Source organism: Adiantum capillus-veneris, chromosome 13 (assembly GCF_014529385.1).
Source record: "Adiantum capillus-veneris isolate H3 chromosome 13, ASM1452938v2, whole genome shotgun sequence".
Classification (NCBI taxonomy): Eukaryota; Viridiplantae; Streptophyta; class Polypodiopsida; order Polypodiales; family Pteridaceae; genus Adiantum; species Adiantum capillus-veneris.
The window spans coordinates 150,369,394-150,513,572 of NC_140943.1; the positions used below are offsets into that span (position 1 = coordinate 150,369,394).

The following is a 144,179-nucleotide window of genomic DNA, read 5'->3' on the forward strand; positions in this document are numbered from 1 at the left end:
TGGAGTAGGCCAATGCACTTACAATCGATTGCATCCAAGTTAATCCTTGCTCCACGTGACGATTCCACCATGCACACACATGTGTGGCTCTTCCAAATTAACCCAAAAATTGACCATTGTTGTAGGCCAAAAATCAACCACTTAAATCAATAGATTAAGCGTGGATTAACACAAATAACTTGATAAAAGTATTGATTCCACCTCTTGTAAGGGGATTAAACATACATTACACTTCAAATGTTAGCGGTTAGGTTAGCTAGTCAAAAATTAGTAAAAGTTAGCATGGAATTAGTATGATTAGCATGGAAATGAAACGAAATTCGTAATGGTTAGTGTGAAATTAGTTAAATTGGGGATGGAATTGGGGGTTTGGAGTGTTTATAACTTAATATTTAGCTTCAATTACTTACACAAACATCATCAAATCACTCCAAAATTTGAGTCACACACACTCAAAACTAATGAAATTAGTAGTGAAATTACTCTATTCTAAACATCTTATACTCACTAGCTTAGGTTATCGATCCCGACAACGGAGCCAACTGTTGGGGGCAATCGTAGCATAACCTAATCAACCCAAAACCAACTAAATTATCAATCCTAGGATCGACAACCCGGCTAGGGCATGGAAGCATGAGCATCATTGGATGTATTGAATGAGAGGATTCAAAAGAATGTTCTTCCAATGCAATAAAGATTAGCCATGAATCATTAACTCTAATCACATCATCAACCAAGCATCACCTACACACATTAAGCCCACCAAAGTGCAACTTGCCATATACTAGAATCTCAAAGCACACACTAATTGCATTGGTGTTGGCCTCTCTAATCACCACATTCCAATCACGATACTTCATCAAAAGCTACACACACAAGGTGAATGGTGCTAGAGTTTCGTTAAATCCATCCACACATGAGCAAACAATAGGACACATACACTAATCACAAGATTAAGAATCAACCTAATTAGAGATGTTAAATATCTCAAATCAAATGCTCATAGAAGGATATGAGTGGTCAATAAACAAGAAGTCATCACATACACTCAAATCTAGAATAATGAGAAGATGAAATTACTTCATGACACAATAGAATATAGAAGAATTAAGACTAATGAAAAAAGTAAATATTAGATTAAGAAATGCTTCTCTAATTATAATGGATTAGCACTAGTCTTCTAAGCATGGGCATTAAGCTCAAGGCTAGGCCATCCATAAAGTGAACACTCAAGAAAGAGCTCTCAAAAATGGATACTCAAGAATGAAGCCTATTTGCGTAAAGGCTTACACCACAATCCTTTCTACTATGGGATTCAGTTTGAGCCCTCTAGCTAGCATATATAATTTGGAACTCCCAATGAGCCCAAGCTTGACCTTATACAATGTGGATAGGAAATATTGTGCACATCCATAGAAAATCTCAAACTTGGTGCACAATCGGTGTCGCATGTGTTAGCCGTTGTTAACAACAGATATATCGTCTATACCGTCTAAACTCCGCAAGACAACAGCCTGAACAAAAACCTTAGAAACAACTTTTGCAAGGTCTCGAGCGTACATGTGAATCAAAGCATTGCAAATCATGTCATGGCTGGCACATCATACCATTTTACTCATCACAAAGCACTCATCTGCTTTCTGCAATGACAGATGATACCAATATTCAGGGCTAGAAAAATACATTTTTTCCAAGCATAGAAAATAAGGGAAAACTTGAAATTTTTCCTATTTTTAGGTCAAAATTTAAAGCTTTTGTGGGTATTTACACTAAAACTTGTGTAAATCTCTTGGATTTCTTCAAGGCAAGCTCAAAATCTAGCCGAGATTTCACAATTTCAATCGGTTAAAATACATTGGACTCCAATTTTTTTCTTAAAGTTTCCAATATTCTCATCCCAAAGCACTCTATCTACTTTGTGAGGATTCCACACGATTTTTCATCATCTTATAATTTCAACTAGGCTTCTTTGCTTTGTGGATGCCGACTCCTCTTGCGTCAATCCAACAATTGCGCCTCACAGCTTCGTTGTGGCATTCCCAACTCTTTGTTGTTTCTGAGTGCCATTCTTGATTGTCATGCATTTAACGTTTTGTGTGTCCTCTTGCAGGCCATCAGATGCATACATGTTTGTGATTACTACATATGCATGTACACTCGATGGCAAATTTGTCCAAGCTTCACATTTCCGCATTTTTGGCAAGTATCTAGAAGAGCATATTGAATCAAACAATAATTAGATATTGTTGTCTTTTTCCTTCCATAGAAATTTTTGTGCTTTTGTGATGACACTGCATTCGGCATACATGTTGTAGATAAAGCAATATCTGGTTCTTCAAGAGCCTTCAACTAGCAGTCTCATTGTAAATTCTCTCCCGGTGTCAACGTATTGCGCGATTCCATAAGCCTTCATGTTGCATACATAGGTGATTGCATTTGAAACACAGTTTGCATCTACTCAAAAGAGCTCAGATAATTCTTGGCATAACCATGTTGGACAGACATATCAACACACTTCAAGAGATGACAAGTCACTAGCAAAAAAGAGATTTTCTCCCTTTACGTCTTTTTAGTTCAATAAAAACATGTTCATACCCTCAATTTCTGCTAATGTGCAATAACAAGTTCTTTCCCTCGCTTTTTACATCATGGTGCATCTCACTCTGCCACTGATCTCTCTCCTACTCTTTACCAATGTGTTCTCATTCCTCACAGCATGACACTTTTCCTAGAGTTGTTGCTTATTTTATTACCCTTTTTCTTTAAATCTCTAATGGAAAAAATTGGGCGTGAATTTACTTCAAAACGGTATATAAAGATCGTGGTAATTATAAATGCATGGGATTCTGAAAGCTCTATGTGGTGGGGAATTGTAGATCCTTTCTATGAATCCAAGAGGCAGCATCATGATGTGGTTTGTGAGGATATGTGTTCAAAGTACAAGGAAGAGGAAACCAAATATAAAAGCATTGTTAGGTAATGGCATCATCATGATTCTTTCGATAACACGGTCAAAAAATCCAACATCTATCTAATAAAATAAAGGGTGCCCTACTTATACTGCCCATACTTGGCATTGAATGCATTTGAAGAGATGTAACAACTTGAAGAGAAGGCTTGCATAATACCTTTATGCTATGAACAATGTGTTGCTCTGAATATATGTATACTAACATCGTTCCATCTAAGCTCAGGTATTTTGTCCTAGTCTTTCATGCTTGCCAATGGTATGTTTGAGAGAGAGAGAAAGAGAGATCAATTAAGGGTGCCTTTTTCTATCACATGTATGAATATTAATCAAATTTGTGGCACACGATGCTACAATTAATCACCAATCATGCCACGCTCCATCGTTTTAGATGAGTGTGCAAGGGGTGTTGGCGCTATTCTCTCGTATTACTATACTCACAAACTTTTTAGAAGTACAGGGACTCCTGTATTAGGAATTGGCTTTGGGCTTCCAATATTGGACTCGAGGAGAATTATATAAAATGGTCACATGTAATATCAAATGCTTCTCTTCATTTGGTAGATAAATGCAATAGTGATCAACATGGTTAACAAAGAATATAATATTAAAACAAGAATCTTGATTTTTGAAGCCAAGGAAGATAGTGGCACGGACAATAGATGGTTCAAGCTCGTAGTTACGAAGTTCATAGACAACCTTGCATAATTTACACCATAGTTCCACATCATGAACATGCCACAAATGTTGAAGATGATGAAACAGGAAACAGAAGGAAGACAGCAACTCAGAGTAGGAAGAAGATGGAGAAGGAGAAGACACAGAGCTTGTGTACGAGATCTCTGTAGTCTCTCTCTTTGTATTGGAATAATAATTGTATACAAACTCAGAGCTACAAAGCTTATATGAAACCCTAAGAGATAAGGTGTCCTTTCACACCGGATGTCCAGGGGGAAAAACCCAGTGGGAGAAAAGTGCCCCTGGTGAAGCGCGTATACACACTAACACTACTACATGTCTACAAATCCCCCCTGTAGTGATAGTGTGAATCCGTACAAGGTAGCAGATCATCATGTGTATGAGAGTAAGCCCAAAGCTTTTCGGAAAGCTTCAAACTTTTCTCGTGATAACGCCTTCGTGAATAGATCTGCAATGTTATCCTGTGTAGGACAGTAAGTTAGTGTGATCTCCCCTGCATGTAGCCTTTCCCTGACATAGTGGTAGTGAACCTCTATGTGCTTTGTTCTTGCATGAAATACTGGATTCCTTGCAACTGCAATAGCGCTCTGACTGTCAGTGAAAATGGTAGTGGGTGCCTGTTGACACTCACAAAGATCTGCCAATAACCTGCGTGTCCATACACAATCAACTGTTGCCGTGAAAGCTGCCCTGTACTCAGCTTCACAAGTTGATGTAGCCACTGTGGGTTGCTTCTTGCTTAGCCAAGATATACATGCATTTCCCAAGAAAAAACAATTGCCACTTGTGGAATGTCGTGTGTCAAAATCACCAGCCCAATCTGAATCGCTGTAACCAAGAAGCTGCATAGAACTGTGCTTTCCATACATATCCCCCCTTGGAAAGAACATGGCAAGATTAGGGGTACCTGAAAGGTAACGAAGTATGCGCTTCACAGCTTGCCAATGATGCATACCTGGGCTGTGCATAAATCTGCTTGCTTGTGAAACCCCAAATTGAATGTCTGGACGAGTGTTGCTTGCCAAATATATCAAGCAACCAACCGCTGCTGCATAAGTATGTACATCAAAAGGTTCTCCAGCATCATGCATGCTCAACTTTGATCCAGTTTCTACGGGTGTAGAGATTGGCTTACAATTTTGCATACCAAACTTGTCCAAAATTTTATGCAAATATTTTGCCTGCAACATGTATATGCCATCCTCTGATTGCACAAACTGAATACCCAAGTAATAATGTAGCAAACCAAGATCAGACATCTCAAAGGTTTTTCTCAAAGCATCTTTAAACGCTTCAATTTCATCTGCAGTATTGCCTGTAAGAAGCATATCATCCACATAAAGTGTTAGCATAATGAGAACTCCATCTCTCTTTTTGACATACAAAGTACTTTCTGTTGGACTATTCTGAAATCCCTGGCCAATCAAATAAGTATGTATCTTCTCATACCATGCTCTTGGAGCCTTTTTGAGACCATACAAAGCTTTACGCAATCTACATACCTTTTTCTCTTGACCTTTTACAACAAAACCACTTGGTTGACTTACATAAACTTCTTCCTGCAAATCACCATTCAAAAAAGCAGTTTTGATATCCAACTGATGCACTTTCCAACCATGATGAGCAGCAATTGCAACTAGTGATCTAACTGTGGACGCACGAGAAGTAGGAGCAAAGGTTTCATCATAATCTATGCCTTTCTGTTGCACATAGCCTTTTGCCACAAGCCTTGCTTTGTACCTGTCAACAGTACCATCTTGTTTCCTTTTTACCTTAAAAACCCACTTTGTACCAATAGGCTTTTTACCTGTAGGCAAGTCCACTAGATCCCATGTATGATTCTTATGAATAGAATCAATTTCTTGCTGCATAGCATCTTTCCACTGAACACACTCTAAAGCTTGTTCACATGAATCAGGCTCATCTGCATCACAAAGAGTGCTAAAGCAAGCCAAATCTACTTGCTCTCTGCCAAAAGTAGTACCAGCACGTATTTTCCGTGGCAACGGTGCATCCAACTTGCTATCCTGCAAAGTTTTCTGAACCCATTTAGGCAAGGTTCTTTCTTCCCTGAGAACTTCTTGCTCTTCACGCACAATTTCCTCTACATCATGAGGTGTCACATGCTGATCAAAAGATTGATCAAGATTATCAACCTGTTGTGAATCTTGATTTTCCACAAAAGAAGGAAGCAAACCTTCAAATACATCATGTGTCTGCATATGAGGTACATCAAAAGCAACCATAGGTTGAGCAGTAGTTTCTGCAAAAATTACATCACGACTTTCAAAAATCTTGTTTGTAGCAGGATTGTAAAGTCTATAACCTTTACTTCCACTACTGTACCCCACAAATATACATTTGATTGCCTCATCATCAAGCTTCCCACGTAACTGCTGAGGGATGTGAGCATAAGCAAGACAACCAAAAACACGAAGATAACTGACTGAAGGTTTTTTGTCATACCAAGCTTCATATGCAGTAATGGTCTTCAAGGCACGAGTAGGACACCTGTTCAAAACATGTGCTGCACAAGCAACTGCCTCCATCCATAGCTTATGAGGCAAACTCTTAGCCTTGAGCATACATCTAGCTGTCTCCATTAAAGACCTGTTCTTCCTTTCTGCAACACCATTCTGTTGTGGTGTGTATGGCATAGTGCATTGGTGTTTAATGCCTTTCTTTCCCAAAAAATCCTTAAATGCACCTGACATGTATTCACCTCCTCGATCGGTACGAAGAGTCTGTACTTTGCAACCTGTTTCATTTTCAACCATGGCGACATAATGTTGAAAAACTGCAAACACATCTGACTTTGCTTTGAGTGGATACACCCAACAAAACCTGGAAAAGTCATCAATGAAGGTCACAAAATAAAGGCTGTTTCCCAAAGATGGCGTCCTCATAGGACCACATGCATCACTGTGTACAAGCTGCAACTTTCGTGTCGCTCTAACTGAACCATCCTGCGAAAATGCAAATCTGTGCATCTTTCCAAGAACGCAACCTTCACATACATGTCTTGGTGGCATCTCCAATAAAGACAAATCATGCACCATATTATGACGTTGTAAAGTCATCAAACTGCCATAACTAACATGCCCAAATCTAGCATGCCACAACTCAGCATCCTGCATGGCCTGAGTCTTTGTTTCTGCAATACATACCTGAATCTGCTTTTCATAACGATCTAGCACAAATAGTCCATTTTCCAGCGTACCTGTAGTGATAAGAGAATAACCATTCTCTCGATCTCGTACAACACATCTGTCATCCTCAAAAATGACCCGAAGACCATTTTTTGCAAGAGAGGATACAGACAACAAATTCTTCTTGATCCCTGGAACATATAAGACATCTGGCAAGCATAAATCTGAACCATCTGAAATGGTAATCAAAATCTTACCAACGCCTTTGATTGGATAAGAAGCATTATTTGCACATGTCACCTTCTTTCCTGCTGGAGCTGTATCCAATGAACAAAACAAATCCTTCCTTGAAGTAATATGCCTGGATGCACCACTATCAAAGTACCAAATCATTTGTGTCTTGTCAACACTGCAAGCAGAAAAATTTGAACATACTACAAAAGCATAAGAATCCTGCACAAAGTTTGCAGACTCTTCTTTAGCTGTAGAAGAATCACTAGAAGCTGAAACAACCAAACTTGACTCTTTCTTCTTTTCTTTAGCAATTCGCTTTTTACACTCATTAATGTAGTGACCAGGTTTCTTGCAGTAGTGACATTTACCTTTCTTCTTGGACTTGTCGGAATCACCTTTAGATTTCTCTGAAGACTGTCCTGCACCAGACTTGGAGTGATGAGCACTCTCTTTACCCCTGTTTTTGTTCTGTACAACGAGAGCATGATCCATACCATCCACCTGTAAAGACTTGTTCTTACGTGATTGATCCTCCTGCAATAGCAAAGCCACTAACTCTTCAAAATGAAGAGGGTCAGGATTAGCTCGCAAAGACAGAGTCAAAGAAGTCTGAAAAGTCAAATAAGATGGTGGTAGTGAATTGAGTGTTTTGGAAACCAAGTCCTTCTCTGGAATCACTTCATCAATGCTAAGCAATTGCTCTTTAAGATCCCTGATTTTTGTAAGATGCTCGACAATATCGTCACCTTCGTCCATCTGTATTTTGTCAAGTTGTTTCTTCAAAAACTCTATTCTGGCAGCATTTCTTCCTCCAAACATAGCTTGCAGAGTGTTCCAAGCATCCTCGGAAGTTCTGCAAGATCTGATATGTGGTGTGATTGTCCTCTTTATGGTTAAGGCAATCACAGCCATAGCCTGTGCATCTTTAGTATCCCATCTCTTTTGCTCTGGAGTGACTTGTGAGGGTCCTGCACCACCAGCTGAACCACGACCAGGCGTGACAGGTGCAATGCTACCTGGACGAACTTCATCTCCAGATACATAATCCCACAATCCTTTACCAACCAAAACATTTTTGGCCATAAAAGACCAAAGAGAATAGTTGATACCATCCAATTTGTCTTCGGATGTAAACGCACCAAAAATCTCTTTCTCCGTAGATTGAGCCATACTGTAGATGCACACAAGAGAGCAAAAGAACCTCCAAAAGATTCACAAATCTCCTCTCCAATCCAAGCAAAACTCTACACAAAATCTCAGCACAAAGCTAAGACAAGCTGCTTCCCAAAAGAACTGTTTACCTGAAGAAAATCTGTCAAAAAGCACACCCTCTTGATCTAAACGCCTCGGAAAAGTAACTTCTGCTACGCTGCTCAGAACGAAATTCTGAGGGCTCGAACGGCTTCGAAAGGGGGGTAAAACCCCAGGTCCCCTACTCAGAATACTCCCGGAACGTCGAGGATGCTCCCACGAACAAATTTTCCGAAAACTGCCTGAAAACTGCGATTGCGCGCGCGGACGCGAAAACGCAAGTAGAGGCTCTGGAAATCATCTTGCTCTGATACCAATTGTTGAAGATGATGAAACAGGAAACAGAAGGAAGACAGCAACTCAGAGTAGGAAGAAGATGGAGAAGGAGAAGACACAGAGCTTGTGTACGAGATCTCTGTAGTCTCTCTCTTTGTATTGGAATAATAATTGTATACAAACTCAGAGCTACAAAGCTTATATGAAACCCTAAGAGATAAGGTGTCCTTTCACACCGGATGTCCAGGGGGAAAAACCCAGTGGGAGAAAAGTGCCCCTGGTGAAGCGCGTATACACACTAACACTACTACATGTCTACAACAAAGCCATTCTTTGTAAGTAATGAAAAGACTGTGTTTCTATGATGAAGGATAAGGTGCTCACTTCCAGTGGAGAGTCACAAGTATCCTCCAAGTTGGGCCCTTACCATTTCCATAGGATGTCAATTAGCTCCGTTGCGTAGCATGTCCTTACTATACAATCTCAAAACCGTAGTTGAGGGTTTATAATTTCAGTTAAGTGATGGAAAATAGACTTCTTCCTTGGAAGTCCCAAATTCAAGGTCACAAATAGAGATTACTATTCATATGGGGGGGAGAGCCTCTTAACCATCCCTGGCAATGATCAACACGACCCTAACATTTCAACACAAAAACTGTACAAGCTTCCCACACCCACCAAACCAATTCCAAATCTGAATCACCCATCAAACACAAGAATAAACAAAAAAAGAACAAATAAACAAGCAAACATACAAGTGCACACACCTCAACCACAAGCAATCATGCAAAACATACTCACCCCAAGCACACACGTGTACAGTCTTCTTGCAGTGGTGATGTCTCTTCTATTGGGATGTACAATTGTACACGCCCTTGGAGATTCGGAGTTGGCCATCAACGATTCTTTGGTGGAGATTTCGACTTCCTCCCGCCCTCATGGTGGCCTAATTTTGCTACTTTCTTCCCACTCCTCCGATCAAGGGTTTGTAATCACTGAATATCTCAAAGGGTTTTTTTCACTATCAAATCTATTATCCTTGTATGCTGCCAGGCTGGCGTAATGCCTTCGGGCCAATACCAAGCCCCACTCCATTTGCAAAAAGAAAAAAGACAAACATTACTTATTGCTTAGAGATTTTATTCGTCCCAAACCATAAGTTCACAGGAAGGCCATCAATAGGTCGTCTGCTCCAAGATGTTGATAGGTGTAGAGAGAGAGAGAGAGAGAGAGAGAGAGAGAGAGGGGTTTTTTCCCCGGGGGGGGGGGGGGGGGGGGGGGGGGGTTATAGTTTAACATATCTCAGAATGAGCTGCCTTTGATGCACCTTACAGATGGTTAATGGGATTTCGGCTTGCCTCCAGCTGTCTACCATAGCAGTAAGCACTGATTTATGATATGCTTCTTGAATTGCAGTTACACTACGCAATTGCTTAAGCCTGTCGGGTTTTCTCTAACCCATTGAAGCCCATACCACTGGAAAAGTGATGGTTATAAGTTGCTAAACTCGTGCCAAAACCACTGCCGTTTGAATGAACATGCAGCTCATAAACTAGGATTGCCAAGAAAGCTATCAGTGTGCATTATTTTCTCGACTCCCCAGAAAAATGCTAGCAGCGCTTTGCAAGGGGTCCACTTTAAGTAACAAAATCTGAGAGGAAAAACATCTAATATCTGCTATAGGTCACAAATCCTTCAAACCATGCATGTATTTGTCCCAAGCAGATGCCTTAAGCAGGCCAACAGTAACAGCATTTAAAATAGTAGTATTAGCAATTCAAGTATGCTGTGCTCACAGAAATGCAACAGTTAGTCTTCTTTGAGCCAGATTCCCAGTTGAGAAGTAGATGAACATATTAGGAGGCACCTTATACAACGAAGCTATTACCAGCAGCAAAGAGCAACAATTCTATCATCTCCACAGGGCAATCCCAACAATAAAAATCATACATAAATTTATCATAAATAAAACCTGATGACAATACTGAACCTTCTAATGCACAAAGACACACCGCTACATTTCATTACGTCGATTTCAACTCCTTGCTATTGTTGCAGTTGCAAGAAAAGAAGATAGTTATCCACCCAGCAGAGGAGAAGAGGCACCACCATTGGCTTATGCCGGTGTCTGTGGTACTTGGTAATTTACTGGTGACACAGAAATATATAAAGACCTCCTGGAGTCTTAAGAGCTCAAGGGTTTGTGATCACTGGATATATAAAGAGCTCCTGGAGCATACTGTAAGCAGTGGTTTAAGAGTTGCTAGCGTCAGACATTGATACAAAATCCGCTGATCACCACATTCTGTAAGCACTGGTTTAAGAGTTGCTAGCGTGAGACATTGAAACAAAATCCGCAGATTGAATTTTTCCACAGATGCATCACTGAATGACACTGATCATTAAACAGGCCAACCAAGATGAGTTTTTCCATAAGACTCAACTGTTTGAAAATATTTACAGTCCCCACCACAATACAGCTCGTCACCTGCCCGATAACCTACAAATTCAGTCAAAATTTGCACTCAATCAGCAGGTGCAGTAAAGGACACAAGTCGTCAACTCTCTGACTTCAGGTTCAGATTTCCTGTTGGAACTTGTTAGAAGTGCTTCAAAAGTCATCCCCTCTTGACAAGACTTCTTTACAAGTCGGTCGAAGATATATTGTATGTTCAAATTGGGCCACATAGCTTCCCTTGATATCACATAATGGAGGATATGGCTGCAAAAAGTGACAATTTCATATCTCTCTCTCTCTCTCTCTCTCTCTCTCTCTCTCTCTCTCTCTCTCTCTCTCTCTCTCTCTCATCGGCTAGATCTTTAAGGTCTGTTGGGATAGTTTCTACGACGTTAAAATTCTCTTCTTCTCGGGGGTGTGTGTGGGTGTGTATGTGTGCGCTAATAAAAAGAGGAAAATGGTATAACATTTCTATCACCCAAGTGTGGTAGATTGGTTATGCCATTTCCCTCTTGAATAACAGGTCTTGAGTTCAACTCCTCGTCGGCTAGATCTTCGGGGATAGTTTCCTACATCGTTAAAACTCTCTCTCTCTCTCTCTCTCTCTCTCTCTCTCTCAAACATTGTATCAGATTCACCACGTTGTAACTTTTTCGTCTCATAGTTCATTTGGGCCTTCTGAAAACGTTAATATAACCTTTCATTTCATCCCCCATCCCCCCCCCCCCCCGCCCCATTCTTTCCGCATCGTCGACTTTGACATGGTATCAGAGCCTTGGTGCAGAAGGGCGAAGAGAAACCTTGGGGAGAACCGGCGGTGCTACTCCCCCCCCCCCCCCCCCCCACACCTTCTTTGCTATGGCATCCTAAAATGCAAGTGGAGCCGGTGTCGTCCTTCCCCCCCATTCTCTGCTTCTTGGTGTTTTACTCACAACCCTCCATCTCCCTTGCCGGCGGCGTTTGCCCCTAGCACCATGCGTTTTGAAACGCTACGTGTCGGCGCCCAAGTGCCCTCTCTCTCTCTCTCTCTCTCTCTCTCTCCACACGAGGGTCAAGAGGGCGTAGGGGTGGGTATACTCTTCAGACAGGGATTCCAAAGCAAAGTGAGAGTGAGAACCTTCATCTTATCCTCAAAGCCGCTGAAAGTATCAAACTTCACAGCTGCACCACCTTCTTTGTATGGTTTTGGCTTTTCCAGTGCTCCCAAATCATCATAGGGAAGTGTCTGCAACATGGGCATTGTAATAGGGAACATCGGCGCCCCTTGACCATTGGCATTCTGAGTCACCGGTGCCATATTTGCCTGCTGGTCGGGAAAACCAGCCATGCCAAAATTGCCTTGTGGCACCCCAAACTCGCCCTGATTGCACTGAAACCCTTGCTGCATGCCAATATTACCATACATGGGGTTTGGTATCATGCCTTGCATAACCCCAAAGACTGGTCCTGGCATATATTGCTGGTTTCTAGGCGCATAACCAGCCATGCTCTGAAACACAGATCCGCCCCAAAAATATCCCAGATGTACCGTGGGTGGTGAACCTGTTGCATAGTCTGGAAACTAGTTCCTTGTCCATTTAATGCAACATTTGGACTCTGAAAGGTGGCTGGCTGAACTTGTGGAATCAGTGTCCTAACCACCAGTTCATGGACAGAAGGAATTTGTCTCAGAGCCTCAATTGACTCCGCAACATGCAAGTTCTCCCTACCCTCTTGAGACACATAGGGTACATGGGCTTGAGCCTCAACGGGCTCTTCTACATGAGAAAGTTTCCTTGTCTGTTGTGACACTGGTGGAGCTTGCAAAAATTCCATAATCCTAGGATTCTGCACCAACCGAGAAGACACATTCACAGCAACAACCAACCGTGTCCTAATCGCATCCTCGTCTAGTTGCCCAATCATAAACCCTTGACCTTATGGAACATTCACATCAACAAAAGGTACAGATAGGGGTGGCTGCGAACTTTTGCCACGCTCGAACACTAGAGGAGGAACAACATGTTTTTCTTGTGAAGATGAACCCTCTTGCTTGGTGTCATTCAATCTACCAGCCATAGTATAATTCCAAGTTCTTGTGCTCTCTATCCTCGCCAAAAACCAACCAAGGCTCACTTCTTAAGGAAAAAAGTGATCTTGTCCCGACCCGTAGGCTCACTAGAGGGCGGTAGACTTTAGCTTTCACCTCCATCTTTACTTGAACTTTACGACACAAAGCAACTCCACGAATAAACCTATGATTCAAATTATATACTTCAAACAAAAACGCCGCTTGGTAGCTAGAGTGCTTCCAAGCAGACATCGACACCCTGTAGGCCCCAAAGACTGGCACCCCTTTCAGTATTTCTTTATTCCTATTGCAAATAGATGATTCAAACACTTTCATCTAATTCTCACCAAGCTGTCCGAACCTGTCCATGGCTGTCATTGCAGGTTTTTAATCCAATTTCGCTAGCCTAACGGCGCAAAACCCCTGTAGGTAGTACACTTCAAGGACACTTTCCCTTGCATTTTGGAAGGGTTTCTGATGAGCTGCAGGTCAATTTCAGCGTACTTTAATTCTCTATTTTGTGACTGTCAAGTGCCCAAAACCCTACACACGCATCCCCAGGCTTTCCCGAGGCTCCCTCGATGATTTCTTTTGCAGTTTACACATGAAACCCTAAACCTGCAGAAAAACACAGCAGGCTGTAATTTTCACGCCTACGCGTGTCTCGGGTGCCCCCGCAATGGGACAATTCCCCTTTGAATCCGCCGATTTTCACGCAAGAAAACTCTCCGTTTTCAGTCCTTCGCGATGGAACCGTGCATACCTATGGGGGACTAGCAATTAGCTAATCCAATTCTTGTACAGAAGGCTCTTGCCTTGGCAAATGCGCATAAAACCCCCATAACTATACATGGTCATCTGAGAAGCCCAAGTTCCAACTAGTGGGGCATTACCATATGTGCAAAGGGGAGAGAGAGATGCACGAGAGGAGATCATCTTGCTACATGAGACAAGGGAGAAGGCAAGCTTTCCATTAAAGCTCTGATCACCTGCACCCACTACTCTCACACACACTAGTCACACTCAGTTGAAAATCAGTCCCCCTTCTCAAATTTGGGCGCCCCCTCTTGCTGATGAATCTAGAAAATTGCTCAGGAGCTGCCATGTGTCCCCTATGCCTCTTTAGTGTTAATTTCCTAGTACCCACAACTTTTAAGTGTCGTGTGGGGCCTACATGACTTTGAACTGAGCCTAGCCACCCTTTCACTCCTCGGATTTCAGTGCCGATCAGCTCGACCAGCTCGTGGTGACCTGCCTTCACTCCTATGGGTGAAACTCTCGGCTATTGGCCGTTCCACACTAGCCACACAATGTCCAACCATTTGTGACTGCAAAAGGAGGGTCCCAAAAATTAAATAAAAATCAAGGGAAAGAAACCAACAACTAAAGTTAGTGGTTGCCACAGCCTCTTGACATCCACCCCAAGAGAGCATTGGCCCCAAACCTTAGCACCCCTTTCGGTATTTCTTTATATTGCTTCCACTCGGTACAAGCCAGTACTCTGTCCTTTGCACTCCCACGCAGAGACGTGCCAAATACTGAGCCCATGGCACATATTTAAAAGCCCTTGGTACATGAAAAGCTTCCAAGTTCTAAAAGCACATGGTCCCAAAAGCTGACATCCAAAGCTGCTAGCGCAAATCACGGAAAACTTGGTGAAAACTTCCTCTATTGTTGCTTCTTGGTGAAAGACGTTTTCCTCGCAAGTCGGAAGAGCAAAAGAAGGTCCTGAGGTCAGAGAACAAATGCTTCATCTGTGAGCAGCCTGGCCACATTGCTTACATAAGAAAGGGACAGCTGATTCTGAAGATAAGGAAGACAAGAAAGGAAAGAAGCCCATGGCTGGTCTAGTGCCAGATATGGTGGGCGACAAGTCAAATTCAGATGCAAGTGAGGTTTGCAAAGCATGGGGAAAGGTCAGGGATCAAACATTGCCTATCTTCTTTGATCGAGGGGCCAAAGCCAACTTCATTTCCCCAGAATTGGCTTCAAAGTTGGGAATCAGACCTGAAGAGATGGGGTATACAGCAGAGGCAGGTTTGGCATGTCCTGGCCATACAGAGGCTGTGACACCCATCATCGGAAAGTTGCGCCTACATATCCAGTCCAATGTAGATGCTGAAGAATTTTACATCATGCCACTGAACGGATGTGATGTGTTGCTAGGTATTCCTTGGTTGTTTCGTGTACAAGGAATCATGGATGCCTACAACAAAAAGATCACTGTACAGAGCAGGGGAAAGACTCACATTCTGCATGTAAAGCTTAAAGGGGAGTCTATTCCCACTGTATCAGCTTCTGCTATTACTTCTGTAATGAAAAAGCATCTTTCTGCGTACTTGGTTTTTGCACGTGAAGTGTCAGATTGTGATGAATCAAATTTATATGTGCTAGATATAGAAAGGTCAATGTTTTTACAACAGTATAGTGACTGTTTTTCCAATTCATTACTGTCTCAATTACCGCTAGAGAGACCCGAGGACCATGCGATAGATTTGGTGCCAGGCAGTAGCCCACCAAATAAGCCTCCGTACAGGGTTAGTGCGGCTCAGCAAAAAGAGATAATGGGCCAAGTATAGGAGCTGTTAGAAAAGGGGCTGATTCAGCCCAGTTCATCCCCATTCTGTTCTCCAGTGTTGTTGGTGCAAAAAAAGGATGGCTCATGGTGTATGTGCATCGACTACCGTGCACTGAACAAGAATACCATCAAGAATAGGTTCCCTATACCTAGAATTGATGATATTCTAGACAAATTAGCAGCAGCTATGTTTAGCAAGATAGATCTAAAGAGTGGGTACCATCAGATCCGCATTAGATCAGAGGACGTGCACAAGACTGCTCTTAGAACGACGTTTGGCCTTTACGAATTTTTAGTGATGCCCTTTGGTCTCACAAATGCTCCTGCTACGTTCAATCGGATGATGGACAGAATTTTCCATCCACACCAGTAGTTTGTTGGTACATTCTTTGATGACATGATAGTCTACTCAAAGAATAAAGAGGAGCATAGGCATCACTTGGCCATTGTGTTCATAGAGCTACGCAGTCATAGGTTGCTCATCAATGCAAAGAAAAGTGAGTTTTTTCTGGAAGAGATTCACTTTCTAGGACACATTGTCTCAAAGGATGGTGTCAGAATGGATCCTGCAAAAGTTGAAGCGATCAAGTCATGGCCAGATTTAAAGACGGTGCACGATGTCCGAAGTTTCTTGGGACTATGGTCCTATTACAGAAGGTTTATCCGAAATTTCGCTGAGATTGCTTCACCTCTACATGCTCTTCAAAAGAAGGCAGTCACCTTTAGACGGACACAGAAAGAGATTTCAGCTTTTAATCTCTTAAGGAAAAGATGACTTCAGATCCAGTCATTGTGTTGCCAGATCTTAGGAAGTCATTTGTGGTCTAGTGTGATGCCTGGTAGTAGCATTGGTGCAGTGCTAATGCAAGATGGCAGGGTAGTAGCCTATGAGAGCACAATTTTGCAAGGGCCAGAGATGACCATGCAGGTCTATGAGAAAGAGTTATTGGTTGTGATTCATGCGCTCTTAAGTTGGAAACACTACCTGCTAGGTGCTGATTTCGTTGTCCAAACGGACCATCAGACCTTGCGATACTTCTTGACACAGACAAAGTTATCTGAGAAGCATATGCGATGGGCAAATATCTTGTCCATGTTCCAGTTTCAGATTGTGCATGTGGAAGGCAAGAAAAACGTTGTGGTTGATGCCTTGTCAAGAAAGCCACAAATTTCAGCTGTGTCAATTCCTTATCATCATGAACTTGATGATATGAGGGAACAGTATGAAAATGATGAAGATTTTGCAAGGGTCTTCCAGCAGCTAATGGATGGACAACATCATGAACACTATCTTCTCAAAGATGGGTTCATGATGATGCATGGCAGATTGTGTGTCACAAAGCCATTGCGACGCAAAGTTATAGAAGAGAGTCATGTCCCACCGTATGCAGGGCATCGTGGTATCGATGCTACAGTTAAAGCGGTTGAGACATTCTTCTATTGGCCTACATTGAAAAGAGATGTGGATGCCTTTGTGCGAGAATGCCTAATTTGCCAGAAGGTCAAGTTTGACAAGCAAAAGGCACCAGGGTTATTGCAACCACTACCTATTCCAGATAAACCCTGGGAAAGTATTGCTATGGATTTTATCTTTGATCTTCCGAGAACGCAGACAGGAAACGATGGTATTAGGACCATCATTTGCGGATTTAGCAAGCAGGCTCATTTTATTCCTGTCAGGAAGAAGATAAAGCCAGATCAGATGGCACGCTCAGGTATCATGGCATGCCAGAGTCGATTGTTAGCGACCGTGATCCACGCATGACAAGTTTGTTCTGGAGAGGCTTGTTTGAGAATATGGACACCACGCTCAAATTCTCTTCGTCATTTCATCCTCAAACAAATGGGCAGTCAGAAGACGCAAATTCTAATGTCCTAGATCTGTTGAAGTGCTATGTGTTAGAGCATAAAGGAAAGTGGGAGCAGTATTTGCCATTGGTGGAGTATGCATACAATCATACAGTGCATTCATCAACTAGCAAGGCACCTTTTGAGATAGTTGAAGGTGGCAAGAAAGTTCCTCCCATACTGCATACAAAGGACAAGATATTTGCAGCAGATAAGTATGTTCAGGACATGGATGAAATGTACAAGAAGGTCAAAGTGGCCTTGGAAAAGACTCAGGCAAAGCAAAAGAAAGCAGCTGATCGTCACCGTCGTGAAGTGGTATATTCACTTGGTGATTGGGTGCTTCTACGCTTTGAAAAGGCAAGGTTAAAGAAGATGAAGGGCAAGGAAAGACTGTTTCCAAAACTCATGCGTTACTATGGGCCTTTTCAAGTGTGCGACATAATCAATGATGTTGCATATAGGCTGAAATTGCCTGTCAGTTGGAAGATTCACAATGCGTTTCATGTGAGTCTTCTCATACCCTATGTGGGTAATGTGCCAGAAGATAGATCAGCCGGAAGTCGAGGAACTTGACGAGATCTTGGTCCCGGAACAGATTTTGGCACATAAAGAAAGAAAAGTGAAAGGCAAGGTTGCTAGGCGTTACTTGGTAAAGTTCAGAAACTATCCACCAATGGATGCTAAGTGGATGGAAGAAGGTGAACTTGCAAAGTCACCAACTGTGTTATCACATTACCTTGAAGCCTTCGATTTGGAACCTACCTTGACCCCTTGAGTTTCAAAGCTACATGGATTGTCAGTGTGACAATGGCTTCTGAAACAAATGATGTACATGGTATTTAAAGTGAGCTCAAATCAAATACATGTTACATGAATGTTAGAGCTGTACAGATTGTCAGTTTGGCAATTGCTCTTATGGAATGTCCAAAAGTTTGGTTAGTGCTATAGAAGTGAGTATTTCTTGTCAATTTGTCAAGGATACAGTGATTGCTTCTATTGAAGAGTAGATGTGTAACTGCATTCTTAAACTGTCGGTTTGGGTATGCTCGAAAGTGTTACGGGATCCAACGTGTACTATAAGACAGTGGCAAAATGTGCAGCTACCATTTTGTCATTGGAAAGTTAGTGACTCAAAGCAATGGCAGAGTCCGAAGCTACCACTATGTCATTGGGATAGGGTTCACACGCAGGCAATACATGTGTCGACGAGGTGTTGAATACACCGGGGTTGACAATGAGCATGTATGTGTTGTACATGTGTCGACACGTGTTGAATACATCAGTGTTGACTGTGAGCATGTACGACATAGATGCAAACGAGGACGTTTGAGATTTCAAGAGGGGGGTATGTCACCAGCGTGTGACTACTATCTATCCTTTTTGTTGATTTCTTTCTTATTATTTATTTACTTTCACTTTTTGGAAACACCCCTCAGGAAATCTAACTGCCTTGCATTGCATAGCTAGTGTGGAACTGTCCAGAGGGAGTCCAGGCCTGAGGGCAAGAGAGCACTAAGGTTGGACAAGGACTATGGTTAGCCAAAGTGGGATCATTGACTAGCCAAACTAGAATCCTTTGTTACAGAGGCTACATTTCAGTTCTGGGTGTGGCTGCAATGTACAAAGAGGGTCAGATGACCTAGAAAGATACAATGGCACCATCTCCTAAAATTTCGGGAACTACTATTTTGGGACCTGAAAATGTGTTCGCGTCATTACCTCCGGAATGACAAGGGGAACATTTTATTACTCTGCAATGAAGTCAACCGGGCAACCGATCGGGAGATTTTTAGGCGGCAACCCCGAAACGGGAAATGACTTGTAAATGTGCCAAGTGGCACATTTTTGTGCACTTTCCTCATGCAAGAGAAGGTGGCGCTGAATTTAGAGGGAAGAGGCTCATTTTCAAGCTTCTGTCAATCACAGGTTAAGAGCTATGGAGTGCTTCCTTTCCCTCCTATGTACAGTGCGGTGCCAGGAGTGATGCCCTGCACGCTACGCACTGCCCTCTCTCTCCCCTATGGCAGTATGTTATGCCCCACTAGTGGGCTTTTCAATTGACCAATGTACAGTTGTGTGGGTTCATGCACGATTGCCGAGGCAAGAGCCTCTTGCACAGGTATTGGATTAGCTAGCGGCTAATCCCCCGCAGGTACAGGTGAATTCGGAGAGGTTTCACGCCATACAGTTCGGTACCAGTACCTCACTTTGAAAAGGAAGCGATGTCACGTGCACATCTAACCCTATGTGTACGTGGACAAGCTACTTCCTGACATGGGTTCAGTTCAGTTAGCTTAGGAAGTGTTCTGGAACTTTTGTGAGTCTGTTCGCAGACCGTGCATGTCCAGACACTTAGAATAGATGCATATCCTATGGTTGCACACAGCATGACCATCAGATTACCATTAGAACCCATCAGTAGCATTTTTACATTGCATAGACCTATTTTCCCTATTTTTCACTTATTATTTTTAAGTGACTTTTGTTGGGAGCTGGGTAGGGCAATTTGACTAAGTGAATATATAAGAAACCCGGCGCTAGCATTCTCTCGCAGAAGAGGCAGCAGGAACACCTCGTTCAACAGGCACCTTCTCAGCAAGACCTTCCCGACAGCAAGCCTGGCATTTTTCATCAGCAAAAGCCCAGCGTTTTCAGCCATCACCCAGCCCTTGCGTTTTTGCATTGTAGATCAGCCCCGACAGTAGCAGAACAGCAGAAGCCTAGCGTTTTTGCAACAAGGACCCAAATCAGCACCTAGCGTTTTTGTATCAGCATGACAGCCTAGCGCTTTGCAGATTCATCGAGATAGGACCACAGAAGCATCAGCGTTTTCAGTTTCAGCAGTCAAACACCGCAGTAGAAGTCCCAAACCTAGCAGATCTCACCTTCCCGCAATAGATCCTCGCCGCACGATCAGATCAATGAGAGTTTGTAGATTCAGCCCAAAAAATGCAGATTTCAGCATCTGCGTTTTCAGCGTGTCATAGTCACATCGTCGTCATCGTTGTCGTCACCGACATAGAGTCAGAATTCAGCAAATAAAGAACTGCAGATTTCAGCCATTAGCGTTTTCAGATTTCAGCCCGTCTCATCGTCGTCCTCATCGTCGGCGAGTCCAAAGCATTGTAGAGATTTTTGCAATCAATAGTAGACCACTCTCGCCATTGAGAGTGGGGGCTTCGGGGGAGGGTTTGACAACATTCTAGTGTCGTATTCTTCTCTCTCTATCTCTCTATCTCAGTACCTTCATTCACAGTGTTCACCACTTTGTTTGTGTCCATTGCACTCTCTCACTAAAGGAACGGAAGGCTCTCCCTTCCATAAGAAATAGGAACCTTGAGCACAATTCGGAGCACTCATCTTGAGCAAAGTTCAACATTCACTTCCGCTGCACCTTACACCACATGTGAACCACCTCTACCCTGGCACTTATATTATTAAGTGAATTTTCAGCTTATTTTTGCAAGATCGCAGGGCTGCCTTTTTGCCTGCTCGACCCAGCCCTTAGCACCTATATAAGGAGCCCTATGGGCGCTATTTGGAGGCAGAAGACGTTGGGAAAGCAGAGACTAAGTCCTACCGCATGACCCAGTAGAAGCCCAACGTTTTCTCAGCATGACCAGCCCTTGAAGACCAGCATTTTTCAGCCAGAAGACCAGGGTTTTCCAGTCTTCATGATCAGCCTTTTTCAGCCAGAACAGCCAGCATTTTCAGCTTTGAAGACACGGCAGATTTCAGCCCTAGCCTCGTCATTGGTTGCAGTCCCTTAACCATCGCTAGCAGATTCGGGCATTCAGCCGTAGCGTTTTCGTCGTCGTCGTCGTCGTCGTCCTCAACACAATACCCCAGCACCCAGTACCTCTTGTGCCTTGACTTGGCGTAAGGATCCACAAAACCTCATCTGCGGTGGCATAGATCCATCAGTACCTCGTCGTCGTCATAGACCCATCAGTACCTCTCTCTCTCTCTCTCTCTCTCTCTCTCTCTCTCTCTCTCTCTCTCTCTCTCTCTCTCTCCGTCCCCGTAACAGACTTGGACACTCCAAGTCGAGAATCAATCGCGACAGCACCAAATAACCACTTCAAAACAATTCACAAATCACAATAGATTTGCACTGGCCCGGCGGAGTTCCGTGCCTAGAGATATTGGCCCCAAAGACTGGCGCCCCTTTCGGTATTTCTTTTTGTATTAATCAATTCAAAGTACAAGAGAGTGGCTCAGGTTTCACTCTCAGACTCTGCGTCCAGATGCTCTGAGAAGTGAGGCCCTCACCACTAATTTAAAGGTTACAAGAGATGTCCAAAAGCAGAGCCCCAAAAGCTTGAAAGCAAAAGCAAATTCTCTCTCTCTCAATGAGAGTTAAAATAAAGCAATTCAACTCTCTTTCTCTCATCCAAAATCCTTGCGTAGCAAAAAGCTGGGATTTGCGTCGCTCATTTATATATTAAAAAAAAAAATCCCGCCTCTGCAATTTCCGTAAATTAGGGTTTTCGGCGGAAATTAGGGTTGGCAGGAACTTTAGGGTTTTTGTTGTCCGTAGCCACGTCATCACTTTGTGACACTCTCTCTCTCCCTCTCCATTCAGTTGGTTCAGTTCTTTCAAGTGAAGTTAGTGTCCCTTGTGTTTTTGCAGAGTACTAGATCCGAGCTAAATCCTTAAACACTTCGGTTGCACCTGACATCGGAAAAGGACGAGCTCTCCTCCTCTGAACTGCTCGATGGCCTCCCATACCTTCTACACTTTTTCAGATATCTGCTTGTCTTGCTTTTCTTGCTTTTTCTTCGCTTCTTCCACCTTTTCTCATCCTCACTGGAACTAGAGGACGCAAACTGTCAGAACTATCTGAAGGCAAAGAAAAATCTGGGTCATCCTTAAACCAATACGCTTCTTGGATCTTCTTGCCACCTCGAAAGTCAACTTCTTGCCAAAATAACCAGGGAAATCCACCGATTTCCTCTTCTCTCGTGAGTGGTTCAAGCCTTTCATTAACTGGTTAACCTTGTTTTCAAGAGCTCTGTCCAGCTCTTTCTACAGTTTCCACCTTTTTGCACTCGGCTTTTCTTTCAACTTTCTCCCTAACTTGAGAGGAGAATCGACGGCCTCTCACCATCTCAAGTGAATCTCGTCAATCACGTAATTCTTCAGATGCTTAGCATATTTCGGGTTTTGGAAGTACTTCATCAATCTTTTCACACGTGTCAACCTACAGTTGACGTTTGTACTCCACATTGGATAAATTCTCTACCAGATTCTCTGCGAGAACCCATGTGTGCTGCAGAAGGAATCGGATCCTCCGTAGAAGAAGAATCTTTCTAAGCTCTGATACTACTGTTACAAGCTTGGACACTCCGAGCGAGAAATCAATAGCAACACACAAATAGAAACTCCAACATCACTGAGCTTGAAGAGAGAGAGAGAGAGAGAGAGAGAGAGAGAGAGAGAGAAAGAGAATCAACACAGCACGACGAAGTTCCGAGCCAAGATGCATTGGCCCCAAAGATTGATGCCCTTTCATTCCATTATTATTATGCTCGCAAAGTACAACTCCCCGAGGGTCCAACTCTCTCCGAGACTCTGAACAATACAAGGGATGCCCAAAAGAATCATATCCTAAAAGCAGTTTAACCAAAAGCAATTGCCAAAAGGCACCACGCAAAATTGCCAAAAATCCGCCAACAACGCAATTTGCGGAAATCAATACAGCCTGCCACATGGCACTATCGACGCAAATCACGGAATATCGTACAGCCTACCACGTCAGCATGTCAATGCATTTTACGAAAATCTAGCCCAACATTCAAGCTTTTGATGTTTGGTTTTAGGCCCCTCGGCCGGTGCTCCAGAAGTTGGTAGAGGTTAGGATAAAAATCCCTAATCCCCTCCCTCTGCTTTAGGCCCCTCAGCCACACTTTTTGGGTTCAATTCTTTGCGGTTTTGATTTCCTTTGTCCACTCGGCCATTTCTTTTCCAGTTTGGCATTCCACGTCATCACTTTGTGACAAACAAACTACTGACATGTCAAGCCACTGAAAACATAGGGGGTTAGGGCTCCCCAAGTCTAAACCTAGCCAACTTGCAGATACTGGCCAAGGGACCTAAACCCTAGTAGAAGCAGAAGAAGGCAAAGTTCTGACCAACTTATAGATCCTCGCCGAGTGGCCCAAGCATAAAAGAAGGGTTAGGATAAAAACCCTTACCCCCAGCTAACTTATGGGACCCCGTCTAATGGGGCCTAAAAATAAAGCTCTCTCTCTCTCTCTCTCTCTCTCTCTCTCTCTCTCTCTCTCTCTCTCTCTCTCTCTCTCTCTCTCTCTCTCTCTCTCTCTCTCTCTCTCTCTCACACACACACACACACACACACACACACACACACAAAGTGACTTGAGCAAAAACCTGATGACGTGGCAACCTATCGTACGGATGCTTGAAAATTGCATTGACATGATGACGTGGGAGACTGTACTGACGTTCCACAAATTGCGCCGCCTTTAACGCTAATAGCTGGCAGATAGTATGGACGGATATTAACACTAGCTTTTGGAAGACCAGATGCTTTTAGACTATTTACTTTTCATGTAAACTGCTTTTAAAGGCCAAGGGCCTTTAAATATAGGACTCTCTCTCTCTAGCATTCTACCGCGTGTTGATGCAAAGCAGAGCCACAGGAGTTGTACTGAGTTGAAAGAATATAAAGAAATACCGAAAGGGGTGCCATGCTTTGGGGCCATGCTCTCTTGGACTCTGCCACTTTGTGTGCCGTGTTTCTCTTTTAGTTCAGTTGTTTTGAAACGTCTAAAGTCTGTTCAGTATGTTCTTTTCCGTTGGCAAGCGGTGCCTTGCGCTACAGTTTTTGCCCATCTCTATCTCAAGCCGCTGTGCAGATCTGGCCAATGGCAAATCTCAGGCCATGTGATAGGTGTGTGTCCATGAAGTTGGGTCGTACTATGAAACCATCATCTATAGTAAGAAGAAAATGTTCCCATAGAAAGCCATCTTTGTCACTAGCGGTAGTAACAGCTCTAGCCATGTACTCCTAGTGTCCAGCTAGATGAGGTCTTGTCTAGTGACTCAAGTAATCTCCTGATGTGTTAGGGTGAGGGAGAGTGCATTCAGAGAGTACTGAAAAGGGGGTATTCTGTGTATGTTGAACCCATGAAGCTCAATCCATGATGTCATCTGCGCATACCAGCATGATGTGTCTCCCTCCATGGTAAGCTAACTAGAAGACTCGAGCAAGTCACGCATCTCTATCTCGTGGCAGCACCCATATACTGTGAAGAAACGATACTGATCTAGATAAGGCCTCATCCACGATCGGTGGTGTTGCCATCTCCGCTCTGAGAATCTCATGCAAGACTGAGGCCTTAGCCCTAATCACACCAGATATCAAGAATATCAATGATCGCTCCATTTATCTTTGTCCCTCATATGTGCATCCCGTTCTGTTGTCATGATATTAGCTGGGCCCCATATCTGTACATCATATACAGAGTATGGCTTATGTGACCAGAGTGTCAAAAAGCCATGGCTTAGTCCGTGGCTCCTAGAACTGCACATGTGCACACATCCTCTCTAGTCCGCCCAATGATGCATATCCTCTAGTCAACCTTGCCTTTGCTGCCCCCCTCAGGGAGAAAACGGGCCCACTAAAGACCAGTCGAAGGGTAGATATAAGAATCCACAGCCTCCTATCCATATAAGAAGGTAGGCATTGATCTCCTGACCACTATGTTGTGGTGATGAAACTTGCACACCATGGCCTTGGTTTTACCAAGGTTCATTGACAAACCACTGTCCTGCACAAAAGTGTGTAGGGCATCGAGGTGCTACTGCATACCCTCTGGGGAGTTTGCTATAAGCACAATATCAACAGCATATATATATATAAGTGCCAACCAACTGGGCTCCTCTAACTCCTGAGCTCCCAATCTAGTCCAAGTTCTCATCCATATATAATCCAAAAAGGATTGATGAGAGTGGGCATCCCTGTTTCACCCCTATATAGGTAGCTCCGAGAGTGAATATGTAATCTAGACTGGAAAATCTCCTATAAAACCATGCCTATCTCGGGGCACGTATCCCCTCTCTCTCTGCCCATCTTTAACTCATTCCAAGATAGATGCATAGAGTTTGGCTAGTGAGTGACCAACCATAATAGTGCGATAGTTATTCGGAAAATTGGGATCACCAGCCTTCAATATCCGCACGACTGTGGACATACTAGTGCTTGGAAATCCCTCACACAAAGCTCTGTGAAACGTGAGAGCTAGTAGGTCTACTATCCTGTCTTTGGCATGCTTGTATTCAGTATGGGTAGGCATGGCTGTGGGGGATCGTGCAAAGGGGCCTGATGTGGTATGGTGTATCGTGAGGTTGCATACTCCCCACAAGTCTCCGGCAAGGTAATAGCGACAAGTGTGGAATGCTCCCAAAGCATCCTCCACGCCTCCCTCAAATCCTAACTCAAGAACACCTAGTACATATATCTCTCAAGCTGGGCCAAAAATGCTCGCTTCCTCCTTTGCACAAGGCATCAAAGGAGGATACGTGATTGTCTGTGAGTGGTCACCCCAGTAGCAACCTCTCTTTGTAATTGAGTCTCATCTCTTTGCATTCCTCATCATACCTACTATTTGGGACATGCTCCCAATATGTCGTCACATTGTGGGATGGCTATGGGGGGAAGATGCCACCGCAACTGCGTGTAGAGTCTAAGTGCATATTTGAATGAGCTCTCCTAGAGGCCTCCATGGATCTTCCACACTCAAAATTCTATATATCTTTGATGTGTAGACTACGTTCATCTCGCTATGGAAAGTGTATCTTGGGAACAAGCCTATAGACCCCTGACAGGCTCGGGTATGGCTACTGTTGTAGTTGAGCTCCATTGAAAATGATATGACTGCATGATTTGCTGCCACCCCAATAGGACAAGGCCCCAAGATGAGATCTTGGATACGCGGGATGAAGCAACAAACCTATCTAGGCTAGCACAATTTACGATGCTGGCTACATGTCAATGAGGAATGCAAGTAAAATTGTTGGATGTGTGAACCTGGCCACTGTGGCAAGTCATTTTATAAAAGAAGACCAAGGCCTCATTTGTAGTTATCCACCCCCATTGGCAGTGTCCCAGTGGTTAGCCCGTGAGGCTAGGAGTGCGCGAGATCACCTCGAGGAGGTGAGGTATGGGACGCTCGGTCTTACAGTTGTACGCTTACGTCCTTGGACGCTGGCCCAAGCATGGGGAAGCTGTCGAATGGTGTCTATGGTCAGATGGTTCGTTTGACGTGTGTCATAGAATCGATTCCCTGTCTTGTAAGCAAGACACCGTCATCGGAAGAACCACCCGACCAAAGCCACCATCCCACAGTTTCCCCATGTTGGGCAAAAGTCCGAGGACGTAGGTGTGCACCTGTAAGACCGAGCGTCCCATATTTCAAGGACTCACCTCCTCGAGGTGACCTTGTGCAGTCCTAGCCTCACTCGCTAACCACTGGCACTCTGCCAGTGGGGGTCGATAACTACAAATGAGGCCTTGGCCTCCCTTTATTAAGTGACTGGCCACACTGGGCGGGTTCACACTACGTCTGCATATTTGAAGATACCCAAGGATTCCAAGACAATGTAAACTGAAAAGCATTATAAACTTTCAGCTAGGTTTTGTGGTCCATTTTATATCACAAAGAAAATTAGCCTGGTTGCCTATAAATTGGCTCTTCCTTCAGATGTTAGTGTGCATCTAGTGTTTCATGCCAGCCGCCTTAGAGAAATACTAGGTGAAACTGACACTCTTTGTGCCTATCAAGGAGAATGTATGGGAAGATATCCAAACTAAGTATATTTCTCGAGAACCAGCGTCCGTTTTAGATCACCGTACCGGTCATTCGCGTCGATGTGCTTATGATGAGTACTTAATTAAATGGAAGGGGTCAATCTGAAAAGCTTCCTACTTGGGAATTGGTTATGTTATGTCCCGCTTACGGGAGAGGGGATCGAGTCTGTGACCCGCATTGGACTAACCACACAACCATGGCTACCATCCCGCAACTCCCCCGTGCTTGAGCCATCGTCCTAGGACGTAGGCGCGCACCTGCAAGACCGAGCGTCTTATATGACCCGGCCTCACCTCCTCGAGGTGACCTCACGCACTCTTAGCCTCACGAGCTAACCACTAGCACTCTACCAGTGGGGGTCATCGATAACTACAAATGAGTCCTTGGCCTCCTTTATAAAGTGACTAGCCACACTCGCCGGGTTCACACTACGTCCACTTGGGCACTGGAACTATTTTAAAGTGACCGACTGCCCACTTAAAAATAAGACAAAAAAAGAAGTGCTCCCAACGATCTCTCTCCCACCTCTCTCTAAAAACAACTGCTAGCTCTCTCTCTCTCTCTGGAATTAGAGCTGATCTCTTCAGATAGCTAATTCCAGTTTTAGAATTGAAAGCTATTGGTTAAGTCGTCAATTCAGTTAGTGGAACTGGAATAGAGAACTGACTAACTAAAATAGTTAACTAAAATGGAATAGTATATTGAGACGAGAGACATACTGGACGACTGGAAAAGTATTTGCAGATTCAGATTAATAGTTCAAGGACAACGAGTACAGTGTGTGATGGGTTTAAGCTCAAACGATTACAAAAGTAATGATTACACAGTGAAGCTAGAGGCGAAGAGCTCGTAACTCGAGAATGCTTAGAGACCTAAAGCCAAACGACAAACAACTAAGCCAAGAAACTAAGAAGCAAGAAGCCCAATTACAATGTAACGGGTCCTACTTCCAGGAGTTACTGCAGTAACTACCTGCGGTAATTACTGCTCGTGTGACTGATCCACTGTTCGTCCTTCTAAGGGACAGTTCTCGCCTGCTGGGATTGTCCTCGCCTTCTACATCCTTCCCTCCTTTCTTGAATTTTGGTATAACTCCAAAATTTCTGAAAAAATCAACCGCCTGATTCTGATTGGTTGTTGAAAAAACCATCCGGCCTTCTGGTTGGGTTAGACCCTAAACCCTAAACCCTTCTGGTTGCTGACTTGGCCGATGTTCCTCATGGCAATACTCTTTCTGTATTGCTAGTTTTATACCATACTTCATGCTTGTTGAGTGCTTGACACCCCTATAGTTGTAATTCCAAGGGTGCCCAACCAAAGAAATTCCAATGCCTCACTAGGAAAATCCACCGTCTGACTCTAAGATGGAACTACCCAGTATCCATCCTTCCACTAAACCCGCTTCCTCTTGCCCTTCTTCTATGTTGGTGCCTCAGAAGTCCCAGTGCCAGCATTGTCCTTCTGGATAAGTCTGTAAATGGCCTCCTACTCAAGCTTATCCCGCCTTTCAGTGGACATCTCAAATTCATAAGGCGTGAGAGGATTGTAAGTTTTGGTGTCGGGATCATACAGCGTCTACCCTTTGTCAGACGGGTTCTGGCCAATTTATGACAATGCGAGGCTGTGTGGATCCATACCTGCGAAAGAGGCTGATTTGTTTTAATCCTTGCTTCAGAAAGAATCTCAGCCATTTCTCTGTACTGTGGCCCGAGTCCTGGTTTAGCCATGACATCCTTTTTAGGGATCTTAGAGGACTCCACAGTCAGTTGAAGCAACTGATTTGTGATCTTTGTGAGACCACGGAGCTGGATCTTCCATTGTCCAATACAGAGTTCGACCCTCTGCATTTCTCCTTGCAGTTCCATGACATCAATCAGTTTGAGAGCATCATTGACCAATGTTTGCCAGGTTTTCCATTCTACAATGGCTCGCTCATTCCAATCCTGAAGTTCATCAGTGATATTAAAGTATGTGAGCCGATCCACTAGTTTTGGATGCTGAGGATACAGAGTTGGGAAAAATCTGGGCAGTTTAGCTTCCTTAGCAAGCAATGATATAGGAGAACTGGTGAATCGGGCACAAATTCCAAGAAATTAAGTACAGCCTCGTTCTCCTGCTGCATCATCTTCCGAGTCACTCGGACCAGCTGAAAGAGTCTTCGGAGAGCAGTTGCCTGTTCCCCTACTGTCATTTGAGTCTGAGGTCCTTTACTACTGTAAGTCTGATCTTCAATAATAGCTTGCACCCTCTGGTCCAAAACTCCTCTGGCAATTTGCATCCGAAGTAAAACTTCTTTCAGTTGATTCCTCACTTCCTTCATGCACTTGTATGAAGACCTGTTCCCAAGCAGTAGATCTAATTCAAGGGCTAGAGAATGTCGGTCTGCAGTGGACTCTCGTTGCCATTGTGGATTGGCTATCCTATCATTAGAAGTCAGAGTCCACTTAGGTACCTTTTCCAGCAGCTGGATTCTGCTGGGATGCACACGCAGTTGACACAATTCTTAATTGTGGAAGGCAACTAATTTCCAATGCTGAATCATTTCTCTGGTGCCGACATATAGCCTTTGAAAGCGTTCCAGACCAGAGAGAACATCATCTTCCAAATACATCCTAGTAATAAGAGCTTCTTGATGTCTCAATCTCTTGTTTAGTGTGATGAGTTGTAATGAATATTGCTCATCACCCTTTACGGTCTCAGTCACAGCTTTGGCTTTTCCTTTCCCATCTGGATTGGGTTGTGACTGGTGGACTGGAGAGCCTCCAGTGTTGTCCGTATGTTCATTGCCTGGTTGCTGATCATCAGCTCATTGGTCTCCCGACTGCTGGTCTAGCTGGTCTTTGTTGGGCTGACTGCCCACTGTGGCAGTTGATCCACCAACACCAGAACTTGAAGGTGGGAAAGGAGGAAAGTCATTATCATCATCAGGTTTGTCTGCTAGTTCGTTCTCCCCTTCCTCATCCTTCTCTTCTGCTTTCTCAGAATCCTCATCAAGGTTATTCTGCTTATCAATATAGTCCAGGATAGCTTGATTTGCTAAAGCACTGTTATATTGAGAAAGCTTATCTTGCAAATCACTCTGCATGGTCTCCATAAGTGCCTTCAGATTATCCATATTCACAATAACATGCCTTCTCGATTCAGAATATTAGCCAAGTTATTATATATATATCTCTCTGTTAAAGAGGCTTTCAAGGCAGTGTGGCTAGTCAACAGCGCGTTGAAATCGACCCTCTTCATTCTCAGCATAGTCTCAAATCTGTCCGCATTTCTCACAGCCTCTGCCTTGTCTTCAGTTAACTGCCGATTCTCTGTTTCATGCTTTAACAACTTCACTTCCAGTGTCTGAATTGTCCGCGCTCACTGGTTTTCAGTAATACTATGCCGCAAAGATTGTGCCCCTATATCCTGCTTCAACTTCATCAGTGGAAGCTGAGGCATCCATCATTTGTCCCAAAGCATTGACAATTGTATTCCATGATGATTGTATAAGCATTGAGCAACCATCCATTACCGTCGTTGGGTCAGAGGGAATTGAAACCGTAACAGGAGCCATATATGGTAATGTTGCGAAGTCGGGTTTCTGAAGAATTAGTCATCCTTTGGGAGGGTGATTCTATAATTGCTGCAGTCTGTCCTTTTTGGCTAAGGATAAAGCCAATTCACTGAAAGGAATAGAAATTTTCCTGGCTGGACTCACAGGTTCTGACCCTTTCCCTTGTCAGTATAAACTGCCAGCTGATCAGCACTAGTCCTTTCTTGCTGGTCTTTTCCAGCAATAGTGTTTGCTGGAATTTGCTCTTCTTGCTGGCTGGCCCAGTAGTAATCCTTGTTGGAGTCTGTTCTTCAGGTGTTGCTGAAGCCTGACCCGCTAAAAGTTTTGTAGTAGGCAAAGACTTTCTAGTTGCTTTAAGAAAGCACTGCTTTTGGCCAATGTAGCCTTCAGTTTCTTTGAACTACTGGCGTCCACCTATGTAGCCTTCCTCTTTTGTCCAGTTAGAGCCAACTGAGTGCCTGGAGCTTCTTCATCTGAAGATAGCTCAACATTGTTAGTCTCTAGGATGGGCTTCTGACTCCAAGCCATTCGTACCTGATAATGAGCATCTGGAGAAGTTGCCCAGTAAAGAAATTGCCAGACATACCAAGCTTTGAAAACATTCTGAGATTTCAACTTGGCAGTCTGCTGGAGCACATTATGAGATAAGATCTAACATAAGTTGATTGGAGCTTTAGCATCTAATCTTTTTGCAAGCAACATAGCAAACAACTTTTCTGACACATACGTGGGGTTCTTTTTCAGGCTAACAGCTTCAGCCACAAACCTGTAAGCTGCAGGGACATCCAAACCTGCTATTGGAACCCCTTGTGCATTAGCCTTTCGTTTTTTCTTGGCTACTTCATCTTCCCTGAGAGCTAAACTTATCTGTTCTACAGTTGCTGTGGTTGGCTTCGGCTCATTTGGCATTTGAAAGCATAAGCAATGCTGTCAGGAGTTGCTCTCACTTTCATACCATTGACTACAGCACTGCCATCCTTGGCATTGAAGGAATCAAGAACCTGCTTGATTATAGCCGTGTTAAAATCTATTCTTGTGGCTTGCACAACTACATGCAAATCCCACAATCGCAGCAACGCTTCAGCTTGCTCAGTAAACACATACCGTTGTATCTTACTATGAGGAATAAGAGGTAGAGAAGCTTTAATACAGGTGATGAGTGCCAAAGTTTCGTCTATGGTATCCTGCATCTTCTTCGACATTTTTCTTCTACCCATGCACTGTGAGGACGATAAGTCTGTAGAGGAAGAAGACTTACTTGGATAGTCAAAGCCGTAGCCAGGTGTGTCTGGTAAGGTTAGACAGTGATCGATAGATTCTTCGGATGAGGAGGTTTGTGGTTGTAGTGAAGAAGCCTCAGAGCTTGGCGATGGCAAGTGTGTAACAGCAGGCAGACGTCGCGCAGGAGATTTATGAGAAAGAATGCTCACTCGCCTTACTATTATACCTGTTCGCGCCATAAAAGCTCCACTACTTACCATTCCTAGAGTTTTGTGCACCGTCAGTGACATGGCACACATGCATTGGCTAATACTTACCATGTTCCATTTAATCATTATCACACGCAGTCCCACTATCCCTTTATCCCATAAAAACTAATATTGGCTCGGATATGTTAATGTCTCTGCCATTGACACTGCTTTGTCGTGCTGAGACTTTTCTAACACCTTGACTGGCTCTGGTATTGGTTGTACATGGAAAAGGTTTAGAATGGCTGATTCTGAATTTTCCTGGCCATCAGTTCTCAAAATGCCAGTATCTTCTTCTCTGGAAGTCTCTTTCTCATTAGAATAATATAGCTTAATCTTGGCCCCATTATGAAGACCTGCCAGCAATAATACGGATGGATCTACCCCTTTTAGATCAGTATGTTCCCATGCAAATACGTCTTTGTACTTATGGAACATGTCTCTAGCTTTTTCTTTCATTCCTGGGTCTAGATGCTTGTTGACTTTGATTAACTCTAAGATTTTCCTCAGAACCCAAGTTCCATTCTTCAATTTCCTGATCATTTGGAAGCAACCAGTTACGCCCACCTCCCTTCCTTTTGGTTGACTCCTCAGCATAATCCCAGGACGGACCCCTTAGTTCTGAACCGTCATTCTGAACTTCAGTAATTTCCTCAGAGTGTGCTTGTTCAGAGGTCGCTAGCGTACTGGAATCTAAGAATTCTTCTGTAGAGTAAACTGGTTTCTTTAGCCTTCCAGTTAGCTGAACTAATCGTTCTCCAGAATTCAGTTCAGTGAATTGACTTGGAAATTGCTTCCTTTGCTTTTCAACTTGATCTTTGTCAAATAATACTGCCTTTATATCTATCTCACCTAATGCAAAAATATTCATTGCTGCCAGCATCCTATCAATTTTCTTTACTACATACTTCTGGCAAAGCTCTTATGGTCGTAGTGCCTTTCTCCAACTTCTAGCGTTGTTCATCTGGATCTGAATTCTTCTACGGGTGCTGAAACCGGCCTGTTAACTTCAAAAAGGGCGGTAGACTTTAAACTTAAACCTTATTTTCTTTCACCCATTTAATTTGTCGTCCACTTTACCTCTACTTTCAAGACACAACAAAGGGGAGAGGGATACAGGCTGCTAGATTGCACCTGTATGAGTAGACCGACACCAGATTGGCCCCTAACTTAGGCGACCCTTTCGGTATTTCTTTATTGTTCAAAAGAGGGAATAAACGTTGTGGTTCCCTACAAGCTGCCCCGCACAAACTTGGCTGAATTTCAACTGTTCCGTCCCGATTTCAGCAGCATAACTGTACTAGGACCCTTCACAATCAGTATTCCCACGCATTGACTGACTTTCCCGACGCATACGGGCACTTTGCAAAACCTGGCGAGAATCTGCAGCACGCTGAATTCTCTGTTTTCAGCCCCAAAAATGTGCCAGATCACCTGTACAGCAGTCCCCTCGCGTCCCCGAGCCTCCTGGGGGTATTAGGGACCGTTTAGGGCCAAAACCCTAAACCTGAAAAAATACACAGCAGGCTGTAATTTACTGTTTCGGGCTCCATTTCGCGTGTCGGTCGCATCCGTAGCAAGTCCTCGAGCTCCCACACCTGTAGGGCTACTTGCCCTTTGAATCGGACGAGATTTCTGGCGTGAAACCTCTCCGAATTCACCTGTACCTTCGGGGGGGATTAGCCGCTAGCTAATCCAATACCTGTGCAAGAGGCTCTTGCCTCGGCAATCGCGCATGAACCCACACAACTGTACATTGGTCAAATGAAGAGCCCACTAGAGGGGCATAACATACTGCCAAAGGGGAGAGAGAGGGCAGTGCGTAGCGTGCAGGGCATCACTCCTGGCACCGCACTGTGCATAAGAGGGAAAGCAAGCACTCCATAGCTCTTAACCTGTGACAAAAACTGCAAATGAGGCTCTCCCCCTCCTAAATTCAGCGCCACTTCTTGATGCATGAGGCAAGTGCACCAGAAGGTGCCACTTGGCACATTTATAAGCATTTTCCCGTTTCAGGGTTGCCGTCTAAAAATATCCCAACCGGTTGCCCAGTTGACTTCACGGCAGAGTAAGAAAATGTTCCCCTTGTCATTCCGGAGGTAATGACGCAAACACATTTTCAGGTCCCAAAATAGCAGTTCCCTAAATTTTAGGAGATGCTGCCATTGTATCTTTCTAGGTCATCTGACCCCCTTTGTACGTTGCAGCCACACCCATAACTGAAATGTAGCCTCTGTAGCAAAGGATTCCACTTTGGCTAGTCAATGACCCCACTTTGGCTAACCATAGTCCTTGTCCAACCTTAGTGCTCTCTTGCCCTCAGGCATGGACTCCCTCTGGACAGTTCCACACTAGCTATGCAATGCAGGGCAGTTAGATTTCCCGAGGGGTGTTTCCAAAAAGTGAAAGTAAATAAATAATAAGAAAGAAATCAACAAAAAGGATAGATAGTAGTCACACGCTGGTGACAGGTGCCTTGCATTGTCAGAGTCTGATTGGCATAATCGTGAACAGCCTATGCCGTTCGCAACCATGGGCGCCCCAGTAGCATCCCATATGCGCCTTGCACATCTAGTACCAAGAAGCTGGTCTTGAACTTTTCTTTTCCCACCCTTATCTGCATACTTTCTATCATCCCAGTTGCCTGCACAACTTGATGATCTGCCATTCGAACTTTGAATGGTGCTGGTTTCAGGTTTGTGATACCCATTCTTTGCTGAAGGTGTGTCCAAAAGATGTTTACTCCTGCCCCTCCATCCAGTTCAACACCGGATAGTGGCATCCATTGTTTCCTAACCTTGTAGGCTACCTGGATCACCGGCACTTCATCATCTGTGACAGCTGCTAAGTCAACAGCTCTGGCTTCCGCTTCAGACTTCCTTCGCTGTCATATGGTTTTAGCTGCTTTAGGCAAAGTTTTTCTGATGTCATCTAATTCAACTGTCAGTTTTTGAATTCTTTCACAGACCTTAACATGAATTTCTTCTCTCTCTTTATCAGACTTATTATCAGAACTTGAAGAATTGGGACTATCTGCACAGTGCCACTCCTCTGTTCTGGTACCTATTGTGCCTCCTGCATTATTTCCTGTTGCAGTTATATCTGATTTAACGTTCCCTAGTTCCTCCACCAGTCAATGAACTGCAGCCAGTATAGTCTCAAGAATCCCAGACCCTGACTGATCTCGTTTTGTTTGCTCAGAAGACTGGGCGGGTATCTTTTGAAGAACTCGGGCATCAGAACTTTCTGGTAGCTTCTTGGCTAGATCTTCTGTGATCTTAGCCACTAGTTCTCTCTGCTCCTTCCATTCATCAACTACCTTTTCTTTGCCCTTTGCCTTCCATACCTCTCTCTGCTGAGCCCATTTGCTACTTTCAGAAGTGACTGGTTTTGTCTGCTCATCTAGGATTTCCTCAATGACTACACCTTTACTCCACATAACTGCTTGTACTGGAATTGGCTCTGGGGCTTTCGCTTCAGTAGCCGTTGCTAGGTGCTTCTGGACACTGAGCCGCAAAATGCCCATACTTTCCACAAGTATACAAATAAGGCTTCGATTTTGAGAGTTACCACGACCCCGGCCCCAACCAGTACCTCCCTGGTGCCTGCTGCGCGCAGTACCAGTACCATTGGTACCTAATTTCTCCTCTTGGGGTACACTGGTTGTCTCCACTCTGGTTGGTTCAGCATTGGTAAATGCCACTACAGACAAATCCTTTCCCTCCTTCAAGTGATCAATGCGAATGCCACAATTGTTCCATAAATGACCATATGCTTTGCAATAGGTAAACTGTGGACACTCATTGGAAACATGATCTTTAGATTTGCACCTTGAACACCAAGTTTCCATTCTCCTAATTGATTGTCTGGTCTGGCTGATTTCAGTAATCTGCCGGGCCATTTCATCAATCTTTTTGGACCAAGACCCCTTCTTGGCCTTGTCTTTGCTCTTTTCATTTGAGCTGCTTTCAGAGCTATCGGAGGTCTCACTAGAATCAGAATTCTCAGTGGAAGAACTCCTACTGTTGGACCTCCTTTTCTTGTGACTTCTCTCCTTCTTAGCCTGTTATTCAAGCTTCAGAGCTCGTTGTACCAAATCATTAAATTTCTTTGTTGGTACAGGCACCTCCTGTTCTCTGAGCTTCTTACTGCGGAATCCATTTAAAAACCATGCTCGTAACTTCTTTTCTGATGGTGGCTCATGCAACTTGTCACCAGGAGGTGTATTTTTCTTGTTGCCTTCCGTAAATAAGTACTAGATATTTTTATTTATTTTTATTTTTTTACTTGTTTCCCCAGGACCCTTGAAAAGATGCAAGTGGACATTGTATGGCCAGTGTGAAACGGTTGCGGCCGAATAGGTTTCTCACATCGGGAGTCTAGGCCGGTCACTCTGGGACTGGTCGGGCTTGTTAGCACTGAATTCTGATGAGTATGGAAGCCTGTGTGCGCCAAATGAAGTCTGGGCCACTCGGAAAGTCACTTATAACTTTATAAGTCTGTGGGAACTAGAGAATTAACTCAAAAGGGGTAAACTGGACACATGGCGGTTACAGGTGGATTTTCCACTTCCATCAGCAAGAGGGGACGCCCAATTTGAGAGAGGAGGATGATTTTTGCATTAAGTGAGCTACAGTGTGTGTGTGAGTAGTGGGTGCAGGTCTACAGCTTTAATGGAAAGCTTGCCTTCTCCTCTGTCTCATGTAGCGCGATGATTTGCTCTCGTGCATCTCTCTCTCCCCTTTGGCACATATGGTAATGCCCCACTAGATGGGCTACGCAGTTGATCATGTACAGTTCTGGGGGTTTATACGCGTTTGCCAAGGCAAGAGCCTTCTGAACAGGAACCGGATTAGCTAATTGCTAATCCCCCGCAGGTACGCACAGTTCCATCGCGAAAGATTGCGAGTTCGGAGAGTTTTCTCGCGTGAAAACTCATCCAATTCATAGGGGAACTGTCCCATTGCGTGCGGGAGCCCTTGGGACATGCGTAGGCGTGTTCGCTCCGCTAAAAACGATCCGAAACAGGGAATTACAGCCTGCTGTGTTTTTCTGCAGGTTTAGGGTTTCGCACCTAAACTGCAAGGGAACACCGAGGGAGTCTCGTGAGAGCCTTGGGATGCGTGTACAGGCTTTTGGGCACCCGGCAATGAAAAACAGGGAATTACAGCCTGCTGAAATTCTGTGACAGCTCACCAGAAAGCTTCCAGATAGTGAGGGAATCCGTCCTAGACAGGTGCTTTTGACCTGCAGGGGTTTTTGCGCCGTTATGCTGCCAAAATCGGGTCGAAAAACCTGCGTTTTCAGCCCTCGCCAGGTTTGGACAGCTTTGTGAAAGCTTGTACGAAGTGGTCAGATCGTCTACTTTAATTTGAATAAAGAAATACCGAAAGGGGCGCCAATCTTTGGGGCCTACAGGGTGTCGGTCTCGTGTGCGCAGTGACATTCTAGTCACTGGACGCAACTGTGTTCTCTTCCCTTCTCAGTGCTCTGTGTAAAGTTAACAAGTAATTGAAATAGTACCGCCCTCTATGTTGTACAGGCCGGTTATATGGTTCCATCGACGAGATAGTCACTTTTTCTTCAAAAAGTGTAGCATGGATTGTTGTGGGTGAAAGCAACACAAAGCTTGTCGTTATGGCAGAGAAGAGAGACCAAGTACCTGAAGAGGGATCTTCCTCACATGGCACAGAGAAAATTCCTTCAACTCTTCAAGAAGAGGACAGGTTGTTTAGAATTCAACTGCGTTGTTGCATGGACATGTTTCAGCAGTTGGCTAACAACCCAAGGATCTTACAGGCTCCGACACAGGGTTTTCAGCCTCCTACACAGGGCATGACTGAGCCGTTGCAGGAAAAGGAGATTTCCAATGCGCAAAGGACTCATGATGCTCGAGGGAAAGCCCATGTGGTTGAGCAACTAGCGGTGTCCAATGATCCAAAGCAACTTGCTTTAGCTAGACAGGAACCGTTTGTGAATGGTCAAGGGAGCAATGAACAGGCTATGTGTCAGACCCTTCCATTACCTAATACTTATCCTGGTTATTTTGGAGGTGGTTCAGTGTTTCAAGCTATGGCTGGACCTTCCACGGGTTATATGCCAGGGAATGTGTTCGGGACAATGCAAACAGGCATGGGTAACCCTATGTACGCGAACATGGGTGTCCAACCAAGTTTTCAAGGTGCCTACGGCCAGTTTCGAGTGCCTAGGATACAATTTGGTATGGCTGGTTTTTCGCAGCCATACATACAAAATGCAGATATGACAGGGAAAACAGTTGATGCGAGTGTTGGAATGAACACTCATGGACCACCACTATTACAGGCACCTGTTTATGATAATGTGGCTCCTTTGAGTCAACCTAAGGATTACAAGGAAGGTGGGCAGGGAGCGAAGTTTGAAACTTTCAAAGGAACTGAGGACCAATTATAGGCTTTGACCTTCATACAGCAGTTCGATGCAGCTTATGCTGGAGGCAACTTCACGGAATCTTCAAAGATACGCAAGGCTGCCACTTTCTTGAAAGGGAATGCGCTTCAATGGTGGACCGCATTGTTGAACCAAGGTCAAGCCCCAACAACGTGGGTCCAATTCAAACAGCTTTTTGCGCCTGCATGGTTGACAAACACTTTTGAACTGGATATGATGACAGAATGGCACGAGTTGAATGCTAAACAGTGTGCGAATTTGGAAGAGTACAATAAACAGTTTTGGGCCGCATTGTTGCCAGTCACCTCTTACAGGTTTGTGCCATTGTCAGAACAGATTGAGAAGTATTGTTGCGGCTTGCCCAAGAAAATCAGGGACTACTGCACAAAGACTACTGTCATGAATATGTTTCAGTTGATAGAGAATGCAAGAGTGGCCAGCAATCTGTCGAAGGGAGATTCCGATGCATTTAATAGCCACAAGAAAGGGTCCCAGGGCAAACAGTTTTCAGCCAAGGGCAATGTTGCAGCAAAGCCTTCTGAGCCTCCCACAAAGAAGCCCTCCACTGAAGAAGGTGATACGTCCAAGAAGCAGTCTAAGTCTTCTTCGGGACGAGGACAAGGACAAAAGAGGCATTTTTTTGGCAAAACTTTTGAAGAACGGAAAGCTCTTAGGGAGGCCAAGAAATGCTACATTTGTGAACAGGAAGGACATTTTGCAAATGAGTGCCCACAGAAGAAGTCATAGAATAAGGATGACAAGTCAGACCATAAAGGGAAGAAGCCAAAGCCGAGTGCAGGACTTGTTCCAGATTTGGTTGGAGATCAGCCAAACACAGATGTGCAGAGCTTGGGGCAAAGTTAGAGACCAGACATTGCTGGTTTTCTTTGATCCAGGAGCCCGTGCAAATTTCATATCACCAGAATTGGCATCAAAGTTGGGCATTCGTGCAGAGGAGATGGGTATGACAGGCGAAGCAGGTTTGGCATGCCCAGGACATTCAGAGCTTGTTACTCCCATTCTGGGAAAGCTTCGTCTGCACATTCAGAGCTATGTGGATGCGGAAGAATTTCATATTATGCCGCTTGAGGGCTGTGATGTGTTATTGGGTATCCCATGGTGTTACAGGTTGCATGCTATGGTGGATACTTACAACAAAAAGATTACCCTTGTACATAAAGGAAAGACTCATGTCCTTGATGTAAAGCTTAAAGGCGAGTCTGTTCCAGTTGTTTCTGCTTCTGCTATTTCATCTGTAATAAAGAATCATCTTTCTGCGTACTTGATCTTTGCAAAAGAAGTACCTCAAGTTGTATCTAATTTGTCTACCTTAGATAAAGACAGGTCAACTTTTTTGAGTGGTTTCAGTGATTGTTTTTCGGACTCTTTGCCAAGGGAGTTACCTCCTGAGAGACCTGAGGATCATACTATAGATCTTGTGCCAGGTTCTAGTCCACCGAATAGACCACCATACAGGGTTAGTGCAGCCCAGCAGAAAGAGATTATGGGTCAGGTCAACGAGCTTTTAGAGAAGGGGCTAATTCAGCCCAGTTCATCCCCTTTTTGTTCGCCTGTACTCTTAGTGCAGAAGAAGGATGGTTCATGGCGCATGTGCATTGACTATCGCGCCTTGAATAAGAATACTATCAAGAACAGGTTCCCCATACCGAGGATAGATGACATTCTTGATCGGCTTGAGGAAGCGTCATTGTTTACAAGAATAGACCTAAAGAGCGGGTATCATCAGATACGCATTAGGCCAGAAGATGTCCATAAGACTGCGTTCAGGACAACATTTGGTCTCTATGAGTTTCTTGTCATGCCATTTGGTCTCACAAATGCTCCTGCCACATTTAGTAGAATGATGGAAAGAATTTTTAGACCACATAAAAACTTTGTGGGTACCTTCTTTGATGACATGATTGTCTACTCAAAGTCTGAAGAGGAGTATCGGGATCACTTGACTGCAGTTTTCAACGAGTTACGTACAAACTGGCTACTCATTAATGCGAAGAAGAGTGAATTCTTTTTGCAAGAGATTCACTTCCTTGGGCACATTGTTTCAAAGGATGGGGTACGCATGGATCCTGCTAAAGTGGAAGCAATTAGGTCATGGCCAGACTTGAAGTCCGTACATGACATTCGAAGCTTTCTAGGCTTATGTTCCTACTACAGGAGGTTCATCCGAAATTTTGCTGAGATTGCTTCTCCACTCCATGCACTACAAGGAAAAGGAGTTACTTTCAAGTGGACAGCCAAGGAAATTTTAGCATTCAAACACTTGAAAGAGAAGCTGACTTCAGATCCGGTAATCATTTTGCCAGATCTTTCTAAACCTTTTGTGGTTCAATGTGATGCGTGTGGCCATAGTCTTGGTGCAGTTCTAATGCAGAATGGCCGAGTAGTCGCATATGAGAGCAAAATTCTTTTGAAGACTGAAAGGAACTTGCAAGTCTATGAGAAAGAATTGCTGGCAGTAATTCATGCTCTCACTAGTTGGAAACACTATTTGCTAGGGGCTGATTTTGTTGTCCAAACGGATCATCAAACCTTGCGATATTTTCTTACACAGACGAAGTTGTCTGAGAAGCACATGCGATGGGCAAACATCTTGTCAATGTTCCATTTTCAGATTGTGCATGTGCAAGGGAAAAAGAACGTGGTGGCTGATGCGTTGTCACGAAAGCCCCAAATTTCAGTAGTGTCAATTCCGTACCATTGTGAACTAGACGAAATGAAGACACAATATGCTGAAGATTCAGATTTTGCAAGGATCTATGACCAGCTTGTTGATGGGCAACATCATGAGCACTATATGCTTAAGAATGACTTTCTCATGATGCATGGAAAGTTATGCGTTACTAAACAGTTACGGCCAAAGATTTTGATGTAAAGTCATGCTCCACCTTATGCTGGGCATCGTGGAATTGATGCGACAGTGAAAGGGGTTGAGGCATTCTTCTATTGGCCAACTTTGCGTCAAGATGTTGACACATTTGTAAGATCATGCTTAGTATGCCAAAAAGTCAAATTTGACAGACAAAAGCAACCGGGATTGTTGCAGCCATTGCCGCTCCCTGATAGGCCATGGGAAAGTATAGCAATGGACTTTATCTTTGATCTTCCAAGGACGCAAACAGGAAATGATGGGATTTGGACTATCATTTGTAGGTTCAGTAACCAGGCCCATTTCATTCCTGTTAGGAAGAAGATAAAGCCAGAACACATGGTCAAGATATTCATGAGCAATATCTTTAAATATCATGGGATGCCTCAGTCAATTGTCAGTGACAAGGATCCACGTATGACGAGTCTTTTCTGGAAGGCATTGTTTGAGAACATGGGCACTACGCTCAAGTTCTCTTCTTCGTTTCATCCGCAAACTGATGGACAGTCAGAAGAGGCAAATTCTACTGTCTTGGACCTGCTCAAATGTTATGTCTCAGAGCACAAGGCAACTTGGGAACACCATCTCCCATTGGTTGAATATGCTTACAATAACACTGTGCATACGTCAACAGGTAAGGCACCATTTGAGATAGTGGAAGGAGGAAAGAAAATCCCGCCCATTTTGCAGACTAAGGACAAGATATTTGAGGCAGACAAGTATGTGCAAGATATGGATGAAACATACAGGAAGATAAAGATTGCTCTTGAGAAGACTCAGGCTAAGCAAAAGAAAGCTGCTGATCGTCACCGTCGTGAACTTGTATTTTCACTTGGTGATTGGGTGCTTTTGCGCTTTGAAAAGGCCAGGTTAAGGAAAAGGAAAGGCAAGGAACGCTTGTTTCCTAAGCTCAGTATGCGATATTATGGTCCTTTTCAGATGTCAGAAAAGATTAGCGATGTAGCTTACAGGTTAAAGCTACCAGAAGGCTGGAAAATACATAATGCTTTTCATGTCAGCCTTCTAAGACCCTTTGTTGGCGATGTGCCAGAGAATATGCTTGATGAGGAACAACCCGAAGTGGAAGAATTGGATGAAATCCTTCTTCCTGAACAGATATTGGCACATAAAGAAAGAAAGGTTAGAGGGAAGGTTGCAAGACGCTATTTGGTGAAGTTCAAGAACTATCCATCATTGGATGCCAAATGGATGGAAGAGTTTGAATTACTTGATTCACCTCAGCTATTGCAATTGTATCTTGAAGCCTTTCAGATGGAACCCACAGTGACTTGATGTAGACATTTTGGAGCAAGGCAAGAGCATGGTTCATGATGCTCAAGAGAGTAGTTAAGCAATTGTATCTACTCTTTCCGTACAGAATTTAGCTAGAGAAGTTTGTGCTTCAGAGTACACTAGAAGGCTTCTATGCTTGATAAATGTGTCGTAGCCAGGTTGGTGGGATTGTTTAATCGTCCAACGCTACATTTCCGGAAGCATGTATATCTTGGATTCCCATCATAGAATATATGTGATATCAGGAGATACTGCATGTATTATTGGCATGCAAGCGAGGTCGCTTGCAGTATTTCAAGGGTGGGGTGTGTCACCAGGAGGTGTATTTTTCCTGTTGCCTTCCGTAAATAAGTACTAGATATTTTTATTTATTTTTACTTTTTTACTTGTTTCCCTGGGACCCTTGAAAAGGTGCAAGTGAACATTGTATGGCCAGTGTGAAACGGTTGCCGCCGAATAGGTTTCTCACATCGGGAGTCTAGGCCGGTCAGTCTGGGACTGGTCGGGCCAGTTAGCACTGAATTCTGATGAGTATGGAAGCCTGTGTGCGCCAAATGAAGTCTGGGCCACTCAGAAAGTCACTTATAACTTTATAAGTCAGTGGGAACTAGAGAATTAACTCAAAAGAGGTAAACTGGACACATGGCGGTTCCAGGTGGATTTTCCACTTCCATCAGCAAGAGGGGGCGCCCAATTTGAGAGAGGAGGATGATTTTTGCATTAAGTGAGCTACAGTGTGTGTGTGAGTAGTGGGTGCAGGTCTACAGCTTTAATGGAAAGCTTGCCTTCTCCTCTGTCTCATGTAGCGCGATGATTTGCTCTCGTGCATCTCTCTCTCCCCTTTGGCACATATGGTAATGCCCCACTAGATGGGCTACTCAGTTGAACATGTACAGTTCTGGGGGTTTATGCACGTTTGCCAAGGCAAGAGCCTTCTGAACAGGAACCGGATTAACTAATTGCTAGTCCCCCACAAGTACGCACAATTCCATCGCGAAAGATTGCGAGTTCGGAGAGTTTTCTCGCGTGAAAACTCGTCCAATTCACAAGGGAACTGTCCCATTGCGTGCGGGAGCCCTTGGGACACGCGTAGGCGTGTTCGCTCCGCTAAAAACGATCCAAAACAGGGAATTACAGCCTTCTGTGTTTTTCTGCAGGTTTAGGGTTTCGCACCTAAACTGCAAGGGAACACCGGGGGAGTCTCGTGAGAGCCTTGGGATGCGTGTACAGGCTTTTGGGCACCCGGCAGTGAAAAACAGGGAATTACAGCCTGCTGAAATTTTGTGACAGCTCACCAGAAAGCTTCCAGATAGCGAGGGAATCCGTCCTAGATAGGTGCTTTTGACCTACAAAGGTTTTTGCGCCGTTATGCTGCAAAATCAGGTCGAAAAACCTGCGTTTTCAGCCCTCGCCAGGTTTGGACAGCTTTGTGAAAGCTTGTGCGAAGTGGTCGGATCGTCTACTTTAATTTGAATAAAGAAATACCGAAAGGGGCACCAGTCTTTGGGGCCTACAGGGTGTCGGTCTCGTGTGCGCAGTGACATTCTAGTCGCTGGACGCAACTGTGTTCTCTTCCCTTCTCAGTGCTCTGTGTAAAGTTAACAGGTAATTGAAATAGTACCGCCCTCTACGTTGTACAGGCCGGTTATACAACTACCTGGTTAACTCCTTGATTTTCTCAACATAACTTCTAACTGATAATTTCCCTTGATTTATCTTATCGAGCTCGCAGAGGATGTCCTCGTCACCCTTGTTGTCTGAATATTCCAATCTGAAAGCCTTGAGCAATTTGTTGTATGATCTGAGTTGGCAAGCTGGGTAATCGTAGTACCATTTCCTTGTTGCATCTTTCAGTGTCTTAGGAAAATATTCTCCCCAGTCATCTTCATCAATATTCTTCAACTCAGCATACTGTCAAAAAGCTTGGATGTGAACATTTGGATCGTCTTTCTTCCCTCCTTTGAACACTGGGAAAGAGATTTTCAATGAAGAGGTATAATCATGCCGGTCAACATCGTCTCTGCTTCTTCTGACCTTGGGAGCCTGGCTCCGTCTTGAAGACTTCTTGTAGTGGTCTGTATCAGCATCCCAATCAATTTCTTCTTCAGTCTCTGTTTTTGTCTTGTCTCTCGCTTTTCTGATGGAACTGTGACAACTACCCTTCCTGCCCTTAGCCCCAACATCCCTGTGTGTGGATCGAGAACTCCTGGTCTTGCGTTCTTCCCACTTAGCCCTTCTCCTCCGGGAATGACTGGAGTGCTGAGAGTCCTTAGCCTCGTCAGCGTGACTATGCTCCTCTTGAGCCTCAGTCTCAGTCACCGGGTCGTTCTTAGGATCAAACTCTCTTTCTGATTCCTCAAGAATAGGGTCGACGCGGTTGGAATCATTGCCTAAGCAGGTTGACGATTTGCGACCACGACTTGCTTTGGGTGCCATCAGTACAGCTGAAAATTCTAACTGCGAGATGAGAGTTTTCTGGTCAAAGAGCGAACAGCTCTAACCACCGTGATCGCCAAAATGGAATTGGAGCTGATCTCTTCAGATAGTTGATTCCAATGTTAGAATTTAAAGCTACTGGTTAGGTCGTCACTTCAATTAGTGGAACTGGAATAGAGAATTGACTGAACTAAAATACTTAACTGAACTGGAATAGTATACTGAGACGAGAGACATACTGGACGACTGGAAAAGTATTTGTAGATTCAGATTAATAGTTCAAGGACAACTAGTACAGTGTGTGATGGGTTTAAGCTCAAATGATTACAGAAGTAATGATTACACAGTGAAGGTAGAGGCGAAGAGCTCGTAACTCGAGAATGCTTAGAGAGCTAAAGCCAAAAGACAAACAACTAAGCCAAGAATTCAAGAAGCAAGAAGCCCAAGTACAATGTAACGGGTCCTATTTATAGCTTCCAAGAGTTAATGCAGTAACTGCCTGCGGTAATTACTCCTGGTGTGACTGATCCACTGTTCGGCCTTCTAAGGGACAGTTCCTGCCTGCTGAGATTGTCCTCGCCTTCTACACTCTCTCCAGCTATTCCAACGCCTCCACTGCCCTGCTATTGTTGCGGGAGTTTTGTCAGCTATTCTTGCTGCTCATCACAGCCTATAAAAGCAACCGAGCGTCCCCTCTCACAGGCTAGTTTTTTTGGCCAGCACTAACAGAAGGAAGTTCTACCGTTGGAAATCTGCAAGTGATTGAGTGAAGTCGACGTGCGGAGGTTGCTTTTCCATACTTGGAGCGACAAGTAAAGCTAGTAAATACGCTCTACAAGTCGTTGCTTTTGTGTTTGTGCTTTTTGCAGGTACTCCATCGCGGAGAAGGAGCAAGGAGGCCTTGGCCTATGCTCGGGGATTTCGAAAACGGACTCCGGAACAATCTGTGGGGTTTCACGCTCCAAATGCAAACAAAAAAAGGAATTGAGAGCTCGCCTCTCGGAATTTGGATGAGCAAATGGAGAGGTAATGTTGCAAGTTTCCACTTGAGTTGAAGAGGTATTGCATGAAGTAGAGATCTTTCAGCATACAAGGGATAGTCCATGCACAAGACGCCTTGCTCATAGGGAAGTTGACATTCAAGAATGAAGATACATAGAAAAGTCACGGCGTGAGAAGAAGCAAGGCAACAACAAGAAAAAGTGTTTTCCAAAACGGAAGTTTTGCCTGAGGGCTAAACGTTAAAAGAGCCACATAGTTCAGCTGGCAAAAGTTGGAATGGTGCGCAAGTAAGGAAAGTGTCACACGTATGGTGAGGTGGGCCATATTTTCGCCTAGTGTCCAGCAAAGATGGAAACTAAAGCAAAGACTTCAAAAGCTGCCAGGGAAAGGATGATGAGTCTACAGCATAGTTACCGGGGAACACCCATTTAGGGGGGAGGAATGCCGGAACGGCGTTCCAAGCCTCAGGCAAGCTAGAGAACGTTTCGGAACGGCTGGCTGTTCCGGACAAGCAATTGATACCGGAACGTACGGACCGGAACGGCCAAATTTTCAGATTTTGGTCTTGTGAGCCAAATTTTCAGATTTTCGTTTTCCATCTTGTGAGCCTCTCGCTTATAAAATGCCCCTCCCTCCACCCCTTACCTTCACAATGCACACAAGCTTTCAAGGGCCAAGGCTCAAGCTCTATCCTCTTGAGTCTCGACTCTCAAGCTCTAGCCTCTTTCAAGCTCTTAAGTCTACATAGTACAAGCTCTCTCCCTATCTCTCTCCATCTCTCTCCCTCTGTCTCTCTCTCTCTCTCTCTCCCTCTCTCTCCCTCTCTCCCTCTCAAGTCTACACGGCACATGTGTCACGTTTGCCATAGTAATGTTGAATGGTCTTCAAATCCAGGTTTTTGTGAGTATTAGAGTCAAAGGACTCTAATACTACTTGTTTTCAATCACACGAAGCTAAAAATTGCATTATTTGGGTGTTTTTTACGCCTCCCGTTGCCGTTCCGGATCCCTCCCCGTTCCCTCGTTCCACGGGGAGGCCCGTCGCCGTTTCCGTTCTGCATTTTGGGTAACTCTGGTCTACAAAGCTATGCAAAGCAAGAGGGTAAGTGAGGGATCAAGAAATCTTGATCTTCTTTGACAACTGTGTCAAGGCCAACATTATTTCATCAAAGATGGCCACTTAGTTGGGAGAGAATCCGGAGGAAATGGGACTGCCACACTGGCCGAGTGTCACAAACTGCTGACGGCCCTAGAGAAGGGAGCCAACTTGCAGATGCCGACCGAGGGGCCCAAACCCTAAGAAGAACAAGTAACAGAAGAAGAAGTCCTACCAACTTATGGGGACCCCCTCCGATGGGGCCCCAAGTGACATAAAAGAAATAAAGCAAGGCTCACACACACACACACACAAGAACTTGTGAAGCAGGCTGATGACGTAGCAAATTTTTCGAAAATCACACTAGCTAATGACGTGGCAGAACTGTACGGATTTCCGCTTTTCACGCTGGCGGTGCTGACGTGGCAGGAATGTACGGATTTTCGTAAATTCCGCTGGCAGCTTTTTGGCTTTGCTTTTGGACCAGATGCTTTTGAGTTAGAAGACTTTTCACTTTAATTGCTTTTTAGGCCAAGGGCCTTTACATATGAGGTTAGGGCTCATTCTCTGGCATGCTTCCCGGAAAAGGTGCAGAGTCTCGAGTACCGGCTTGTACTGTGTTGATGCAATATAAAGAAATACCGAAAGGGGCGCCAAAGTTTGGGGCCAATACTCTCTGGGGTGGAATTCCGCCACTCCGTGTCACGTGTCGTCTCTCTCTTTCCGTTCAGTTGTTATTGAAGTGCTAAAAGTCTGTTCAGTCTGTTCTTTTCTATTGGCACATGGTGCCCGTCTTTTGACACGGAGCCACAAAATGAGGTTGAAGTGACAGCTTTGATAGGCAAACTCTGTTTGCATGTTCAAGGGTATGTTTGATAGGAGAACTTTGACATCATGCCTTCGAAGGGTGGTGATGTTTTCCTGGGGATGCCATGGCACCATAAGAACCATGTGATAGAGCATCCTAAAGCTCGAAAGATCATGTTAAAGAGGGCAAGGACCTTGTCATTGATGTAAAGCTCAAAGGGGGGTGAAAATCATGTTAAAGAGGGTAAGGACCTTTTCATTGATATATTGATCTTACAAATGCTCTTGCAGCATTCACCAGGATAATGGACATGATTTTTTAGAGAGCACATGAAGTCTGAGGCACATACTTTGACCATATCATTGTTTTCTCCAAGAGTGTAGCTACAAGAGTATTTGGACAAGATGCTTCATGCATATGTTTTCCATCGTCAACCTTATTGGCAGTGGTACCTTCTGTGAATTGACCTCAATTACAACTATACTAAACACTCACTACCCTACTATGCCTCTCCATCTTTGCCTGCCCTTCTTGTCCCCTCTACAAAAAGGAAGAAAGCTCACATGAACATAGGAGAACTAACTTCCTTAGAAACAATACTCTACAGACCCCGCTGAGTAATAATATTATAAGCTCCTGATAACAAAGAGGTAAATACATACTCTATCAAAACCTCACAAAATCAAAACTCCAGTAAATAAAAGAGCCACAATACTTATACTTGCACTTGACTTGGACCATGACCTCACAAAATCAAAAACTTAAGCAGCCCCAATATTTAAACTTGCGCTTGTCCTAACCAAATTGTTGTATCGAACTGTAAACCAGATACCTGAACAATCCCAGCATCACACAAGTTCTTCAATGCCATCAAGTATTTTGTTTCTCCAATACGGTCTAGATATCGACGGCAAAATGCCAAGGTAGAAAAATTTTTGTCAATGGTAGCAAGAAGTTGTTTTGCACGTGGCAGCCTTAATGGCACATGACCCACATCAAAATTCTTCATGTAATGACTGCACTCCAAGTCTTCCCTGACATAACCTTTACCTACTCACATAAAGAGCACAAGAAGCGACGTGAGCTTTCTTACAATCAATCCATGAGCCATTAAACTTCCACAGGATACTTAGTCTCAAAGCAGACCTGTAGATGCAAATGTCTCAATGGCAAAAAACTCCCCTTCCTCCATCTTTGTTTGTTCACCACCTTTAACAATTGGAACAGATTTCCCTGCATGGATCTGATAGGGGCCAATACTGTGTCCATTCAAGTTCCTTACACTTTTCACTGCACAAGACCAAAAGTTTGAAGATAACTGCTTAGCAGTGTTCAATCAATCATTCAAAGATATAACATCAGACTTACTGCCACTTGACTCTTCAGAACTAGGAAAACAAATACAGAGGATATTCAAGTTTCAAACACCCTTTACTGCACAACCTAAATGTTACAGAGAATCAGAGGACTCCAACAACATAATTAGCAGATTGTTATTATGCAGCCTTGGATAACTTCTTCAAGATAACAAACAGACTTTTTCAATGAGCAGTAACATAAGGTCTCATGACCAGAGGTTTGTCTGGCAAGCTCTTAGTCTATCTGCAAACTTCCAATCAGTTGTGAATCTTACGAAATTGACTTTAAAATTTAAACAAATATTTGGAACTTGACCAAGCGAGAATGTAGAGCAGATAACACTATATTTACCATCATTAAGCAAGCACACCTTGAAAATTTTTGCCATTTATCTCAACCTCATAGGACTCCATGACCTCTTGAATGGCGGCCCCAATATCCCCAAGCCTAACATCAATGCCCGCTTCCTGCAAGCACAAAATTATCATGAACAGTAGTGCAAAAACGAAAGCTCTTTGTCCATGAGTCCATCTACAATTTTAAGAACCCAAAAATTGCCACAGGGCAATAAAACTCATACTCGAATGCCTGTATTCGTGGCTTCTCTAGATGCTTCCAACAAAGGATCAAACATAGGATTGAATGCCACAGTGAAGGCACAGTCAATAATGCGACCTGCAACACAGTTTTGCCTTCAAGCTGCTCAAATCAAATAGATCCACATTTGAATATGTACTTAAATACCTTCTATGTGAGTTCCAAAATCAAGTTTCATCACATCATCATACTGAAGTACAGTTTTGTCCCCTCCATTGGGAGTCCAGTGAGCTGCAACCCTGTTGGGATAAACAGAAATTGAATGAGCCATTTTGGCTATTCGAGTAGCCAGTTTGATTTGAAGATGTGTCTACATGAAAATTCTTAAATCAGTCACTGCAAATTCATGGTTACCAATTCAACGAGCAACCAGTAGGAAAGGCAATGCCAGCTCGCAGCCCATTTTCCGCAATCAGTTTGCGCACCATGTTTTCAAGTGTCTCACAAATATCAACCATGGCTAACCCTGGCTTTACATACTCTCTAATGTATTTCCTCACCTGCAAGTCATGACACAGAAAATGGATCCTCCCATCAAAAGCAAATGTATGCTGTTTTTTCAGGCGATAGATCTAGTAAGTCTTTTAAATTATAAACCATAGCACAAACCCACCTGTCTATGCACCTCTGCAGCTTGCCGCACATCATTATACATAGGCTTTTCTAGCCTCTCTTGCTCTCTTTTTTCCTCTGAAGTCGATCTCCACAAATTACTGCAGGCAACCGAAGAGAAAAAAAAATTGAAAGTGGGTTGGGTAGAAGTTTTGGAGACTGCAAGATGTTTTACTCAGCAACAACGTACTTACTCATTTTTGTATTCTTGAACTTCTCCTTCAGGGAAGTCTCCAGAAGGAAAAAGATCCTTGACAGGTATTGATGGTGGATCAGTCTGTTCCAGTGGTTCCTTTTTTTTCCTGTAATTGTCAGATAACAGCATGTTTTGAGTGCCAATAGTTAATAAAGATAGTGCCAACAAGAGTCAAACAACAGACTACTTGGCTCAATCTTACTTGTTTTTGCTCTTTTTCTTCTTCTTCTTTGTGGAATCTGCACACAAATTCCAAATCTTAAAATAACCACACAAGCAGCCCAAAAACCAGAAAAAAAACAAACAAACAAACAAACAAATTGTTTCACTTGGTGTTGATTATCCTCCATTTCACTGCGCCGTGCACATGTCACCAATAGAAGCTTGCAGCAATACCAGAATACTAAATCCTGAATAAACTTGCTTATTTTGTGTGTGTGTCTGTGTGTGTGTGAGAGAGAGAGAGAGAGAGAGAGAGGAAATGTAATATTAATGTCTCCAAAAGGCCAAAATGACCTATGAGACCAAAAGGTTACATGTGGTGAATCTAATACCAGAGGTGTGTGTGTGTGTGTGTGTGTGTGTGTGTGTGAGAGAGAGAGAGAGAGAGAGAGAGTGTGTGTGTGTGCGCGCGCTCACACGCGTGTCTGCACACGACTGTCACAGCATGCCACTGCCTCTCCAGCTCCAGACTCGGTACAGAGCAGCTCTTCCTCTTCCTTTGTCACCAGAAGTGGCTGCCTCTCATGTCACCTCTGCTGCAATTTTCCGCCAGCAGGTCTCCACACACCACCGGCCACCACACCCACCCACCCATACCCCCCCCCCCCCCCCCAACAAAAAAAAAAAAGAAACTCTTGTTGTCCCTCCGTGTTTTTCCAAAGAAACACGGATGGAATGTGGAAAGGGGATAGTAATGTGTAATGAGGAATGGTGCGGAATGGGCATGAGAACCTTAAAGGGGTGGTGTAATTGGAAGGGCATGTCGTGCCAATAAAAATAACAATTAGAAACAACATTAGCACTTAAAACACTTGAACTAAAAAGAGAACTTCACACTTGAGAAGAGACGTGGAGTGGCTGAGTTACACTCCCAAATACGCTCGCCCCTGACTAGGCGCCCCTTTTGGTATTTCTGTATTTGTCACGAGTTGTGACTAAGTTACATCATACACACTTACTCATGGATGCAGATACGTGAAGTGCCATGCCAAGGAGGACCCCTACGCTTGGATGGTCACGACCCTTTGCTCAAGAGACATGCCTCTACGTCAAAAGCCACACTCCTTCGACAACTGGTCCCACCCCTTCGCTCTACGGTTGCGACTCTTCGCCCAATGGTTGCAGCTCTTCGTCCAAAGGATGTGTCTCTACACCTAGAGTCATGTCTATTCGCCATGAGACGTGTCTTTTCATATGTCTCTTTGTCACCAGCGTGTGACTACTATCTATCCTTTTTGTTGATTTCTTTCTTATTATCTATTTACTTTCACTTTTTGGAAACACCCCTCGGGAAATCTAACTGCCCTGCATTGCATAGCTAGTGTGGAACTGTCCAGAGGGAGTCCAGGCCTGAGGGCAAGAGAGCACTAAGGTTGGACAAGGACTATGGTTAGCCAAGTGGGGTCATTGACTAGCCAAAGTGGAATCCTTTGCTACAGAGGCTACATTTCAATTCTGGGTGTGGCCGCAGTGTACAAAGAGGGTCAGATGACCTAGAAAGATACAATGGCAGCATCTCCTAAAATTTAGGGAACTGCTATTTTGGGACCTGAAAATGTGTTGACGTCATTACCTCCGGAATGACAAGGGGAACATTTTCTTACTCTGCCATGAAGTCAACTGGGCAACCGGTTGGGATATTTTTAGACGGCAACCCCGAAACGGGAAAATGCTTATAAATGTGCCAAGTGGCACCTTCTGGTGCACTTGCCTCATGCATCAAGAAGTGGCGCTGAATTTAGGAGGGGGAGAGCCTCATTTGCAGTTTTTGTCACAGGTTAAGAGCTATGGAGTGCTTGCTTTCCCTCTTATGCACAGTGCGGTGCCAGGAGTGATGCCCTGCACGCTACGCACTGCCCTCTCTCTCCCCTTTGGCAGTATGTTATGCCCCTCTAGCGGGCTCTTCATTTGACCAATGTACAGTTGTGTGGGTTCATGCGCGATTGCCGAGGCAAGAGCCTCTTGCACAGGTATTGGATTAGCTAGCGGCTAATCCACCCCGCAAGTACAGGTGAATTCGGAGAGGTTTCACGCCAGAAATCTCGTCCGATTCAAAGGGCAAGTAGCCCTACAAGTGCGGGAGCTCGAGGACTTGCTACGGATGCGACCGGCACGCGAAACGGAGCCCGAAACAGTAAATTACAGCCTGCTGTGTATTTTTGCAGGTTTAGGGTTTTGGCCCTAAACGGACCCTAATACCCCCAGGAGGTTCCGGGACGCAAGGGGACCGTTGTACAGGTGATCTGGCGCATTTTCAGGGCTGAAAACAGAGAATTCAGCGTGCTGCAGATTCTCGCCAGGTTTTGTAAAGTGCCCGTATGCGTCGGGAAAGTCAATCAATGCGTGGGAATACTGACTGTGAAGGGTTCTAGTACAGTTATGCTGCCGAAATCAGGCTGGAACAGTGGAAATTCAGCCGAGTTTGTGCGGGGCAGCTTGTAGGGAACCACAGCGTTTATTCCCTCTTTTGAACAATAAAGAAATACCGAAAGGGGCGCCTAAGTTAGGGGCCAATCTGGTGTCGGTCTTCTCATACAGGTGCATTCTAGCATCTGTATCCCATTCCCCTCTCTTGTGTCACTATAGCGCAGGTAAAATAGACGACTAATAATGGGTGAAAGCTAAATCAAGGTTTGAAGTAAAGTCTACCGCCCTTTTTGGATTGAACAGGCCGGTTTCACTCTTTGTCTCCTATAAAAGGACCCCATTGTACTCAGTTTCAATCAATCAATCAAACATGGTCTCTTGTCAAAGTTGTCTTTCTAGTTCCGTTCAGAAATATAGTAAACACATATAAAGTAATAGTACAGTTCTTCACAGTGGTATCAGAGCAAAAAAATTTCCCGGGACCCGCAGGTTGTGAGCCTCTCAACCTCGCCGCTACGCGCTAACCCTCTGCCAGAGTTGCATGCAAGCAGAGGAAAGGTGGTACACACACAAAAACGAGAATGAGGTAACTTAAATTTGTTTTGCTTAATACTTCACATATAACAGACACGACATCGATGTGTGTGTACGTCGTACCCGGAGAATTCCGTGCACCCTTTCCTCGGGTTGCACCTCTTCGCCCTCAGTGCTCGGACCCTTTCTAGTGGAAGGCCATCGCGATCGGACGCTTTCCTTGTGGCAGGTCGCACCCCTTGGGCAGCAGATTACCTGGCAGCACACCTTTTCCCAAGCGATGTCTGTTGGAACGAATTCTACAAACGCTTGATTCATTCGCTAGCTGCCCCTTTGTACAACCTTTCGCTGGCTGATTACGTCAAATAAAAACCACACCAGCAGTGTAGAGTTTTTACATTAATCGATTTCCCTCAGTTTTAATGCCAAGTGGCCGCTCCAAAAACAGTTCTTGCTCTCAAAGTATCAATTCGTAAGCTTAGTCCAAGTTATCAATTACTTGCTATAAGCAGTCGGTATGACTGGATCACAAGATAAAGTTCTCAAATAGCAGATGGCCGCACTTTCCACAAGCCTCAGATCAATTCACACTCACTTGGAGCAAATGCAACAGCAAACCTCTTCCCGGAGTCATACTACTACTTCTCGGACTATTCATGCTGCTTCTCTGCCATCTTCTTTTGAAGCTTCAATGGTCGATGAAACCGACCCGTGGGGCGGTAGGCTATGGCTTTCACCTGAATTCTTTATTTTACTTTAAACTCACACGGAGAAACCTTTGCAGAAGGAGCCTGTAACGAGAATTATCACTTAAAGCACATACACGGCTCGAAAGCTAGGATGCTCCGAGCAGACGCCGACAACCTGTTGGCCCCAAAATTGGCACCCCTTTCGGTATTTCTTTATTCTTTAAGAGGGTAAATTACAAAGAAGAGTCTTGGGAATTCTTTACCTATATCCAGCTAGATACCACATGTTCTGGCAAAATTTAGGCAGCATAACAACCCCAAAACTTGCCCGAAACCAATTTCCCTCCTCGAACTCACTTCCACTGACATTGTTTTCTGCCCAAAAACAGTAAATTCAGCACGCTGTATTTACTGGTTTTTGCCCTGTTTTCAGCCCTAAACAGTCCTAGAACTGTCCTCTTACAATGGGGCACTGTTCCCAATGGTTTTGGCATCCGTATGGCTGAAAAACAGTCCAAATTCAGCACATAACCAGCGCTGAAAACGCACCTGTACGGTGAGGTTATCACCCTCACCAGTGCCTGCTTTTGGAGCAGCAATTAGCTACTCTTGTTCCTGCTCAGAGAGGCTCTTGCCTCAGCAAAAACGCATATGACCATACACCTGTACATGAGTGAAATGAAGAACCCTCTTGAGAGGCATCACATTACTGCACGTAGGGGAGAGAGAGAGCAGTGTAAGGTGTGCAAGACATGACTTCTTGCACTACACTGTACATGAGAGGGAAAGCTTGCAATCAAAAGCTCTTAAGCTGTGACAGCTTGCAAATGAGGAGTCTCCCAGCGAGAAATCAAGCGCTAGCTCTTTTGCATGAGAAAAGTTCACCAAAAGGTGCCACTTGGCACATGTACAGGCAGTTTTCCGCTTTGGGCTTCCCGCTTAAAAATCTCCCAACTGGTTGCCCAATTGAATTTGCAGTAGAGTTCTAAAATGTTCCCCTTGTCATTCCGAAGGTAATGACGCGAACAAATGTTATGGTCCAAGATAGCAGTTCCCTAAATTTTAGGGGATGCTTCCTTGGACTCCCACTGCATCCAAAAATGTGATGTAGCCCAACTGTCGGGTACTTTCCTTTGGTAACCCCACCTTGGCATTGTGACTTTATTGAGTTCACTTCCTAGTGTCCACCAACTTCCTAAGTGCTCCGAGGGGACCTACATGACCTTGAACTGAGCCTAGACATCCTTTCACTATACGAGTTCTAGTGCCGACCAACTTCTCGTCTACGGGTGAAACTACCATTCACATTGGCTATACAATGTCCGACCATTTGCAACTTCAAAAAGAGGGTCTCAAAATTTAAACCAAAATCATTGGAAAGAAACCAACAACTAAGGGTAACAGTTGCCACGTCCTCGTGACATAGTTAACACTTGCCACGTCCTCATAACAGTCGACTAGAAAGAACCACTCAAACCAAAGGCTTCGGAACTCAAAATTTCTCATCAAAAGCATAGTTTCTCAGAGACAACTAGACACAAAGTACCTTCGTGTGAGCAACAAAAGGCTCAGCATGAAAATTCTTGGAAATGTTATAGCTCTCAGCAACCAACTTCTTACTCGAATTATCAGCAACAAAAGTAGCAACATGAAGCTTCCAAAGGATCATCAACTATATCAAGATGGGCTTACTTAGTGGCACATATATCCAACCCTAGTCAAGTACTCAATCGTGAATGCCGCGACGTTGAACAAGTTCCCTCTCACGATCCATTCCCTACATTTAAGTCTTTCTTGTCTGATGATGGTAAAGTTGAAGATTTATTGATCCTTTCCTTGTGCAAGAGGATTCTTCAAAGGTCTGAGAGGCAACAACTCCCTCAACCTCTCCCTTCTCAACCAGAAGCCTTTATACCCGCTGAAACAACTGAAGATTCAGAAGATTCTGGTTCTTGTGTGACAGCCAAGAAGCACATGACCCCTTCTTTGGCCGTGATCCAGGCAAAGACACTCACCTCGTCACCGCCCTTGCAGAATAAAGTCTCTCTTTCTGAACAAATACCAAATGCAATGGTGAATGATAATTCTTCAAACTTACCTTCAGCAGTGCAAAGGATAAATCAGATGCAGGCTCTTGCAGCACGACTTTAGTCGCTGCAATTGAATCTTTGGACACAACTTGTTCCACAAGTAAACCTTTACAGATGGATATACCTTCAAACACTACTCTGTCTCAATCTACGACATCCCTTCAGAAAGATTTTACTGTTCAGACAAACCAATGGAATACCTTCCACATCTCCAACCAGCGGTCGTCACTCAACAGAAAACTCAAGTTAGTTTACCAATAGTTTCACTTTAAAGATTCAATCTTTTCTTGGACAAAGCTCGAAGTTACAAACGACTTTCACAAAGGCACTAATCAAGTTGCAAATCTGATCAGTTTCGAATTTGGCAAAATAGTTGTGGTCAATAACAGTGCCATGACGTGGGACTTAACAGTTAGAGCTTTGGATGCAGAAGCAAACAGAAATACATTTTCCTTCTCCCAGAGCTTCTACAACTACCCCTTGGTTTTATTTTAAAGAGGGAGGGAATGTCACGATTGTGACTAAGTTACATCATACACACTAACTCATGGATGCAGATATGTGAAGTGCCATGCCAAGGAGGACCCCTTCGCTTGGATGGTCACGACCCTTCGCTCAAGAGACATGCCTCTTCGTCAAAAGCCGCACTCCTTCGACGACTGGTCACACCCCTTCGATCTACGATTGCAACTCTTCTCGTTGCAGCTCTTCGTCCAAAGGATTTGTCTCTACGCCTAGAGTCATGTCTATTCGCCATGAGATGTGTCTTTTCATTTGTGACTCTTCGTCTCCTATAAAAGGACCCCATTGTACTCAGTTTCAATCAATCAATCAAACACAGTCTCTTAAGTCTCTTGTCAGAGTTGTCTTTCTAGTTCTGTTCAGAAGTATAGTAAGCACAGTTCTTCACATTATTCTTGCTCTTCACAAGTACAACTATCGAGGAGAGCCACTTGTTGGGACATAAGAGTCAAAATAACTCCCACTTGCTTTTACAAGTTTAAAATCCCTCAAATTTTGATAGCGGATAAGCTACAAAAGTCGACAACTACCACGTCAATTGCCATACCGCCTGCCACATTACCCCAAATTTTTTGTTAGAGAGTGATGACGTGGCAAACAGAATAGTTGACAGGAGAGAGCGAAGGGACACCCAACTATACGGCCCGAAAAAAGCGCCCCGAATCACGTCTAGATTTCTGATTGATTATCATTGCCAACCACACGCTAACATGGCAGTCCGTAGGACAGCTTTTCAACATCGGTTATGAAATCAATTGACAGTGCATCGTTGCATAGTTGCAAAGCGACTCCTCGGCAATTGTACTCTATGATTGCTAATAAAAAAAGAAGTACCAAAAGGGGTGCCAAACTTTGGGACCGATACATCTGGAAGTTTTGAAGACTAGTTTCAAAGTTCAAGTCTTAAAGATTTCCAGTTTTGTTCATGTATTGTTGTGCGATTATCGTCTTGTCAGTGCCAAGCCAAACTTTACTGCTTCGTGTCACGACTACTTGGAGTTTTGAAGTTCAAGTCTTAAAGATTTCCAATTCTATTCGTGTGTTGCTCTGAGATTATCGTCTTGTCAATGCCAAGCCAGTTTTACATACTATCTCTGGATAACTAGTCCATTGGTACACCTCGATGGGTTTGATGTGAGTTGTCAAACTAAGGTGTGATGACTAGTGATTGATCTTTGAATAAGTGTAGTGTGAAATGTTGGTCCACGAGGTGAAATCGAATAAGAATGTTGGATCAGGATGTAAAGAAGGTAGGACTAGCATATAAAGTCGATGTGAAATGTTGAATCAATATCTATGCAGATATAATATGTGTCGGTGAATGCTTCACGGGGTATGTGGGCCATATTGCATAGTGATGCATTGACAGGATGATCTACATACATGCTCCCAATGATTAATAAACTTTTACTTTATCCCTACAAGTGTAATTGGGGACAATTACTCCTCTTTTAAGGAGAGGGGCGCAGGGCTGATCATCCTGTTGAATGCATTTGAATTGCTTGCTGAATTTTTGCAGGAGTAGCTTGAGGAGCTTCTCAAAGAGTATCTAACGCTTGTGAAGCCTCAAGAGATGGAGGTGCCTGATGGGCGCCTAGGGGAGCATAGCTTCTAGTTCTCACCAATCCAGAATAGCAACAGGGGAACACACCGACGCTTCATGCAAAGCAGGAGACCAGGCAACCCTCTAAAACATAGCATGTAGGGAATGTGGACACTTGGTGACAGAAGCAAGGCTACTAGAGCTCATGCATGGAAAGTGGTGGCTCAAGCAAGGCAAAGTGGACACTTGGCCATACATGCATCGCAAGTGGCCACACATGCAAGGTAAGTGCACCACGCGAGCGCACATAGTGGTCTTCAGCATGAGCAACCCATTTTCAGCCAAGGGCGACTGCACGCACACGCACACAAACACACGCTAGTAGACGAGCAACAACCCACATTTTCACACGCCCATTCCAAGATCCGTTAGTGGACGAAAGTGCAGACAAATGCCACATCTGCTATGTTTAAACAAAAGCACACATCTATTTAAAGGGCTAAATAGTCAATTGTATGGGTCTTTTTGCACTCTCTCTCTCCCGATTTGTTTTCTCGTAAGCAGAGCACCATATCTTTGAGAAGTCTTGTACTATTATATCATTAATAAAATAAAAAAATATTGAAACAAGTGCCTATTCAAGGGCTAGTTCTATGTAGGAGAGGAACTCTGCCTCTCCATCTCTCCCCATCCCATCACTATCTCTCAGTCTTTCTATCATTCGCTCTCAAAATCTCTTGTACCTATTATATGTTAATTCTATAATAGATTCATAGAGTTCCACTGGGCTGAAGATTCAATTCTTCTTGTCCATTATTGCTTGTGTTGTAGACCAATCGGTTACACTATCCACAATAGTCCAAACATCATCATGCCCACTCTGAATCTTGGAAAGATCAAAGACGAAGTCCATTGCTATACTCTATAACCGGCCAGTACACAATAGAGGATGGTACTAATTCAATTACCTATTAATTTCACACAGAGGATTGAGAAGAAGAGAGAACACAAATGCGTCCAGCAACTAGAATCTAAGACCGACACCCTGGAGGCCCCAAAGACTAGCCCCCCCTTTGGCTATTTCTTTATTCAGTAGAAAACAAATGACCCCAACACTTAGACCAAACTCTCACCAGGTTGTCCAAGCTTGTCAAGGGTAGAAATTGCAGGTTTTCGACCCCATCTCGAAAACATAATGGAGCCAAAATCTATGTAGGTCAAAAGTACAAGTGTAGGACGCATTCCCTTGCGTTTTAGAAGCTTCCCGGTGAGTTATAAGTAGCTGTAATTTCCTGTTTTGGTCACTGACAGGTGCCCAAAACTCCTGTATAAACACCCTAAGGCTTCCCCGAAGATTTCCAAGTGTTATCTTGCACTTTAGGTGCGAAACCCTAAAGCTGCAAATAAGCGCAACAAGCTAAAATTCTATGTTTTGGATTTTTTCAAGCAGAGCAAACACGTCTATGAGTGTCTTAAGAGCTTCCGTGCGCAATGGGATACTTCCCCTTTGATTTGGACAAGTTTTCACACGAGAAAACTCTCCTATTTCACAATCTGTCACGATGGAACTGTGAGTAACTAAGGGGGATTAGCAATTAGCTAATTTGATTTTTGTTCAGAAGGCTCTTGCCTTGGCAAACGCGCATAAAACCACAAAACTGTACACAATCATTTGAGGAGGCCAACTAGTGGGGCATTACGATATGTGTAAGGGGGGGAGAGATGCACGAGAGCGGAATCATCACACTACATGAGACAAAGGAAAAGGCAAGCTTTCCATTAAAGCTGTGAACCAGAAAATCCACTCACAAATGAAAAAGCAGCATCCACTCTCATATTCGGGAGCCCTCAATTGGGAAGAGACCTTCTAGAGTGTGTGCTGACCAGCAGGTTAATCTCTTACTGACATGTGTCCAATACGGCCCTTTTGGTTCAGTTTCCTAACCGCTCCCAACTTATAAAGTTGTCAGTGACTTGCAGAGTGGCCCAAATTCTATGTAGGCGCACACATGCTTCCATACCCAGATTCAATCACCGACTGCCCGACCTAGATTCTCCATGTGAGAATCCCGTTTGGTTGCAGCCGTTTCACACTAGCCATGCAATGTCCACTTGCACCTTTTCTAGGGTTCTGGGGAAAATCAAGTAAATAAAATATGTAATACATATTTAGAGAAGGCAACAACAAAAATACGCCTCCTGGTTATATACTCTCCCATAGTCAATTTGGAATCAGTTAGGGTTGAAGGAGTCTTGTCACTTTGTGTCTATCATACTTTACTTTCTAACATGGTAAACAAGTACGCACAAACTCATCCACATCCTTCTTGAGCACGTGGCCAATAGAAGTGTTGCTCAACACCTCTTAAGTATCGCCTTTGTGCCGAACAAAAGGAGGATTGTGACATTCCATCAACACCTTCTACCTCAAACTATGCATCACACAACATTGTCTTTGACATCGAAAACCCTTCCTAAAGAGAGTATCCTTTAATTGTATCCCCACTCTCTACCCTGTCAAGATCTTACCAGAATCCGGATCTATAGCATATTGCTCCCGCATTGTATGAAATTCCTGATGATGCAACGGATATATGTTGCTTGCGAGACAATGCACATGCCACTATATTCTTTTTTTCCCCACAAAAAAGATCCTTCCATTAGTTAATAGAACTGCCCATAGGGCCACAACCACCTCTACCAGAGAGGGCTGAAGCAAACGATAGGAGAGTATTCCATTATCCCTAACTACAGGTAGAAAGGGTATCTTTCTTGTTTATTCTCGGGTGGTTCCATGACGTCAAAACATTCGCCTCAAACTGGGGAGTCCATCATATAGACAAACACAACCTTTTGATCTTGACTCACTTTTGTGGCGCTTTTCCATGTAGTAAAAGCATAGACCACTATGTATATACATTCTCTTTGAGGTGGGATGCCGCCTTTTGAACCTTGCAAGCTTCAGTAAAGTTGCCTCCTAAGAAAGCGGTGAGGAACTAATGAATAAAAGTCAGGACCTTTTGAACCTTGCACGCTTCAATAAAGTTGCCTCCTAAGAAAGTGGTGAGGAACTATTGAATAAAAGACAAAACCTTGCGAGTATCCTTGTGGCCCGAAAAGTTGTCAAACTTGACACTTTGACCAGCGTTCTTTCTTGTCCTTTCTCTGTTCCAAGTTGTCCTACTTCGATTCCCCAATCAAGTGATTCCTCTTCTTGCCAAAAGTGGTTCCTAAAGGTGTAAGTCATCAATCATCAACAAAGTTGTCAGAAGGAGTATCTGTGTCTGAACCACGTGATTTCTTGTGGTCCTATTTTTATTTGCTTTTCCGGTATTTTTGCTTCCTCTACTTCCGCCTTTCTTCCTCACTGGAACTAGAGCTAGGAGTAGGAGGATGACAACAATGACTCGAGTCGTACTCAAAGTGAACACGTGGGCGCAAAATCCTTGAAAGATGTTTGTCGATCGAGAGAGCCAAGAATTTGACTCAATTGATTCACCTCAATTATTGCAACTATATCTTGAAGCCTTTCAAATGAATAGACTTGATTTTAGCTCTATGGAGCATAGTGAGAGCATGGTTCATGATGCTCAAAGGAGTAGTTAAGCAATTGTTATCTACTCTTTCCATACAGAATTTGAGTGCAGAAGACAGACTTGAGAGTACACCAGAAGACTTCTATGTTTGATATATGTGTGGTAGCAAGGTTGGTGGGATTGTTTAATTGTCCAACGCTACATTTCCAGAAGCATGTATATCTTTGACTCCCATCATAGAGGAGTATATGTGATAGCAAGAGATATAAGCATGTTTTATTGCCATGCAAGCGTGTCATGTGCACATCTAACCGTATGTGCATGTGGACAAGTTGTTCCTACTTCTAGGGTTTAGGTAGCCTAGGAAGTGTTATAGCACCCTTGTGAGCCTGTACGAAGGCCGTGCATGTCCAGGCACTTGAGTAGTTGCATACCCTCTAATTGCACAACCCAAGATCATTAGCATCATGAGCAATTTCAACCGCATGACACAGTTTGCAGTTGCATGTGAACACCCCTTATAAAGTCATTTGATAATAAGTGACTTTATTAATTAATCCAAATCGTGGGAGCAAGAAGGAGGCTGCTCGACCCATCTCTTGGGAGCTATAAAGGGGAACCCAGGGCACCAGTAGAGAGCAGAAGAAGGCAAAGACACAAGGAGGCAGGCACCCAGCAGACCGGCAGCACCTCAGGCATCTCCAATGTTTTTCTCCAAAACCCAGCCTAGTGTTTTGCATCAGCAAGACCTGTATTTTCAGCCCATTAGACCAGCATTTTCAGATCAACCCTCAACCTCGTCGTACCTCACCCCTCGCGTCACAAATCCTCGCCGCAATTCACCGATTGTTGCAGATCTGCCAGCACTCAGTTTTCAGCCATAAACAGCCAGCGTTTTTGCAGATTCAGCCTCAGATAGCCAGCGGCTTTGCATCCTCAGCCTTGCATTGGCGGTTGCAGATAAGCCCCGTAGAACCGCCACAGTTGCTGATCTCCAGCAAAACACATAGCGTTTTCAAATTTCAGCCCTTCGACAACATCGTCGTCAAGTACCACAGCATCTAGAAGCACTATACAAGACTTTGTGCAGTCTAAAGCAAATACCTCTCTAGCAATAGAGAGGGAAGGTTTGGGACCCCATCTGGTGTCTTCTCTTCTCTCTCTCTCTCTCTCTCTCTCTCTCTCTCTCTCTCTCTCTCTCTCTAGCACTCTCTTGCACTCCATTCACAGTTTGCATTCCACTCTCGTGTTTGGTCATTGCACATTCTCTCATTAAGTCCAGGAAGGCTCTCCTTTCCCGTCAGTAAAGGAACCTTGAGCACCCATTGATCACTCATCTTGAGCCATACACCGTCATTCACATCCGTTGCACACTACATTGGTATCAGATCTCTTTGGCAGTGTTCGGTATCATCACTCAAGGAAAGAGCCACAAGAATTTTTTATTTTTTATTTTGCTTATTGTGGTCGCATGTAACCAAAGACCACTTGGGCGTGTCGATCCCTAATCTGTGTTTTTGAAGAGTGGCAGGTAACCCAAGAAAGAAGGGCTTGTCCAACCTCCCCTGGTTCCTCTTTTCCACTCATTGAGAGTAGACCTTGCACTTAGCGGCAGGCCAATCGACGTGAGGTGGGAAAAGCAAGCTTGGTGTGAGCGCAAGGCCGCCAAGAAGTACACCCGCAGGAAGGAGTTGAGCTTGGATAAGAGCAAAGCCTTCTTAAACACAGGTTGCAAGCCAAGAATCCCGACTACTCAAGAACCCCAAGTACTCAAGAACCCAAAGAACCCCGAGTACCAAGAACCCAAGAACCCCAAGAACTCAGTGCATGGCCATCACCTGAAGCGGAATGGGTACTTTGCGTGAAGGTGATGAGAGTGGAGTTGGAGAAGAGGAAGTTTCTATACCAAGAGAATTGTTCCCTGATCCTCACCCATTCCCAACTTCGCCACGGATTGCACCAAACCCTATGGAGGCTTTAGTCAAGATAGTGATGGAGATGATGCTACAACAAGAGGCTCAACGTGCCGCCATATCAAGATCGTGGAGAAAGAAGGGCAGCTATGAAGCTCAAGTGTCAGCAAGCACGCGAGGCTCAATGCATAGCGGCCGAAGAGAAGCGAGCGGCTATAGAGTTAGAGCGAGAGGTGCAGAGAGATCAACGCATGCAGAAGTCGGTCCTACAAGTACTCTCCTCGCAGACCGAGCCACTCAAGGAGGTCGGCAAGTCATCCCATAGCACAAGTAGAGGCGAAAATTCAAACAATCCACTCACTGAGAAGATGACGTTTAGTAAGTATGATGGTAAGATGGATGCATCTGTGATTCATTCTTGGTTGCATCAATTTAATACTTACTTTGCGACTAACAAGAAACCCAGCAACAATAAAGTGTTGACTGCTGCCATGTATCTAGCAAGTGATGCCATTAATTGGTATCAAGCTTGGCAGGAGTCACAGTTGGTTGAGCATCTTGAGCATGCCAAGGAAGGCAGTTGGAGCAACTTCCAAGACAAGGTCAAGGCTCGCTTCATGCCACCGCATTACCTAGATTGGTTAAAAGAAGATTGACGTGGTCTTAAGCAAAATGGATCCCTTGTTATGTCTTTTTCTAACCGTGTTTGGCAGATTGGCGTTCAATTGCGTAAGTCGGATGAGGATCGCTAGGAGGCTTTTCTCTTTGGATTAAACGAGTACATCAAGTTTAATGTGCAAGCTTTCAGCCCTAAGGACTATAATGATGTTGTCAGAATCGCCTTAGCACAAGAAATGAAGCACAACAAAGGCAAGCCAAAGGAGAACAAGTCGAGTACTTCTCAAAGAACAACCGAATGGGAAGCACGGTAAGACCATTGGTAAGCATGACGGTAATTCTTCTTCTACACTTGAAGCACATAATTCTCACAATGATGATAAAGGAAAGGTTAAAACACAGGACACCCCTAAGTTGACACCTAATGAAAAATCTGCTCAAGGAATCGTAGGAGGTACGTTAACTCTTAAAGAACGAGCCGAATATACACACGACAAAAGATGTTTTAAGTGTCACACTAAAGGTCACATTGAACGAGATTGTCCTAAGGAAGCACCTAAAGAACTCACACAAGAACCCATAGAATCTGCATCATCTGTGAATGCACTCAATGAGAACACTAATGTGTCTGAAGTTTCTCATGATCATGTAGATGAGTCTCTCATGCAGTGTTATGGTCATGTGAATAGTACACGCATTGTGATCTTGTTTGATTCGGGTAGCATGCATGACGTGATAAGTGACTCTCTTGTGAAGAGCACACATGTAGAAGCTCTTCTGATAGATCCCATTGTAATCTCTGGTTTTGCTCCTAGCATGCACTCTTCCTTCACGCATGAATGTCCTCATGTGACAGTGTTAGTTTAAAATGTCGGTTTTCGTCGTAGATTTGTGGTTTCTCCTCTCAAAGGATGTGATTTGATTTTTGGCATTAAGTGGTTTAAAGGTTATAATCCATGCATTGATCGGAAAGAAAACACTCTCTCACACAGTCAAAGGAGCTCCTCCCGTGGACCCTAAAGAACCCACAAAATCAACATACTATTTGAATGCACTCAGTGAGAACGCTAATGTGTCTGAAGTTTCTCGTGATCAAGTAGATGAGTCTCTCATGTTGTGTTATGGTCATGTGAATAGTACACGCATTGTGATCTTGTTTGATTCGGGTAGTATGCATGATGTGATTAGTGACTCTCTCGTCAAGAGCGCATGTTTAGAAGCTCTCCCCATAGATCCCATTGAGATCTCTAATTTGCTCCTGGCATGCACTCTTCGCTCACGCATGAATGTCCTGATGTGACAATGTTAGTACAAAAGGTCAGTTTTGTCGTCATTTCGTAGTTTCTCCTCTCAAAGGATGTGATTTGATTTTTGGCATTAAGTGGTTTAAAGGTCATAATCCGCAAGTTAGTTGAAAAGAGAACGCTCTCACTCTCGCAGTTAAAGGAGCACCTCCCGTGGTCCTTCGTTGTGACAAGAACATTCCGTCTTTGCCACAAGTCTCTCACTCTCATGATTCGAAAGAGGATAAAACACGTAGTATAATTGTTTCTCTCAATACACAGTCCCACAGTCAGTACGCATTGTCCGAATTTCTCATTCGTAACGGTCTCTTGTATTTTCATCACCATCTTTATGCGTTCCCTTTTCACAGGCATGCTGTATTGCACGATGCACGTGATTCACTCAAGGATGAGCACGGACGTATGCAAATTAATCTCGAAAAGATAGAAAATTTGCTTTCAAGGAATTCACAATGTCTCACGACTATCCATTTTGTCAATCGCTTTGGCATGTTCATTCCTTGGCATGACACAGTCACAAAAAAGTATTTCCGTTGTGATTTGCCACAGTCGATAGGTTTAGGACGACAAGTCAAGTTTCGATCTCACCTTTGGCATGTATTTGGGTGAACAGTTTGACACTCCATCACATTGTTCATTTGCATTGCATGCACAATCATTTAGGAAAAATAGTCTTTTTCCCGTCACTCGATATGGTTATGGTTTTGTGTTTCAAGTGGTTTCACGGCTATTCCTCAGCGGAGATTCTTGAAGAAGGTGAAACCGCGACCATAGACAAAGTTAGAGCATTGGTGCTGCAGCAAGTCATTCTGTGTCGTTTTCACCGCGGCCCAAAGAAGCAAGCATTGCAGACTTTCATGAAGTTCAAGTATCACTTGACCCACGCAGCAGAGTGGTCCGGCGAGGAGCGTTTCGCAGGATCCCAGGAGTTGTTGGCGGGCTCTACAGATGCCATACAGCTCGGTACTAGTACCTCACCTTGAAAAGGGGGGGATGTCACGTGCACATCTTACCCTATGTGCATGTGGACAAGCTATTCTTACTTCTAGGGTTTAGGTTGCCTAGGAAGTGTTCTAGCACCTCGTCAGCCTGTACGCAAGCTGTGCATGTCCAAGCACTTAAGAGTAGTTGCATACAATCTGATTGCACAACCCAGGATCATTAGCATCATGAGCATTTTCAACCGCATGACACAGTTTGCAGTTGCACGTGAACACCCTTTATAAAGTCATTTGGATAATAAGTGACTTTATTAATTAATCCAAATCGTGGGAGCAAGGAGTAGGCTGCTCGACCCATCTCTTGGGAGCTATAAAGAGGAACCCAGGGCGCCAGTAGCGAGCAGAAGAAGGCAGAGACACAAGGAGGCAGGCCGCAGCAGACTGGCACTACCTCAGGCATCTCCGACGTTTTTCTCCGGAACCCAGCCTAGCGTTTTGTATCAGCAAGACCTGCGTTTTCCGATCATCCCTCAGCCTTGCCGTACCTCACCCGTCAGTTCGCAAATCCTCACCGCAATTCACCAATTGTTGCAAATCTTCAAGCACTCAGTTTTCAGCCATAAACAGCCAGCGTTTTTGCAGATTCGACCTCAGATAGCCACCGTTTTTGCATCCTCAGCCTTGCTTGCATTGGCGGTTGCAGATCAGCCCCGTAGAACCGCCGCACTTGCTGACCTCCAACAAAACACACAGCGTTTTCAGATTTCAGCCCTTTGACAACGTCATCGTCGTCGTAGTCGTGGTCGTCAAGTACCACAGCATCTAGAAGCATTGTACTAGACTTTGTGCAATCTAAAGCAAATACCTCTCTAGCAATAGAGAGGGGGGCCCTTGGAGGGGGGTTTGGAACCCCATTTGATGTCGTCTCTTCTCTCTCTCTCTCTAGCACTCTCTTGCACTCTCACTACAGATAGCAATCCACTCTCTTGTTTTGGTCATTGCACATTCTCTCATTAAGTCAAGGAAGGCTCTCCCTTCCCGTCAGTAAAGGAACCTTGAGCACCCACTCATCACTCATCTTGATCCGTACACCATCATTCACTTCCGTTGCACACTACAAAGCGCTTCGCTTGCAGTATTTCAAGGGTTGGGTATGTCACTAGGAGGTATCTTTTTCTAGTTGCCTTCTCTAAATATGTATTAACATATTTTTGTTTAATTTATTTTGCTTCTCTCCCCCCAAAACCCATGCAAGTGGACATTGCATGGCCAGTGTGAAACGGCTGCAGCCAAACAAGTTTCTCACATCAGTCGATCAATTGATGACTGATGGGGCTAGTTAGCACTAAATTTTGATGAGTATGGAAGCATGTGTGCGCCTAAATGGAATTTGGGCCACGCGGCAAGTCACTGATAACTTTATAAGTTCGGAGGGGTTAGAAAACTAAACCATAAGGGGCATAGTGGACACATGTCATTTCTGTGAGTGGATTTTCAAGTTCACAGCTTAAATGGAAAGCTTTCCTTCTCCCTTATCTCATGTAGCGCAATGATTCTGCTCTCGTGGACCCCCCCTTACACTTATGGTAATGCCGCACTAATTAGGCTCCTCAAATGACTCTAGTATCTTGTGGATTTTATGCGCATTTTCCAAGGCAAGAGCCTTCTCAACAAGAACCACATTAGCTAATTGCTAAAACTCCGCAGGCATGCACGATTCCATCACGAAAGATTGCAAAACAAGAGAGTTTTCTCGCATGAAAACTCATCCAAATCAAAAGGGAAGTGTCCCATTGCATGTGGGAGCTCCTGAGACACTCATAGACGTGTTTGCTTCACTCAAAATGACCCAACAGAGAATTTCAGCTTTCAGCGTTTATTTTGAAGTTTAGGATTTCGTACTTAAACTACAAAATAACTCCTGGGAAGCTTTGGGAAAGCCTTGGGGTCGTTATACAAAAGTTTGGTGTCAGTGACCAAAACAGTGAATTATAGCATGATGAAATTTACTTACAGCTCATCGGAAAGCTTCTAAAATGCAAGGAAATCCATCTTAGACTTGTACTTTTAACCTAGAGAGATTTTGGTGCCGTTGTGCTGCCGAAATTGGTTCGAAAACCTGCAATTTCAGCCCTTGTCAGGTTTGGACAGCTTGGTGGGCTTGCAGCGTTGATTTGCAAGTTTAGGATTTCGTACTTAAACTGCAAAATAACACCTGGGAAGCTTCGGGAAAGCCTTAGGGTGGTTATACAAGAGTTTGGTGTCAATGACCAAAACAGTGAATTACAGCATGATGAAATACATGGCAATCCATCTTAGACTCGTACTTTTGACCTAGAGAGATTTTGGTGCCCTTGTGCTCCCGAAATTGGTTCAAAAACCTGCAATTTCAACCCTTGACAGGTTTGGACAGCTTGGTGCGAGTTTAAATTAAGTGTTCGGATCATTTGTTTTCAATTGAATTAAAAAATACCGAAAGGGTCTTTGGGACCCACAAGGTGTTGGTCTTCGTGTACGCAGTGACAATGTAGTTGATGGACGCATTTGAGTTCTCTCTTCTTCTCAATCCTCTGTGTGAAAGTAACAAGTAATTGAATTAGTACCACCCTCTACTGTGTATTGGTCGGTTATAAATATTCCCTCCAGGATGCTCGAGCCACCCATCCTATGATGAGTCATGAACAACCATATTGTTGTAGCATCTTCATGCGCCTTGATGATAAAATTGGCACATTAAATGGGCCTCCTCCCCTAATGGTTGCCCATCCTCTGGATGATTAACTTTTCGGTATCAAACACTTTTTGACTTCAATAAACACATGCAAATACACAACTTTTTGACGAACAAGTTTGTGCCCCTAACGAACCTTCATAAACCCCATTTTGCACATGAGATGCTCCTTGAGTTAATGACATCCACTTTGTCAGCCTACGCATGGGCCTTGTTACTTGAATCATTTAAGCACCTCACATGACCCTCTTTGAAATAGAACTTAAATGTTGGTTTACAAGCAGTTTTGCCATTGAATGGATTGGTCAAATCAGTAACATGTCCAAGCCCTTAACTAGAATATTAATAATCTAGTGAATGAAGGTTGTCCTCTACATAGCAGTAAGCTTGAGGCACCTTCAAAACAGTAGGCACATCTTCCACATAATGATGCCATCTTGTAGTTGAGGACAGGGTGCACAAGAGAAGGCTCTTATCAATATTTAAACAGCACAAATCGAGATGTCGTATGTTTGATGTCATATAAAATTTAGCAAATTTGTACGAGGGTTTTTTTTCGAGCGCTTTAGAATTATCTACTATCACCAAAAGGTGTATTTTTCTTGTTGCTTTCTTTAAATATGTACTACATATTTTTATTTATCTTATTTTTACTTGCTTTCCCCCGGAACCTTTGAAAAGGTGCAAGTGGACATTACATGGCCAGTGTGAAACGACTATGGCCAACGGGTTTCTCACATCGAGAATCTAGGTCGCTTAGTCTGGGACTGGTCGGGCCAATTAGCACTGAATTCTGATGAGTATGGAAGTTTGTGTGCACCAGATGGAATTTGGGCCACTCGGCAAGTCACCTATAACTTTATAAGTCAGTGGGAACTAGAGAATTAACTCAAAAGGGGCAAACTGCACACATGGCGGCTCCAAATGACTTTACCACTTCCAGCATTAAGAGGGGGTGCCCAATTTGAGAGAGGAGGCTGATTTTTGCCATTAAGTGACTTACAGTGTTTGTATGAGTAGTGGGTGCAAGTCTACAGCTTTAATGGAAAGCTTGCCTTCTCCTCTGTCTCATGTAGCGCGATGACTTGCTCTCGTGCATCTCTCTCTCCCCTTTGGCACATATGGTAACACCCCACTAGTTGGGCTACTCAGATGAATATGTACAGTTCTGGGGGTTTATGCGCGTTTGCTAAGGCAAGAGCCTTCTGAACAGGAACCAGATTAGCTAATTGCTAATCCCCCATACGTACGCACAGTTCCATCGCGTGAAAACTCGTCCAATTCACAGGGGAACTGTCCCATTGCATGCGGGAGCCCTTGGGACACACATAGGCGTGTTCACTCCGCTAAAAACAATCCAAAACAGGGAATTACAGCCTACTGTGTTTTTCTGCAGGTTTAGGGTTTCGCACCTAAACTGCAAGGGAACACCAAGGGAGCCTCGTGAGAGCCTTAGGATGCGTGTACAAGCTTTTGGGCACCCGGCAGTGAAAAACAAAGAATTACAGCACGCTGAATTTCTGTGTCAGCATACCAGAATCCGTCCTAGACAGGTACTTTTGACCTACAAGGGTTTTTGCGCCGTTATGCTGCCAAAATCAGGTCGTAAACCTGCGTTTTCAGCCCTCGTCGGGTTTGGACAGCTTTATGAAAGCTTGTAGTAAGTGCTCGGATCGTCTACCTTAGATTGAATAAAGAAATACCGAAAGGGGCGCCAATTTTTGGGGCCTACAAGGTGTCAGTTTCGTGTGCGCAGTGACATTCTAGTTGCTGGACGCAAGTGTTGAGTCTCTCTCTTTTCCATCAGTACTATGTGTGTAATTAACAGGTTGTAGATTTTGTACCACCCTTTACTGTGTACAAGCCGGTTATATCTACCATGAAGAAATTGAATGTATTCTAGTCCTTTTGGAATATCCTTGATTAGTCCTAGGCCTGTACAAAGCTTACCTTTTGCTTGGTAAATTAATGTCAACTTCCTGCACAAAGAAGCTGTTTTGTGAAGATTTTTATACACTTGTATGGGTGCCATGCTTGCAATGCCTTTTCAAAAAGGTTATTAATACATAACTAAAGGGTGTTATAAGAGAGAAGCATCCTTCTTCTTGGAAGGTCAACTTGGTAAAACAAAGGGACATAAAGATGATCCTCACAAAATACATACAGTAGAGGTGCTAAACTGCAGTGTATTTTTAAAAACAAGTCTAGAAATTGGAAGTCTCTCTCAATGAAGCCTATCAATTGAGTTACTTGTCCGACAATACAAATCACTGTACCTGCAGTTGCATCCCCAGCTTCCAAATCATCCTCGTCATCTTCAAGAGTGGTTGCACTTTCCGTCACTCCATTCGACACAGCATTAATTTGAACAGCCTCCTCAACAGGGCTAGCTTTCTTTTTTTTCTTCTTCTTCTTTTTTGCCTCTACAGTCTCCTGAAATCATGGACAATAGTTTGTGGAGCAGAAAAAAAGACTCCTGATGCTGTAAAATCATTTCAACCCTCAAAACCAGAATCGGTTAACTTAAAGAAGACAAAAATCCTTTAAAAGGCCCTCAGTCCATAAAGAACAGCATTGTTTATAGCACACAAAACTATTAAGTGGTTTTCAATCCATTCAAACATTTAACAACCTAAACTTTTCCCTTGATAAAGATATCTGGCATATAACACCTCACTTGTATCCTGGTAGATGTGGCATAATATATATATATATATATATATATATATATATATATATGTCCTCTCCCATGCTCATTGCAAATCAAGCCTAAGGCCAAACAGAAGGACCAGTAAAATATTTTCCGAGCTACCTTGCACATTCAAAAGGCCAATTTCCAATTTTTCCACAGTGGACAGGGCACGGCTACTCATCCACTAACACCTTCATCTAAGAACTCCCTTGGCTTCTTTTGCAACCTCCGTGCACAGAAGCTAACATAGTACCTTTTAACCAAAAGAAAAAAAAGCATAACCACAAAACAAGGTGTACGACTTGAGGAAAGTCTTTGAACAAGTTAGGCCCCACACAACACTTTTGGCATCTCTGCAATGCAGGCTAATCACACCCTGAAAGTGGTAAACAATGCGCCAGGATTCCATAACTTAAAAACAATCATATCACTTCCTACATTGGACACGTAGTACACTTGACTTTCAAATGTAAACATAGCAAGGGAACATCAGCATTTCAACAGGAGAAAAAGACATCATTAACAAATAGAAGCATGGTGCAAGGAAAGTTCATGGGGAAAATGACACCTCAACTCACGACATTTCCTCAAACTTTCACTTCTTGAAAAACCAAAATTCCCGACCCAAGAGATGCAAACCTTAACGTTAATGCTCCCTAGGAATCCTAACTACACACATGACATAACACAAGCCAAACTCGCACATACACAACACCAGAGTTAGACATCTGACTCACCTCCCAGCAATAGAGCCAATCTAGCTCAGCCCCAAGCTTGCTACTCACACCTAGTGCTTCTCAAACTTAGCACCCAATCACCATCCTTTAATTGCAAGTCGTGGCGATGCTTGTCTGCCATTCTTGAGACCTTTGTAAAGGCTCCTTAACCTTAGCATAAGGAGTCTCGACTCTCCAAATCCTGCATAAAATGATATGCCCGGCAAATCTTGACCTTGGTGCATAACATAGGCGGAACCTTTTGCCACACTCAACAATCTCAAGAGTCGAATGGTGCCTTCCCCATCGAAGTACGAATAGTGTTGCTATAAGCAAACTCCCCAATGGTAAATACTTATCCCATTGAGACTTATTTTCAAACATATAGCACTTTGACAAGTCTAAAACCATTGAGTTAGGTATCTCGGACTATCCCTAGGTCTGTGGATGAAGCAAATATGAGAATTTGCACAACATTCTCACACATTGCTCTTCAAAACAAACTATAAATCAGGAGTCTATCTATCTAACACAATAGATTTAGGCATCCCATGCAACTGAAAGATGTGTGAGACAAACACCTTTGCCAACGATCGGCCTTTACTTTTTTCTTCACTAGTACAATATGAATCTGCCTGCTAAACCTATCCACAATAGTGCTATGGAACTCCACCATTGCATAGCAGTATCTTTGAAAAAACCAGCTGCTTAAGAGATCTTTAATTCTTCTGTGTAGTTCCACACGGCATCAATGTTGTCAACCTGATGAAGGAACTGTAAAGCTTTCTTTCTATCTTTCACACCTGGAAAGGTGACAAATTTTACAATAGATCCACCATCCTTGAAGTCCTTTGGCTGATTTGGTGCAAATCCAAGATGGGGATAGTAGGGATATGCTACGGACTCCAACCATTGTATCCACGTGACGGTGGGGAAGGTCGTGGCATCGGCGGTGGTAGAGGCGGTTGCACGGTGTAAACATCAGATGGTTGCACCATATTTCTCAACTCCCCCAATTGGAATACAGGATTGAGTAGGTTGTCGGTTAGAAGCCCTTGTGCTTTCACCTGCCGGAGGAGGAGGAACAACCTCTTAAGGCAATAGAGGAGGTAACATGTAGTTCAGAAACTACCGAAAGCTCTGCTAAATCTAGAGATTCTATTGAGGATACCTCGAGAGTGTGCCTCTGAATTCGTCAAAAGGAACTACAGACTCTCTGTAGAAACCACAAGCGTTATATTGCTCAGTCTATTCTTGGAGGGACCGATATGCTTTCTGGAAAGCACATGCTTGAGGCTTTGATACCACTGTAGCGGGATGGCACCCCACGCCAACTGGAAAGAACAAACTAGAGAAAACTTCTAGGACTTCAAAGAACTGGCTGAAAGAGAGAGAGAGAGAGAGAGAGAGAGAGAGAGAGAGAGAGAGAGAGAGAGAGAGAGAACCCACACGAGATACGGAGTGGAGAAATTCTACTCCCAAACGACACTTGCCCCAAACCCTAACGCCCCTTTCGGAATTTCTTTATATTGCTCAACAAGGTACAAGCTCCGAGAACTCTGCTCTACTTCTCCACACGATAGAATGCCACAAAGAGAGCCCACACACTTATTTGAAGGCCCTTGGCCTACCAAAAGCATCTCTTGTGAAACGCACTTCAACCAAAAGCAACAGGACTAAAATCTGGCCCCTTCTGAGCTGAAGTGTAAATCACGAAAATCCGTACAGTGAGCTAGGAAAAATCAGAACCTATCTAGAGTCCACTCACATCATCATCTCACGCAAATTAATTATGTGTGTGTGATCTACTTTATTTACGGTGTAGGATTTAGGCCCCTCGGCCCATGTCCTGCAAGTTGGTGGGGTAATCCTAACCCTCTTTGGGTTTTTAGGCCCCTAGGTAGTCTTCCGTAAGTTGGTCTCTTCTTCTTCTTCTTCTTCTTCTGATAAGCTTTAGGCCCCTCTGTCGGGATCTACAAGTTGGTCTCCTCAATCCTTTACCGATTCTAGACCATGGGAGAGTATAGCAATGGACTTCCTTTTTTATCTTCCCAAGACATAGACTGGGCATCTTGGCATTTGGTATCAAGCTGCAGGCTCCAAGGACTTGGCAAGCTTTCAAGAATATTTTCGCCCGGAGCCACATGACATCTGTAATAGACTTGGACACTCCAAGTCAAAAATCAATCGCGACAACACCAAATAACCACTTTTAAACAATTCACAAATCACAATAGATTTGCACTGGCCCGGCGGAGTTCCCTGCCTAGAGATATTGGCCCCAAAGACTGGCGCCCCTTTCGGTATTTCTTTATGTATTAAATCAATGTCAAAGTACAAAGAGCGGTTAGGGTTTCACTCTCAGACTCTGCGTCCAGATGCTTTGCAGAGTGAGCCCTAAACCGTTTACTTAAAGGTTACAAGGAATGCCCAAAGGCAGAGCCCCAAAAGCTTTCAAAACATAAGCAGTGAAGATTCTCTCTCGCTCTCTCAAGAGAGTAAAATAAAGCAATTAATTCTTCTCTCTCTCTTGGCCAAATTGCGTCGCCCATAGGGCTGCTTTTCAACTCCGCGTTTTCCGAAAATCCGTACGCTGGCCACGTGGCAGTTTCAGCTGCTTTAGAGTTTCAGCCAAAAAATTAGGGTTAGGTTTCCAAAAATTAGGGTTTCTGCACATTAGGGTTTTTGACAAAAAATTAGGGTTTGCAAGAATTTTAGGGTTTCTAGAAGAAATTAGGGTTTCTGCTGTCGGTAGCCACGTCATCACTTTGTGACATACCCCTCTCTTGAAAGCATTGTGATCGACCGCGATTACGCCTGCAAAACCGACAGAAGCAATAAACCGTCTTAGCAAACACTGACTGTTAGTACCTACGTACTAGGAACACACATCTAGCACATGTACCAAATCGACAATCACATCACACGACATCACATGACATTCAACATTCATTCGGAACTTAGACCATGATTTATCGGCAATGTAGCTAGCAATCGCATCTAGGTCCAATCGGGACTTCATCGATGTCCGATTGACTAACCCCTATTGCAAACATGTCTATTCGAGATCAATCAGACCAAAATGCTGTAGTCATTTCGTCTATCATATCCTGCACTTAAAACAAGTCAAGAACAAATCAATATCATAATCAGGAATTCCATTTCATAAAAGTCATACAGCAAAATACTGTCAGCTTTCAGTATCCCTGAAGCTCAAAGAGACATCAGTGACTCTAGTATCTAAATCAAAGCATCTGTTGACAAAGGAGCGGAGTGACTCCCCTCTTGTGCATCCTACTGCACCAGATCTCCGGCCAAGCTGAATTTTGGGTTCCGTTTGGAATATTGACTATGCTAAACTAAAAGCATTGAGGTAAAGTTTCAAAATTTGAAGAGTATCTGCCACGTCCTCCTCCTCCATTCACTTCGCATCCAATGCAGGATAGTTCTTAAACTTAACCAAGAACCGCCTTCGAACTTTACCTTTACTTTTCGTATCCTTATGTGCCAAAATCTGTTCAAGAACAAGGATCTCCTCGTTTTCTTCCACTTCGGGTTGCTCATCAGGCACATCACCCTTAAAATGTTTCAAGAGACTCACATGGAATGCATTGTGAATCCTCCAAGTATCTGGCGGTTTCAATCAGAAGGAGACATCATTTATCTTTTCAGTGATCTGGAAAGGTCTGTAGTATCGCACACTAAGCTTTGGAAAAAGCCTCTCCTTTCCCTTTTTCTTTCTTAGGCGTGCCTTCTCAAAACGTAAGAGCACCCAATCATCTTCCTTCAATTTCAAGTCGCGACAATGGCGATCCGCTGCCTTTTTCTGTCGTTCTTGAGACTTCTGCAAAGTCTCGCAAACCTTGGCAAAAGCCGTATCCAAATCTCGCGTATATCATCCGCTTCAAAGATCTTATCTTTCGTGCTTAGGAAGGGTGGAACCTTCGCAGCACCTTCAACAATCTCAAATGGCGCCTTCTCCGTCAAATAGTGTATCGTGTTATTGTAGGCAAATTCCACCAAAGGTAGGTACTTTTCCCACTGAGTCTTCTGATCAGAGATATAAGACTTCAATAAATCGAGAACCACTGAATTTGCAATCTCAGATTGCCTATCAGTCTGCGGGTGGAACGATGACGAGAACTGCAACCGCGTGCCAATGTTCTCCCAAATTGCCTTCCAAAACAAACTCGTAAATATGGGGTCTTTGTTGGAGACAATCGTCTTAGGCATGCCATGTAATCTGAAGATCTAGGCCACAAACAGTCTCGCTAAATGATCCGGCTTGACTGTTTTCTTCACTGGAATGAAATGAGCATGTTTGCTAAATCTGTCAATAACAGTCCAGATATCATCGTGACCACTCTGTGTTCTCCGGAGATCAAAAATGAAATCCATTGCAATACTTTGCCAGGGGCGGGTGGGTATGGGTAAAGGCTGTAACAATCCCTGTGCCTTATGCCTGTCAAACTTGACCTTCTGGCATACTAAGCAATTGCGCACAAACTCTTCCACATCCTTTTTGAGTCTCTACCCCCTTCATGGTGGTAGCAATGCCACGGTGACCCATAAAAGGTGGACAGTGGCATTCAATCATAACCTTTTCCCTCAACGGCTGTGTAACGCACAACATGGTTTTTCTCATCAAGTACGCTTCCCAAATGGAGTATCCTGCTACTGTCTCCCCATCCCGTATCCGTGTGAAAATATCTACAAAATCTGTATCTATGGCATACTAATCGACCATATCCTCGAAGCTCCTACGATGTATCGCGGAAATAGTCAAAACCAACGGCTTCCAAGACGAAGCATCTGCCACCACATTCTTTTGTCCCTGCACGTGGATAATCTGGAAGTGAAACTGTGACAAGATGTTCGCCCACCACATCTGCTTTTCCGAAAGCTGCTTCTGTGACAAAGGGTAGCGCAAACTCTGATGGTCTGTAAAGAAAGTAAAATCTGCTCCGAGTAGGTAATGCCGCCACTGAGTAAGAGCATGGATAACCGCCAAAAGCTCTTTCTTATGTATATGTGCTGTCATCTCCGGCCTAGAGAATAATCGGCTCTCGTAAGCAATGACCTGGCCTTCTTGCATTAAGACCGCACCCAGACTACAACCACAAGCATCACAATATATTTCAAATGACTTCTGCAAGTCCGGCAAAGTCAAAATTGGTCCTGTAGTCAATTTCTCTTTCAATGTCTGAAAGGCAGTCACCTCTGTGGGTCCCCACGAGAAAGGGACTCCTTTCTGTGTCAAGATATGCAAAGGGGAAGCAACCTCTACAAACTTCAAATCGGGCCAATCACGTATAGTCTCTATCTTGGCCGGATCCATTTGCACTCCTGCTGCTGAGACAATGTGTCCCAAAAGTGTATCTCTGGTAGGAAAAATTCACTTTTCTTTGCATTAATCACTAACTTGTGATCTCGTAATGCCAGAAAGACCTGAAGCAGATGATCTCTGTGTTCTGCCTCATTCTTGGAGAAAACAATGATGTCGTCAAAGAAAGTGCCAACAAATAGCCTGTACTCTCCAAAAATCCTGTCCATCATCCGGTTAAATGTCGCAGGAGCATTGGTTAAGCCAAAAGGCATCGCCAAAAACTCAAATAACCCAAAAGTAGTCCGAAAGGTTGTCTTGTAGATGTCTCCCGGCACGATTCGGATCTGATGATATCCACTCTTAAGGTCAATCATGCTAAAGCACGAGGATCCCTGTCCTGTAACCTGTCGAGTATATCATCAATCCTAGGAATCGAAAATCTGTTCTTGATGATGATTTTGTTGAGAGCTCTATAATCGATGCACATTCTCCAAGATCCGTCTTTCTTCAAAACCAACAACACTGGAGAGCAATACGGTGGAGTACTAGACTGGACAAGACCCTTTTCCAAGAGGTCTTTCACTTGGTTCATAATCTCTTCATTCTGTGCTCGGTCATACGATAAGGTGGCCGGTTCGGTGGTGTGCTTCCAGGTATCAGATCAATGGTATGATCTTCAGGGCGAGCAGGTGGTAACTCTCCTGGTAGGCCCTCTGAGAAGCAATCAGCGTGAGTGGAGAAAATCTTGGCGTTCTTTATCAAGTTTAGACATATTTGTTCTATCCTTATCGCTCAATTCTTTCATTAAGAACAAGTAAACAAAGAGACTGGATTTCATTAATTTTGAAATGGCCGAAGCCGATACAATAGGGACAGACTCGCCCTTCAGTTTAATATCAAGTACAATGGTTCTGCCCTTCTCTGTAGTCAAAGTCGCTTTTCTCACCCGATAATCAACCACGGCGTTGTTCTTGTGGTACCAAGGAATCCCTAAGAGAACATCACAATCCTCCAAAGGCATTATGAAGAAGTCCTCATGCCCCAAATACCCCTGACAATGCAACCGAAGTTTGCCAATGACAGGTGTAATGGCTACGTCCCTGCCAAATGCCGCTAGAACTGCCTTCGCAAGTGGTCCCATCCGATCGGGAGTGATCTCGAGCTGCGCCGCCAATTCCGGTGAAATGAAGTTGGCCTTGGCTCCTCCATCAAAGAAGATCAGGGCCTCTTGATCTTTCACTTTGCCCCAAGCTCGTCAAAGTTTTGTACTCTCGTCCATGGTGTCAGGATCGGTACCCACACAATCTGGAACTTGTCCTGTTTTCATCTTGCCTTTTCGTCCACGTTCCTCAACTGCTCTCGAACTCTCAGGCCTGTCGTCGTCCTTATCATTCTGTTCTTTCTGTGCCTTTTTAGGGCACTTCACGGAGATATGTCCATGTTCCCCGCATTCAAAGCACTTCCCCTCCTTGATGAATCGAGCTCGCTCCTGAGGAGTAAGCTTGGGTCGTGCATCCTTTTTCTTTGGGTTGTTCTTTTTCTTTCTAATTTCATTCCCAGAAGTCTGTTCGGCTCGTTGTGTCATGGCCTCATCTGTAGGGTAGGTCAGACTGCCAGAGTGAATGGCAAAGCCCCGCTTCGCATGACTCATCAACTCCTGAATAGAAGCTGACTTCTGCTCCAAGCAGTGATCTCGGATTTCTGTAGGTAGACCCAAGGTGAACCGCTCAATCTGTTCTTTGAACGAGATCTTCTTGAATGAAGAGGCGGGTAGAAGCTCCAGAATCTTTCACAGTAAGCATTGATTGTATCTTTCTTGGTCATTCAAAGATGGTTCCAAGCAGCTCGTATATCTCGTTCATACTCTTGCGTCAACCAAGAAGAAATAAAAAGCTTCTTAAATTTCAGCCATTTAACTGGCCCAGTCTTGTTTAAAAGAAGCGTGGACCACCATGTGCGAGCATTCCCCTTAAAGTAAGAGGCAGCTCTCTGAATCTTGGAGTGCTCTGAGTAGCGTCCTCCCGCGAAAGCAATGTCAAACTGTTGTATAAAAGACAAAGCCTTCGAAGCATCTGAGTATCCTGAAAAAGTATCAAATTTGATCAAGTGTCCACCTTCCTTAAACTCTCGGACTTTCTTGCTTTTATCTTCCAGAAAGTCATACTGATTGGCTTTATAAAAATTCTTCTTGTTCGCATAAAAGTTTCCGTCATCGGAATCTGAGCTGTCTATAGACGAGTCCTCAGTAGAACTGTCAGTCTCTAAGCAAGATTTAGCCTTCTTTGCCTTTTTCTTGCCCTTTCCGAAGCGTTGTTTCTTGCTTCGCTTTTTACCTTTTCTGTCTTCTTCGCTTGAATCTGAAGAGCTAGAAGAACTGTTAGAAGAAGAAGAAGAAGAAGAACTAGGTACTCCTTCAAAGTGAACACGCTTCTTCTATTTCTTTGCTTTGTCAAATGTCGACTGACGACCCAAATAACCCAGGAAGTCAGTGCTCTTCTTCTGCTTTTTGCCATGCTTTTTGGCTTTCCTTTGCGCTTCAAAAAGCCGAGCAATACGTGCATCAACCACCTCTTCTCATTCCTTCTCTGAATATTTCTTGTGAGCAAAAAGTTTCTTGAGAGCCGGTTTTAGGGGTGGTGTAGTGGTTTTTTGCCACTGCTCGTGCACTTCCTGAAAAGAAGTCTCGCTCATCTACTTTGCAAATTTTGGGTCCTTCGCAAAATTGAGCATCATCTTTGTTGCATTGCCGATCAATTGACGACGCTCCATCTCTCGTCGCTCCGCCTAAGTAGGCCGAGGTGGGCCATACTCTCTGCCGGAATCTTCGTTGTGATCCCTGTCCGCATCTCCACATGCAGAGGGAGTCGACTGATCCTTGCGTGAAGCCATAGGTGCCGCGGAAAAAAGAATTGGGGATTGGATTTCCCATAGAAGAGAAATCGGCCGTGCTCTGATACCACTGTAACAGACTTGGACACTCCAAGTCAAGAATCAATCACGACAGCACCAAATAACCACTTCAAGACAATTCACGGATCACAATAGATTTGCACTGGCCCGGCAGAGTTCCGTGCCTAGAGATATTGGCCCCAAAGACTGGCGCCCCTTTCGGTGTTTCTTTATGTATTAAATCAATGTTAAAGTACAAAGAGCGGTTAGGGTTTCACTCTCAGACTCTGCGTCCAGATGCTCTGCAGAGTGAGCCCTAGACCGTTTACTTAAAGGTTACAAGGGATGCCCAAAAGCAGAGCCCCAAAAGCTTTCAAAACAAAAGCAGTGAAGATTCTCTCTCTCTCTCTCTCTCTCTCTCTCTCTCTCTCTCTCTCTCTCTCTCTCTCAAGAGAGTAAAATAAAGCAATTAATTCTTCTCTCTCTCTTGGCCAAATTGCGTCGCCCATAGGGCTGCTTTTTAGCTCCACGTTTTTCAGAAATCCGTACACTAGCCACGTGGTACAGCTTTTGGCAGATTGAGGTAACCTGAAACCATGGAATATTGCAACCAAAGTTTCCTCGACGTTTACCTTCCAGTGTCTTTCTTGAGAGTGTATAGCAATGGACTTTCTTTTTTATCTTCCCAAGACTCAGAGTGGGCATGTTGGCATTTGGTACCAAGCCGCATGAAACAGGCCCGCAGGGCGGTAGACGTAGGCTTTCACTCGATAACTTTACTTTACTTTAACTTTACGACACAAAGGAACTTCACGAAAAATACTGTGACTAGAATTCAACACTTCAAGACAAACCACGACCTGGCAGCTAGAGCGCTACCAAGCAGACAACGACCCCCTGTTGGCCCCAAAGACTGGCGCCACTTTCGGTATTTCTTTATTCTTATTATACTTGAGAAAAACCTGTAAATTTCTACAAGCTATCCCACTTTTATGGGGCTGAAATTCCTTTACTCTAACCCGATTTCGACAACATAACCACAGTAGAAGTCTCCACGGGCAAAATCCCAAGCAAAACATTGACTTTCCACGCACTTTCGAGCACTTTGCAAAACCTAGCGAGAAATTACAGCTCGTTGAATTCTCTGTTTTGCGCTCCGCTACGCGTGCAGATCACTTATGTGGATAGCCCTTGAGCTCTCACACCTATAGGGTCACTTGTCCCTTGAATTAGACGAGATTCCTAGCGGGAAATCTCTCTAAATTGTCCTGTACAAGCACCCAATGCTTTCCCTGGCATATAAACGATCCGAACGCTTGACGTAAGCTCAAATTTCAAGATGATTTACCAATGCGTCAAAGAATCCAAGCAATCGCCTGAGAGAATCAGTGAGCAACGTGCCACCTGGCAGACCCACATCACTCCCGCAGGAGATCTAATGGTCAGTCTACCACAGTGAGACCTCTCCCTATCTCATCTTGGTTCATACTTGCAAACCCTTTAAAAAATCAGCCCTAATTTGACCACATTTTGGCAGGGCGAACATGGGGAATTTCCTGTCTATCCTATGAAGAGGAACCCTCTTCCCTGGTGTCATCTGTCTAGTCAACCATAGTGTAATTCTAAGTTCCTGTACTCAGTGTCTTCACCAAACCAAGTTCCAACCGAGGCTCACTTCTTGAGGAAAAAGTGATTCTATCCCGACAACAGAACCATGAAACCGGCCCGTAGGGCGGTAGTCGTAGGCTTTCACCCGAAACTTTACTTTAGACTTCAGGACACAAAGAAACTTCACGAAAAAGCTTGTGACTGGAATTCAACACTTCAAGACAAACCACGACCTGGCAGCTAGAGCGCTACCAAGCAGACAACGACACCCTGTTGGCCCCAAAGACTGGCACCCCTTTCGGTATTTCTTTATTCTTATTATACTTGAGAAAAACCTATAAACTTCTACAAGCTGTCCCACTTTTATCGGGCTGAAATTCCTTTACTCTAACCCGATTTCAGCAACATAACCACAATAGAAGTCTCCACGGACAAAATCCCGAGTAAGCATTGACTTTCCATGCACTTTAGAGCACTTTGCAAAACCTTCCGAAAAATTACAGCTCGCTGAATTCTCTGTTTTGCGCTCCAATACGCGTGCAGATCACTTATGTGGATAGCCCTCGAGCTCTCACACATGTAGGGTCACTTGCCCCTTGAATTAGACGAGATTCCTCGCGGGAAATCTCTCTAAATTGTCCTGTACAAGCACCCAATGCTTTCCCGAGGCTCCCCTGGCAAATAAACGATCCGAACGCTTCCACCTAACCCTCACCAAGCTGTCCAAACCTGTCTGTGGCTGTAATTGCAGGTTTTTGACCCAATTTCGCCAACATAACGCGCAAATATCCCTATAGGTCAAAAGTACACGTCGAGGACACTTTCCCTTGCGGTATGGAAGCTTTCTAGTGAGCTGCAGATCAATTTCAGCATGCTTTAATTTTCTGTTTTGCCATTGTTAGGTGCATACTGCCCTGTACACGCATCCCAAGGCCTTTCCGAGGCTCCCTTGGCAATTCCCTACAGTTTAGGTGCGAAACCCTAAACCTACAAAAAAACACAGCTGTAATTCTCTACAGTTTAGGTACGAAACCCTAAACCTACAAAAAAACACAGCTGTAATTCTCTGTTTGGGACCATTTTGAGCGGAGCGAGCACGCCTACGCCTGTCTTAGATGCTCCTACACGCAATGGAACAGGTGAAAGTTCCCTTTCAAATCGGACGAGTTTTCACACAAGAAAACTCTCCGTTCTCGCATTCCTTCGCGATGGACCTGTGCGTACTTTAAGGGGATTAGCAATTAGCTAATCCGGTTCCTGTACAGAAGGCTCTTGCCTTGGCAAACGTGCATAAAACCCCCATAATTGTACATGGTCATCTGAGAATCCCAACTAGAGGGGCATTACCATATGTGCAAAGGGGAGAGAGAGATGCATGAGAGCAAATCGTCGCGCTACGTAGAGCAAGGGAGAAGGCAAGATTTCCATTAAAGCTGTGAGCACCTACACCCACTACTCACACACATTGTAGCACTTTATAAGAAATACAGCCTCCTCTCTCAATTTGGGCGCCCCCCTCTTCATGCAAATATGGCAGAATGATCTGAAGCCGCCATGTGTCCCTTATGCCTCTTTTGAGTTAATTCCCTAGTACCTACCAACTTATGCCTCTTTTGAGTTAATTCCCTAGTACCTACCAACTTATAAGTGTGGCGAGGGGCCTAAATGACCATGAATTGAGCCTAGACACCCTTTTACTGCTCAGATTACAGTGTTGATTGGCCCGACCAACTCGTGGCAACCTGCCCTTCCTAACTGCGAGTGAGATTCTCAGTCGTTGGCCGTTTCACACAGGCCACGCAATGTCCGACCATTTGCAACTTCAAAAAGAGGGTCCCAAAAATTAAACAAAAATTATCGGAAAGAAACTAACAACTCGAGTTAGCAATTGCCACCTCCTCGTGACACCGCAAGGCTCCAAGGACTTGGCAAGCTTTCAAGAATATTTTCGCCCAGAGCCACATGACATCCCTCTTTGAAGTACAGCTTTTGCCACATTGAGGTAACCTGAAACCATGGAAGACTACAACCAAAGTTTCGTCGACGTTTACCTTCCGGTGTCTTTCTTCAAGGTAATTGTCACGAAATGATAACGTGGCAATACTGCCTGGACAGAGGACGACTGAAGTGGCAACACGCTGTATGGACATGTCTTACAAATTGCACTGATTGTTGCTGATTTGGCTGCCGTACGGAGGTCCGCAAAAAGCGCTGACATGTTGACGTGGCTGCTGTACAGATTTCCACCTTTTGCACTGGCTCCTATTTGGGACATCTTTTGCGCCAGATGCTTTTGAGTTTAATTGCTTTTGGGGCTCTACTTTTGGGGCATCCGTTGTAAGAATAAATAGAGCCCTAGGGGCCTCACTCTGCAGAGCATCCGGACACAGAGTCTAAGAGCAAAGGTCTCTCGAGTATTGTACTTTTCTCAAGCATTAATATAAAAATAAATACCGAAAGGGACGCCAGATTTTGGGGCCAATACCTTTGGGCACGGAACTACGCCGAGCCGTGTCGACTCCAACTATTGAAGTGTGATAAAGTTGTGAAGTATTTTAACGTGGCAGATTTCTGACTTGTGGTACCCAAGTCTGTAACAGTGGTATCAGAGCACAGCCGATTTCTCTTCTATCGGGAAATTCGATCCTCTTATCGCAACACACATGGATTTAAAAGACGAATCCCACAAGAATCAGACGAACCCACCCGACAACTCCGGATCGAGTGGAAGTATGGAAAATCCGAATGGATCAGCAGATCAAGAGTACGTGCCTCCACGGCCTACGGAATATAAATTGATGGAGATGTAACGTCAACAACAGGTTGACGATTGTGCAAAGCAGATGCTTCAATTTGCAAAGGATCCCCAATATGCTACATTTTTTACCCGGCACTCGATCGATGAGGTGCATTCCCATTGGGAGAAAGTCATTGAGTTCCCCAAAAAAGTCAACCCTCAAGAAACCTCCTGTCCCACAGATGTTTACTGAAGATGAACTTGAGGACGTTGTCGAAAGACGAATCAACCAGCTTTGGGGGGCAAAGAAGAAGCAACTAAAGAAACGCAACAAGGGAACTGACTACCCTGGTTATTTGGGCCGAAAATCCTCTTTTGCAAATGCAAGAAAACAGAAGAAGTATGTACGCTTTGAAGAATAGTCCAATTCGTCCTCATCTTCTTCTGATAGCTCGAACAGCTCATCCTCTTTTGACTCGAGTGATAAGGATAAAAAGGGCAAGAAACGACGAAAAAACCAGAGATTGGGAAAGAACAAGAAGGCGGCCAAGAAAAGCGGATCGACACTTTTCTAACAGTTCTGAGGAGGATTCATCCTCTTCTGAGCGTTCGAACTCCAATGAACATACGTTTTACTCAAAAAGGAAGCACTTCTACAAAGCCACCCAATATGATCTTCTCGAAGACAAGGGCAAAAAGACCAAGGAATTCAAAGAGGGTGGGCAAGCAGTAAAGTTTGAAACCTTTTCGCAGTTTCGAGGTGCTCCTAAGGCTTTAGCCTTTATTCAACAGTTTGACATAGCATTTTTTGGAGGCCGCAATACAAAGCACTCCAAGATTAGAAGAGCCGCATCGAAAGGCAATGGATGGACATGGTGGTTCACTCTTCTGTGAAGAAAAGAAGCACCCACAAAGTAGCTGAAGTTCAAGAGACTCTTTATTTCTTCGTGGCTCACTCAAGAATATTAACGAGACGTGAAAACTGACTGGAATCATCTTCAGATGGTCAAAGCAGAAACTTTGGATACTTACTGTGAGAGATTTTGGGACGTTTATCTACCTGCTTCATCCTTTAAGAAGATCAATTTCAAGTAGCAAATCAAGCTATTCTGTTGTGGACTGCCCAAAGAGATACGAGACTACTGCTTGTTACAGAAATCTCAATCCATATAGCAGTTGATTGGACATGCTAAGCAAAGCTTTGCTATGCATTCGGGTAATTTGACTTATCCATCAGACGAACCTTCAACAAGTCATAACAGAAGCAGACGATAGAAAGATACATGGCCTTGATTGACAGAAGAACGGAAAGACGAATATTTCAAAGCGGGTAAGTGTTTTGAATGTGGGGAACACGGACACATGTCTGCACCGTGCCCCAAAAAGGCACAAGAGTGAGAATGACTGACAGATTGAAAATAGAACTAGGCGAGGAGATACTCATTCCAGAACAGATATTAGATAGAAGATTACGGATCAACTGGCATTATTTTGCTTTGTGAATTTCTGAATGAATAGTTTTGAAGTAGGACTTTTCGAGGATGACTTTGATTTACGTATGAAACTAATGTTCTATGGAAGATCCTACTATTTGTGAACAGATAACAGGATCGAGAATGAGATGATGATGAATTTGGAGCAATGATAGCTCTAGAATGAACCTGATAACGATAAGAATCATGAATTTTAAATCATGATCAAAGATTGAATGGAACTGCCGTGAGCGCATCAAGAGTTCTCGAGGTATGAGAAGCCACACACCTAGAACTAAATGATTAGTGTATGATTGATGGATTGGAATTCCGGAAAATGATTACTCGTACATGATTGTGTTTGAGTGCAGATGGAATGATTAACAAAATAACTGCAACATTTCAGTCTCGAGAAATCTATGGACATGATCGCAATATAGGATTAGTTAATATGACGTTAGTGAGGTCCGGTGCAGATCTAGATGCGATTGCTAAACGTTGCGAAAAATCATGGTCCTAGATTTGAATGGATTCTCTGTGATATGACTTGAATGTGATGTGATGTGACTGTCATCTTTGTACAAGTGCTGGCTTTGTGTCATCTACTGCGTCAAACTTAGAGTCGATGTCTACTAAACTAGTTTATGGCTTATGTTTGATTTTGCAGGCGTAATCGAGGACGATTACAATTCTTTCAAGAGGGGGGTATGTCACAACATGATAATGTGGCAGTACTGCCTGGAACTTGGGACCAGGCTGTATGGACAGGTCCCGCAAATTGCGCTAACTGCTGCTGACGTGGCTGCCGAACGGAGGTCCGCAAAAAGCGTTGGCATGCTGACGTGACTGCTGTACGGATTTCCGCCTTTTATGCTAGCTGCTTTTTGGGTCAGCTTTTGGGCCAGTTGCTTTTGAGTTTAACTCCTTTTGGGGCTCTGCTTTTGGGGAATCCCTTGTAAGAATAATAGCCCCTAGGGGCCTCACTCTGCAAAGCATCTAGACGCAAAGTCTAAGAGCAGAGGTCCCGCGGGTGTTGTACTTTGCTCAAGCATTAATATAAAAATAAATATCGAAAGGGGTGCCAGATTTTGGGGCCAATACCTCTGGGAACGGAACTACGTCGGGCCGTGTCGACTCCAATTATTAAAGTGTGATAAAGTTGTGAAGTATTTTAAGTGATTCTCTCGTGTGTCGTGCCAGATTTCCGACTTGGGGTGCCCAAGTCTGTAACAATAATCACCTTGGAGGACCAATGCGAACGCTATACCATTGAACTACCATCACCTCTACAAGTATTCTATTTGTCTATACAAGTTGCTACTATGCAAGAGCTTATGGACCATGCCACGATCGATTACAAGCTTATGAAAGGACAATTGGACAACTGGAAAACACTTGGAATCCTTGACAACAACAAGTAAATTCTCGGGATTCTCGTGACAATTCGACCCGATTCGCAAGACCTCGCTTGACACCTTGCCAACAAGAAACACTACTACCAGGAGCTACATGCTTTGAATGTTTCCAGACGAAACAAAACTCCTATGAATGTCCTACAAAAGGGGAGAAGCCTCAAGAGCAACCTCCTCCTAAGAAAGCTAAAACTGTAGTAGGACATGTTCTGCACATTTATGGCATCTCCCTTGATGGTTCCAAAGAATTATGCAAAGCATATGGGAAGCTTCAAGGCACTTATTTTCTTCGACCCAAGAGCCACCAAGAATTTCATCCATCTAGAATTCTTGAAGCAAATGGACTTTGAGTATGATCAGTTTGCTGGAGAACTTGACGCAGAGCTCGCCACCATGTAAACTCAAAAAGTCGTACCACCCATTGGTGCCCTTCCAGTCACCATCAGCGTGTACCATGGCAAGGCAAACTCACATCATGAAGCTAGGGCATTGTGACGCTCTTTTGGGCATGCCTTGGCATGACCAGAGCGATGCTACCATCCCGATCCGGAACCGCACCATCATTGTGGTGCAAAAGCACAAGCCAATCGTCCTTAAAGTTGAATTAACTAAGACAAACTCAGAATGATTTTAGTTTTGCTTTGTATTGAGATACTTTGAACTTGTTTGAAAATATTGTTTGAAATGGAATTTACCTGTTTTGAACTTGTCTTGGTGTCGATTGAGTCCTACTTGATTCTCGTTTTGATGTTGGTTTCGATTTGTCTAGTGAATAACTCATAGCTCGAACATTGGTTTGGGAGATTTAACAGAATTTGTGATCTGAAAAGCTCATGGCTCGGGTCTTGATCTTGAGAGAAGTATTCATGTGGATGTGTAATTAGGAAACCTTTAAACGACGCAAGCTGTGATCTGGGGAGTGTTTAGTTGTATATGGAACCTATGGAACCTCTAAGCGACGCGGGCTACGGTCTGGGGAGCGTTTGGTTGTGTTAGGCCTCTGAATCTCATGGCCCGAAAACCTCGGTTCTTAGGGGAAGTATTCAAGGGGGAGTGTGGCCTTTAGATTTCTCATGGCCTGGAACCTTGGTTCTCAACAGGAGTATTCATTGGCAAGTTTGTCTTTATGTCCCGTACTTGCATCGTGATGTGCCAACCATATTTGCTCCATATTGGGTGAAATTGTCTCTGTATGGTAGGCACATCGTGATGCGCCAACCAAATTTGCTCCATATTGGGTGAGATTGCTTTTGTATGTAATATTAGTGCATTGACAAGCACAGTCAGGTGTGCACGATGTGCCAACCAAATTTGCTCCATATTGGGTGAGATTGCTTCTGTATGTAATATTAGTGCATTGACAAGCGCGATCGGGTGTGATGGCTAACGTCGCTATGCCAGGATATGAAGAGCTCTGATACAGACTGAGAAAATTGATAGAACCTCGGATTTTTGAGCTAACTTGATTTAGTTTTTGCAAGTCTAATCAGACGATTACTCTTCTTTCAAGAGGGGGGTATGTCACAAGCTGCTTATGTGTCAACCACTAGAGACGAAGGGAGTTAGGACTCTGTCACAAGACGGGCACCACGTGCCAATAGAAAGAACAGACTCAACAGACTTTTAGCACTTCAAACAACTGAACTGAAAGAGAGAGACAACACGCAACACGGAGTGGCGGAATTCCACCCCAGAGAGTATTGGTCCCAAACCTTGGCGCCCTTTCGGTACTTCTTCATATTGCATCAACATAGTACAAGCCGGTACTCCACGCTCTGCACCTTCTCCCAAAAGAGTGCCAGAGAATGAGCCCTAGCCTCATATTTAAAGGCCCTTGGCCATTAAAAGCAGTTACAGTGAAAAAGCTTCAAACTCAAAAGCTGGCACTGAAAATCAGCCAATGCAAATCACGGAAATCCGTACAGGCTGTCAACGTGAAACGTGGAAATCCGTACAGGCTACCACCTCAACAGTCAGCGCAAAAGCGGGGTTGTCCGTAAAGTTGCCACATCATCAGTTTCTGTGCAAGTCTTTGTGTCTGTGTGGGTCCTGCTTTACTTTATTCTCTTGTGTCAATTGGGCCCCATCTGACGGGGTCCCAAAAGTTGGTAGGAACTTCTTCTTCTTCGTCTGCTTATTCTTAAGGTTTAGGCCCCTCGTTCAGGATCTGCAAGTTAACCAAGGTCTTCAGTGGCTTGACATGTCAGTAATTTGTGACATCCCCCCTTCTTGAAAGAAAGTAATCGTTCGCGATTACAGCATATTTCCAAAACAACTCAAGTTAGCTCAAAAAAAATTCCGAGTGACAATCAGTTTGCTTTTTTTGTTAAGGAGTTGGCTTCTCCTTTCGGCTCTTTAGATCGGAACTCTTGATATTCCGGCGTAGTAAAATTAGCCATCACACCCAAACCGCACTGATCTTCCACTTGTGTCTTGATGCACTAAAATTACATACCCAGGCAATCTCATCCAATTAGGAATATTCAGTGGTTGGCACATCACAATGTAACACAAATGCTTACATATGCATGTTACAAGACATAGAAACATAAAGTAGCCGATGAACACTCCCCCCGCAAATAACCATCCAGGTCCGGGTCATGAGCTGTTCAACGCTCCCTCATCACTCCTCCCGTAAATAACCTAAAAAGGTCCAGGCCATGAGATATAGAAGCCTTTTGCAACCAAACACCCCCCAAACCGCAGCCTACGTCATTTGGAGGTGATGAGAGTAACCACTACTCAGACTTCTTAATACTCCTCCCGCATAACCATCCAAGTCCGGGCCGGGAGTAACAACAATTATTATTTTTCAAGCATACAACCAACGCTCCCCAGACATCCCGTCTGCGTCGTTTGGAGGTTTTCTAGCATACAACGAAACGCTCCCCAGACATCCCGTCCGCGTCGTTTCGAGTTTCAAACAATACCAAAACAACATTTCTCACTAGTCCACACGGGAATAAAATCACCAATCATTGAAAGCAATATTAAAACCAGAGTCAAACAGTTCAAATCGGCACCAATCACAGGTTCAAAACAGATACCATCCATTTCAAACAAATTCCAAACAGGATCACAAAACAAGTTCTTAAACAGAACTCAAACTTAAAAAGAAATCTCGACATCAATCAAGCTCAAAAACTCGATTGACTTCCATCTTGAACCTACACCAAAAATTGGGGTTAGATTCCTTCCATAAGGTCGTAGCCAACCGCAGCATGATCCACAAACTCTTGAATAGTCGAAACAAGCCTCGACAAGCAATGTTCTTGTGGCGGGGTTGGTAGTCCCAAGACCTTGCAATCACACTGGACCTCCAAGGTTATCAGCTCGAAAAGAGACATCTACTGAGATATGTCGAGAAATTCAAGTTATAATCTGCTAGGGTTTGCATGGCAAGCATTTCAGGATACCCCCCTCTGCCAGAAGTTGCACTCCGAAGGAAGATGTCAGAAACCATACAACTTCGGGCAAATATTTTCTTGAAAGCTTGCCAAGTCCTTGGAGTGTGCGGCTTGGTAGCTATAGACTTCCACCACTGCACGACAGTGCCTCTGAGAAAAACAGCAGCTCGAAACAAATCTTGGATCCTTCTCTTGCAAGTGATCTTTATGGCTTATGCCCTATAAGACATGAGCAGTGAAGAGGGGAGCGCGCCCGATGCGCGATGACGTAAGGGTGGGAGTGGCTAATGTTAGGGAATAATGTTTATAAAGGCATTTTAAGCCTTGAGTCCAAGGGCCCAAATGTGAATGGCTCTTGGACCTTTAGGTCACTTACTCATATGATAAAGAGAGAGCCCCAAACTCAATATTTGGGCATTTTTCCCAAAATCGTATGATTTCTCTTCTTTCATCTCCTTTTGAACAGTTTTGTGGGCTGTTCTTGCTTCACTCTACCCTTCTTCTCCATCACCATCACAAGAGGTACCAAGTAGGCTTCTTCTTCACCTTCCCCACATGTGCTGTCAGAGCCTAGGGTTTCCCACAAGAGCCATCTCGCGAGCACAGATCAGAATTTTGATTTTGCTCGCTGCACGCAGGGATTTCTGCCAATTTGCCTCAAACTTGTCGCCATGGTTGTCCACGTCCGTCGAACGGAACGTCCCGTCTGTTCCGTCCCGTCCCGTCCGTCCCGTACCGTCCGGGTTCCGTCCGATCAAAAAAAAGTGACCGTTGGCGGACTTTTTTGACTGTTTTTACAGCCGTTTTGTAGCGCCACGTGCTAGCAGTTTTTGAACGTTAAAAATTGAACGTTGGGGGCCTTGGAGCGTTGGCCCTTGGGGCATCATAAGCCAATGTGCCATCCCCCCCCCCCCCCCCCCCCCCCCCCCCCCCCCCAACATCCACACACACACACACACACACAAAGCCACATGGGCTATGGCCATGGCACATGGAATTTGAATTTTGAAGCATGCTCTCTCTTTAACCCTCTTCTCCCTCTCTCCTCAAAACCTATATAAGGTTGCCCACCCTCTCTTCTTCTCCATATATCCCTCAAGCTCTCTCATTCATCTCCTTCCCTACTCAAGCTCCCTCAAGCTCTCTCCATTCATCAAGGGCCAAGGCTTCAAGCTTTGGCACTCCATCAAGTCTTCAAGCTCTCCATTACTCCTTCAACCTCCCTTCATCTCCTTCAAGCTCTCCATTATTCCTTAAGCTCCCTTCATCTCCATCCATCTCCTTCAAGCTCTCCATTACTCTAAAGTTCTCTCATCACTCCCCATCCCTCAAGCTCTCCATAATGCCGCCCGCTCTTCATGAAGCCTTCAACAAGCATTGCCGCTACTTTGAAAGGGTGAAGAACAAGCAAAATGTTTGCAAATGGTATTGCAAATATTGCCCGAAGACCATGACCTCAAGCTCCACCCACCTTATCATCCACTTGACCAAGGTGGGAGGGGAAGCGGGTCCTTGTCCGAATATCCCCGACGACATTCTCCAAGAGTGCAAAGCAAAGTATCTCCCCTTGAAGACGTGCAAGGCGGTTGCAAAGGCATCGGAGGAGGTGGTTCCGCCCGACCATGATCTCTCCGATTCGGGAGAGGATGCTTCTCCATCAATGTCCGTTGCATCCAGCGGCGCTACCATGGCCTCCACTGAGGGTGGTAGCGTCTCAAAGAAGAGCAAAAGAAGTCATGGTGGGCGGCCTCCAAAGCAAGCTACTCTTGCACAAACGGTGGGTGGAACTTCCGGTCCATTGTCTTTCCTCAAAGAGAGGCAACGACAAGCGGAGATAGAGATTGCACGCACCATCATTGAGTGCAATCTCTCTTTTCATATTCTTCGCACCGATCGTTGGAAACGCATGGTGAAGGCTATTGCCGCGGTTGGTCCATGTGAAGGGTGGACGGGAGTGTCATACCATGACATGCGCACCAAAAAGCTTGATGAAGAGAGGGCACGAATCGACAAGTCTCTTGACCCCGTGCGTGCCGGATGGGTAAAGTATGATTGCTCTATTCTCACCGATGGATGGAGTGACCGCAAGAAGAGGGGAATCATTAATATCCTTGTCTCATGCCCTCTTGGCACCTACTTCTTGCGAGCGGTTGATGCGGGAGCAAGGAGGAAAAAGGTCACGGGTGCCTTCATTTACCGCCACATTCGTCAAGCCATAAAAGAGGTAAAATTTTTTATTCCACTCTCGAGTATCTACTATTTTCAATTTTGTCTTTTGCCTTGGCTCTTCTCACTTTCCCTTCTTTCTCCATATGTAGATCGGTCCAAGCAACGTCATTCAAGTACTCACTGATAATGCCTCCAATTGTGCTTCCATGGCCAAAAAGCTAGAGACGGAGTATCCACACATAGTATGGACTCCATGTGCATCACATTGCATTGACCTCCTCTTGGAGGACATTGGCGACCTACCTTGGGTAAAGGACATTCTATCCCAAGCCCTCTCCATCGTCAACTTCATCAACAAAAAGGTGAGAGTACTTGCGATATATCGCACTTACTCCGGCTTGGAGTTGAAGAAGCCTTCCGCAACACGCTTTGCCGCTATGTGGCTCCTCCTTGAGCGCCTCTATGATGTGCAAACCAACTTGCAAAAGACAATGGTCTCGGATGAGTTCAAAGCATGGATTGAAGAAGAGACCCAATCATCCCAACAAGATGCAAAGGCCATCCAACGGCTTTGCTTGAAGGAGGAGTTTTGGCAAGAGGTCAAGGGTCTTGTCATGGTGGTATTGCCATTGTATAAGGTGCTTCGGATGACCGACATGGAAGGGTCTACCATAGGTCTCCTTTACCACTTCATGGAGGAGGCTTACAAGGAGATTGAGAGATCCACCATTCTTGATGGAGCACCCGATGGTTCACGGTAAACATATCACCTTATGATTTATGTACATTGTAAGTTGTCTTTTTCTATCTACGGTTCTACCCTTCCATGCTTGACTATCTTTCTCTCTCTCTTTGTAGTGATGTGTTGGAGGACTCTCCAAAGAGAGATGACATTCTCTTCCTTGTTAAAAAGCGGTGGGATTGGATGAGGCGACCAATCCATGGCTTTGCCGCCCTCTTGCATCCGGCTTTCAAAAAGCCATCAATCTTTGCGGATCAAGCACTTCAAGAGGAGCGCGACAAGTACCTTCCAAAGATACTCAATGAAGAACACCATGGAGAGTTTCTCCAAGAGCTCATCAACTATGGAGACCAAAGAGGCACGGCATTCGCTTCCTCGGTGTGTTGGAAGAGGGATTCGTTAGTGAAGCCTCTTTTTTGGTGGGAATGTTTTGGCTATCAATTGCCTCACCTTCAAAGGGTGGCATTGAGGGTTCTTGGACAGGTATATCATATATATTAATAATTATACATAATACCATACCATAAATTATAAATTTATAATCTCAATCATGTCATCATTTGACATTCATCATTCATGTGACATGTCACATAAGTCATCTCTCAATTGAAAATTCCCACAATTCAAATCTCATGCCTCTCTTCTATCATCTATGTGCTCTAGGATTGCTCATCGGGTGCATGTGAGCGGAATTGGTCGGCGTATTCTCTTATACACACCAAGATCCGCAACAAGCTTTCTACGAAGCAATTGGAGCGGCTTATCCATTGTCGCTCCAATTTACGCATGTTGAGGTCCATGCACGAGATGCCAATGGCTAGGCAGGTAATTGAGTTGGCTACATCATACTCTTTATTTATGCTTTCACATGTATGATGTAATATGTATGATGTATCATGTGCTCATACTTTTGGCATACCAAATTGCTAACTCCATTAATCTTCTTGCATGTTGTAAATGACAAATAGGTGAATGTAGATGAATGTAAGCTCTCCATTGAGACTCTTAAGAGTCTCAACAAAGATCGCGATCCAGAGGAGGAGCAAATATTTCGAGACCTCTACTTGGAGTTGGAGGAGATTGATCGCCGTGTCTCTCGCACACGGTCCCGCAAGAAGGTGGTTGTGCGAGCTTTGGCAACTACAGGTAGAGGAGCTTCCACTTCGGTTGCTCGTGGGAGTGGAAGAGCGTCGGCACGGACACCCAGGACCTATGTGCGGCGAGGCTCGGATAGCAGATCTACTATGGCGGACACCACTTTGGAGAATGTGTCCATTTCTAGACCTGCGGATCCTAGAGAGCCAGAGTTTGATGATGAGGGCAACATCCTTAGTGAGAGAGATTATGGTCTTGCATCTAGTGCATCTGATGCAAGTAGTGATGAGGATGATGCAGCTACCTCTAGCTCAAGCTCAGACCACAACTCCGGTGATGAGAGCGATATGAGCACTTAGAACTCTCTCTTTATGCTTTAAAGTTTGTACCCATGGGCCATGAGACTATGAGTTGTGTCACTACTTTTTTGTACTACTTTTTGTCACTTGTATCTCTCGAGCCTCGACTCTCTACTTATGTAATGAATTATGAAATCAAATGCAATCATGATCATCTTTTTTCGAACATTGCCGTTTCCAATGTCCATGGCCAAATCTTTAATGTTCTTACTTGTAAGACATCTCCTTTGAGTTGTATGTACTTAATACTAAGTAGTTACTCATAATAGAGTAAAAGCTCTGAAAAATATATGATTTATTTTTTTGCATCGTACGTTACGTCAACGTACGTCTAATTTTTTTTAGTTCGATTAGTACCGCACGTCTTCGTACGTGTAACCATCGTACGTGACCGTACGTGTCAACTATGCTTGTCGCGAAGGAGTCTCCTCATCGTGTAGAACACACCCACGATGACCATTGCCGCAAAATTAGGGTTTTGAAAACTGGCGAACAGCAGTCAATTTTCGCTGAAATTGACCAATTTCGACATCAATTCGACACAATTTCAACAAGGCGAGTCTCACAGGTCATTCTTACAAGTATCGGTCTGAAAATTCACTGAAAATTCTGTAAAACCGGTGTTTACAGGTCTGAATTTTTCCCTAAAACAGTGAATTTCAGCAAGCAATAGATGTATTACACCTTGTGGAAACCTTTGGTAAGGGATTGGCAGTGAATGTAAGCCGTTTTGGACTGATTTTGAGAGAAAATCGGTTGCTGTTTTTCTGGTACAGCAGGCTGTTTTTGGCCTATTTGCGCACATTTGGGCGTGTTTGTCGCCAAATCAGGGTTTTAGCATTTGCACTCACTTGGGATGGCTACAAGCAGTGAAAGTGGTAATCTTTTGCACATTCGGAAGCTTGAAGGAGCCCATAACTTTGCGATATGGAAGAAGCAATGTTATAATGTGATGCTGCAAAAGAAACAGGCAAAACCGATTAAAGTGCAAGGACAGAAACCTATTGACATGTCGGATGAGGAATGGGAGGAAGTGGACGAGTTAGCTCGTTCCACGATTATGCTTTCAGTGTCTGACAGCTTATTGTTCAATGTTGAGAACGAAAAGTAAGCATGGGGCATGTGGAAGAGATTGGACGATTTGTATGCACAGCAGAGTGCTGCTACTAAGGTTTACTGGCTCAAGAAGCTTATGGATCTCCGTATGAGGGAGGGCATGCAAATGTCAGTGCACCTCAATGAGTTCAACTCAATTTTCAGCCAACTATCAAGTCTGAAATTTGAGATTGACGACGAATTCAAAGCCACTTTTTTGCTATGCATATTGCCCGAGAGTTGGGATATTTTCCGGACAGCTCTCAGTAGCTCGAGTGCAACACATACATATGCGGATGTAGAGAGTTCTCTCCTAATGGAAGAGATGAGCAGGAAGAACACCATAAGAACACCACTGGGGGTTCTTCTAATGCATTGCATTTGAGGGGCAAGTCCCAACAGAGGGAGAAGTTTGACCATAAGGGCAAGGCACGCAGCAAACATTGCGGTAAGAAAGGGCATATGTTTTGAGTGGAAGAAAGAGAAAAACAAGGGTGCTGAAACAGATGCAAAGGACAAGGGAAATGCAAAGAAGAGCAATGTTTTGATTGAGGAAATATATGTTGCAAGTAGCTGTGAGAGTGACAGCAGCAATGATGTACTCAATGCCTCTTCTTTTGATGCACATACCCTGTCTATGGGTTCTAGTGAGGACATGCATACTTGGATCCTTGATTCAGGTGCCTCTTTTCATGTGACACCTCACAGGGATTGGTTTTCCCAATACACAGGTGAGGTGCAGGGCACTGTCTATTTGGGGGATAATTATGCATGTGATATAGCTAGAATTGGCAATGTGCACTTCTCTTTTGCAAATGGTATGACCTTTGTTTTGCATAAACTGCATCATGTGCCACAACTCAAGAAGAGTTTGATCAGTCCAGGGCAGCTTTTTGGTGATAGCAAGTGGAAGATATGTAAAGATCACAGATTGTAACCAAGGGCTGCGAAGTGGACACCTTATATCCTTTGTACGTATCCAGTGTGCGTGACCATGTTGTCGCCGTAACCGAGCAGCCGAATGTTTCTTTGTGGCATGGCTGGTTGGGACACATGAGTAAAAGAGGAATGGAAACTCTGTCTCGATGTGGTTATTTGTCGTGTTTGAGGTATGCTGATTTTTCTCTTGTGAGCACTATATTTATGGTAAGCACACTCAAACACCGCACAAGAGATCTCTTTCTTTTAAGTCTGACAGGTTAGACTTAATCCATTCTGATGTATGTGAAATGCCCCAGTTGTCCTTAGGGGGAAAAAAGTATTTTGTCTCGTTTATCGCTGATGCTACACGTAAGGTGTGGGTGTATCCAATACGTGCTAAAAGTGATGTTTTGGATACTTTTAAGAAGTTTCTTGCATTTGTTGAGAATCATACTGGCAAGAAGCTTAAGTCTTTGCGCTCAGATAATGGTCGAGAGTATGTATCAAAAGCATTTAATGACTTTTCTACTGCTAAAGGCATTAAAAAAGAGCTCACTGCTCCTTTTAATCCCTCCCAGAATGGAGTTGCAGAGAGGTTAAACTAGACTATTCAGGAGAAAGTTCGGAGTATGCTGTCACATGTTGCATTACCTCATGGTTTTGGGCAGAAGCTGTGCAAACAGCTATTCACTTGATTAATCGCTCGCCGAGTAAGACTTTGGGTGGAAAGGTGTCTGAGGAGGTGTGGTCCGGCAAGCCATCGTCATATGCACATTTGCAAGTGTTTGGTTGCGAAGCTTATGTTCACATCCGGAGTGAACTGTGCACCAAACTTAATCCAAGTCTAGTAAATGTATTTTCCTAGGATATGGTGAGGATGGTGAAATGGGGTATAGATTATGGAATCCCACATTGCGGAAAATCATACACAGCAATGATGTCATCTTCAATGAAGATTGCATGCATAAACGGGGTATAGATTATGGAATCCCACATTGCGGAAAATCATACACAGCAATGATGTCATCTTCAATGAAAATTGCATGCATAAATAGTCGAGGAAGTGCGGCGGGTTGTTCTTTATATTGCATCAACACAGTACAAGCCGATACTCCACGCTTTGCACCTTCTCCCAAAAGAGTGCCAGAGAATGAGCCCTAGCCTCATTTTTAAGGCCCTTGTTCACTAAAAGCAGTTACAGTGAAAAAGCTTCAAACTCAAAAGCAGCTGGCCCAAAAGCTGGCGTTGAAAATCAGCCAGCGCAAATCACGGAAATCCGTACAGGCTGTCAGAGTGAAACGCGGAAATCCATACAAGCTGCCACGTCAACAGTTAGCGCAAAATCCGGGATGTCCATACAACTGCCACGTCATTAGTTTCTGTCAAGTGTGTGTATGTGTGTGTGTGTGTGTGTGTGTGTGTGTGTGTGTGTGTGTGTGTGTGGGTCTTGCTTTATTTTATTCACTTGGGCCCCATCGAACAGGGTCCCATAAGTTGGTAGGAACTTCTTCTTCTTCATCTGCTTATCCTTAGGGTTTAGGCCCCTCGGCCGGGATCTGCAAGTTGATTCGGGTCTTCAGTGGCTTGACACGTCAGCAATTTGTGACAGAGCCAGATTGTGAATCTCAGCCGAGGGGCCTAAACCCTAGCAGAAGAGGCCAACTTACTAACAACGGCAGAGGGCCTAAAACTCAAAGGTTAGGATTAAAGATCGTAGCCATACCAACTTGGAAAACATTGGCCAAGGGGCCTAAAGCCTAAATAAAGCAGATCACACACACACACACACACAATTTGCGTGACATGATGATGAGTGTGGACTGTACAGGCACGCCTTGATTTTCCATTGTTTCACTGTACGGATTTCCGTGATTTGCGTTGCAGTCCCAAGGACACCAGATTTTAGTCCAATTTGCTTTTGGTTGTAGTGCCTTTCACTAGAGATGTATTTGGTAGGCCAAGGGCCTTTAAATAAGTATGTTGGGCGCTCTCTCTGTAATTCTACCACGTGGAGAAGCAAAGCAGAGCTCCGAGAGCTCGTACCTTGTTGAGCAATATAAAGGAATACCGAAAGGGGCGCCAAGGCTTGGGGTCACTGTCGTTTGGGAGTGAACTCCGCCACTACGTATCTTGTGTGGACTCACTCTCTCTCTCTCTCTCTCTCTCTCTCTCTCTCTCTCTCTCTCTCTCTCTCTCTCTCTCTCTCTCTCTCTCTCTCTTGGAGTGCTTTAAGTCTATTCCAATCTGTTCTTTTCAGTTGGCACATGGTGTCATCTTGTTATCTCATATGCTTCTTTGAAGGCTTATTCTAGGATAAGAAGTATCTCAAACTCTGGTGATCCATGTACACCATAAAGTCTGCATCCAGAAAGTAATGGCCCCACTAAGTTAAAGCACAGATAACTGCCAAGAGATCCTTTTTATATACCTATGCAACCGCGCTCCTAAGCTATGACATGGCCATCTTGCATTAAGACAGCTCCCAGAATACTTCCACAAGCATCCCAGTAGACCTCAAAAGACTTTTGCAAATGTGGTAACTTCAACACTTTCCCTTTGGTCAACTTCTGCTTGAGTTGTCAAAAGCCGCAATTTGTGGAGGTCCCAAGTGAATGGTACCCTTTTCTCAGTTAGGGTATGCAACACAAAGCAATTTCCACAAACTGTCGAATGAACCGTCTATAGTAAGAGCATAGTCCCAAAAAACTCCTTACGTCATATAGATTTCTTAGATGAGGCCAATCTCGAATTGTTGCCACCTTAGCTAGATCCATGCTAACACCTAGAACGAGACAATGTGTCCCATAAAGTGCAACTCCGATAGGAAGAACTCATTTTCTTTCTTATTGATAACCAATTTGTGTTCCCATAATGTTTGAAAATCTTTCAACAAATGATCTCGATGTTTTGCCTTCGATTTGGAGACAAAAGCGATGTCGTCGTTCCCATTTTGTGGATGGGGTCTTGAATCGCCACTATGAGCACCCTTGATTGGAATTTTTTTATTAGTTGTGGTTAAATACGACCGATATGCAAGAATTTGTAATTCTCTAATAGCAAGAGTCCTCATGCACATGCAAAGCTCATATGCACATGTTTGAAATTTCTCCCCAAAACAGTTCAAACAAGGCCTCTTTATAGGTCCAAAAAGTTGTGTTATTGAAGCTTTTTAAGTTTTTAAAAGTATTAAATTTAGAGAAAAGGAGCGGATTTTAAAGGCTACGTACAACACCAATGTAGGGGAAAAAACCAAGCCACACCCCCCTCCCCAACTTGCAATCACAAGAGGAATAGAGGAGGGTGAGAGGGAAAGAGAGCCAACGAGAGAGAGAGAGAGAGAGAGAGAGAGAGAGAGAGAGACGCCTCTATCACAAACTAATGACGTGCCAAGCACGGAAGAATGGAGCTAACCTGCAGATCTCGGCCAAGGAGCCTAAACCCTAAGTGAAGAAGCAACAGCAGCAGAAGTTTTACCAACTTGCAAAGTTTTGTCGAGTGGCCTATTTTTAAAGAAGAGTTCCCACCAACTTATGAGACCCCGTCTGATCGGGCCCAAGCGACCTAAAGACATTAAAATAAAGCAAGACCACACACACACTCTCAATATCTTGCCATCGATTGATAACGTGGCGCAGCTGCACGAAAGATTGGATTTTGCGCAGGACTGCTAACGTGGCAAAGAGTACAGAACCCTGCATTTTGCGCTGATTGTGCTGAAGTGGAAGCTGTCACAAAGTGATGACGTGGCGGACAGCAGAAACCCTAAAATTCCTGCAAACCCTAATTTTTGCTAGAAACCCTAAATTCCGGAAATCGCGGAGGCGGATTTTTTTTTTTTGAAAAATGATGAGCGACGCGAATTTTGCTTTTGCTTTTTTTTATTAAAAAAAGAGAAAAGACTCTCTAAGAGAGAGAGAGAACTGATGCTTTTGATTTTAAAAGCTTTTGGGGCTCTGCTTTTGGGCATCCCTTGTAACCTTTAAATTAGTGGTGAGGGCCTCACTTCTCAGAGCATCTGGACGCAGAGTCTGAGAGTGAAACCCTAACCGCTCTCTTGTACTTTGATGATTGATTAATACAAAAAGAAATACCGAAAGGGGCGCCAGTCTTTGGGGCCAATATCTCTAGGCACGGAACTCCGCCGGGCCAGTGCAAATCTATTGGCAAATCTATTGTGATCTGTGAATTGTTTTAAAGTGGTTATTTGGTGTTGTCGCGGTTGATTTTTGACTTGGAGTGTCCAAGTCTGTTACAGTGGTATCAAAGCACGGCCGATTTCTCTTTTACGGGAAATCTGATCCCCGAATTTTTTTTTCCGCGGCACCTATGGCTTCAGGCAATGATCAGTCGACTCCCTCTGCATCTGGAGATGCGGGCTGGGATCACAACGAAGATTCAGGCAGAGAGTATGGCCCGCCTTGGCCTACTTAGGCGGAGCGGCGAGAGAGAGCAAAATATATGAACCAAACCTCTTTGAAAGAGGTACAGACGGAGTGGCGGAGAACCACAACACCACTCCCAAAACCCGCTCTCAAGAAACCTTCTGCCTCCAAGAAATATACGGAGAAGGAACTCGAGAACGTGGTTGATGCACGGATTGCTCAGCTTTTTGACACGCAAAAAAAAAAGCCAAAAAGCACGGCAAAAAGCAGAAGAAAGGCACTGACTTCCCGGGATATTTGGGTCGTCGGTCGACATTTGACAAGGCAAAGAAATTGAAGAAGCGCATCAAGTTTGAAGACCTACCCAGTTCTTCTTCTTCTTCTTCTTCTGATAGTTCTTCTAGCTCCTCGGACTCGAGCGAAGAAGACACGAAAAGCAAAAAGCGAAGCCAGTAACAACACTTCGGAAAGGGCAAGAAAAAGGCAAAGAAGGCTAAATCTCGCCCAAAGACTGACAGTTCTACTGAGGACTCGTCTACAGACAGCTCAGATTCCGATGACAGAAAGTTTTATGCGAACAAGAAGAATTTTTAAAAAGCCAACCAGTATGACTTTCTCGAAGATAAAAGCAAGAAAGTCCGAGAGTTTAAGGAAGGTGGCCACTCGATCAAGTTTGATACTTTCCAGGATACTTAGATGCTTCGAAGGCTTTGTCTTTTATACAACAATTTGACATCGCTTTCGCGGGAGGACGCTATTCAGAGCACTCCAAGATTCGGAGAGCTACCTCTTACCTTAAGGGGAATGCTCGTACTTGTTGGTCCACACTTCTTTTAAACAAGACTGCGCCAATTACATGGCTGAAATTCAAGAGGCTTTTTATTTCTTCTTGGTTGACTCAAGAGTTTGAGCGAGATATACGAGCTGCTTGGAACCATCTCCGGATGACCAAGAGCGATACAGTGAATTCTTACTGTGAAAGATTTTGGAACTCTTTTCTACCTACCTCTTCATTCAAGAAGATCTCGTTCAGAGAACAGATTTGAGCAATTTACATTGGGTCTACCTACAGAGATCCGAGACCACTGCTTGGAACAGAAGTCAGCTTCTATTCAGGAGTTGATGAGTCATGCGAAGCGGGGCTTTGCAATTCACTCTGGCAGTCTGACCTACCCCACAGATGAGGTCACGACACAACGAACCGGACAAACTTCTGGGAATGAAAGTAGAAAAAGAAAGAGCAACCCAGAGAAAAACGATGCACGACCCAGACTTACTCCTAAGGAGCGGACTCGCTACATCAGGGAGGGGAAGTGCTTTGGATGCGGGGAAACTGGACATATCTCCGCGAAGTGCCCTAAAAAGGCACAGAAAGAACAGAATGATAAAGACGACGACAGGCCTAAGAGTTTGAGAGCAGCTGAGGAATGTGGCAAAAAAGACAGATAGAAAAGTAGAACTGGTACCACATGGCGTGGGACCTGCACCGAATCTAATGAATGAAAGTACAAACTTTGCCGCTTTCAGGGCAAAGTGAACGATCAGGAAGCTCTTTTGAAGGAGCCAAGGCCAACTTCTTTTCACTTGGAATTGGCAGCTCGATTTGGAACTACGCCCGACAGACTGACGCCACAGGCGGAGGTAGTTCGACTGGCACCCGGATGGGATGTTGCCATTACACCGAGCATTGGCAAACTTTGTTTGCAATGACAGGGGTGTTCAGGGCACGCGAGTGACGTTCTACTCGGGATCCCTTGGTACCACAAGAACTACGCCGTGGTTGACTACCGGGCCGAGAAATCGACTTTGATAAATAAATGAAGGGCTTAGAGATTGTACTTGATGAACTTCAGTTTTCTTACTCATTCTTTTGGGAGAACTGAACGACGGATAAAAGTTGAATATGTTTTGACCTGAAGAAAAGAACGCCAAGATTTTTTTTTCTCCACGCTCATGCCGATTGCTTTTGAGAGGACCTGTAGATCATACCACTGATCTGATATCTGGAAGCACGCCACCGAATCGGCCACCTTATCGTGTGAGCCGAGTACAGAATGAAAAGATTATGAACTCAGTGAAAGACCTCTTGGAAAAGGGTCTTGTCCAGCCTAGTACTTCACCGTATTGCTCTCCAGTGTTGTTGTTTTTGAAGAAAGACGGATCTTGGAGAATGTGCATCGATTATAGCACTCTCAACGAAATCACCATCAAGAACAGATTTCCGATTCCTAGGATCGATGATATACTCGACAAGTTACAGGGATCCTCGTGCTTTAGCAGGATTGACTTGAAGAGTGGATATCATCAGATCAGGATAGCGCCGAGAGATGTCTACAAGACAGCTTTTCGGACGACTTTTGGGTTATTTGAGTTTTTGGTGATGCCTTTTGGCTTAACCAATGCTCTTGCGACATTTAACCGGATGATGGATAGGATTTTTCGAGAGTACAGGCTATTTGTTGGCACTTTCTTTGACGACATAATTGTTTTCTCCAAGAATGAGGCAGAACACAGAGATCACAGAAATTCCTGCAAACCCTAATTTTTGCTAGAAACCCTAAATTCCGAAAATCGCGGAGGCGGATTTTTTTTTTTGGAAAATGATGAGCGACGCGAATTTTGCTTTTGCTTTTTTTTATAAAAAAAAGAGAAAAGACTCTCTAAGAGAGAGAGAGAACTGATGCTTTTGATTTTAAAAGCTTTTGGGGCTCTGCTTTTGGGCATCCCTTGTAACCTTTAAATTAGTGGTGAGGGCCTCACTTCTCAGAGCATCTGGACGCAGAGTCTGAGAGTGAAACCCTAACCGCTCTCTTGTACTTTGATGATTGATTAATACAAAAAGAAATACCGAAAGGGGCGCCAGTCTTTGGGGCCAATATCTCTAGGCACGGAACTCCGCCGAGCCAGTGCAAATCTATTATGATCTGTGAATTGTTTTGAAGTGGTTATTTGGTGCTGTCGCGGTTGATTCTTGACTTGGAGTGTCCAAGTCTGTTACAGAAGCTGTACGGATTTCCGCAAAACGCGCTGGCAACTTTTGGCGCTAGTGCTGTTGGGACCAGATGTTTTTGAGTTTGAGCTTTTCATGTAACTACTTTTCATAGGCCAATGGCCTTTAAATATGTGCAGAGGGCTCAGTCTCTAGCACGCTTCTGGGTGAAGGTGTAGAGCGTGAGTGTCGACATCGTACAAGCAAAAATATAAAGAAATACCGAAAGAGGCTCCAAGGTTTGGGGCCAGTGCTCTCTTGGGGTGGAGCTCTGCCACTCCCCGTCGGTGTTGTGCATCTCTTTCAATCCATTTTTTATTTGAAGTGCTTAGAGTTGTTCAATCTGTTCTTTTCCGTTGGCATGTGGTGCCTATCCCCGTGACACCGTCTCTCCCCTGCTCGCCACTCACCCTACCTCCTTCGCATGGACAACTAGCCTCACGAGCGACTTTCCTTCACAAACCTTCATGCCTTTCATCATTTCCTACTGTCAGCGAACTACCATGTCCCTCTTGCCCCCATTGTTGATGAAGCATGCCTGTTCTATGGCATCCTCCAATTCACCTCGCCTGCAATTTGCTCGTGTGTACCCAGAACTACCCAGCCTAGCCCGAACAGCTGCCTGTCTGCCATCTATCCAACCTACCTAGCCTGGCCTAGCTTGGTGCTTTCAACTCTGTTTGAATAACTTCTACACCGCAACGCATTCTTTGGTGTCCTCCTTGCCATATAGTTGGAAGCTTGGATAACCAATGAGTTAGGTCAAAGGCGGCATCCCAACAATGTAGCGAAACCCATTGGAGGGGCTCCAAGCACATGGCCCTACATCGAGTCGCGGTCGTTGGTCTTCATGTATGTCACGTGCGCATCTAACCCTATGTGTACGTGGACAAGCTGTTCCTACTTCTAGGGGTTGGGAAGCCTAGGAAGTGTTTTAGCACCTTTGTGAGCCTGTGCGCAGGCCGTGCATGTCCAGGAACTTAAGTGTAGTTGCATACCCTCTGATTGCACAACCCAGGATCATTAGCATCAGTAGCCGGTACCAAGCATGAGCATTTTCCACCTCATGGTTCTAGTTTCCAACCTCGCATGTGAAACACCTCTTATAAGTCATTTTATTAAAAATGACTTTTGGAATTCTTTTTGTAAGTTTGTTGGGAAGCTTGCCCTACCCAACATATAATTCCTATAAATGAAACCCATTGGGCACTCAATAGAAGCAGAAGACAGAAGGAGAGCTCCAGAGTACAAGTGCAAAAGTGCGAGCAAAGTTCGTCACCGTTTTCTCATAAGTGGCTAGCGTTTTTGAAGATCCATCCTCAGCGTTTTCAGCCTTCATTGGCGTTTCAGTTTTCAGCCCTTAGCCTCGCGAGAACCCGCTCCCACCCGGTTGCAGATCCTCGCCAGTTTCCTTGCCAAGACACAGATCAGCCTAGCGTTTCCAGATTTCAGCCAGATCAGCCAGCGTTTTTGCATTTCAACCCTAGCCGGGCGAAGCGGTTGCAGATCCAAGCCGCAGTACGCCATAGTAGCAGATCCCCAACAGACTATCTAGCATTTTCAGTTTTCAGCCTTGACGCCGTCGTTGTCGACATTGTCATCGTCATCGGAGATCCCTATCCTGACGACGACACCTTCATCGCCATCGTTGCAAATCCCGGACTTGAGGACGACACCTTCGTCGTCGTCGTCGTAATCACCATCATCTTTGTCAACATCATCGTCGACATAGTCATCATCAGTACCACAGCATTTAGAAGCATTTTTCCAGACTTTGTGAAATCTAAAGCTAATTCGAGCCCTTGGAGGGGGGTTTGGGACCCCATCTGGTGTCGTCTCTCCTTTCTCTCTCTCTAGCACTCTTTGCACACTCACTCAGTTTGCATTCCACTCGTGTTTTGCTCATTGCACATTCTCTCATTAAGTCAAGGAAGGCTCTCCCTTCCCGTCAGTAAAAGGAACCTTGAGCACTTACTGTTCACTCATCCTGAGCCATACACCATCATTCACTGCCGCTGCACATTACATTGGTATCAAAGCTCAGCTCTTTGGAAGTGTTCGATATCATCACTCAAGGAAAGAAGCACAAGAAAACCACAAGAATTATTATTTTTTGCTTGTTGTGGTCGCACGTAACCCAAGACCTTGGGCATGTCGATCCCTAATCTATGTTTTTGAAGAGTGGCAGGTAACCTAAGAAAGACGGGCTTGTCCAACCTCCCCTCCTTCCTCTTTTCGCTCATTGAGAGCAGACCTTACACTTAGCGGCAGGCCAATCGACGTGAGGTGGAAAAAAGCAACCTTGGCGTGAGCGCAAGGCCGCCAAGGGGTGCACCCGCAGGAAAGAGTCGAGCTTGGGTAAGAGAAAAGCCTTCTTAAGCGCAAATTGCAAGCCAAGAACTCAAGAACCTCAAGAACCCCAGGTACCCAAGAACTCAGTGCATGGTCATCACCCGAAGCGGAATGGATACTTTGAGTGAAGGTGATGAGAGTGGAGTTGGAAAAGACAAAGTTTCTACACCAAGAGGATTGTTCCCTAATCCTCCCCCATCCCCATCTACGACATGGATTGAACCACATCCTATGGAGGCTTTGGTCAAGTCGATGATGGAAATGATGCTACAACAAGAGATGCAACGTGCCACCTTTGGAGAAAGAAGGGCAGCCATGGAGCGTGAGCGTGAGCGTGAGCGTGAGCGTGAGCGTGAGCGTGAGCGTGAGCGTGAGCGTGAGCGTGAGCGTGAGCGTGAGCGTGAGCGTGAGCGAAGAACAAAGGGCCACTATGGAGCTCGAGCCTCGAGCGTGAGCAAGTATGTGAGGCTCAACGCATAGCAGCCAAAGAGAAGCGAGCCGCTATGGAGTTGGAGAGAGAGGCGCAGAGAGACCAATGCATAAAGGAGTTGGTCTTACACGTACTTTCCTCGAAGTCCGAGCCACTCAAGGAGGTGGGCAAGTCATCAGGTAGCACAAGTGCAGATTCCAACAACCCAGTCGCTGAGAAGTTGGCGTTTAGTAAGTATGATGGTAAGATAGATGCTTCTTTGATTCATTCTTGGTTGCATCAATTTAATGCTTACTTTGCCACTGTCAAGAAAACAAGTAACAATAAAGTTTTGATTGCTGTTAGTATCAAGCTTGGCAAGAGTCACAGATGGTCAAGCATCTTAAGCATGCCGAGGAAGGCGTACCCCTTTCTTTCAGTTGAGTTGACTTCCAAGACAAGCTCAAGGCTCGCTTCATGCCACCACAATACCTTGATTGATTAAAAGAAGATTGGCGTGGTCTTAAGCAAAATGGATCCCCTGCTATGTCTTTTTCTAACCGTATTTTGCAGATTGGCGTTCAATTGCGTAAGTCGGATGAGGATCGCAAGGAGGCTTTCCTCTTTGGGTTAGATGAGCACATCAAGTTCGATGTGCAAGTTTTCAGCCCTAAGGACTATAATCACACCGTCAGAATCGCCTTAGCACAAGAAATGAAGCACAACAAAGGCAAGCCGAAGGAGAACAAGTCGAGTTCTTTGCAAGACCAACCGAATAATAAGCACGGTAAGACCATTCGTAAGCATGACAGTAATTCTTCTTCTCAATCTTCTTCTACACCTAGAGCATAGAAGTCTCACAATGATAATAAAGGAAAGGCTAACACTCAAGACACCCCTCAGTCGACGCCTGATGAAAAATTTGCTCAAGAAATTATAAGAGGTTGGTTAACTTTTGAAGAACGAGCCGAATATGCACGAGACAAAACATGTTTCAGAGTGTCACACTAAAGGTCACATGAAACGAGATTGTCCTAAGAAAGAAGACCCTAAAGAACCCACAGAATCCACATCCTCTTTGAATGCACTCAGTGAAAACATTAATGTGTCTGAAGTTTCTCATGATCAAGTAGATGAGTCTCTCATGTTGTGTTATGGTCATGTGAGCAGCACACGCATTGTGATCTTGTTTGATTCGGGTAGTGTGCATGTTGTGATTAGTGACTCTCGTGAAGAGCGCACGTTTAGAAGCTCTCCCCATAGATCCCATTGAGATCTCTGGATTTGCTCCTAGCAAGCACTCTTCGCTCACGCATGAATGTCTTGATGTGACAATGTTAGTACAAAATGTCAGTTTTCATTGTCGTTTTGTAGTTTCTCCTCTCAAAGGATGTGATTTGATTTTTGGCATTAAGTGGTTTAAAGGTCATAATCCACAAGTAGTTGGAAAGAGAACACTCACTCTCACACTTGAAGGAGCACCTCCCGTGGTCCTTCGCAGTGACAAGAACATTCCGTTTTTGCCACTAGTCTCTCACTCTCATGATTCGAAAGAGGATAAAAAATGTAGCATGATTGTTTCTCTCAGTACACAGTCCCTCAGTCTGGAAAAGCACGAGTCATTGCATGAAAAGAACTCTTTTGTTGTCATGTCTTCTCCAAAGCACGACACGCATTTTTTGCATGATACAGATGTGATTGTTCGCAAGGATGATGCTTTGGATGATGATGTTTCTCATGAAGCTAACCTCATTGCAGATACAATCAGTCACGCACGACCAATCTTGGCTCTCGAGTCAAGGTCCAAAGAACCCATTCAGTATTTTGTCTACGCATTGTTCGAGTTTCTCATTCGTGATGGTTTCTTGTATTTTCGTCACCATCCTTATGGTTCCCTTTTCACAGGCATGCCGTATTGCACGATGCACATGATTCACTCACGAATGAGCACCGATGTATGCCGATCCCTCTAGAAAGGAAAGACGATTGGTTTTCAAGGAATTCACGTTGTTTCGCAATTGTCTGTTTTGTCAATCATTTTTGCCTATTTATTCTTTGACATGACAAAATCACAGAAAGAGCACGAGCACGATTATCCATCGAGCATTGGCATTTCCGTTGTGATTTGCCACAGTTGGTAGGTTTAGGTCGAAAAGTCACGTTTTGATCTCACTTTTTGCGTGTGTTTGGTAAACGGTTTTGCACTCCGTCACTTTGTTCATCTGCATTGCATGCATAATCATTTAGGGAGAATAGTATTTTTCCAGTCGCTCTACATGGAATGGGTATGTTTATGGTTTTGTTTTTTAAGTGGTTTCGGAAACTTTCCTCCTCGGATATTGAAGAAAGTGGACCCACGACCATATACGAAGTTGAAGTATTGGAGCCGCAACAGTTCATTTTGTCGCTTTCGGCGCGGCCCATAGAAGCAAGCATTGCATACCTTCATGAAGTTCAAGTATCGCTTGACCCAAGCAACGGAGTGGGCCAGCGAGGAGCACTTCACAGGATCCCAGGAGTTGTTGGCCGACCCTACGGACGCCATACAACTCAATACCAGTATCTCACCTTGAAAAGGAGAGGATGTCACGTGCACATCTAACCCTATGTGCACGTAGCTGTTCCTAACTCTAGGTTTTAGGAAGCCTAGGAAGTCTTCCGACACACCTTTGTGAGCCTGTGCGGCGTGCACAGGTCGTGCATGTCCAGGCACTTAGAGTAGTTGCATACCCTCTGATTGCACAACCTAGGATCATTAGCATCAGTAGCCAGTACAAGCATGAGCATTTTCCACCGCATGGTTCCAGTTTCCGACCTTGCGTGTGAAACACCTCTTATAAGTCATTTCATTAAAAGTGACTTTTGGAATTCTTTTTGTAAGTTTGTAGGGAAGCTTCCCCTACCCAACATATAATTCCTATAAATGAAACCCATTGGGCACTCAGTAGAAGCAAAAGACAAAAGGAGAGCTCCAGAGCACGAGTGCAGAAGTGCGATAGCAGAGTTCCTCAGCGTCTTCTCAGAAGTGGCTAGCGTTTTTGGAGATCCATCCTCAGCATTTTCAACCTTCATCAATGTTTCAGATTTCAGCCCTTAGCCTTGAGAGAACCCGCTCCCACCCCATTGCAGATCCTCGCCAATTTCCCCGTCAAGACACAGATCAGCCTAGCGTTTCCAAATTTCAGCCAGATCAAACCTAGCCTGGCAAAGCGGTTGCAAATCCAAGCCGCAGGACGCCATAGTAGCAGATCCCCAGCAGACTATCTAGCGGTTTCAGTCTTCAACCTTGACGTCGTCGTCGTCGACACCATTGTCGTCGTCAACATCATCATCATCATCGTCATCGCAAATCCCTATCTTGACGACAACACCTTCGTCGCCATCATCGCAGATCCCATACTTGACGACGACACCTTCGTCGTCGTCGTCGTCGTCGTAGTCACCATCGTGACAAAGTCATCATCCGTACCATAGCATCTAGAAGCATTGTACCAGACTTTGTGCAATCTAAAGCAAATACCTCTCTAGCAATAGAGAGGGGGGCCCTTGGAGGGGGGCTTGGGACCCCTCTTGTGTCGTCCCTCTCTTCTCTCTCTCTAGCACTCTTTGCACACTCGCTCACAGTTTGCATTCCACTCGTGTTTTGGTCATTGCACATTCTCTCATCAAGTCAAGGAAGGCTCTCCCTTCCCGTCAATAAAAGGAACCTTGAGCACTTACTGTTCACTCATCCTGAGCCATACATCATCATTCTACGGCACATTACAATGTAGGCGCAGAAGTTGCTCAACCTGGCGAATGTGTGGTACAAATTGGGTGGGGTAGCTTTCTGTGCTGGCCTTCTTACTTTGTTTTTGTTTCTTTAAGCTTGCAATTATGGCTCTAGTTTACCTATGTGCGCATTTCTGTGCATGCTTTGTTTTCTCATGCTCTATAAACTGACTTTTGAGTTGGTGCGTGGGTGTGCGTGTACGTGAGTGTGTGGGTGAAGTCCATTTTGGGATGTGTTTTTCCTTTGATATTGACAACTTCTTTTTTGTTTTCTCTCTTTCTCTTCCTTGATTTCTTCTGGTTTCCACATGGGTTGTTAGGTGTTGTTGGCTTGCCACCTTACGTCCTACTCGCTCACCAAGTTTCTACTTAGCGTCCAACATGTTGTCGTCTCATCAAAGCCTCCTGCAATGTCTTTGTGGAGTTCCCTACAGTGTACCCATTTGAGGGGCTCCAAGCACATGGCCCTACATCGAGTCGCGGTCGTTGGTCTTCATGTAGACGCAGAAGTTGCTCAACCTAGCGAATGTATGGTACATATTGGGTGGGTTAGCTTTGTGTGGTGGCCTTCTTCTTTAGCTCTATTTTGTTTTTGATTTCTTTAAGCTTGCAATTTTGGCTCTAGTTTACCTGTGTATTTGTGCGTTTCTATGCGTTGAGTGAGGATGTGTATGGAGTTTGGAATTTGCATGCTTTGTTTTCTCATGCTCTATAAACTCACTTTTGGGTTGGTAAGTGGGTGTGCGTGGGTGTGGGTGGATGGGTAAAGTCCAGGAGCATGTTTTTCAATTGGTATCGACGACTTCTTTTTTGTTTTTCTCTTTCTCTTCCTCGATTTCTTGTGGGTTCCACATGGGTTGTTAGGTCTTGTTGGTTTGCCACCTTGCGTTCTACTCACTCTATCAAGTTTCTACTTAGCGTCCAACGTGTTGTCGTCTCATCAAAGCCTCCTTCAATGTCTTTGTGAAGTTCCCCTGGACTTCAGAAACCACCTTCAACAAGTGGATTGGTTTCTATCCTAGCTGATAGCTCCTTGTCAACTCTGCTGGAGTGCTTTGTTGCTCATCTTGTGACATCCTCTTATAGTCTCTTAGTGATATCAATTGCCTCCTCCCTTATCTTCGTTATCGACTGCTCATTCTCTTCTATTTACCCTTTTTGCCTCTCACTACCAGATCATATCAGTTGGTGGGCAATGCCTAATGTTCAAACTCTTGCAGATGTTCCTTGTCCTTTTCACCGCTAGTGACTTTTGCTAGTCACAATAGTAGAATCTTGGTGGAAGTACCTATCTTTCAAAGGCTATTGTAATCCTCTCTCCATTTAACTTGCCAAGGCACTTTTTACTCTCTATAGGCGAGGTTTTTTACCCTGGCTTTAGCTAGTTGTATCCAGTTTTTAGCTTGTCGTGTCACGCTCACATTGCATTTGAGTCACGTGGACAAGCCATTGCTACAGGTCAACATCAGTCCTAATTGGGAAAGCTTAGGGATCGGGCATGTCGCCTATGGGCTTGCCTTGCGGTCAGTAATGTACTTGCCCTCAAAATCGGCACAATTTGGGTGTTCTTAGGGATTTGTCTAGTAACAGAAATCAGCCTGTTTCTTTACAAACGAGAGAGAGAGAGAGAGAGAGAGAGAGAGAGAGAGAGTCAGATTTTAGAGAAAAATTGCGCGAGATTCCAAAAATTTGGGTTGACACAGAAATGGGGCACATAATCATTTAACCACCCTGAAAATGCTGGCTACAACTGCAATCACCGATACCATGCGGAGGGACACCCAACTGAGATATCCGACCCCCACAACCTAGAAAATCAGGCAGCGGCCTCATGATATGCAACATCTGCATAGATTGCCACATTGTAGCTTATTCCACGTCAGCAACTAAAACCCGCATGGCATAATGTCAAGGTTGCATTCCAAACTCGTATTTATCATTCTTCTCATACCATACAATAGATACGCGGACTAGTATTAGTACTATACGCACTCATCAATACACATACATGCGTGTATGCATCCATGTATATTAGGTTGTAGGCATATGTGTGTACATATGCATATGTATGCATGCATAATTACATGTATGCAACCATGCCTAAGTAGATATGTACGTCTATTCATAATCCGTACTTGACGTACTCCACCTTCTGGAGACTCCGAGTGTGAAATTAAAGAACGAACCCAAAACAAATGAGCAAAATCTTGATGGGTTGTACCCCCTAGGTCACAGAATGACCTGTTTTGCAACGACAATTGCTAAGATTCTCATTCATGGCAAAGTAGAAATTTGTAAACCTGATGCACAAGTAAAGCTTTCTGCCATGTTTCTAAGATCTGGCTTAAAACTTGAAGCACTTAGTTTTAGATGTAAAATTTATCGAGAAAAATTGAAGCTATCAATTCCAGTTTGCAATACTTGCAGGCATCTTTACTATTGGTAATGACGTTGCTTTGATGCCTAATAGTACAACACTAAGTCCTCACAAGACATTTTTATTAGTCAAAACATGCTGGCATATCAGCTTCCACTGAAGGTTTAACACACCTGTGATGACATCCTTATAAGAAGGGTAGCTAATAACAAAATCCAAAGTGCTTAACCCACACAAAATCTCTCTCTCTCTCTCTCTCTCTCTCTCTCTCTCTCTCTCTCTCTCTCTCTTAAAGCAAACTTACGCCCTGCTGTGGGTCATCGGAAGGCTTGAGATTCTGGAGCTGCTCGTCGTGGATGCTCACATCCTCCAGCGCCTCTGCCACCGTATCGTCAGCCCCCGCCATGCTTCAAAAAAGGGGGAAGTTTAATGGACTTTGCTGATGTGGAGCGAGAGATTCATTATATAGCACTTGTTCCTACGCGACGACCTCCTCCTCGTGTGCATAGGTTAACTAGTATGCCTTGATTGCCAAGCTTTCGAGGAGAAGGCATGAAGTTGGAGAGTGTTTGAATGAGTTATTGAGAAGCAATAGCAAGGAATACAATTGCAATTAGAGAGCTCTTCCCTTTGGTGCTTGGATGTTTATGGATTTGGTACCTGGATGTTTATGGAAATGAATGGAGAGCAAGGGCACCATTGTAAATACTATTTTGTTCGCATCGAAGCATTGAAGAAGAGTATACATTAGCAAAAAAAACATAGAAGTGAAAGCTGAGAGAGAGAGAGAGGGAGTGTGTGAGTGCGCTTATTTTAATGTCGACAAATCTTGTGAGCATTAGTTAGCAGAAGTCACTCATATATACAGAAATTTATGTACTGTTTTGTTTTGAGAGAGAGAGAGAGAGAGAGAGGCATGCCTTTTTCTTTTTTAAAAGAGAGAGACAGGGAGAGCTTATTAATTTTTTTGCTCAAATCTTGTTACGCTAAGTGAGTGTAAGTCACTGGAACGATTTAATGGAAATAGTATGGTAAAAAGTTGATGAATCAAGAACGGAACTAAGCAAACGAGAGTTGGCAAGACTTTGAATGTAGCATGAAATGACTTCTTCACAATGAAACGAACAGAACTTCTGTGGAGAAGAGGAGGAGGACTAGATGACAACACATATTAGTGGGAGATTTTGATGCAGGAAGTAAGGGCTATATTTGTAAGATGATCTTCAAATTTGCGCGTGTGACTAACTGGTTGACAGGAAAATAGTGCGAAACGAATTGTTTAGCTGACTGAAGGTGGTTGGGGACCATGTTAGAGTAATTCAATTCTATAGTCTCGAGTAGGCCGAGCACGTCCGCAATCTGCACGAAGAACATACAATGGTGTTTTGTGGAGCAACCAGCCAGCATGGCCATGTCGATGGTGATTTCTCGACCGAGTGTGTTCCAAGTGATGTAATATGGATGCCATGGGGTAGGTGGTTGAACTGGCCATGGAATGAACTCAGTCCATTTATGCATGTAGTGTCTTAGGTCCCGCTCTTGCAAATGTGGGTAAAGACAGTATTGCAACTTATACATTGCAGTCTCAATTTTTGGCTGCTGCTTAATCAGATCAGCTGGAATCGGCCTACCCATTGTAAACTGAAAAGAAAAAGCATTTAAATCAAAGAAGCTGATAAGTAGTCAAGTCTGTCATAGTCTGAATGGGAAAAAAAAAGACATTGTTGTAGCCAATGATTAACGTTATATGACAAAGACACTGAACAAAGCAATTAAATAAAGATCGCATAAGTTCGCAACTATATTTTCTTGTTTTTTTTCAAAAAATAATATATTCTCAACCTTGGTGGATGTCCAGAACAAGCGTTATAACCTAATGCAGTTGTTGTTTTGTGTTGTTTAATATGTTGAAGACAAGGTGCAGCATTTGTACATTTATAAATTTTTTTGTAAAATATATAAGTTGTTGCTACATGATTTGTCTCTTATTAGCTGATAATTTTTTGTAGAAGTATTAGACATGGGGTTGCTGGAGTGGATTGTCTGTTTCTCTTGATGTTATTGCAAGACATTTAGGTAATGTGGACGGACTAGTATGTTGATCAGTCATTGAACTGTAGTACATGTAGCGGTTGAATCGTAAAATTTGAAAGGTGAATGATGTTCATGTAGAGGAAAGCAAGAACAGAAGCTAAACATAATATGATATCAAGAAAAAAATTGCAGAACATAACCTGAACAGAACACAACATAAAGAAAGTCTCACAGATAATAGAGAAGCATAACATAAAAATTATCACAAATATTAGAGGAAAAGACTCTTGAGAAGTGATTGAATACATAAGAGAAAACTGAATGAGAGTTGCTACCTTAGAACAAAGATTAAGTTTCATTGCACGCTATATTTTTCTATGGTGTTTTAAATAATAGTATTTCTTGCAGTTTGGAGGATGTCCCTTCAAATTATTTGTATCCTTTGGTGGACGTTGCATCTTGAGTAATTATCTCTTGTGCTTCCAATGCAATAGCAGTGCTCCTATCGTGTGTATTGTGCAGTACATGAAACTCAAAGTTTTGACAAAATGGGGGAAAGGACGACACATCATGTTTCATCCGTTTTGGTGGATTTGTCATGTGTGCTCTTTTCCTAGCTTCAAAATCGGATGTCATGCCTATGTAAACACGGTTATTGATTTTTCACCTCATAGAGTAAACTATGTAGTTCTCTTCATCTGTCGTGGTCTTTTGGGAGTTGGAGCAGCGTCGGAACGTGCTGCTTCCTCTTCGTGAAGTTGTTGTGTTGTTGGGGATCTCCTTGTTGGTTTCGTTGTCGATGTCCTGCACTGAAGTGATTGTGCTGAATTAGTATGTAATCAGATAATAATCAGATAATTATATTCTATATGGTTACCATGTAGTGGTTCAAGCTTTCGAAATGGATCAGTTGTTTGACCGAACCGAGCATCAAAAAGGTCTCTATTAAAATGCCATGTGAATTTTTCATCAGTTAAGATTGCTCTCTCGTTCCCTTTGAATTTGTTCCCAAACTCTTTGACCATGTTGGAAAGTGCCTGGCTTGCTGTATTCTTGTCGAGAACGACCAATTTGTCGAGGGCAATTTTGTAACCGTAGTGCAGCATCTCGATTGCATAGGTGGTGATACCAGCAGTCTTTGTGTTCATTATTTATTGGGCTTCTGTGTCTAGCAGTAGTTTGTTTGACTCATCAAAGTCAATGCCCAACGATAGCAGTATCTCTTTTTGTAACCCTGTAGAAAAAGAAGGATAGATGTTGTAGAAGCAACCAAATTTGTTAACTTTTAGTGTTTGCAATACAAGAATATGAAGAGCTCGAAGTACCTGTTGCCACCTTTAGCTCGTTATTTCTATATTCTTTGTTTCGATTGCTGCATTTATTGATGTATGAGTGGAGGAGTTGAGTCGTGCGGAACCCTTCAATGAATGTACTCGGAACCTCGCCAGCCATATTTGCTAGGCGCATTTGATTTGAAGATGGGTATGCAGAATAATTGTTTTTTGGTTTTGAGGTAGCTGCGATGTTGATGATTTTATCAAATATCTGAATGATAGAGAAAGAGAAATATGATGGTTGAGTTTTCTACATATTGAATGGCATAAAATGTAGCTACAAATAGATTAATTTGAGGAATGGTTACCTGATCGGTGTCCATGAGGAGATGTTGGAGGTTGTTACTTGCTATGAAGAAAATCTGCAGTCAAGAAAAATGTCGTCAAAGAATTGATTGTGTAGTCCATGCACCTTACGAGATGAAAGACCAAAAGAGCTAGAGGACTTGTTTGTGAAAAAAAAGCAAGGAAATGTCTAAAAATAAGCGAGGAAATGTCTAGAAACAAGCGAGGAAATGTCTAACCATTGGGGAGTGTTCTACTGGTCGGCCAGAACATCCTTGGGGTTGGGATGTTCAATATTTTGAGATGGCGTCTTTCTGTCACACGAAAGAACATGATGTATGCCAATCTTGGGGCGAAAGCTTGTTTTATAATGAGGATGGCTTTCTTTGATATCGTAGCTCCTTGAGATTTGTGTCCAGTGATTGGGTACGTGAGTGACAAAGGGAATGTGCTTTTGTGGAACCATTTGCAATTGATTGCTCTTGTAGCATGTTTAGTCCTTCGTATTGTCATGGTGGTATCAGTGGAAAGTAGCATTACTTTTATAGCAGCAATTTGACCGGTACAGTTGTATGAGTAGGAAGTATACGATCAGTGGATCCATTCGCGGCACGCATAGCCAAGTTAATGTTTTCTGTAATCATACATCTAGCCCCAATTGCAGTATTGTCCATCTCATGGAATGCCTTGTCTTGGAGCCATTCCTGCAACAATGGTTCATCGAGAGCATTGGTCTTCACTGGAATGGCAACAATATCAGATTCTGAGAAAGACTTTTGCAGAATCAAGTTGTTGTACTTATATACGTCTTCCCTATGAGTACATATCGGTGTAGTAGCGTCGTCGATTACTCGTAGGAGTTCAGTTTCATTAATTACACACTGTGAAAGCGTTTCTGCTATTTGTTGTTCTGTTGGTTGCTTGACACGGATTGTATCCAGGAATTGGACGTAAGCAGGGTCTGCAGCATGGCGAACTAAGAAGGTCATGTTGTGGGTAGTGACTTCAGCGATGTAAGCTGAGTTTTGTATACTGCAAACATGGCATAATGGCTCCTGGTGATGGCAGACTGGAGAAAGTTGCGCCAAATCCCCAAAAATCAATATGAGCTTCTGACTGAATGGGTCAAGAAGTGTTCCATTGGTGATGTTAACTATCTGGCGAACGACCATATTGAAGATTGTACTCGTTAGCATTGATATCTCGTCTATGATAATGACGTTGGCACCATGTATAGCGACAAATCTTTCATCCGTGGGATGAATTGCTTGTGGGAAATGTTGCTTAGAACAAGGAATCCTGAATTGATAGTGGACTGTAGTTGCAAGGCTACTAAGGCGAGCAGCCCTGCTGCTCCAGTTGATGCAGTCAGGATAACGGTCTTATTATTTTTTATGAAGCTTGAGGTGAAGAATTTTATGAGGAATGTTTTTCCACATCCCGGAACGCCTGTAATGACATGGAGGCCATTACTCAGGCCTGATATACAATCGAAGATTTCTTGCTGCTGAGAGGTTAGAGCTGCATTGTTGGTCTCAGCGAACTCTTGCAGTAGCTTCAGCATTGTAGCACGACTTTGAGATACTCTTGGTTCAACTGTGTCATTCACTGTACAAGTGAGTGGATCTTCACGATTGAGGATGAACTTTTGTTTTATGAGGTTTAAAGTGTGTCCGGTATTTTCAGAGATGAGCATATTGCATTGGGTGTGCTCATTTATGTACATCTCCAAGTCTTCATCATGAAGAATGATCCGACGGATTTTGCACTCCAGGAAGTAAGAAGAGAGTGTGTTGGTTGGTGATAGAAGTTCCATCTCGTTCCTAAAGGGAAGTTTTTGCAACAAGACATTGAAGAAGAATCCCTCTGTTTGATGGCCAGGATCATACTCTGTAAATCTGACGAGGCGTTGTTTCTTTACGATGTTGTTGTTGCACGCATCACGGAAACTCAGTACAGGAGTATGTTCGTGTGGCTTTAGAATTTTGTATCTTCTGTGGTAGTCATAGAATGTCATCTTTTCAAAATGAAGGGGCCTTGCACAATATAAATCAATTGGATGCATGACTATAGTCTGGCTACGAGATAGCAACCTTTGCCGTAGTGTTGGTGGAGAGGAGTCGATGTATTCAACTCGTTCACTCCTTGTTGTTGCATTGTCTGTGGAGAGGTTCAGTTTTCCAAGGGGTTTTGGTTTCATTGCATATTTGAGAAGGTAATGCGATATAGATGAATTTGTGACTCTTTGAATATTCATGTGTGCCTTCCATAGGAGCAAGATTGGGGGATGGTACGGGACAACATTTCGATGGTCATACCCAGGGCGGTAGTAAAGCCATATAGCAGTACATGCATCCATAGTTGAAGTCGTGTTGTATTGTGGTTCAAACGGGAATCCGTATTTGCACACTCTACCTGATCCCATGACTCTACAAGAGTCTGTGTATCTGTTTTGTGGTAACGAGGGTTCGCAGCTCGGTGGTGAAGGTGTCTTGTGATTCTGCTGGTATGTATGCAGCAATCTCGTTTGTAACTCGACACAAATCTTCGTTAGAGATCCACAGTATGATATGTGCATGCAGTGAGCCTCGATTTTGCACTTCGTAGCGCACCATGTGATGCTATACATCGCCAAGTATGTTGCTTCCATTGATGATGTATTTATTCAGGAAAGCGTGCAAGCAAAGGTGAAACAGTGTTGCACACTCTATAGGGCAATCGTTCCACTTGAAGTCTTGGTAGTAGCCTTGAGCAAGTTTTTCAATTGTGATGACTTCTTGTCATCTTGTTTGGGAAACCTCATCAGCAGTGAATGTCAAGAACAGATGTGGTAGTCCCCATGTGTCCACCATTGTTATGAGGTCTCTCAAGTTTCGTCGATGCCATGGTGGAGTACCTGGCATTGTGGCTGGGAGATTGTATCGAATAATATGCTTTACTGCATCATGTGTAGATGCCGCAGTGTGTGCTCGTTTGTAGTTATCAATATCCCTTTGTAAAAACGTACTATTTGTGGAGTTTGCAATCATGATAGCTTGTTTCAATTGGTACATCATGAGCAAATATGGCTTGTACAATGTGTATACAGAGAAGGAAGTTCCGATTCTCATTCTAATGTATTCACTAAAGTCAAATTCTCCTTGGTAGTTTCCTTTTCCTGTGGGAAAGAGGAAAGGGAATATCCCTGATTCCGATGTAATATCCTGCACTTCAGATTCATGAGACGGAAGTCCATTGTATTGAAAGCTGACTGTCCGCTTGCTTAGATAAGCAGTGTCACGTATTTGTATGGAACCAAACTCGTGTTTGTCTTTAGCAGTAAATGCAGTTCTCTTTGTTGTGTTGAACAAATTTTGCAATATGCTAATTTCACATTGTGCTTCTGCTTGTTGCATAAGTTCAAATGGATTGTTCTTTGAGTGGTCCCTTACGATATTCTGTATAGCTGATGCTGATAGAATACAAATAGATGTTCTTTTTGTTTGGCTGCTCAGCGATACACCGGTACTTCCTGAGAATTGGATTATTCTTTATGTTGTATGCTAGCACTGCTGCTAGTGGCGTGTTTGCAAGTAACAAAGTTGGCCAAGACATGTTTTGCTTTGTTGACCAACAGATTAGTGGATTGTCGAGTAGCGATCTTCTATCAAGCAGGCCTTTTGCAACCGCAGTTGCTGTTTTTGTGACGTTGATTGTAACATCGATGATGCTAAGGAGTTGCACAATTAGTTGATTTGTGTTTAGGATGGCTTGTATATAGTCGGGTTGCAAGATGACAACCCTGCTTGCTCTTGAACTTTTCAGGCAAGCACAACAGCAAGTCCAATTCACTTTGAGATTATGCATTATAGTTGTTTGCAATAAGGTTGCATTTGCTAGCTTCATGTGTGTGTTATTAAGACGATCGTTCTGGGTATCTTTTTTTGATAGATTGCAAACGCCACACCTTTTGCAAATGGAAATGTTGTGAGCTGTGATGTTGCATTCCTCTTGCCAAGCCTCATAAATATGTTGCACATTAAACCATGAGGAAGCAACAGGATAGAGTAGGACTTTTCGTCTATTCATAGTTTGAAAAGTGGCGTATTCTCGGCGTCTTTTGCGGGTAGCATGTAGCGTAGTAGCGATTGCCATTGAGAAGACCTACACTTAAATGCAACTGTGAACACAATAGTTACAAATTAGTACGATTCAAATTAGAGGGGACTAATATAATGAAATTTGACGACAAAAAAAAAAGTAGAAGGGATGAATACAATGGAAGTAGGCAACAATTTAATGTTCAAAGAACTATTGCAAACCATAATGGAACTTTCAGCTTAATAAATAAAAAGAGCTTGGTAGTTGCGATAAATTTTATAGGATCAGTGGAAAAAATAAATACACATTTCAGAGATGGGACGCAAGCATTGTTCGGGGTGCATATGCAAATGTTCCAGATCTTTATCTAAATCAGCGAGCGTCTTTCTTTTAGACGGATTCTCGAGAAGGTAGGCATTGTTGATTATATTTTGTATGGCTTCAACCTCTATAGCAGTACTTGTTTACATCAAGTCAAGTTTGTAATACATAGAAAATTCGTTGCAGAAAATACCGAGCTGATTGATGACCCATGCAAGTGCATATACATCGGTTGATTTTCATCAAGGGCATGTAGATCTGGTATTCAATAGTTCAGCTGCTCGCCAAGGCCTTTTGGCATGCTCTTTTGGCTTACAAATATTTGTTGGTCTTCCCTCATACGGTGGTCGAAGGGCAAGACCCCAATCTATAATGCCTACTCTTGGTATTCCCTCTCTAGTGAAGTCTAGCATAATGTTCCAAGGGTGAAGGTCATTGTGAATAACTCCATTGTCATGTGCAAATGCCAAAGCTTTTATTAGTGCATGAATCAAAGACAAAGCATGATTGATGATAAGCTTGCATTGCTGCAACTCCAGTTCAGTTGGTTTTTTGTGTTTTTGATCACCCATCGCAAGTACAATTTCACTGATGCTTCCAAAAGGTGTAGGCACATACTCCATCAAATCGCCAAGGGAAGATCCATTGAAATAAGGAAATATAAGTATCCATGGTGATTGAATTGTATGTGCAAGAGCACGTACAATACCTCGGTGATTGAGGTCAACACTGCTCTCGATTGCGAATGATTTGAATTGTTGTTTTGCTTGACCTTTGAATTCCTTACAGCAATACACATTGTTGGACGGAAGGAATGAAATCCCTTCGATCTTGCATTCATAAGTGTCTCCATATGACCCAGATCCTAGTTTCCTTCCTCGTTTTATAGCCTCAAATGGAATGCCCAAGGTGACAGAGTAAAATGAGTTGAATACAGTTTTCTGAATGTGCAGACTAGACATCGATCCTCTGGTATCTTGAAGGGTCTCCTTCCGCAATTTCTTACTGAAGGTGTTTTGTGTGTCAATATTCCTTGCGCGAGTGGATTTTTCCTTTTCAATCTTCCAGCAGTTATACCAATGTTGTAATTTCTCCATTTGTATGTCCTCTGGTAAGTCAGCTCGTAGGTCGATAGCACATTTTGGCATGTCTCCAACAATACCAAAGAGAAGATGCTGCACGTCACTAATATCTGCACCCTCAAACTTCAAGGTTGTTGAGCGGACCACTTCAGAGAGCAAGGCCTGCAAACGCCGCTCATCTCGCAAGGTTGTTTTTATCTCGTCTAATGTGAGGGCATCCACTACACACACTAATTGTGTGCGTAATCTCTTTTTCAATTGCAATGCTTGATCGGGAAGCATTTTACCTACAACCATTCAAATGACATTATGATGTATTGGCGAGAGAATTTATCACTTCACAGCTCAAAAGGTGAGCTAGATTTCTTTCATCAGTGACAAGTATTGTATTGAATAAATTAGTGTATATAAATGAATTTTGTAAATGACATCAAATAGTTGATAAAGCAGTGCAATATGTTTGGGCAAGATCGATGCTCGTAACCTAGGACGGGGCTCCACGTACAAACTAATAGGAAGTGCAATTGTTTCACATTGGATGGCGTGCTAAGGGTAACAACTAATGGGAAATGTGCTCCTACAATGGGAACTAACAGAAAGTGGCTCGGTTAGGCGCAACGACATGGGGGGGTCAAAACGATAGCCAGTGTTGTAGAACGGGATCGGATCTTTGTAGTCGACAAGTTAAACAATGGAATTCTATAACTAATTGAAACTTTACAGTTTAAAATGGGGGTGTGTAAAAAGGACGCAATCACCACAGTGTGTTTGGATGGGAGACAACGACATTTGCAATCGAGAGAACGATTGGTGTCGAAGTAATCATGCTTTTGGTGTGCGGTAAATTTTATAGTTAAAGACGGGGATGTACACAAATGAGGGATGACGACATTTGCAATCGATAAGACAGTTGATGTCGAAGTGATCAGGCTTTTCCAGTGTCATATAGGTCTCTATATTTACGCCACAGCAAAACTAAGCTTAATTTTATAGTTTAAGACGGGGGGGGGTGCACAAATGAGATGGTGACTATAGTGTGTGAATGGGAGAGCACGACATTTGCAACCGAGAGGACGATTGATGTCGAAGTGATCAGGCTTTTGGAGAGTCATACAATCCTTCACATCTACCCAACAACAGAAGTAAAATTCAGTTTTCTTCTTAATACCCTAAATTGATATGTACAAAAAAAGACCCTAAATTGATATGTACAGAAAAACGATCTCTGAACTTGGAACGATAAATTGATAATACTAAAAAATATACGAGAAATCAATTGATCCCTGGATTTTCAACAACAACATCATAGTATTGCATAATAGATGAGCAACCTTGATCACTAAATCACCAACCAATGACAGACTGTTAAGGAAATATGGTTTTTTCTCAATAAAAAAAAGGCAATGCAGAAGTTTTGCATTAGTTGACAGCATGGAATTATTTGCTGCAGTAAACCGTACAATACAGCAACATGCATGTGGACGTACACAAATGGGAGATGACGACATTTGCAATCAATAAGACAATTGATGTCGACGGGATCAGGCTTTTGGAGTGTCATATAGGTCTCTATATGTACGCCACAACAGAAGTAAAATCAATTTTACAGTTTAAGACGGGGGCGTGCACAAATGAGATGATGCCTATAGTGTGTGAATGGGAGAGTACGACATTTGCAATCGAGAGGACGATTGATGTCGAAGTGATCAGACTTTTGGAGAGTCATACAGTCCTTCACATCTACTCAACAACAGAAATAAAATTCGGTTTTCTTCTTAAGACGCTAACTTGATATGTACACAAAAAAAAAGTTCACTTTTCTTCTTAATACCCTAAATTGATATGTACAAAAAAAAAACGACCTCTAAACTTGGAACGATAAATTGATGATAGTAAACAATATACTAGAAATCAATTGATCCCTAGATTTTCATCAACAACATCATAGTACTGCATAATAGATGAGCAACCTTCATCACTAAAGGAAATATGGTTTCTCAATTAAAAAGGCAATGCAGAAGTTTTGTGTTAATTGACAACATGGAATTATTTGTTGTAGTAAACCGTACAGTTCAGCAACATGCACGTGCAAAATGCTAGTGTTTTTTGTGCAAACATCGTGCACAGAATGCTGGTGTGTTGTGGAAAAAAAACCATACATAAGTATGGTGTGGAGTTGGCACAATTCTCCACATTTTTTATAATACTGTAAGGCATGTGCCCTTCCCCCGCCACTTTTATCCCCTCCAGTGTTGAAGGGGGGCTTATGATTTTCCTCTAGTGTTAGAGGGGCTAGTTTTATTAGTAAAATCTTTTTTTTAATAAAAATGACGATAGTTTGTTAGCTTTGCTTTCTTACATTTGATTCAAGGAACAAGCATACACACAGTATTTTTTAAGAAAGGACTAGCATGGCCACTGACAATATCATTGTGAATTACTTCAAAAAAGTAATTGGTAATAGTATAATCGAAAAGCGTTAGACTAACAATATGATCATGAATTACGCAAGATGCACGCAGACTCCCTCCCTCTCTCTCTCTCTCTCTCTCTCTCTCTCTCTCACACACACACACACACACACACACACACACACACACACACACTTGGAGGCAGCTAGAAAATCGAAAAGCCTTCGATTAACAATATCTTCGTGAATTATACTTCAAAAAAGTAATTGGCTACTGCTCAACAGTATAATCGAAAAGCCCTAGACTAACACTACCATTGTGATTTTTTGTTTTTGTCTATATTAGCATCTTGTGATTGCAGACTGAACTCTCTCTCTCTCTCTCTCTCTCTCTCTCTCTCTCTCTCTCTCTCTCTCTCTCTCTCTCTCTCTCTCTCTCTCTCTCTCTCTCTCTCTCTCTCTCTCTCTCTCTCTCTCTCTCGTTCAACAACTCCTCAGCGGCTAGATGTTTAAGGTCTCTTGGGATAGTTTCTTACGTCGTTAAAAGTCTCTTAGACTAACAATATCATCGTGAATTTTATTTTTTTGTCTATATTAGCATCTTGTGATTTTTTGCAGACTGCACTCTGTCTCTCTCTATCTCTCTTGAGTTCAACTCCTCGTCGGCTAGATCTTTAAGGTCTCTTGGGATAGTTTCCTACGATGTTAAAACTCTCTTAGACTAACAATATCATTGTAATTTTATTTATTTTTGTCTATATTAGCATCTTGCAATTGCAGATTGCTCTCTCTCTCTCTCTCTCTCTCTCTCTCTCTCTCTCTCTCTCGTTTAACTCCTCGTCGGCTAGATCTTTGAGGTCTGTTGGGATAGTGTCCTACGACGTTAAAACTCTCTTAGACTAACAATATCATCGTGATTTTTTTTTTGGTCTATATTACCATCTTGCGATTCCTGACTGCACTCTCTCTCATCTCTCTCTCTATCTTTAAGATCTCTTGGGATAGTTTCCTACGACATTAAAACTCTCTTCTTCTTCTTCTTCCTCCCTCTCTCTCTCTCTCTCTCTCTCTCTCTAAGCCGTCAAAGGGGCAGCCTCAACAGCTGCCAATAGAGACACAGCTAGCTCATTCCAAGTTCTAGAGAGCTTTGGGCGTGTGAGCACGGTGCATGCATGCATGGCGGAAGCTCTTGAGCTAGCAAGGTAGGCATGCAGGCATTTCTCTGGTCGACCATGGTGAAGGCTCTTGAGCTAGCCTCCCCAACAAAACAACAACACACAAGTCCGCCATCAAGAGCTCATGTTAAACCCGAGTTCATAGCCGCAGTCAACAATCTGACTACCTCAGTTGAGGCGCAGCAGTCCATTGTTTTGGACACTCAATATCTCATACAAGCATGGAGGTGAGGGTCTCGTTCCTCACTCAGAATTCTTCATATTCTCTTTACTCGGCATAATGGTTGCTCTCTCTCTCTCTCTCTCTCTCTCTCTCTCTCTCTCTCTCTCTCTCTCTCTCTCTCTCTCTCTCTCTCTTTAAATTTGCAATGATTCCTGTTGACGTGTAGCTTGGTGAGGTGTTTCAGCTTTTGTGTGATGGCTATGGCGGTCTTTGGAAGGCTCACTCAGGAAGCTTGATCATAACTTGCGTGCATATTTATGACAGACGGCTAGTCTGCTGAGACGTCGCCTGCCATGCAGCTGCGAGCTAGAGGACCTCTCTCTCTCTCTCTCTCTCTCTCTCTCTCTCTCTCTCTCTCTCTCTCTCTCTGTCCCCCGGAAGTCCGTCAGTTGTGGCTTGAGCTGTAGAGAAGCGTTGCAGTGTGGAGGTGGCATGGTCGAAAGCCTCAGGGCTATTGCTGTGGAGGTTGTTGTTGTTGAGGTTTTGGGGGTGGTATTCTAGGACAAGGAGCACCATACATAGCATCTGACCTGTAGGAGGAGGCATACCCGGTCGTTGGGGCACACTAGGAGGCATGGGCATGCCTGGCCTTGCATGTGCTCCCATGGGAGGTGGTATACCCTGCACGACAGTAGCATGGAAAACAATTGCAGCTAGCAATTGAAACGCAGAACGCATCTCTCTCTCTCTCTCTCTCTCTCTCTCTCTCTCTCTCTCTCTCTCTCTCTCTCTCTCTCTCTCTCTCTTCTCTTCCCCCCCCCCCCCCCCCAGCAGTAGCATGCCTCTCTGTCTCTCTCCCCGGCAGTAGCATGGAAAAAAAAACGAGTAGCATGGAAAAAAAAGAATTACCTGTTCTCTTCTCCGCTCTGTCTTCTGCTCTGCGTCGTCAATTGCTCTCTCTCTCTCTCTCTCTCTCTCTCTCTCTCTCTCTCTCTCTCTCTCTCTCTCTCTCTCTCTCTCTCTCTCTCTCTCTCTCTCTCTCTCTCTCTCTCTCTCTCTCTCTCTCTCTCTCCCCCCTCGTGTGTGCGCGCGCTGCTATACAAGGTGGTGGCCTCTTGCGTTTCTGCATATTTTTAGCTTTACGAGTTTTTAGCTTTACTTTAGGAGTTCTTTTTACGGGTTCTTAGCTTTAATTTAGGAGTTAGGATTTCAACTCACGGATGCCAAGTGGCATACCTCCCCTTCCTGTATGGCAGAATTCGTTCTTAGATAATCAAGGTAATAAAAAAGTCTCCTTGGTCGGTTGTTTCTACGAATGCGGGATGCTAAGGTCCCTATCACACACGGGCAGCGGACAGGGCCAAAAAGGACTCATTTGGATGTATTGTGTGTCACACAGGGCGGACATCCTCTAAGATTTTACTTTTCGCAGCCACTGTCATCAAACGTGCTTAGTCCAAGTGCTTTTGAAGGGACACGTGAAACGCTCACCTTCCGATAGCTACTTTTGCAAACGTCAGCCATTTAGCATAGATGGGTGAGGGGTTTTCCCTTGTTCATTTTGCAAAGTAGGAGACACCTTCTCAACCCAACCAATTTTTGCCACCTCATCCGCACGCATGTTCGGGCGGACGTTTGTGAGGGGCAAGATGAGTAATATTTTCATCACTCAACAAAACATCCAATTAGGGTGGGGTACTACATATCTATGCCAGCATCAAAAAGTTGCCATCATTTCTATCAAGATTACTTGGTTTCCTTGGCTCTTCTCTCCTCTTAATAGCATTTATTTTCATGCTTTCTCTTCATCGTGCATTGTCTCTTACTTGAGAGGATACATGGCTGCCAAATCGTGTAGGTACAAATATTAATGAGTCAAGATTCTTTCCTGTAACATTTGCGGTCTTCCTCATGTATAGACTTCATAAGAAAGGTTCCCATCATCTCTATCAAGATTACCCGGATTTCTTGGCTCCTCTCCCCTTTTAATAGCATTTAGTTTTAATCTTTCTCTTCACCTTGCATTGTCTCTTACTTGAGAGAGAAGCATGATCGCTTAATCCTTTAGGTATAAATGATAATGAGTCAAGATTCATTTCCCTAACATTTGTGACCTTCGTCGTGTATATACTCTCTATAAAAAAAGATTTGGAATGAAGAGCCAAAGGACATCTTTGGTTTGTATTATTGTGCTCTCTATCTATCTATGGCCATGTATGCTCGTCTTGAAACTCATACATGAAAATAAGTGATCTATTTTGTCAATGGCACACTCTACTCCCAAGTAACAGATCTTTGTCTCCTTGGATATCAAGCATTGATTAAGAAATTGACATAGTTAGAAAACATTTTAGGATCATTCGTAGCCTTGTACAAAAGATGGTGTTCGTAAAGGTGATTTTGATGGCATAACTAGAGGGAGCTCCATGTCCACTATGATGACTCATTGGAGCTTCAAGTTGGTAACATCGCTTTGTCAATTTCTCAAAATAATTATGACAAATATTGCACCTACAACATAGATTCTAGTTTTTACAAGTGCGTTGTTTTTGTGTTTTGTAAGGCAAGCTATTAATATGATATCTCTCCAAATCTCAAGCCACTTAGGCTCATATTTTTTGTTCTTGCTTCCGTAGGCAAAAAATTTAGTGGGCATAAAGTTGCAATTAGGTATATATTTATGCAAAGTTATCAATAGCATCATCGTGTTCATTCACAAATTTTGCTACTTGGACATGACTCTGCATCTCCTAGCAAAGCTTTCAAATTAGGGTTTAGGTGTTCACGTGCCCTTTACTAATCTCAAAGACATCCTAGTCTCATGGACACCCAAAGTTGTCAATATATATAGCAAGCCCTAGATTGGGACGAGATAACATAATGATAGAAGATTGGCAATAGCATGTCTTGCCTTTTAACCTTCACAGTACTGCTAAAATATTAGACAAAAGCTTTTGTATGTATCCTTATTTGAAAATTAAACTTTGATTTTCTCACAATCCAACTTACCATATTTGTTGGATGATCCTTGTATTCTTCAATGATTGGTCCTTGAGTTATAGTGCTACGAACTACATGGGGTATAAAAGTGTAGAATTTTTCTACTTTTAGATGAGGAAACTTTGGAAAGTTTAATGATAAAAATTGATGTTAGAAATTGCTACAACTCAAAATTTGTAGATTACATGTTACAAAGCCGCGAAAATCTAAAATGATGTAACAAATTTGCTATGGGAGCTTTGAGACTTTAAGACCACAATGACCTTGGATCTCTAGAGGATAGTAGCCAAGAGAACTTGGTTTTTGCCAACGTGGTGTCCTTAAAGATGAGATGTCAAGCTCTGGTGGTAGGATACACAAAGAGTTTGGTGCCATGCCACAATTGTGTTGAGGTATGTAATGTATGTTAGAGAGTGCAATGGGGACCTACAAGGTAAGAGCAATGGAAAGCTAGCTTTGAGCCATGGTACTTGATGGAAGGTAGGTGATGAGCCATGGAGAGAGAAAATAGGTGGTACGGGATTAATTCTAGCATTGGTGTTTTTATGCACAATAATGAGGGATCAAAAGTTGCTTTTTTCACTCTATGAATAGGCTTGGGAGGGTTTGTGAAAACTTCCCAAAAAAAAAAAAAGAGGTTTTTTTTCAAAATCCAATTATAAAATGTAGGGGGCAAAGGGAGTTAAAGTGACCCCCCCCCCCCCCCCCCCCCCCCCCCCCCCCCCCTCCCCCAAAGAAAAAACCCTTCCCTTCTTACTAGGAACAATGTTATTATAAGAGGGGAGAGTAGCCTGGAGACACTTTTTTTAGGATGTAGAGTGTTACAACCACCCTCTTTCTATTAGTTGGCCACTTATTAGTCTTTTTCAAAAGGCTTATTTGGAGATCAAATCAGTCATAATGTTCAAAAGGTGCTTTGCCAATGGTAGAATGTCAATGCCGCTTTGAGTTAGCATTTATCATATACATGAATACACTATTGCTACTCAAATCTAAAGGATTGTGATGCCAATATCGTATGTCACATTTTAAATACAATTAAAAACAAGATCAACATAATAAGTATCATCCATACCATCAAAATAAGTAATAATATGGTTGATCACACTATGGTTGATTGAGAGATGCATACCATGTGCATTTACAACTACATTATCATGGCCAAGTTGATATTGGATCGAGGGTGTGAAGTGTCATAAAATCTAATATCTACCTATGATGTTCTCGTATTAAACAGATCATTTAATATGGGAAGGATAAAATGGAACAAAAGTTAGAATATTGATATGTGCTGTTAGATCTATTACCAAGAGGAGAGAAAAGCTTATCTCAATAAGGGTCCAAATGGAGAGGTTTACCAAAGAGCAATGTAAACATAATGAAGCTTGAAATGACCTTAGGGTAAGCGTCATTAAAGCCTCCAAAGCGATTAGTGATAAAGTCCTTAGGCCTAGGACCAATGGGTAAGACTTTTACCAACATTAGGTATATTGGACCCTTTGAATACAAAGCCTAAGGTTGCAAGTGGGTTGCAACATGCAAGGGGAAAGCCCTCCTTCTAGGGGGATGAGAGAACACACACACACTCTAGAGTCACCCCTTGCACATAAGACATATAGGACACATCTCAGACCCCTGGATAGGTTGCCCCCAATGAAGTTTGAATCCTATTGGATGTCCAAAGTGGAGGACCAAGGAGAATTAAGCTCTATAAAAACTGTCATAAAATCTAATGTCTAACCAACCCAAATGATTTTCTCATATTAAACTGATCACTTAATGTGGGAGAATAAACGGGAACAAGGGTTAAGATATAGACATGTGCTTATGAATCTATCTCCACACGGGGGCAATGGTAAAGGGGCCCAAATGAGAGATGGTCTATCAAAGAGCAAGGATACCAATGGAGCTTAGAAGACCTTAGGGTTAGCTTCATTGAAGATCTCCAATAGTTAGTGTAAAAGTCCTTTGACCTTAGGTAAGCTAGGGCTGAGCTTGAGGTGGGAACCCGACCCAACTCGAGGTGCTTGTCCTGCCTGAGGTGCTTGTCATGTTTGAGGTACTTGTCGTGCTTGATTAAGGTGCTTGAGGTGCTTGTCCTGTTGGATGATTAAGGTGCTTGAGGGTGCTTGTCTTGCTGGATGACTAAGGTGCTTGAGGTTCTTTGTTATGCTTGCTTGAGAAAATTGTGGGAACACCCCCAAGCTAGAAGTGCTTTCTCATTCTTGATGAGTAAGGTGCTTGAGCACCTAAAGTCAAAAGGAGCCCTACATAAGAGGGGAGAGCCCATATTGTAGGCTAGTGAGAGAAAACACACACACTCAAGGTAACCCCAAGCCTTAAGAGGCAGCAAGAACACATGTCAAGCTCCTACCCATGCTACCTTCATGAGGTGCTTGAATTCTATTGGCCAGGCTTAAAAGGGGTCCAATGATAAATTACTTGAATTATATAATTGTTTTTGATTTATCAAGTCCTCTCTCTCAAAGGGGAAAGGGGGACACTTGTCCCAAGGCTACCCTTGTTGCTTGTAATGCCTCCTGTTGTGATTGGCTAGGCCTAGAGGGGTCCAATGACCTTCAAGCATGAGCTACAAGGGGGGGTCGACCCAAGCAAGGTAGGGGGTTGTTTAGGGGGTATACTCCCCACACACACTCTCATTGTGTGCTATGCAAAGTGCAAGAGCTCCATCTCCTTCTCCAAGCTCCTTGAGAAGTTGAGAGCCTACACCAATACTCTTGGCTATGGAGTGTAAATCCAACCAAGAGCCATGATTCAATGCTTAAGCTTGCCATCTTCTCCATCTTCATCACTATGCTATTATGTATGCTAGCAAGAAGAGTTATGATAAGTGAGGAACTAATTCTTTTTCCTATGAAATGTTGCTTCTTCCTCTCCCCTACCCTCATTCCCTGCTAGCTCTCTCCACTTTCAAAGGTGTTTGAGGTCTTGGGACTGAGGCTTGGGATAGTTAAAGCTTTCTTCAAAGTTTATGTTATGCGTGTGATGCATAAAGCATTCCATCTTCATTGAATCACCTAGGTCATAAGGAACACAAAGATTGTATTGTAACAAGTCTCTCTTAATGGGAGAAATCATAATACAAATGCCTATTGGAGGGGGGACCGGCTCCACATAAATCCGATCCTCAACTGTTGTCATGTTCTCTAAATTCTCTCTCTTGCAAAAGTATTGTTCATGTCAAGTTAACTAATTGCTATGTCTATGATTATATCTTCAATTATGTTCACCCACTATGCTCACAAAGTAATCTCTCAAAAGTATTCTCATTAATTTCAGCTACTCTCAAGTTAAATAGGCCAATTCCATTACAAAAACAAACATAAACCTTATTGGATGGGCCATTAATGGAATCAATAAAATTTAGGACCTCCTTTATCCTTATCGGAAAGTGTACCAAGGGGTCCAATGAGAATTTAGCAGACCATGTGCAAGCTTAATTCCTATTGGTTGTGGCTGGTTGACCATGAGAGCCAATAAGAATTTAGCTTCATTTAACTAATGAATTAAGCTCTCTCTTGAAGGGGGAAAGAAGGACACTTGTCACAATGCTACACCTTTTGCTTGAAATGAACTAAGCCTTTCATTGGCTAGCCAAGCTTGGACCAATAAGCTTCAAGGTAGTGTATTCAAGCTAGGTTGATTTCTTTCTCTCTCACTTGTAGCTCACGAGCCCCCGTTCTCACACAAATGTATGCATTGCTAGTGATCTCCTTCTCCAAGCTTCAAGCTAGTGTATTCAACCTAGGTCGATTTCTCTCTCTGTCTCTCACTCACTTGTAGCTCACGAGCCCCCATTCTTACACAAATGTATGCATCGCTAGTGATCTCCTTCTCCAAGCTTCAAGCTAGTGTATTCAACTAGGTCGATTTCTCTCTCACACACTTGTAGCTCACGAGCCCCCATTCTTACACAAATGTATGCATTGCAAGTGATCTCCTTCTCCAAGCTTGAGAAGTGGAAAGCCTACACCAACAACTCTTTGCTATACAATGAAAATCCAAGCAAGAGCCAAGCTTCAAGCATGCTTATCATCTTATCCCTCTTCATTACTATGCTAAACTATGCTTTTCACGTATGCTACATCTTATTCCTCTTCACTTCCCTCACTCCCTGCCAGCTCTCTCCACCTTTGAATGTGTTTGAGATCTTGGGATTGAGGCCAAGTACAAGTTCTTGTTTATTGCAAGTAAGTTAATTGTTGTTTTGGGCATAATATTGGTGCATGAAGCTTTCCATCTTCATGGCATCAAAGGAACACAAAGGTTATATTGTACAAAGTCTCTCTTTATGGGAGAACATATAATACAAAAGCCTTTTGGAGGGGGGACTGGCTCCAAATAAATCATGTCTTCAATTGTTGTCAATTTCTCGATTTCTCTCTCTTTTACAAGTATTGTTCATGCCAAGCTAACTAGGTGTAATGTTTCTGTTTCTAGGTGTAATGTTTGTGTTTCTATCCTCAATCAATCTCTCCCTCTCTCTCTCTCTCTCTCTCTCTCTCTCTCTCTCTCTCTCTATTCATTTGGAATTCTCTTAATGAAATGCTCACTAATATCACTTTAATTCCGCTACAATCAATGTTGTTAGCCAAATTCAATTACATTGGTATCAAAATCTAATATCTACCTATCCCAAATTATTTTCTCATATTGAACTGCTCATTTAATATGGGAAGATAAAGAGGGACCAAGAGTTAGGATACAGTTATGTACTGCTAGATCCATTCTCATTAGGGGACCAAGGCGAGATATAAAATTATCTCAATAAGGGTTCAAAAGAAGAGAGGGCTACCAAAGAGCAATGTACACTTAAGGGATCTTTAAAAGAGCTTAGGTTAAGCTTCATAAAACCTCCAAAGGTTAGTGTTAAAAGTCCTTAGGCCTAGATTAAGGTAAGAGTTTGGCCAACTTTAGGAGCTTTAGGTGCTTGAGCCAAAATGTCAATACAAATCCTACAAAGGAGGGGGCGAGCCCTACATCTAGGAGCACGAGAGAGAACACAGACACACACACACACACACACACACACACACACACACACTCTCTCTCTCTCTCTCTCTCTCTCTCTCTCTCTCTCTCTCTCTCTCTCTCTCTCTCTCTCTCCAAGAGTCACCCTTTCACATGAGGTATAAAGGACCTATGTCAAGCCCCTAGCCAAGTTGCCCCCAATTAAGCTTAAACTTTATGGAAAAGCCCATAAAAAGGACCAATAAGGTTATAACTCCCTTTATTCCTATTGGACAATCTATCAAGGGGTCCAATGAGAATTGAGCAAACATTGTGCAAGCTTAATTCCTATTGGCTAGTTGATCTTGAGAGCCAATAAGAATTTAGCTTCAATTAATTAATAAATCAACCTCTCTCTCGAAGGGGGAAAGAAGGACACTTGTCTAAATGCTACACCCCTTGCTTGATTTGACCTAGGCCTTTCATTGGTTAGCCCCAATCTTGGGCTGACCGGCTTTGAGCTAGAGTAAGGAAGCAAGGTCGATTTCTCTCTCTCTCTCTCTCTCTCTCTCTCTCTCTCTCTCTCTCGGTCCAAGATACCTAACACACACACTCTCTCATTGTGTGTTAAGCAAAAACTAATCTCCTTCTCCAAGCTTGAAAAGTAGAGAGCCTACACCAACATCTCTTGGCTATGGAATGCAAATCCGAGCAAAAGTCAAGCTTCAAAGCAAGCTCATCATCTTCTCAATCTCCATTACTATGCTAAGCTATGCTCTAAGAGTGATGATATGTGAGGAGAATACTTCTTTCTTGTATGCTACATCTCCTTCCTCTTCACTTCCCTCGCTCCTTGCTAGCTCTCTCCACCTTTGAAGGTGTTCGAGGTCTTGGGATTGAGTCCGGGGACAAGTTCTTGTCTATTGCAAGCAAGTTAATTGTTGTTTTGGGAACAATATTGGTGCATGAAGCTTTCTGTCTTCATGGAATCGACAAGGTCTTAAGGAACACAAAGATTGTATTGTACCAAGTCTCTCTTTCTAGGAGAACATATAATACAAGAGCCTTTGGGAGGGGGACCGCTCGACTCCAAGTATATCCGGTCCTCAACTGTTGTCAATTTCTCTATTTCTCTCTCTTTTACAAGTATTGTTCGTGCCAAGCTAACTAGGTGTAATGTTTTTGTTGCTATCCCCAATCAATCTCTCTCTCTCTCTCTCTCTCTCTCTCTGTATCTATCTATCTATCTATTTTCATTAGGAATTCTCTTAATGAAATGCTCACCATTATCACTTTAATTCCACTACAATCAATGTTATTAGTCTAATTCCCTTACATTGGTATCTGATTGAGGATAACAATACAAAAGTTATACCTAGTTAGCTTGGCATGACCAAAACTTGTAAAGAGAGAGAAATCGAGAAATTGACAACAGTTGAGGACCGGATTTATTTGGAGCCGGCCCCCCCTCCAAAAGGCTTTTGTATTATATGTTCTCCCATAAAGAGAGACTTGGTAATACAATCTTTGTGTTCCTTAAGACCTTTTTGATGCCATGAAGATGAAAAGATTCATGCACCAATATTATGCCCAAAACAACAATTAACTTACTTGCAATAGACAAGAACTTGTCCCTGGCCTCAATCCCAAGACCTCAAACACCTTCAAAGGTGGAGAGAGCTGGTAGGGAGTGAGGGAAGTGAAGAGGAAGAAGATGTGGCATACGAGAAAGAAGTATTCTCCTCACATATAATCACTCTTAGAGCATAGCATAGCATATAATGAAGAGGGAGAAGATGATAAGCATGCTTGAAGCTTGGCCCTTGCTTGGATTTTCATTCCATAGCCAAGAGTTGTTGGTGTAGGTTCTCTACTTCTCAAGCTTGGAGAAGGAGATCACTTGCAATGCATACACTTGTGTAAGAATGGGAGCTCGTGAGCTACAAGTATATGAGAGAGAAATCGACCTAGCTTGAATACACTAGCTTGAAGCTTATTGGTCCAAGCCTGGGCCTAGCCAATGAAAGGCTTAGTTCATTTCAAGCAAGGGGTGTAGCATTGTGACAAGTGTCCTTATTCCCCCCTTTTAGAGAGAGCTTAATTCATTAGTTAAATGAAGCTGAATTCTTATTGGCTCTCATGGTCAACCGGCCAATAGGAATTAAGCTTGCACATGGTCTGCTTTCTCATTGGACCCCTTGGTACACTTTCCAATAGGGATAAAGGAGGTCATAAATTTTATTGGTTCATTAAATGACCCATCCAATAAGGTTTAAGCTTGTTTTTATAAAGCTTAATTCTCATTGGTCCTTCACTTTTGCCATCCAATAAGATTCAAGCTTCACTGGGGGCAGCCTATCTAGGGGCCTGACATGTGTTTTATATGCCTTATGTGCAAGGGGTGACTCTGGAGTGTGTGTGTGTTCTCTCTCATCCCCCTAGAAGGAGGGCTTGCCCGTTGCAAGTTGCAACCCACTTTCCCACCTGCAACCTTAGACTTTGTATTCAAAGGGTCCAAAATACCTAACATTGGTAAAAGTCTTACCCATTGGTCCCTTAGAGTAAGCTTCATTAAATCCTCCAAAGCATAGTGATAAAGTCCTTAGGCCTAGGACCAATGGGTAAGACTTTTACCAACGTTAGGTATTTTGGACCCTTTGAATACAAAGCCTAAGGTTGCAAGTGGGAAAATGGGCTGCAACTTGCCAGGGGCGAGTGGGTTGCAACTTGCAAGGGGCGAGCCCTCCTTCTAGGGGGATGAGAGAGAACACACACACACTCTCTCTAGAATCATCCCTTGCACATAAGGCATATAAAACACATGTCAGGTCTCTAGATACCTATGTTGCCCCCAGTGAAACTTGAATCCTATTGGATGGCCAAAGTGAAGGACCAATGAGAATTAAGATTTATAAAGGCAAGCTTAAACCTAAACCAATAAAGTCTCTAGATACCTAGGTTGCCCCCAGTGAAGCCTGAATCCTATTGGATGGTCAAAGTGAAGGACCAATGAGAATTAAGATTTATAAAAGCAAGCTTAAACCTAAACCAATAAAGTCTAGGACCTCCTTTATTCCTATTGGAAAGTGTACCAAGGGGTCCAATGAGAATTGAGCAGACCATGTGCAAGCTTAATTCCTATTGGCCGGTTGACCATGAGAGCCAATAAAAATTTAGCTTCATTTAACTAATGAATTAAGCTCTCTCTCAAAGGGGAAAGGACACTTGTCACAATGCTACACCCTTTGCTTGAAATGAACTAAGCCTTTCATTGGCTAGGCCCAAGCTTGGACCAATAAGCTTCAAGCTAGTGTATTCAAGCTAGGTCGATTTATCTCTCTCTCTCTCTCTCTCTCTCTCTCTCTCTCTCTCTCACTTGTAGCTCACGAGCCCCGGTTCTTACACAAATGTATGCATTGCTAGTGATCTCCTTCTCCAAGCTTGAGAAGTAGAGAGCCTACACCAACAACTCTTGGCTATGGAATGAAAATCCAAGCAAGAGCCAAGCTTCAAGCATGTTTATCATCTTCTCCCTCTTCATTACTATGCTAAGCTATGCTCTAAGAGTGGAGAATACTTCTTTCTCGTATGCTACATCTACTTCCTCTTCACTTCCCTCACTCTCTGGCTGCCAGCTCTCTCACCTTTGAAAGTGTTTGAGGTCTTGGGATTGAGGCGGGGACAAGTTCTTGTCTATTGCAAGTAAGTTAATTGTTGTTTTGGGCATAATATTGGTGCATGAAGCTTTCCATCTTCATGGCATCAAAAAGGTCTTAAGGAACACAAAGAGTGTATTGTACCAAGTCTCTCTTTATGGGAGAACATATAATACATAAGCCTTTTGGAGGGGGGACTGGCTCCAAATAAAGCCGGTCCTCAATTGTTGTCAATTTCTCGATTTCTCTCTCTTTTACAAGTATTGTTCATGCCAAACTAACTAGGTGTAATGTTTATGTTGCTATCCTCAACCTCTCTCTCTCTCTCTCTCTCTCTCTCTCTCTCTCTCTTTGAGGAATTCATCTAATGAAATGTTCACTACTATCACTTTAATTCCACCACAACCAATGTTATTACCCTAATTTCGTTACATGAAGGGTTGAACCCATTTGATGTGTCTATCTACTTTGAGTTAAAAAATGGTGAATACTCTTTCATACATCTCGATAAGTAAGTGAGATCCAATGAGGTAATATTTCTACATCTTAAGAGCATGAACAATAATGAGTAGTCCTTGCAATAAGAATCAGATTTTGACTCTTTGGCATATCTCTATTAGTTTCAACCTTTTCAAGATCAATTCTTATGCCATTGGCTAATACTATTTGACCACGATATTTAGTTGTTGGAAATATGCCAAGTTGTAGGAATGCACATGAAAAAGGATTAGGTCTCCCCAATCTTGGAAAAACAAAAAGCCTTTCAAAACATCTCAAATGTGTAAAATGTGTAAGTAAAGGGTGAGTTTAGGAAATGGAAAGACCCATGAAGGTGGAAAGTCAAAAGACTTTTTGTGTCCTTATAAAGAGGTGGTCGACGTCCCATTAATACATTCTTGTTTATGTTCTCGTTTATTTTCCTTTATTGTTTCTTCTCTTTAAGATGTCCTTGCACTATGTAGGTAGTGAATTTTTTTGTTGAATCCATTAGGAGTAGGTACCCCAAATTCATTTTAATCAAAGCTTTCTTTGAAAGTGAATGAAAAGGGTTAGAAACCCTAGTAGGAAATGTGAGATCTAGCATGAAAAATGAACACAATTAAGGACGTGGAAAGTCATGTGTTTGGGGGAGATGAAAGGTGAAAAGTTGTTCAAGGATATGACAAGTCAAACATTGTAGAGGAGATGAAACGAGGAGTCTCATTTGCTTATAAAAGAAAAACCTTGCACATGATCTCTCTCTCTCTCTCTCTCTCTCTCTCTCTTCCTCTCTCTCTTCTTTCTTCTTTTAAATAGTCACATTCCTTACTCAAATCTCATTCCATGATTTTGGGTGTAATATCCTTGGACATTCCCTAGAGGAATCATCTAACAAACACGTTATTAAAAAAAAAAGTAGAGCCATTAGAAGAAGCTCAAAAGAACACAACGCTAAAAGTAGTGTTACTATAGAGTGTGCTAACACAAAGATTAGGCTTTCCCTAAAATTATGGGTGCCATACAATAAAATTTCCCTGAGAGGGAAAAAAGTTCCTTGGTGGTCCTAAGTGTGTTCCCACACGCACTACCATAATATGTTAACAAATATTCCTTAGGAGTGATGTGCTGAGTGAGCGGGCGCCCAGTCATGTATACAGAGTATCAACCCTATGTGATCAATCCACAAAAGGGGAGTAGGCCCCAAACTTTGCAAAAAGCTTTGAACTTCTCATGAGGTAGAACCTTTGTGAAAAGAATAGTAGCATAGTCTCTTGTACGCACATAGGCCAAGTTGAACTCCTATAAAGAGTTTCTTGTTGAGAAAATGATAATGCACCTTGATGTACTTTGTGGAAGCATGGATCATTGGGTTCCTCACAATTGTGAAAGCACTTGTACTATGAGTGAAGACAGTGGTGGCAAGTTGTTGTCCAACACGTCTAGGCCAAACACACTTGAGCAGGCCAAGTGTATTCAAGTGCTCATAACCAAGGTCACCCTCACTAACTTCCATCGAGAGCATGAATATGAGAGCAGTTGGTAGGCCAAGGACGGAGGTAGAATGAAGGTTGAGTTGTAGGCCTTACAACAAAGAAAGGAAAATGTTGAAGAAGAAGCGATAAAGCTTACAAAGACACAGTGGTAGGTAAATGAACAAAGCCATGACTTTTCAAATAGACGGTCTTTAAAGTAGGCACATTGTAGGAAAAGTGCAATATGCTCAACGCCGAAATTGGTGCCCCTTGTGTTGAATATGCCATTCTAGTGGACTCAAAAGCCCTAAAAGATCTAGATAATATGAATGCAAGTGAAACTCAAAAGTAGCTCTTTAAACATATGCACCTGCTCACTGAGGCCTTTGATTTGTTGTTAACCTACCAAAAAATGAAAGAGAAAAAGGTCAATGATGATAACAAGTTTGAGAAGGATGACATCATTGGTTCGGCAATGGCACTCATCTCCATTCCTCAAACACCTCACAACTAGTAGCATGAGCAGAACACTTGGTAGGGGGATGGTGCATGTAATGAAAATGGCCTATGAACTTTGAGAGTAGCGAAATTAGGGAATTAGATAAAGCACTTTTGTGAGATTACTTTGTGAGCATAGCGGGTGAACTTAATTGATGGTAGCAACATAAACGTGGTACTTAGTCAACTTGGCATGAACAATACTTTTGCAAGAGAGAGAGTTTAGAGAACATGACAACAATTGAGGATCAGATTCACACGGAGTCGGTCCCCCCTCCAATAGGCATTTGTATTATAGTTTCTCCCATCAAGAGAGACTTGGTACAATACAATACACTCCCCTTGCTTGCTTTGGGCGAGTTCTACTTTTTGCTCATGCCTCAAGCTCATTGGCCCCCTCTCCCCCTAGCCAATCATATGCACCATGCATTTCAAGTACATGGGTGTAGTCTTTCCTCCTTACCCTTAGAGAGAGAGACCTTGAAAATATCTAGATATTTTTTGAATGGAACTAAAAGCTCATTGCCCTCTTTAGCCCAGCCAATAGCATTCAAGCACAATAAGTCGCTGAGCATAGGGAGAGTCTGACATGTGTCCCATGTGTCCCTTGAGAAAAGGAGGTGCCCTTTGGGTGAGTGGGAGGTTAAGTCAAAGATTCCCCTAACTTTGGGGCTTTCCCCCTCCTTTGTAGGGTCTCTTTTTTGACTCAAGCACCTTACCTCCCATGCATGGGAAGATTCTCAAGCACCTTCCTCATCAAGCATGACAAGCACCTCAAGCACCTTAGTCATCAAGCATGACAAGCACCTCAAGCACCCTAGTCATCAAGCACGACAAGCACCTCAAGCTTAGGTCTGGTTCCCACCTCAAGCTCAGCCCTAGCTTGCGTAAGGTCAAAGGACTTTTAACACTAACCATTGGAGGTCTTTAATGAAGCTAACCCTAAGGTCTTTTAAGCTCCATTAGCTAGCCTTGCTCTTTGATAGACCATGTCTCATTTGGACCCCTTTAACATTGGCCCCGTGTTGAGATATATGCGTAAGCACATGTCTATATTCTAACTCTTGTTCGTATTTATTATCCCACATTAAATGATCAGTTTAATATGAAAAAATCAATTGGGCTGGTTAGATATTAGATTTTATGACATTACTTCTCTCTTGAAATCATAGTCGTCCTCGACTATGAGGTAGAAGATATAAGACTTAGTCATTAGTCAATTTTTCTTAGCGGGTAGAGGATCCCTTTTTACCCTACGACATCATTCCAAGATGGATGATTAATCCATTTGGTGCTTGGGAGACATAGCTGCCGCAAGCATGTCTGCTCTTTAGTCCATTTCATCCTCCCAAGTAGAGTGACAAATTCTACTTGGTGTTTGAGAGACATCGTCATCACAAACATGATTTTTAGTATGCATACTACTTAAATTTGTGCACAATAAAAAGAGAATTAGTCTTATAAGACAAAAAATTGATCATTTAAAAGAAACATGTACATTTGCTTACTCTAACGTAGCATTATAAGCATTGACAAGGGTCATACTATCCTTAAGCTGGATTCCTTGCATCCATCTAGCATCTTCAAAAGGATAATTTTTGAGCTTAATAAGATATCGTTGGATAATTTTACCATGTCATAGTACCTTGTCTTCATGCTGAAGGATAGCTTCGGGTTGTAGCACCTCTTCTTAGTCTTCGATTTGGGAGGGTCTTCAATAATTGGTTCACTTGGTGACTCTCCTTTGTAGGCCTTAAGTAGGCTCACATGAAAAGCATTGTGTATGAGTCAATGGTTGGGCAACTTGAGTTGATAAGCCACCTCATTGATTGGCTTCAAAATTTGAAAAGGGCCATAATATCTTTTTGCTAGTTTAGCATAATACTTTTGATGGCCAGTAGGATTTTTGCTCCTCGTTTGCCTCAATCGAGCCTTAGGAAACTTAAGTAAGACCCAATCATTTTCTTTGAATGTCAAGGCCCTTCTGTGCTTGTCAGTAGCAGCTTTTTGCCTTTGTTGAGAGATGGATATAGCCTCCTTAATCTTTTGAAAAGATTCTTGCAGGTCAGGGCTATACTCATAGGTAGCGAAGATCTTCCCATGTACTTTAAGTAGCAAGGGACTTTTAGGTCTTCCCTCAATGATTTCAACATGTGCTTTTCCCATAGAAGTATGGATAGTATTATTATATGTATATT

General features: G+C 43.5%; 3 protein-coding genes across 3 annotated transcripts; 1 reads left to right on the forward strand and 2 right to left on the reverse strand.

Moving 5' to 3' along the window:
* Window positions 1–10,767: 10,767 nt before the first annotated feature.
* On the reverse strand, window positions 10,768–115,516 carry LOC147445077 (methionine aminopeptidase 2B-like). The gene is made up of 12 exons (XM_086527566.1): window positions 115,325–115,516; window positions 72,377–72,533; window positions 51,293–51,329; window positions 51,089–51,196; window positions 50,896–50,995; window positions 50,637–50,782; window positions 50,430–50,521; window positions 50,266–50,360; window positions 50,056–50,152; window positions 49,473–49,616; window positions 49,159–49,376; window positions 10,768–11,299 (listed from the first exon to the last, which is right to left on the reverse strand). Exons 1-12 carry the CDS (start codon window positions 115,424–115,426, stop codon window positions 11,189–11,191), a joined length of 1,407 nt encoding a protein of 468 aa, XP_086383692.1. The 5' UTR covers window positions 115,427–115,516; the 3' UTR covers window positions 10,768–11,188.
* Window positions 93,594–96,724, forward strand: LOC147445078 (uncharacterized). Its single transcript, XM_086527662.1, has 7 exons — window positions 93,594–94,385; window positions 94,452–94,583; window positions 94,678–94,890; window positions 95,017–95,257; window positions 95,398–95,753; window positions 95,934–96,095; window positions 96,239–96,724. The coding sequence occupies exons 1-7, from the start codon at window positions 93,702–93,704 to the stop codon at window positions 96,722–96,724; spliced, it is 2,274 nt and encodes a 757-aa protein (XP_086383788.1). The 5' UTR covers window positions 93,594–93,701.
* Window positions 115,517–119,215: 3,699 nt separating the features above from the next.
* Window positions 119,216–119,845, reverse strand: LOC147445079 (uncharacterized). The gene has a single exon (XM_086528000.1). The coding sequence runs from the start codon at window positions 119,843–119,845 to the stop codon at window positions 119,216–119,218; it is 630 nt and encodes a 209-aa protein (XP_086384126.1).
* Window positions 119,846–144,179: the final 24,334 nt, after the last annotated feature.

Excerpts from the sequence above, each read along its gene's own strand:
- LOC147445078 (XM_086527662.1), top strand. The coding sequence starts at position 93,702 with ATGCCGCCCGCTCTTCATGAAGCCTTCAACAAGCATTGCCGCTACTTT. Across the intron at positions 94,584-94,677 it reads TTCGTCAAGCCATAAAAGAG|ATCGGTCCAAGCAACGTCAT; the intron begins GTAAAATTTTTT and ends CTCCATATGTAG. Across the intron at positions 95,754-95,933 it reads CATTGAGGGTTCTTGGACAG|GATTGCTCATCGGGTGCATG; the intron begins GTATATCATATA and ends TATGTGCTCTAG.
- LOC147445077 (XM_086527566.1), bottom strand. The coding sequence starts at position 115,426 with ATGGCGGGGGCTGACGATACGGTGGCAGAGGCGCTGGAGGATGTGAGC. Across the intron at positions 51,197-51,292 it reads AAGAAAAAGAGCAAAAACAA|GAAAAAAAAGGAACCACTGG; the intron begins GTAAGATTGAGC and ends TGACAATTACAG. Across the intron at positions 50,996-51,088 it reads GTTCAAGAATACAAAAATGA|TAATTTGTGGAGATCGACTT; the intron begins GTAAGTACGTTG and ends GGTTGCCTGCAG.
- LOC147445079 (XM_086528000.1), bottom strand. The coding sequence starts at position 119,845 with ATGGTCGTTCGCCAGATAGTTAACATCACCAATGGAACACTTCTTGAC.